Genomic DNA, 127,864 nt, shown 5'->3' with positions numbered 1-127,864 from the left:
ATTTCTAGCAAGGAACGGTCAAATCTGCGTGGGAGATGACCGTGATCTTTGTGTTTATGCATGCCATCCAACTCTTTTCTCATGTCATTACAGGGGACCAGCCCAAAAATGAGGCACATACAATTCTCAAGTGGACCACACCAAATAGTAAGCTTGGATTGCATTAAATGCAAGTTTGCATTGCATTAGATGCTAGAGTCATCTATGGTGTGGTCCGCTTGAGCTCATTTTTTGGATCTGCCTCATTAAAATGATATGAGAAAAGGAATGAATGACAGAGATAAACAAATAAATAACGGTGGGCTCCCACACTGATCTACCAGCTCCAGGCTTGACACGGGCGGAGAGGACGCAGTCGGCTTCCCGGTTCGGTGGGGTGCGGATTAAGTGAGACACCCGCCTCTCCCAAGACATCGCCGCCCTTACAGTGGGGCCCACTTAGATGTATGTATTCTGTATCATACTGTCCATCTGTTTTTCCAGATCATTTTAGGTCATGATCCCGAAAATGAAGATTCAAATCTCAGGTGGGCCATACTTTAGGAAACGGTGGACATTGAACACCCTACCATTAAAAACTTCTTAGGGAGCTCTTATAGTGTTTATTGTATTGATAAGGTCATGTAAGCTTCGATAAAGGGAAATAACAAATATCAGCTTAATCCAAAACTTTTGTGGGCCATTAATGGACAATTATCACCACCATTTCCCACCTGACAATTGGATCTGCTTCACTTGTTGGATAATGTCCTAAAATGATAGGGAAAAACGGATGAACCCTGTGGATAAAGAATACACACATCAATTGGTACTTTTTGTCTGGCCTAAATAACATTCGATCAATCATGCCTGAATAGGGCTGTCTAGCAAACAGTCCACATTAAACATAATATAAATGCCTGATCAGGGTGTCTGTCCAACATGTGTGGCCCACCTAATATGTAACTCTCCCACATTGTGCACAGCTCAGGTAACCCATGTGAGCTTAGTTTGGTGCCAATGCTTTATGAAAATACGAAGGTGGACCGGGTGCTTGTGAGTGGAGCAAAACTTCATTATGTAGAGAGAACACTTTCAATGTAGGATTCCACTGTTATCTCGATATGCAGAAAAGCTGATCAGCGCAGTCCCATAGCCACTACCTTGACATGGCCATGGTCTGAAAATGTGTTAATCCTCAACATCAGCTCACTTCTGTTTTTGTTTACATTATAAAATGTGATGAAGAGTGGGTCGCAGACACTTTCATGGCAAAGATGGACCAAAGAAGGCTTGATCAGGCGAAAATAATTCAGACCGTAATAACCTTAAAACAGTAATCTCGTAAATTGGTATGAGTTTTTCAACATATTATATATGATTTTGGGTTAAAAAGCTACTTTAGCCAACCTACCCTGCTAAGTTGCCCGACTAGATTTGCGATCGATGGTCGAAAGTCCCTCTTATTTTCATTTTTATCATGAATAGTAAGTTTTGTACACGTACTATTTTTTGCTGAAACCTATTAAGTCTAGTAGGAATGTTAGAGACCATAGTAAGTTTACTATTTATAGCAAGTCACGTTTTTAGAGATTTTGAGTTTGAGCTTGAGTCGAAAACTTCATCCTAGCTTGAGCTCATCCTAAGTTTTATCATCAATGAAATTATTTCAAAATTTATTAGAAACTATTGCTAATTTTATCGCCGTGAATTCAATAAAGTATTGTGAGGAACTGAGGAGTCCGGTGAACTACGTGGATTTGTAGTAGTTATTCCCTGAGGAAGAACGCTGATGGACCCATCACGTTCTTCCTGCGTCAAAATGTGAATTATGGTCATTTCGTTTTCAAATGTTTGATTCAATGACAATGATAACCGATGGACAGATCTTTTCTTGTCCATTTGCATCATACAGAGGGGTGCCAGTCATTGGAATATTGCCGTGGGAGCCATTGGCTGATTAACACTATAGGACAGAGGAGGCCTCGTTTCTCTGCAATTCCGGGTAGGATAAGCCTATTCTAGAAAGGCTGCGTGTGGGCCCACTATCATGATTGTGCATGGCATCCAGCCTGTCCAGAAGGGTCCGCCTATCATGAAAGTTAGAAGCCCCAAATGTCATGCCGGTCCAACAATGTGGTGGGACATCAGGTGATCATGTGGTGGTTCTTGGGTTTTTGTAAATTGTCTTCCATGGTTTGATCCGCTTAATGGTTGGATAAGCCTATTTTTGGGCATCGCATCATCATAGTGGGGCTTGCTTAATGCACAGGTTGGATGGTATACAAACAAAATGGTGGCCCCACAAATGCAATAATACAAAAGGGGCTGCTATTCATGTGAATATGCAGGTGAATGTGAATAACTTGGCAGTTAAGCAAGCTGATTTTTTTTTTTTTTTTTCCTTTTAATAAGGTTAAAAATGATTCTACAGGAACTTTGGAGGAGTGTGGACAGTTAAAGTTGATTCTACGGATCTTCCCAGCGGGTGTGGACATCGCCTGGACTTAGAAATCAGGCAGGCCCGACTTGCGGAGCATGTTTACTTAATGTCGACCGTTGATTATACTTTGTAACCGAGTATCAGTGCATATAGTCCTTTGGATGTACGGGTGAAACGGAAAATTGTTCAGACTAGGGAGAAAATTCATTGTGGAGCTAAACTGATGGTCGGGGGTTTGGCTTGTGACCTCAAAACCAGCTGGTGTCAAAGCTCTATAGGTCCACCACCATGCTGTATTTGTTTTATCCATGCTCTCCGTCCATTTTACCATCTTATTTTAGGTCACGGGCCCAAAAGTGAGAGAGATCGAAATCACAAGTGGACCACATCACACTAAAACAGTAGTGACTGAACGTCCATCACTAAAAACTTTTTAGGACCTACTGTAATGTTTATTTTCAATTAAACTTATAATAATGTCGCGTAAACGTGGATGAAGGAAAACACAAATAATCTTGATTCAAAACTTTTGTTGTCCGGAAGTGTTTTCAACGGTAACCATTCAATCCTCACTGTTTCATACGATGTGGTCCACCTGATAAGATAGTGTATAAAGCATGTACATCATAGTAGGGTGACCGAGCTTTGACACGAGCTAGTGATGGGTCTCTGGACCTGCCCGCTTGTCACATGTGGCACTTCAACAGCTGTGAGGAGCATGTGTCAGGCATATGCGTCAGCTCAGCTGCTAATGAGCCACTTCAGTCCTATCAAAAAACACTTTATTAAAAGTGTCAATTACTTTATCTGATTATGCATTACTTTATTAAAATCCTCCATTATTTTATCTGATTTTAAGTCACTTTATTAAAGGCCCGTACGAAGTAGTGATCCATATATTAGTACTGATCGGTGCTGTGAGGGCCCGCCATAATTTATTTTATCTACACTGTTCGTCCATTTTCCAACTCATCGTGGACCACCGTACAAAAAATACTAGCAATTAAAGCAGGAATAAGAAAGCAAGAGGATCAACCCCATTTTAAGGCCCTTCCATCGATGCAATATAAGCCTTCTTTAACGTACGGAACCACTCAATTTGAGTAGTGCCGACGACAAGCACCACAAGCAGTTCTATATGCTACTGAAAATGCTTGCCTGTTTGGCTGGGCGAATGGGAAGGGATTGGAAGTTTAAATCCCAGGATTGGCCGGGTGTGCCAAACAGACTGGGTGATCTGATCCGGGATATAGTAATCCCATGGATCTTAAGATAATCCACTGACAACCCCATCATTACCCATCCAATCCACATCCAATCCACCCTAATCCGTTCAAATATGCCTGGACGTGTTTGGTTTTGAGGGATTGGAATGGATGGGAAGGTTTAATCGTAGGATTGGCCGGGTGTGCCAAACTGACTCAATATTGCAACCCCTGGATAAAGCAATCCCATGGATCTTAAGACAATTCACTAACAACACCATCATTACCTTGAAATCCATGCCATCCACCCTCATACCATTTAATCCCTTCCAATCCACCCGGCCAAACACGCCCTTAAGGGACCCACCAAATGTATGTGTTTCACCCACACCATCTATTTTGATTTTAGGGCGTGAGTCCATAAATGGAGTAGATAAAAATCCCAGCTGGACAAAACAACAAGAAACCATGGTCATTGAATGCCCACCCTTAGGGGGTGTTTGGCGTATGTTATTAGATGGGCTTAGGTGGGATGGAATTGCATCCGGTCCTGTGCCAATTCCACTCCATGTTTGGAAAGAATGGAAAAGCTTGGAAATAAATGAGATGGAATTGCATTGGTCCCCTGCCAATTTCACTCAATGTTAGCAAGTTGTGTAGGTCCCACCATGATGTGTGGGCTATATCCACACCGTCCACCCATTTTTTGAGATCATTTTAGAGCATGGGCCAAAAAATCAGGTGGATCCCACCATAGAAAGCAATGGGGATTGAATGCTTACTGTTGAAAACTTCTTTGGGGCCACATAAGTTTTGGATTTGCCTCATTTTTAGGCTCATGGCATAAAATGAGGTTACAAAACAAATTAACAGTTTAGATATAACACGTGTGTTATTCTCAATAGTTTCAAACGATGGTGAGTATATTCATTCAATGTACCACCGTATTATAAACAAAGCATGGAATTAAGCTTATCCCATAGTAACATGGGACAATCCCTACCATGGGGAATAATTATGTATTTTGAATCCCATCTCACCTAATCCTTCCTAATGCCATGCCCTAAACACACACTTAGGGCCTTTTTGTCCGAGCGAATCCCATGGGATTAGAGGGATGGGATGGATTTTAAGGTAATGATTGTCACGCCCCAAATTCGGAAACCGGGCTCACAAAATTTTCGATCATCGAATCCGACGCCGACAGCCTCCGTAGTGCCCCATTTTCGAATTCCGACACTCATATGCCAAATTTCAATCATGGCATCGTATAAGGAGGATTTTCTAACGTACATTTGTCTCGTAAGAAACATAACCATAAGTATACCTAAATCATAAAAGCAACATCATCACCACATATCTACTAATATAAATATTTGAATACAATGCTAAAAGGAAAATACATATATCGAAATTAAAGCTCCAGAGGATAGCTACACGCTCCAAGTTCAACGTTGCTGCAACCTAACGCCACCTGCACGCATCTATCATGCATAAGCTTACAAAAGCTTAGAGGGTGGTGAAAGTGTGTGCATAAGATAAGTGCCAAGTATACCATGAAGCTCATAAATCATACATTATCGGGATAAGCGGAAATACTGACAAGATCATGAATCATATGACATTAGAGTAAGCAGAAATATACTAGTAAGTCCATAAGTGCTATCAGCCGTACAAAGGCTATGCGATGCAAAACATAATAAGATAATAATAAATGCTGAGGATGCAATGCAATATGCAAATCCTGATTAGCCACTAATACCATCAACCTCATCTAAGCCATATAAGTGCAAAAATATAGTAACCCAAAATGCTAAGTACTGCAGATGCAATGTAATATGCGGTGCGAATGAAATGATTTTGCTGGAACATGGAGTCGGGATGATAGTACGTAATATCGCAGGCTACGGGGTCCACCACAAGGGACTTCTATCCAAACCAGTCCCATATCTAAATTTGGATAGTCTGACTCAGTGTGGTAAACTTCTGATCTCAAGTTAGTCGTGCGCCTAACCGAAATCCTGGCCATGCGAAGGTACACGTAACAAATAGTTACGCACCACCAGCCCAAGTGGATGGTGAATGAATGAATAAATAGATATGCAATTCCTGCTCAATAAGTCCACATATCAGTATGGTTGCTCTCTGGAAAAATCACTGGGGTCTATTACACTCGACACTGACTGCCTCCTCTTTAGCTGCACAGCCCAGCGAGCGAAATAAACCTTACTATCCGCCTGACCAGTAGTCTGCCAATACCTACCTGGCTCGTCGATAGCAGACCCATTTACGAGCTGGTCATACTCAGCCTAGCTTATAGCCCCCTCACACGGGTGGATAAGGCCATAACCCCTGTCAACCGACCACGACACAGTGGGAGACGCGGCCTACTGGTATTCGGTACTCGGGCGCTCATGTTCCACCTGGTCTAGAAGTTGGGGCACCTCCTGGCCTTGGAGATTTTGAGATTTTTACCCAAGGACATCTTAAGTGTCCACAATACTAGAACCAAGTATTTTTGGTGTCCCATTTAGCCCTCCACAATATACGTATGGAGGCTACAACCCTGATGTCGCTAGGGCATATAATGATCAAGTCACACAATGCGAAATGAATGACTCACACCGTCAGTCATACAACAATCTCGCGCATACCATGCACTCATGTGGGTAACTCCTATCAATGAGTCCCATAAGTAATTTGCCCAATGGCATATGCTATGATCAGTCACTACTTATATCACACATACATATGATGCGTATAGCATGAGGCATGGAGTTATACTAAGCATGCTAAAAAGTGATGAACTATCCTCACAACGAAGATGGGCCTAAACGGCTTACACATAACAAGTATGGGCCTATCAACGGGCCCTAGGGAGATTATAATGCGGACATTTAACCAGCATTATTCTTACAATGTGGACTTCAAACCAATATTGCTCCCAAGGCATGACCCGCCATAATTGTCATTACATAACCCATGGTGGAATCACACAATGCAATAGACCTTGAGGACGTCCCGTTGGGCCTCGACCCATGCGCCTTAGATACATCAAATGGGCCTCATATCATGGGCCTTATATTAATCAAGTGGGCTGCACCAATGGGCCTTATGTACATTGCAATGGGCCATAATCCATGGGCCTTGAATACATCACAATGGGTCTTAACCCATGGGCTCCAAATACATCACAATGGGCCTCCTAAATGGGCCATAAATACGCAACAGGTGGGCCCTGCACATGGGCCTTTATATGCATCAAATAGGCCACGCATCTGGACCTCGAATACATTAAATGGGCCTCATCATATGGCCCTCATATATGTCACGGTGGGCCTCAACAACGGGCCTCATACACATCAAGGTGGGCCTCAGATAACAGACCTTGAATGCATCACAATGGGCCTCGCTAAATGGGCCATAAATACGCAACAGTTGGGCCCTACACATGGGCCATAAATACATCACATCGGGCCCCAACACATGGGCCGAGTACACCTCATATTGGGCCTCAAACATGGGTATCATATACATCAAGTGGGACGCATCGTATGGGTCTTACCCATCGCAATGGGCCACATCAATGGGCCTTATACATCACTTCGGGCCACTTGGATCAAGCACGTACGTCACGTGGGGGCCACGTGAATGGAAGATGTGAATATACAACACATCTCAAGGTGGGCCTTACTTGTCTTACGACAAAACAAATGGACGGCCGGGTATAGGGGCCCACCATCCCACAAAACAGATGGACGGCGTTGCTGCAAAGCACATATATCATGGTCGGCCCGTATAGCACTGTCCAAATGGATGGCGTGTATATAAAATACATATATCAAGGTAGGCCGTAACGACGGGCTTCGTACATGGGACTTACATACCTCATGTGAGCTATATATATCAAGGTGGGCCTCAACAATGGGCCATAAATATGGCAAGTGGGCCACATCACATGGGCCATATGTATATACCAAGGTGGGGTCCACTTGAACTATAGATCTGTCCCATTCTTTTCTTATGCCATAAAAATGATCTCTCAAAATGATTGGAAGGTATGGATACAACACATGCATCATGGTAGGGGTCCACATGAACTATGGATCTAACTCATTCTTTAGCTCATGTAAAAAAAATGAGCTTTCAAGATGGATGGACGGTTTGGATGCAGCACATGCATCATGGTAGGTCCCACCGTCCAGGTGTGGACAATGTGGATAAAATACATAAACCATGGAGGGCTCCACCGTCCACGGCTATGGACGATGTGACTAAAACACATGCATCACTGTGGGTTCCACCATCCACGGCAATGGATGGTGGATGGTGCGAATAAAACACACATCACTGTGGTTCCACGTGGGGCCCACCATAATGCTTATTTGCAATCCAACCCGTTCATAAGGTCACGCAGACCTGGTTGCAAGGGAAAAACAAATTTCACAATGATCCAAAACTGCTGTCAACCCAAAAGGGGTTTCAATGGCAACCGTTCAATCTCACTATTTCATATGATGTGGGCCACCCAAGCCGTGTATACAGCTAATTTTTGGTGGGAGGGCCTCACTAGCCTAAGGGGCCAACAAGATGGACGGTGCGGATATTCCACATACATCACAGTGGGGCCCACAGCAAGGGACCCGTGGCACTCCCGTCCACCAACAGCGTCCTGCTGCAGCGTCAGCAATAGCAGGCACTGCACCCTTAAATTTTTTATTTTTTTTTAATGGAGTTTTCTTGAGAATTTTTCCATGTAGGGCCCGCGTCAGGTGGATTCGACCCAACCATTGTTCGCTATGGCTCAAGACAAGCCAAACGAGCCCAATATTCGATGTGTTTTGGCGCGTAGAAATTTCAGGTGGCTTTTTAACAGTGAAAACCACCGTTTTCTATGCTATGGCCCACTAGATACTCGGATCAGCTTCATTTTTTGGCTCAACGGATAAAATGATCTGGAGCATGGAATGGATGGCGTGGATTAACAACATGCATCAAGGTCAGCTTGTATAAGTGGCCCTCTCCAAAACCTTTATATCTATACATTTTTTTTGTCAGTAAACTCACTGACAGTTCGCACTTCACTTTGACGTCCAGCATCCAATTTTGGATACCACATATTAAGGTGGGCCCCACCTTCAGACGTGTTGTCTAGGTGGACCACCATAGGCACGGATGGTGTGGATAAGACATACACTAAGGTGGGGTCCATCCGAGTGGGCCACATGACCATCTATCACAAAACAAAAATGAAAAGAAAGGGAGAGAGAGAAAGAGAGACACCCGTGGGATGGAGTGGCCCCGGCACTATGGGCCCTCTGATCCATGCATTCAATCATACATCAAGTGGGTCCCAATACATGTGAGCCCACCAAATCAAAGATCAACGGTGGAGACTCCTTCTCCACCCAAAATGGATGGTCTAGATGACCTCTTTTCATGTAAGGAAAATAAATATCATGATGGGGTCCATGGAGAATGGCCCCATCATGGAATGATCACGAGAATCAAGGTGGGTCATCGGCCACATTTAGGGTCCAAAGTGAGATCCATACCATCAATTGGAAGGCCTCACTTGGTCCATCATCAAAACATGAAAAATCTAGCCTATAGAAGCACCCACCGTTCGATCTTCTTGGTCTAATCGAAAGCCAATCTCCTTGTACTTCACTTTGATGAAGGGTGATGAGGTTTGAATGGCTAAGATGATAGATCTAGGGAGAGGAAGTGGGCCACACAAACTCACTTTTCTCTCACGGAAGAGATTGGTCGTGAGCCTCTTCTCTTGCTTGGAATTTGTGAAGAGAAAGAAAGAGAGAGAGAGTGATGGGTGATGGAGTGATGGATGTGAGGTGAGTGATGGGTTGACTTTGGTAGTTGCTTAACTTGTGGAGAAAGAAACCATGGGTGCTCTTATACTTGACATGAGGTGATTGATTGATTGATTTGAGATGTCGTAAAGATTCTTTTGGGATTGCAAATGCGCGGCGTTTTCTCGAACTGAACGCGGGTCCACATCTTCCTGCCAGGGTATCGAATCGGTATGCAAGACGCGACATTGGAACCGCCGCGACGGTGCAGTTGCAAAGATACTAGTCTCGAGTCAAGCCGATTCTAATATACGGGACACGACTCAGCATCGCGCAAACGCTGATAATAGATCGCGGGTCGGTGGATTGGTTTAAGATCAAGGGATTGCTATATCCTAGGACAAGTTCACTAGGTCTATTTGGCATGCCCGATATATCCCGGGATTTTACCTTCCAATCCGTCCAAGGGATGGGATCAATTTTAAGGTAATGATGGTGATGTCAGTGGATTGTTTTAAGATCCATGGGATTGCTTATATCTCGGGACAAGTTCACCAGGTCTGTTTGGCTTATCATGCATATCCCGGGATATCGCGATCCCATCCCTCCTAATACCATGGGATCAGTCCGACCAAACAAGCCCTTAGAAACTTCTTAGGGTTACAAAAGTTGTAAGTTTTGGATTAAGCTGATATTCGTGTTTTCCTTTCAACCATGTCGGCATGACCTAATCAGTAAGTTGGATGGCAAATAAACATTACAAGGGCCCTAGGAGGTTTCTAATGATGGGCGTTCAACATACTATTGTTTGTGATGTGGTCTACTTGATATTTGTATCTGCTTTATTTTTGGGGCCTTCCTCTAAAATGAGTTATATATGAAAATGAATAGATGGCACATGGATGTTTTACACACACACACACACACACACACACACACACACACACACACACACACACATGTGAGGTGTCCCCATGTCAGGGAATTCACACATTAAGTTATTATCCCATACTCATCTAATCCACATCCCTATCCAAGTGAGACATTGTCATTGTAAATTACACATTTATAATTTCCATAAAATATTAAAAAGATAAAAAATATCGAGGAAACCACTAATATTTGCTAGCAAATAAAACTTGACCAGAGAGCACTTCAGTTGTTCTTGTTATAAGTTGTATGAGATAATGGTTTGAGTGGTTGGTGATGATCCAATGAACCACCCAAGCACTATTTATATAGGCCAGGATTGTTGAACGTTATGGTCGTTGGGCTAGCCACATATAGCAGTTTTTGTATGGTCGGATTTAGCAACCTATCTAAGTCACGATGCGCCTCTACAGTGACATGCCTCATATCCCCACGCTCTCGCACCAAGCTCGTGCGTGTTCACACTGGAACCACAAGTCTCAATATTCCACAGATCCACCAAACAAATAATAAAGTACTCCACACCGTATATATAAACAAGAGATTTTCTTCTCTCCTTTCCAATATGTAACTATTCCGAAAACACTAAAAAACTAAGTTTTAACACACAATATATATACATATATATATATATATATATATATATATATATATATATATATATATATATATATAATTTAAAATATTTTTTAATCATATTTTCACAATAGACTCAACGCGGCCAACTTCTATCAATGCGGCTTAAAGCACTTCATAAGAGGTTGAGTTAAAGCGAACAGTGAGGTGGAGAGGATCAACACTGTCATAAAGCACTTGATAAAAGGTTGAGTTAAAGCGAACAGTGATGTGGAGAGGATCAACACTGTCATAAAGCACTTCCATCTACTCTACATAAACCTTCCCTGAGAAAAGAGAATGCTTTCATGCTAGGACTCGAGCCTAGTGCACCGGCAGCACAACAATTTACGTGTTGTAGGGCCTGGTGTACTAGAAGCACAACAGTTTAGGTGTTGCCGAAAGAGGGGGTGGCCCACCATGATCTATGTGTTTTATCCACACCATTCATCCATTTTTTTCTGCTCATTTAAGCACATGAGCCCAAAAATGAGGTAAATAAAATTCTTTGGTAGACCACACCACAGGAAGCAATAGAACGCAATAGACCTTCAACACCCATGATTGAAAAATTTTAAACGTACAATAGTTAGAGCATTGGGTCTAGCTGGTATTTGTGGCATACCTTCCATGTCTGTGTGACCTAATTAACAGGTTGGATGGCAAATAAACAATGGGGTGGATGGTAGGAAGTTTTCAACGGTGGGTGTTCATTGACCAATGTTTCCTGTGGTACGCCTAAAATCTGTAACTGCTTCATTTTTTTTGGACAATGCCTTAAAATGAGCTAGAAAAATAGATGGACAATATGGATATACAGTATATACATTGAGGTGGGCCCCACAGTTAGGCACTCACCCATTAAGTCGTTACTCAAACTGACCTAATCTGGGCTGTTGGATGAGTGAAACGTAAACACAAAAAAATTCAATGTGGCCCACCTCTATCAACAAGATATGAAGTACATTACAATTTAAATTAATTAAGGAAAAGGGAAGAAAGAGAATCAATCCACTCATACAGACTTCTATGGGCACCACATAAACCTCCTTTACAACAAGAGGGTACCACATAAACTTACTTTACAAAAAGAGAACCATTTAGGTAGAGACTCGTAGGGGTGTACATCAAGTCGAACTGAGCCGAGCTGGCCTCAGCTCAACTCAGCTCGGCCACTAGCTAACCTCAACTTGAACTTGGCTCAACTTGGTCCTTGAGCCTAACTGGCCAGGTCGATTCGATCAGTAGCTTGGGCCAGTTCGAGCCAAGATCAAGCTGTTGAGAATTTTATAAACACATGGACTGCATCTTCAAATTCTCACTGAATATAAAAGACTAGTAGCGATTTTACAAGTATTTCATCAAACACCTTATAAGCAACATCAAAATCAAGAAAAAAAGGAAATTTGTTTGATGAAACATACCTTCTTTGTCACCAGTGACACTTTGTTGAGTCATTTCATCAAACACTTGGTGAGCAACATCAATATCAAAATAACTGAGTCACCGAATTGGTTCGATCTGAGTTCGATTCGAGTTGGGTTCGAACCAAGTCGAGTCGAGCTGGGGCTAGCTCCAAATCAGTTTGAACTCATTTCCAAGCTCTAAAAACCAGCTCGACTTGGATCAAATTCAGCTTTGAACCGAGCCGATTCGAGCTTTTTCAAGCCGAGTCAAGCAAGTTGACCGAGCTAGCTCGGTTCATGTATGCCCCTAGAGACTCGGATTGTATAGCCTTGCAGACATCATGATAATTGTTTTTTAAGTGCCACGAAAAGCTCATGAGCACCTCCAAAATGTATGTGTTTTATCTACTCCATCCATCCATTTCTTCCGGCTCATATTAGGGCATTTCTGGTAGATAAAATTCTCAAGTGGTCCACAATAATAAGAAACAATAATGATTGAATGCCCCCCATTAAAAACTTTGGGGGTTAAGTCTGGACCCTTCATCTTTAGGTATATGTACAAATTCTCTACAACCAAACACCTTTAGATATTCATAAGAAATATCTTTCCAGCTGATCCGTACCATGTATACAATATCTTCATTTAGAAAAGTCAAATGAGATAGAGTAATTAAGTAACATGTAGCCCACATTGCTTCCCTCCAAAATGATCTTGGTAATTTTTTTCTTTGTTGGATAAACAGATCATGTCAACATCTCTCACTCTTATCTTTGAGCTGGACGGATATTGTATTGTTGCATCACGTATATCCATTTAGCATACCATCGGGTGTAATACTAACTAATTATTCTCTTAAAGCTCACGGAGTTATGTGATGTAAAGACCGTAGCTTAGGGCTGTCAAGGGGTCGGGCCAGGGTTGGTCTCAGCTCGGATTTTGAAACAGGGTTGGTCTTGGCTCAGATTTTGAACTGTTTCGGGCCCATTGACACCTGGACTACAAGGTGTTTATCACTTTGTTTCACTAAACTTTATTAGGCTGGAGATTGAGGAAGCTTGCAAGATCCTAATCAATCATCAAGTAGGTCGTACCTTGGATGGGTCATACACAACCAAGTACATTATTTTGACAATCCTAGCCATTCTATTGCAAGGCTGTCCTGGAAGAGAATAGAGCCAACAGAAATGTTTTCTTTTTTATATTGCCCATTTCAATTTTTTTATTTATTTATTTTATTTTATTTTATTTTAAAGAAGAAGAAAAAATGCCAATGCAAGGGTTATTTCAATATTTGTTTTTTTTTTTTTTGTTTTTTTTAATTAACAGGTGGGAGCACACCACCTGAGATTTACAAAATGTGTGAAGTAAATGATCGAAATCGTGAAAATTCTCAAAATGAAATCTGTTTTTTTAAATCAAATTATGGTTCTCAATTTAAATATATCATGATTTAGTTTTTCGTTTTGGAACTATGAATCTATTATTTGCTTTGTAATAAGTTATCCACCATTATTTGATAAATGCTGCATACTACACAGTTGGGTACTTTGGAAACTTATTTTTGTTAAATACTTTCAGTTACACATTGAAAGACTCCATTTATTTGCCGGTATGAACTGATCATATCTGAGGAGCCGTAACTGCTCATCGATTGGGGCTTCCGTAGAATTTCTGGGTGCAAAGAAAATGAATCAGTACTGCAATTGCAGCTATTCAACAATCTGGACTTCCATAAAGTCCATTGACCTTAAGGCTAACACCATCCAATTCTCTAAGTGCTTTCATGGATGGGCCCACCACATTGACTTCATCAATTCACCAAGTCGCCCATGCCTGTTAGGTCGCAAATGGCTGCGGATCAGGACCACAACTAAACAAGTAGCCGTCTCTTTCATGAAATAAAGACTCGAGCGTCTTCTATCCAATGAAATTCCATCGAAATCCATTAACGATAGGGTTGGTATCATCCAGTTGGGAGCCCTTCTGTGACCAAGGGTTTCCCCATCCATTTCAAAGGACATTGATCAAATAGTTACACTTGTCAGATCAGCATGACATTTGCAGGATAGCTCATGAACCATGGGCTGTACCAAAATGAACAGTCCAGATCAATGTCTATTTCATTTATTAAAATTAATTCTTTTGATAATTCATTTCATTCATTAAAAAAAAAGGGAAAATAAATACAATCACCCGGTGATTAGGATTGCTCGAACATGTTTCTGCTCAGAGTCCTGAGATGATCTGAGCAGACCCGACTTTTGTAACTGTCACCATCTGTCGATGACTTTAGTTTTCAACTTGCGTTTTTTTAACCTATGACATGCAATGCACTCTATCTACCACTCAGCCATGAGTAGAGACCCAACAAACATTCAACTCAAAAAAAAAAAATATTAAAAAAAATCAAAGGTTAGAATAATGAATGAAGCTTAACTAGACTTGGAGATCTTCTACCACATTGAAGTTGAAGAGGCCAGTGAACTACGGCCATTTTTAGAACTGTGAAAAACTAACAAACTAGTCTATCCCCATGTAGACGGTGTAACCTGCTACAAAGGTAACCTATGTACACGAGGTGAGCTATGTGTAGACCACAGGTTCACAAAAGTGAAAGTGGAGAGTGATTCTAATGTTGGTATTTAACAGTGTAAAATTTCGGACGCGCCCCTGGCCACCGGAAGTTTGCGGCCATAAGCTATATACGTGGGCCACAGAGATTCAAGTGATAAACTCCACTCTGTCCATTAGTTTCTAAAGATTAAAATAGGACACAAGTTCAGAAATCAGTCAGATCTAAAACCCAGATGGGCTGCAACACATTAAACAACAGTGAAAAAAGAGACGTCCACCATTGAAATTTTCCTTGAGCCGACCATGCTGTTTAAATGCCATCCAAATCATTCACAGGGCTACTACCACTCAAATAAACAGATAAACATTAGGCAAAAATATCATTCTGATTATAAATAAATAAATAAATAAATAAATAAAACTTCTCTGGCTCCCACGAGGTTTCCAATGGGAAGCAGTCAATCCCTTCTTTCTTGTGTGGTGTGTATGAGTTTTGGATCTGCCTCATTTTTAAAATCCTGTACTATTTTGATCTTTAGAAACTTATGTACGGTGCATATTTGTCACAGGGGAATCCCTACGGCCACCGCAATTCATGTCAACATCCGCTTTTTCACGGGACTCCGAAGGAGCCAACACCACCCAGCCAGCTGTTGGAAAGAGCTATGTGGGTCACAGCTTGATGCATGAGTCTTATCCACGCCATCAATCCATTTTTCTTATCATTTAGGGTACGAAAACAAAAATAAAGAAGATCCAAAGCTCAAGTGGACCACACCATAGAAAACAATAGTGGAGGGTTGAAACATTTTAACTGTTGAAATTTCCTGAGGCTACAAAAGTTTTGGATCAAGCTGATATTTGTGTTTTACATTCATCTAGGGTTGAGGGTTATGTTACTTTATCAATAGGTTGGATGGAAAATAAACATTGAAATGGGCCTTCAAAAAGTTTTCAAACGGTAAGCATTCAATCCCTCTGGTTGGTTTTGGATCTATCATAGTTTTGGGCTTAAGCTTTAAAATGAGCTCGAAAAAAGATGGACAGCTTGTACAAAACGCATGCATCATGGTGAGGCCCACAGAACTTTTTCGCCATGTGGTGTTTGGTCACTGCCCAATCGTAGCCCTTCTCACTTTTCCTGCCGTATGGAAAATATCCCGAGTATCTTCCATGGCGGCCTCCCGGTCTACACACTGCCTCAGGAGTCAAGTTAACACCAGCAGGTGATACTCAGGCTGTCCGTCCAGCAGGGCGGGCCCACCGTGAAAACCGAAAGCCCCAGGCATCACGCCGATAGGATCATCATGTGGGCCATCACGTGGTGTATGCGGTGGTTTTGGGGTGGTTGTAAACTATCTTCAATGCTATGGACCGCCTAATGGTTGCATAGGCAATGTTTTGGGGCATCCCATGATCATGGTCCACCTTATTAATACACGTCTTGGATGGCATACACGTAAAACGGTGGGCCCCCACAAATGAAATAGCGTATAAGGGGGTGCTATTCATATCAACAATAGATGATGAACAGGGTCTTGTTTTTACCCCGGTGGTAGACTCACTGTTGAGGGTCGAATATTGCATATCAGACCCCATTTATTACCTGAATTTATGAGCAGGACTCTGATTAACGGCTTGGTTTAACTGTGTATGTGATGCAAGGTGTAATTACGGACTGAGACTAAGAAAGGGTGTTTAAAGCTGGGATTTAACGCTCTGATGACACCAAAGCATGGGATGGACCCCAGAAGACCAAGATCGACTGATTTGCACACCAGGATCCAAGAAAATCGAGGAATTGAAGCTCAAGTGGCCTGAAAAGTGTTCAGAAAGCAAGATCACATAGTTCCCGCCATCTGATTGGCTCAGAAATTCATACATATCCTGAGGACCATAAATTTACCGTACATGTCAAATCGTAGCCTTTAGATCCTCATGGAAGTGGCTAAACTGATAGATCAGTCCATAAAATCCTAACCTTGGGCCCACCAGTTGTCCAGACACTCTTCAACTTCGGTCCTCATGGGTTAAATAAATGGGAAATAAGTTGGATGGTGTGGATTTCTCCTACTCATCAAGGTAGGCCCCACCTCATGTAGCTTGTGTACACTGCAGGAGTACGCCTGCTGTGTACTGAATCAGAAAAAGAAGTCATCAAGCCTCAACTCGCAGTATCCTGAACGGATTCGGAAATTCGAAGGGCTCACTGCGAATGACGAACAGAGCCTCACGCACGAAATTCGGTGGGCCACCACCTTCGATCAAGGCATCAATCCGGACCGACCATTCCTTTCAAGAGGTCAAACCGACCGTGCCCTGTTCTACATATGAATTTCCTCAGACATTTGGTGTCCTTGAAGGATCCAAACGGAGAATGAACGGCTGAATGAAAACTACGTGGGGCGCACCGAAATAGATTCAAAAGTAGTCATTTCCGACCGAAATTGCGAGGGTAATATAATGAACGGAGTGGATTATCTGGAGAAACCCGATCGTGGACTCCACCATCAGTCCAGCGCAGAAATAGCGTTGGTTCTGCGTTCGAAAAAACCGGCCGTTGTCGGCCACTGTGTGATCTTGATCGTGGTCGAAATCACGATCTGTACCGTCCAAAATTTCCACATGGAGGCCACAACCCTGTCCAAGAAGTCCAATTCTGTTTTTGGACGATCAGTCGTCCAAAATCCCGATCCAAAACATAAGATGTCGGCATTCCACTGCGCATACGAACGCGGTTTGCGTTCCTGGCTGCGTAAGGATTGCCTCCGCAACCTATTCCTGGTGGGCCTCTGCAGCAGCTCTTGGGGGAGAACCCTATAAAGAGGAGAGAGGCTGCTGCTGGGGGCTGCTGTGGAGAACGGGGGAAGGAAAACGGATTGGGCCAATGTGGAGCGTTCCCGTGCCGATCGGGTAATTATCTGGGCCGGGGAGATCCGACAGAGAGAGAGAAAGACAGGAGAAAAGAAAGAAGGTTTTTTTTGTTTTCCTTTTGTCACCCTTTTCGTCTCAAATTTCTGATGAGATCTAGCCCAATCATGAGTGGTAAAACCTCTTAGCTAGGGCTAAGAGGTGAAGCTGTAGTGAGATGGGAGAGTTTATTTTATGCATTTAATTTAAAATTTCGAACTCAATTTGATTTTTAAAGTTGATGATTCAAGGAATATTTTCTCAGTTTTTAATGGTCCTTTGTGACTAAAATTACAATGGATTTGCAATGGCTTTGAATATTTCTCTTTCTTTTAATATTTATGACGTCAGGCCCCGTTGTTCACCATCGTCTCCGGGCATGGTAGGTTGATGGAATCCCTTCTAATCATACATCGAGATTGGTTGATAATTAGTTTAATCTTGTTTTTTACTTTGTCTCCTGGGCATGGTTAGATGATGGAATCCATTCTAATTCATACACCTTTCATCTCTTGAAACCTATATCAATGGCAGTTCAGTAAATTTCCATAATTTGTGATACTGGCATAAGATCTCCCTGATCTCTACAAGTGGATCCTCTGAATCCCTAGTTTCCTTCCTCTGAATTCCTTAAAGTCTTAGATAATTATTCCACAATTATTTCTTAAATTCTATTTGGTTTAAATCACATCTTAGTCTAGTTCTAGTTCTACTTGGTTTCAGATAACGTACAGGTATCAGTCCCTGTGGGATTCGACCCGGTCTTACCGAGTTTATTACTACATCACAACCCAACTTGGGGTGTGAACAAGTTTTTGGCGCCTTTGCTAGGGACATTTTTCTCAAATTAATTAGTTTTAGAATTAGGATAAGATTAGGATTTTATTAACTTTAGTTTTAGATTTTTATTTCTATTTGATTTTTAGAACTAACTTGTTTCTTGTTTTGTAGGATCCTGACATAAACTTCTAAATTGGTAATCCCTTTCTAATTTCTCTACTTTTTCTTTTTATAGAATTAGGGTTTAGATTTTAGAAACTTTCTAATTCTACTATCCTCTGTTCTGTAGGAAATAGGTTATTTTTAGAATTTAGGTTATTTAGAAATTGACTTTCTATTTTGGTTCTATTAACTTTCTAATTCTAACACTTTTTGAATCTAATTCTGTTTCTTAATTTATTTTTAGGATTTTTGTTTAGAAACTAACCTTCCTATTTTGTAGGCCTTTAAGATAGAAATCTCTATTTTGGTACACTCCTTCCCTACTCTCTATTTTTCAATTTTCTTGTAGTAATTTACTTTTTAGTTTAGGCTTTCCTAGTTTACTTTAGAAATTTCCGTTTTTCTTTAAAGAATACTTTCTTTTAGAAATTACTTTACTGTTATTTTTCTTTTAAAGTATCGTTTCTCTTCTTTTTAGGAATCTAACTTATTTTTGTTTTATTTTAATTTTTAACTTAGGAGTCCAATTTGGTAATTTCTTTCCAACTCTCTCTTTTTCTAGATTTTCTTTTCCTTTCTTAGGATTAGGTTTTTAATCGAGGGTGCGAGTGTTTTCATGCCCAAGTGGGCCCGTGACGACACTCGACGCCTCGTCAAGGAGGATTGGTTGAGGGGTTGACTATCCATCGCAGACTAGACACCACTCGAAATCCCCGGAGTTAATTGGTTATGGCTGAAGACCAACCTCCTCTACTCCCACCCGGGGTGGAGGATACCCAAGATGAGAATGAGGGCCACCCCCGCCTCGTACTTTACGAGATTTTCCAACCGGCGGGAGTGAGTATGCCCTCATGCATGATTTTTCCCGAAAACACAGGACATGGACATCAAGCCAGAGTTATCCAACTCCTTCCCAAATTCCATGGACTTGAATGAAAGTCCATATTTACATTTGAAAGAGTTCGATGAGATAATAGCTACATTATGTTTTCCTAATGTATCCGAGGATACAATTAGGGAAACTCTTTCCTTTTTCCTTAAAAGAGAAAGCTAAGACGTGGTTACATTCACTACGCCCCAGATCCATTGGCACATGGAACGACATGCGGAGGGATATAAAAATTCTTCCCACATCATAAAACGATTACCTTGAAAAGCGATCATGAACTTTGCCCAAAAGGAAGATGAAACATTCTTTCAATGTTGGGAAAGGTTCAAAGATTTGGTCAGTTCATGCCCACAACACGGATTTGAAACGTGGCGCATTACAAATTTTTTATATGATGGAATGACATCTTCCATGCGCCAAATGGTCGAGACAATGTGTAATGGAGAGTTCATAAATAAAGATATCGACGAGGTATGGGACTACCTCGACAGTTTGGCTGCAAAAACACAATCTTGGGACTATTACCCAAGCGAACACCACGTCTAGGCTGACTCAATTAAAGGAAAAAGGTGGATTATACTCTTGAAAGAAGAGGATGATCTCAAGTGTAAAGTGACTACGCTCATAAGGAAAGTTGAGGCCATGGAAGGAAAGAAGGATAAGGTAAATGAAATTGTTTGCGGCATCTGTGATTGCACATTCACACAACTGAAAACTGTCCTACAATACCTGCCTTCCGAGGAGTGTTGAATGAACAAGCCAATGCCGTAAATAACTATCAAAGACCTTTTACTGGACCTAACTCCAACACATACAATCCTGGCTGGAAAAATCATCCAAACTTTAGTTGGAGGAATGGACAAACGGCGACTCCTCCAGGTTTCTTCAATCAAAATCCAAATCAAGTGAAACCTCAAGAGGAACCGGTTCAAAATCCCATACAAGAGCTGGCGCAGGCACTGCGGGGAATTACAGATTTTATGCCAAAGATAGATTCTCGTATGACGGTTATAGAAAAGGGGATGCTTCCCGCACAACCTCTCCCCAATCCTAAACCGCAATATGAGATAATGATCCCAGCTCTTCAAATCCGATGGGACATGCTAAATCCATCACCACTCTTAGGAGTGGGAAGATCATTGATAAAACTCTTCCGGTTAGGCCCGAAAAGCCTCAAGAACCAAAAGAGGACAACAATGATGGATCCAGTGATGCCCCACAAAAAGTAGAACCGGAACTTCTAGAGAAGCCAGTTGCTCCATTCCCCCAACGGTTGGTTTCACCAAATCCTCTCTCTATCTCTTGGGATATCCTGGAGGTGTTGAAACAAGTGAAAGTCAACATTCCTCTACTTGATGTCGTTAAACAGATACCTTCATATGCCAAATTCCTAAAAGACTTATGCACGACCAAGCGACGGAAAATTATTCAAAAGAAAATCTTCTTTACTGAGAAAGTGAGTGCCATCCTGAAGCAAGACGTGCCACAGAAATTCAAGGATCCCGGTAGCCCAACCATATCATGTGTAATCGGGAACCATCGAATTGATCACGCACTTCGTGACTTAGGAGCGAGCATCTGATTCCCTACTCGGTATACAAACACTTAGGTTTGGGTGAATTAAAACCCACCCTAACCACACTACAACTTGCCGATCGCTCTGTTGTGTACCAAGAGGGATAATTGAGGATGTGTTGTCCAAGTTGATAGATTTTACTACCCCGTAGACTTTATCATCCCGACACCGAACCCATCAATAACATGAGCACTCGGTTCTGTCATTCTTGGTCGCCCATTCCTTCCACATCAAATGCAATTATCAATTGCAGGGAATGGTATCATGACTATGTCTTTTGGAAATTTGACATCGAGTCAAACATTTTTTCAATAACGGCAGGTTGAAGGATGATGACGATTTCCACGATATTAACATGATTGACTCTTTCGTGGAAGATATGACACCTCTGACCTTATCCTCCGACTATCTAGAGACATGCCTGGCCCACTCCCATGATTTTGATGATGACATGATTAGGGAGACGTGCGCCTTTATACCGCACCGGTACTTGAAGTTAACCGATGGAGGCCACAATTTGAAGAATTACCACAAACCGATGTAGTGCCTCTACCGTAAAACCCACCCAAGCTTGACCTAAAACCTTTGCCCTCTGATTTGAAATATGCATATTTGGGTCAAGATGAGACATACCCGGTGGTGATCTCTGCCCACCTGGAGAAAGAACAAGAGAGTATGCTTATATCTACTCTCATTGAGCATAAAGGAGCCCTGGGATGGACGATAGCGGACCTCAAGGGAATCGATCCCTCGATTTGTACTCACCGCATATATCTTGAGGATAATGCAAAAACCGCTCGGCAACCACAACGTAGACTAAATCCAAACATGAAGAAAGTGGTTAAGGCCGAGGTTCTTAAACTATTGGATGTGGGTATTATATACCCTATATCTGATAGTCAATGGGTGAGTCCAACTCAAGTGGTCCCTAAGAAATCCGGAATCACCATCGTAGCCAATGCTAATAATGAACTCGTGCCAACTAGAGTCACTACTGGTTGGAGAATGTGCATTGACTACAGGAAGTTGAATACCGTCACGAGGAAAGACCACTTTCCTTTACCATTCATTGATCAGATCCTGGAAAGGTTAACTGGTCATTCCTATTACAGTTTCCTTGACGGGTATTCGGGCTACAACCAGATAGAGATAGCCCCTGAAGACCAGGAAAAGACCACATTTACATGTCCCTACGGCACCTTTGCCTATCGAAGGATGCCATTCGGACTATGTAATGCCCCCGCCACTTTTCAGCGATGTATGCTTAGTATCTTTTCTGATATGGTGGGGCAATATCTAGAGGTCTTCATGGACGACTTCTCTGTTTATGGTCCATCTTTCAGCAAGTGCTTGGAAAGTCTTAAATGTGTGCTGAAAAGATGTGAAGAAAAGAACCTGGTACTTAATTGGGAGAAGTGCCATTTCATGGTTCAGAAGGGAATTGTCCTTGGGCATATCATCTCGTCCAAAGGAATCGAGGTAGATAAGGCAAAAATCGATCTTATCTCTAACCTACCTCCACCCAAGAACATCGGAGATGTGCGATCCTTCTTAGGACACGCAGGATTTTACAGGCGATTCATAAAGGAGTCTCCTCTCTCGTCCTTTATGTAATCTTCTTCAAAAGGATGCTCCGTACGAGTGGACTGAGCAATGCCAGGAAGCTTTCACCAAGCTTAAGGGCACGTTAACCACTGCACCTATCATGCAGCCACCCGACTGGAGCCTCCCTTTTGAACTTATGTGCGACGCTTCTGATTATGCTCTTGGGGCGGTCCTAGGCCAGAGAAAAGATAAGAAGCCCTACGTCATTCATTACGTGAGTAGGACTCTAAATCCTGCCCAAGTGAACTACTCGACTACGGAAAAGGAACTCTTAGCCGTAGTGTTTGTTTTGGACAAATTTAGGTCCTACTTGATCGGATCCAAGATTGTCATCTACACAGATCATGCGGCACTCAAGTATCTTATTTCTAAAAATGATGCTAAGCCCCGCCTGATAAGATGGATCCTCCTACTCCAAGAATTTGATTTGGAAATAAAAGATAAAAAGAGAGTAGAGAACGTAGTGGCTGACCATCTTTCTCGCCTTAATACCTCGATTTCGAGGCGACCCATATCAATGATATGTTCCCCGATGAACAACTGTTCGAGTCTCCCATTCACCTTGGTTTGATTGCTAATTATCTTGCTACATGTGCCATACCGACACCGGTGGATCACAAGATAAGAAGAAATTTTTCACCGAGGTGCGCAACTTTTTCTGGGATGATCCTTATTTATTTAAATATTGCCCAGACCAAATTCTAAGGAGATGTGTACCAAACGATGAGCATCAGAGCGTCATCTCCTTCTGTCACTCAGAGGCCTGTGGTGGTCACTTTTCTGCTAAAAAGACCACGGCCAAGATCTTGCAGTGTGGCTTTTACTGGCCCACTATGTTTAGGGATACTCATGAGTTTTGCAAAGCTTGTGAGCGTTGTCAGAAATTGGGAGCATTGTCCCGTCGAAATATGATGCCTTTGAATCCCATCCTTATCATCGAAGCATTTGATTGCTGGGGCATCGATTTCATGGGACCGTTCCCCCAATCGTTTGGAAATTTATATATTTTGCTTGCCGTAGATTATGTCACTAAATGGGTCGAAGCGATTCCATGTCGAAAGAATGACCATCGCACGGTCATTAAATTCCTAAAAGAGAACATCCTTTCCCAGTTCGAAACACATTGAGCCATCATTAATGATGTGGGCTCACACTTTTGTAATAGACCATTCGAGAGTTTAATGAAGAAATACGGTATCTCTCATAAGGTGAGCACCCCATACCAGCCACAGACAAGTGGGCAAGCTGAGATTTCTAATAGGGAGATCAAACACATTTTGGATAAAACGGTTAACCCTGACCATAAGGACTGGTCAATTCAATTGACTGATGCCTTATGGGCTTACCATACTGCTTTCAAAACCCCTATTAGAATGTCTCCCTTTAGACTCGTCTATGGGAAGGCTTGCCACTTGCCTCGTGGAGTTGGAACATAAAGCCCATTTGGCCATCAAACATCTAAATTTCAATTTGAACAACGCTGCTCCCTACGCAAACTTCAATTGAATGAACTTGAAGAAATCCTAATGATGCGTATGATAATTCGAGAATTTACAAGGACAAGATGAAGGTGTTTCATGATCAACATATTCTACGAAAGTCATTCACGCCTGAAGGTCCTTTTGTATAATTCTCGATTACATCTCTTTCCGGGTAAGCTTCGATCTCGGGACCGGCCCTTACATTGTTTTCTTGCTTATCCTCATGGGGCCGTGAGATAAGAGATCCCGACAATGGCAAGGAGTTTAAAGTAAATGGACATCGTTTAAAGCCATTTGTCGAGAAATTTGATTCGGAGGACATGTCCATGCCTCCGATTGATCTTGTGTACCGGACTGATCTCCTAGCCCGATGGAGGTATAGGTAGGTTTATCGCTTTCAAGGATTATGGTAGTTGCTTTTGTCTGGCTCAAGACGGTAAACTTAGCGCTCCCGGGAGGCAACCCCTTTTCAACTTATTTCATTTTCCTAGCAAGTTCAATGTTTGTGGGTAACATTCCGCAAACCCTCACGAGACTACAACTCGTCCACTAGGGGTAACCTGGGGGTTTAAAGGCTTGTTGCATGGCTAAATGCAATCGAGAGCACCCAAAGTGGTATAGGTAGGATTTTATTTTTACTTTTGTTGGTTTCTCTCTTGTGCCTGACTCTCTTTTACGTAGATATTTTTGGAAAACTTCCTGATTCCTCGTCCAGGTACTATCTTCCCATCACTCCTCTTATATTTCTGTTCATGTGCATTGCATGTTTATTTCATTTACATTGAGGACAATGTAGATTTTTTTGGGGGTGGGAGATTAGGTTTCCTAATAATTTTCTTGGTCTTGAGCAAACGTTGTGAAATTTTTTTATTTTTCAGATTTTCTAAAAAGTCAAAGTGATTTTGATGGCCATCTAGGGCATTTAGAATTTCAAGATGCGTGATGTTGGTACTTCATGACTCTTGGATTCAATCATCTATTAAATTTCACAACTAAGTTTGAATTGTTAAATCCAGTATTAGAATTGTAAACATTGATTGAGTCATGAATTCCCAGGACACATCTCGCTTGCATATTAAGGTTTCAGTTCGATATTAAAGGACTAACTTGGTAATCACTAAACATGAAAGAAACCCACTTGAATCGAATGGATTGGGCGAACATTCTTTACCATAGGTTTGCTCCCTATATGTGAGGATTCGATTCCCCATGAATGATATGTGAAAAAGTTGGGTGTACAGTCTTTACCTTAGGTTTGCTCCCTGTAGGTGAGGATCTGATCCCTCTTCTTAACATTAATTCTAATGAGAAAATCAAAAAAAAAAAATAAAAAAATTTAAAGAATAAAAAGATAAGGTGTAAGCCAAGTTGGGTTATCATGATTTCTCTTCTTTGTTACCAATGATATTCTTAAATATCAAGGTAAATCTTAATGTTGACAAGTCGAGATTGGACTATACATCCATGGAATTCAATATTTAGAATTATACTAATTGATGGACTAATATTTTGAACTTGATTATGAAGTTTACCGTGAGCTTGATTTCAGGAAAAAGTAATGCCAACATTCATGAATCTTAGAATTCAATATCTGAACTATTTTTCATAAATCCCTTGAGTTGTAGAAATTGTCCCGTAATTCTCAATTTATTTTTCCATACTTTGCTCGGGACTAGCAAAATGCTTGGTTGGGGTTGTGTTGAGGGTCGAATATTGCATATCGGACCCCATTTATTACTGAATTTTACGAGCATGACTTGGTTTAACTGTGTATGTGATGCAAGGTGTAATTACGAACTGAGACTAAGAAAGGGTGTTTAAAGTTGGGATTTAACGCTCTGATGACACCAAGGCAAGGGACGGACCCCAGGGGACCAAGATCATCGAATTTACACACCGGAGATCCACGAAAATCGAGAAACTGAAGCTCAAGTGGCCTGAAAAGTGTTCAGAAAGCAAGATCACATAGTTCCCGCCATCTGATTGGCTCAGAAATTCATACATATCCTGAGGACCATAAATTTACCGTACATGTCAAATCGTAGCCTTTAGATCCTCATGGAAGTGGCTAAACTGATAGATCAGTCCATAAAATCCTAACCTTGGGCCCACCAGTTGTCCAGACACTCTTCAACTTCGGTCCTCATGGGTTAAATAAATGGGAAATAAGTTGGATGGTGTGGATTTCTCCTACTCATCAAGGTAGGCCCCACCTCATGTAGCTTGTGTACACTGCAGGAGTACGCCTGCTGTGTACTGAATCAGAAAAAGAAGTCATCAAGCCTCAACTCGCAGTATCCTGAACGGATTCGGAAATTCGAAGGGCTCACTGCGAATGACGAACAGAGCCTCACGCACGAAATTCGGTGGGCCACCACCTTCGATCAAGGCATCAATCCGGACCGACCATTCCTTTCAAGAGGTCAAACCGACCGTGCCCTGTTCTACATATGAATTTCCTCAGACATTTGGTGTCCTTGAAGGATCCAAACGGAGAATGAACGGCTGAATGAAAACTACGTGGGGCGCACCGAAATAGATTCAAAAGTAGTCATTTCCGACCGAAATTGCGAGGGTAATATAATGAACGGAGTGGATTATCTGGAGAAACCCGATCGTGGACTCCACCATCAGTCCAGCGCAGAAATAGCGTTGGTTCTGCGTTCGAAAAAACCGGCCGTTGTCGGCCACTGTGTGATCTTGATCGTGGTCGAAATCACGATCTGTACCGTCCAAAATTTCCACATGGAGGCCACAACCCTGTCCAAGAAGTCCAATTCTGTTTTTGGACGATCAGTCGTCCAAAATCCCGATCCAAAACACAAGATGTCGGCATTCCACTGCGCATACGAACGCGGTTTGCGTTCCTGGCTGCGTAAGGATTGCCTCCGCAACCTATTCCTGGTGGGCCTCTGCAGCAGCTCTTGGGGGAGAACCCTATAAAGAGGAGAGAGGCTGCTGCTGGATTTTGGGGGGGCTGCTGTGGAGAACGTGGGAAGGAAAACGGATTGGCTGCCGAATGTGGAGCAGTTGCTGCTGCTGTGCACGATCAGGGACTGAATTATCCTTGGGCAGACGGCTGGAGATCTGACAGGAGAGAGAGAAAGACAGGGAGAAAAGAAAGAAGGTTTTCTTTTTGTTTTCCTTTTTGTCACCCTTTTCGTCTCAAATTTTTGATGAGATCTAGCCCAATCATGAGTGGCTAAAACCTCTTAGCTAGGGCTAAGAGGTGAAGCCTGTAGCGAGATGGGAGAGTTTATTTTATGCATTTAATTTAAAATTTCTGAACTCAATTTGATTTTTAAAGTTGATGATTCAAGGAATATTTTCTCAGTATTTAATGGTCTGTTGTGACTAAAATTACAATGGATTTGCAATGGCTTTGAATATTTCTCTTTCTCTTTTAATATTTATGACGTCAGGAGGCCCTGTTGTTCACCATCGTCTCCTGGGCATGGTAGGATGACAGTACCCTTCCTGATCTTCATACATTGACGATTGGTTGATAATTAGTTTAATCCTGTTGTTTACTTTGTCTCCTGGGCATGGTTAGATGATGGAATCCATTCTAATTCATACACCTTTCATCTCTTAAAACCTATATCAATGGCAGTTCAGTAAATTTCCATAATTTGTGATACTGGCATAAGATCTCCCTAATCTCTACAAGTGGATCCTCTGAATCCCTAGTTTCCTTTCTCTGAATTCCTTAAAGTTTTAGATAATTCTTCCACAATTATTTCTTAAATTCTATTTGGTGTAGCTCACATCTTAGTCTAGTTCTAGTTCTACTTGGTTTCAGATAACGTGCAGGTATCAGTCCCTGTGGATTCGACCTCGGTCTTACCGAGTTTATTACTACATCACAACCCTGCACTTGGGGTGTGAACACTCACAAGAGTTTCAACACAAGATAAAGGGTTGAACACGTAAAATCCCACTACAGCGTGGGTTCTTCGAAACAGCAGAGAATGAAAAGTTCTTGGAGCCACTTTTCATCAAGCTGATATTTGTGTTTTCCCTTCTTCTAGATCTTACTTTTTTGTTGAAAAAAAAGGGGGGGGGGGGGGGGGGGGGGGGGGTTTGAACAAGTGAGACCACGTGACATAAATCAGTGGAGATTGAAAATTTATTGAAGCCACAGAAGATTATGATCATGCTGATATTTGTGTTTTCTCTTAATTTAGGTCTATGTAATCTTATGAACAGGAGTCAGGACATTCTAAGACATTCCTATCATATGGATAGGAGTCAGGACACTCAAAGACATCCCAATCTTACCTTGTCTTTAGAGAAGAACTGCAAAAAAAGGCTAATTTAAAAAATTAAAATAAAAAAAAAAACCTTATGAACAGATTGGATGGCAAATAAACATCACGATGGGCCTTAGGAAGTTTAGAAAGTTTCAACAATATTATAATTATCACTCATGTGGTTGGACCCACTTGATCCTTGAATTTGCCTATTTTTTGAAATGATTTATTAAAATGAATGAACGAGGTGGATAGAAGGGAGTGGGAGTCAAGTGGAACGGATTTTTCAGGAGGCCTTTAGCCTGCCCTGTCTTGTTAAGGGCCGGTATCTGTTAGATAAGGTGGGGTTGGGCTAAATTAGAGAACACCATAGAATTTCCTTGTATAGGATATGATAGGCGGGCCAGCCTTCTTTTTGTAGCTGGTGGAATAGCCTTGGCCTGTTTTGCCTGGTTTAATCAATATGAATGTTACATAGAGATTTCTAAAAATAAAAATAAAAAAATAAAAAAATAAACAGGTGGATAAAATACATATATTACGGTGGACTCCACATAAACCTGACAGGACAGAGTTCGTCTTAACTGAAGCATAGCTCGCTTCAGTTTTTCACCACCATTTTCCGTTGTTTTCCCCTTTTCTCCCCTTTTTATATGATCCAGGTTGCATTGGGACACATGCATAATCCAATCAATCCACCTGGACTGTCTATTATGTGCAGAATCTATTTCAGTGATTAAATTATCTATATCACACTACTGATCATGACCTATTTTAAACTTCTATTTTATAGCCATCCACTTCCCATTGGTTTGTGCAAAACATTGGAATGAATCAGCAGTCAGGGTTGTTCGATGAGAGGCTCTGGTAGCACCACACCCACCATGTCTTGACTCTTGTGTTTCTCACTTTGTTTCCTACGCAGATTTCTTAGAAAGCCTTACTTCATGCATTGTGATGCTAGGTGGGGCCCACTTCGAAGTTTTTGATAAATCCACTCCATCCATCGGTTTTTCAAGTTCATTTGAAGATATGTGAACAAAAATGAGGCGGCTTCAAAACTTAAGCTGGCAACACGAGGAAACAGTGGGGATTCTGTGACCACTGTTGAAATATTTGTATGGCCACAAAAGTTTTGTATCAAGACAATTATTTTTTGTTATTTCACTTCGTCCCGGTGGTAATGACCTTATAAACGGTTTAGATGGCATCTATGCATCAAGGTGAATACCAGGAAGGTTTCAATGGTATTAAACTTGTTTCCCAATTTTTCATCTAATGTGGCACACTTGAGTTTTGGATCCGTCTAATCTTTATTGTAAATGAGATAGTAAAATTGATGAACATGATAGATTTCTAACAAACATCACGGTGGGCCTAATATAGCATCACATTACATTAACTTCCAAAAGGTCTTAAAATCCACGTCCCTTTTTTTTTTCCAAAGTTTTATTAGTGATCTCGTTATACATAGAGCGGATTGGGTGAGACCCCCTACTGTTGGGTGCATAGTGATGTATTTTCCTTAAATCCACACCATCCAACTATTTTAAAGCTAATTTTAGGAGAAGATCCCAAAAATTAAGCTGACATAAATCTTAGTTTGACCACATGCACCACATGAAATAGTACTCCTGATTGAATTCCCACCATTAAAATTTTTATGGATTCCACCTGAAAGTTTATTTGACATCCAACCTGTTGATAAGGTCACAAACACCTAGATGAAAAGACCACACAAATATCATCTTGATCCAAATCTTTTGTGGCCCACAAGATGTTTTAGTGGTCAATCACCATTGTTCCTGTACTATGGACCATCTGGGTTTTGGAACTGATTGTTTTTTGGATGATGCCCTAAAATGAGACTTCAATACAGATAGACTGCATGGATGTAATCACATACATCACATTGAGCCCCACAGTCAGGGATCCCACCCACCTCGGTGGATCCCGTGGGAAGCGGATTGCGTAGTGAGTTGTCTACCATGATTTATGTATTTTATCTGTGCTTTCCATCAATATTCCCAAATAATTTTAGGTCTTTAGCTCAAAAATTAAGTATATACAATGTTAAAATGGATCACACCACAGTTTGAATTTTTCTTTCGTATTTTCCCGTTCATCTATGTCTGTATGATCTTATTAAGAGGTTGGATGACAAATAAACATCATTGAGGAGCCTAGAAATGTTTCAATGGTGGAAATCATTAGCCAAACCGTTTCCTGTGGTATAATCCACTTGATCTTTGTATATGCTTTACTTTTGGGCTCAACCTCTAAAATTAAATGAAAAAACGGATGGACTGAGTGTATAGACCACGTACATCCAAGGTAAGCCTAACTGAGTTTACTCAGTACGATAAGAGCGTACTGAGTAACTCAGTATGCAATCTGATTTCGTAACTGAGTTAGCAATCCGATTACGATCCGGAAGCGGATTGCCTAGTGAGTTACTTACCACGCTTAGTATACTGAGTAAACTCTCTGAGGTCCACCATGATTTGTGTTTTTTATCAGCTTCGTCCATCCATTTTCCCAATAACTCAGTACGCAATCCGATTTCGATCGGTGTCTCACCTAACCCGCTCCAGGCGTTACAGACATTATCCGAACCAGCTCCAGGCGTTGCAGACATTATCCGAACCCATCATTAAATAGGCCATATACAAAAGGTAGATCGTTCTCACGATCATAGCCGTTCTATTGTTGAACAATTTTCGAAAAGAATGAACGGTTATAAAAAGAGCCAACAAAAGGTTTCTTTTTATCGTCCATTTCAATAAATACGCCAATCCAGGGTTTAGGTTGTGCATTTCAATACGTGTGAGTTATTGGATTTTCTAGTCCACGGTCTCCTTGTGACTTTCACCGTCAATATCGGTGGATGTATTTATAATAAAAAATAAAAATAAAAAAATTTAAAAATGAAAAGAGAGTTTTCAATTGATTGTATTCAACTACAAAAATCTGCACTCCCACCTTTTCAAGAAAAAAAAAAAAAAGAAAAAAGAAAAAAGAAAAAGAAAAGAAAATTCAACTACAAAAATCAAAGATTAATATATTTCCAAGTGTTGACTATAATGTAACAGCTCAACTAGCGTAGTATCCAGAACACGGACGATTAAAAACATCGAACCATCTCAGATGCAGCATTCTAAGTCGCGAACGAGGCAAATCCAATTCCGCTTATAAATACACGAAGGTAACGCGTCACCAGATGCCACTGACGTTTGTTTTCTTTTCTTGTTCAGTATCCCTCTCAATGGAACGAAGGATGGTGCTTGGACTCTTACCTCCAAAGGCATTTTGGTCATTAATACTCCTTGCCTCCCATCTTCCATGCATGAACTGCATAGGAATCGGGTTCCCTGCGTTAGGAAACGAGACAGATAGACTCGCCTTGATCGCATTCAAGGAACGGATATCCAACGATCCTTTCCGAGTCTTCAACACATGGAACGATTCCTTCCATTTCTGCGATTGGAAAGGAGTCACATGCGGTGGTCGTCGGCATCCTCAAAGGGTCACCGCCTTGAATCTTGTGTCCAGTAAATTGGTAGGGCCCATATCACCTCACATGGCAAACCTCACCTTCCTCAGAAGTATAAACCTCTCGAGCAACAGCTTCCATGGAGAAATCCCACGGGAAATAGGCCGGCTCTTCCGGCTCCGTTATCTTGATCTGAGCAGTAATGTGCTGCAAGGAAGAATCCCCGATGACCTGTTCCACTGCTCAGAAATCAGATTCATCATTTTAAATCGAAACAAGCTCTCAGGGAGAATTCCCGTCCACCTTAGCTCTCTGTCAAAGCTTAAGTTACTGAAGCTTGGTCATAACAATCTCATCGGCAACATCCCACCACCATTCGGGAACCTCTCATCTCTTGTTTCTCTCTATCTCCATTACAACAATTTGGATGGAAGCATTCCAGATGATTTAGGACGGCTACTGAAGTTACAATTTCTTCGGGTCTCTTTCAATAATCTGTCCGGTATGATCCCACCATCGCTTTACAACCTCTCATCCATCATTTATTTCTCAGTGTGTGATAACCAACTTCACGGAAACATTCCACCCAATATAGGTGACACCCTTCCTAATCTTGAAGGTCTTTTCCTGGGAAATAACACATTTACAGGTCCAATACCGGTTTCACTACCCAATGCTTCAGGAATTACTTGTGTTGATTTTGTAAAAAATGATTTTAGTGGACCCGTGCCTGTGAACTTGGGAAGTCTACAGCATCTCCGTATCCTAAATTTAGCTGCTAATAAGCTTGGAGGTGGAGAAGGAGATAAGGACTTGAGTTTCCTCACTTCTTTGAATAATTGTAGCCTTTTGGAAGCATTACTTGTAACTGATAATCAGCTGAGAGGAACACTGCCAGCCACCATCGGCAATCTCTCTACCCACCTAAAAATATTAGGGTTAGGAGGAAACCCCATATCTGGAAGCATCCCAACATATATAAGCAATCTCTTGAGCTTAAATAGTCTAGATATACATGAGAGCTCTGTCATGGGTACCATTCCTATTGGTATTGGGAAGCTTCGAAATTTGCAGGGCTTGTATTTGTATGGAAATAAACTCTCAGGACAAATCCCATCCTCCATCGGCAACATCACTGGATTGGCTATGCTCTCTTTAAGTGAAAATCGTTTGCAAGGAAGTATCCCTTGGAGTCTTGGAAACTGCAGTCTTCTTCAAATAGTATCCCTCAATAGAAATGAGCTTAACAGTACCATACCCAAAGAAGTTCTAAGTATTCCTTCTCTTGTTGTACTTCATGTAGGTGAGAATTCTTTGATCGGATCTTTACCGTCCGAAGTTGGTCAGTTAAAACACCTTCAACATTTGGATGTTGCCCGCAACAAATTGATAGGTGAAATTCCGAGCATGCTAGGCAATTGTCCAAGCCTAGAAGTCCTTAATTTGAGCAATAACTTATTTCAGGGAGTCATTCCTCTATCTTTGGGCAACTTACAAAGTATTCTATTGCTAAATCTTTCTCATAATAACTTGTCTGGCCAAATTCCACAAGTTCTGGAGAAATTTCCATTTTTGCAGTATATGGATTTGTCTTCGAATGATCTTGACGGCCCAGTCCCAACTCAAGGAATTTTCAAAAATTCAAGCGCATTTTCGATCCTTGGAAACATCAAGCTTTGTGGAGGTATCCCACAATTACAGCTGCTAGCATGCCTGGAGAAAGCTCCTAAGAAAAATGGAAGGTCGACGTCTCTTATGGTAATATTCTCTGTGGTCGGTGCAGTTTTAGGTTTGATTCTTTTATCCTTTCTCTTTGCCACTCTTTATCGGGCGAGAAGAAAGGCCAACAAGAAGCCTTTGCCTGCATCTTTATTGGAGGGCCAGTTTTTAAATGTTTCCTTTGCGGATCTCTTTAAAGCGACTGGAGGGTTCTCTTCGGACAATTTGATTGGAATGGGAAGTTATGGTTCTGTATACAAAGGAATTCTAAATGGCAATGAAACACTTGTTGCAGTGAAAGTTTTCAATTGTCATCAACGTGGAGCTTCTAGAAGTTTCATGGCTGAATGTGAAGCATTGAGAAATATCCGGCATCGGAATCTGGTTAAAATCATAACTGCTTGCTCAAGCATTGATTTTAATGGTAATGATTTCAAAGCACTAGTATTTGAGTACATGCCTAATGGGAGTCTAGAGAAGTGGTTGCATCCAAGTGTACATGGCGAATATGAAATGCAGAGCTCGAACCTTATTCAAAGACTAGATATAGCCATTGATGTCGCCTCTGCATTGGAGTATCTTCATCACCATTGCGGCACACCAGTCGTTCATCGCGATCTAAAACCAAGCAATATTCTACTGGATGATGACATGTGCGCCCACGTGGGTGATTTCGGATTAGCAAGGTTCCTTTCTAATGCTGCCAGTAATACCTCTCAAGATCAAACCAGCTCAACTGGGATCAAGGGATCTGTTGGCTATATTCCTCCAGGTAACAATTTCACGCTTTTTCTTCCTTCTTTTATATTTTTAAATGCTTTGCAAAAGTTCTTAAATATGAAGCTTTCATTGTCACTTCTTTTTGTTGCTTGTGTTGTTGCTACTGTTGTTATAGTTGCTATCGTAGTGAAACCCATCGTGGATCAGTTATGGTACTATGGAATCACTTTTATCAGGCAATTTTAACTATCCCATTCATGTCTTCCAAATATGAATGGCTTACAAAATGAGGTCCAATGGTTGTGACTTTTTCACCCTAGCCTATGAAATAGGTAAATTACCTAATGGACAGTCTGGATCAATCTATTGGACTATCCTAGTGTTTCAATGCAACTACAACCACGGTTGCTCTGAGAGAGCTGAATCCTTTCTCATAAAAAACAACAACAACGACAAAACTTTCTCATAAACAACAACAACAACAGTAACAACAAAATGGGGTGCCTGTTCAATAGCCACTGAAAAATGAGTTCATCTCATTTTGGTTAATATTAATTATGTATTGGAGATTATATAATTTGTTGGCTATGATAATTATTGTTAATCGTTACCAAAATAATCAATCTCTAATGCATAGTTCCGATTAACTAAATTGAGATGAACCCATTTTTCAGCAGCTACCAAACATGCCCTAAAACTCTCAAAATAAATCATTTTGTCCATTACCACTGCTAGAGCAGCTGCAATGGTAATCGGAAAGAAACTCTCACTAAGAATGAAGGATTGCAGGATGGAAGATTCTTTTTAGTAATTTTTCCAATTTTACATATGATAGATTTCAACTAAAAATGCATCCAACGGTTGAGCATGCAAGATTGCCAGATGAGTAATTAGTACTAATTGTTTTTCATTGAGTTGCAAAGTTTTTCTTTTTCTTGTAGTAGGGCTCATTTATTAGTTATACCTTGATAACTTCACGCCTCAAAAGTTTTAAATTAATAAGATAATTGATTCCTATGCTTGTATTGATTGTCACTTCTTTTACGTCAAAAACTAATTCCTATTTTTGTTTAAATGTTGGAATGAAACCTTGATATCTCGAAATTTTGAGGTGTGTAAATGACAGAGTATGGAATGGGCGGAAAGGCGACTACATATGGAGATGTCTACAGTTACGCTATCCTTCTTTTAGAGATGTTCACAGGAAAAAGTCCAACTGATGGCATGTTTAAAGACGGTCTAAGCCTCCACCAATTTGTTAAGATGGCTTTACCAGATCGAGTGATGGAGATTGTAGACCCACAACTTCTCGTAGAAGAAGTTCAAGGTCTGAACAATGGAGAACAACTTCGCATTGCAAGAACTAAAGTGCGGGAATGTGTGGCTTCCATGGCCAAAATTGGCATCGCATGTTCTGTAGAATCTCCAAATGAGCGGATGCAAATGAGAGATATTACCAAAGAAATTCATGCAATCAGGGACTTATATCTTGGGGGTGAGATTCACTGAGATGAGAAAAATGGCCCATGATTATTGGGCCAAGGTTTGTCTTATCACGCATAGTTATTATTAACAAGTTGTGGTTGGTTATTGAATGGAAGATACATGTGTGAGGGTTAAGTTGCTCATCCTGCTGGCGGTTAAGCAAAGTTTGTATGCATCCAGTGGCTGTCCCAATCCGATGACGTAACATGGTGTTGGGTTGTGTTTAGTTGGTTCTGTGTTTTGGCCTCCTCTGTTGTTTTGGTTGTGTTTGCTTCGTGTAATGGTTGTGTAATGGGGTGGTTAGTCGGTTTGGCACCCCTTCAGAGATGTAAATGGTTTTTGTTTGGACATCAATAAAATTTACAAGTGCTGTACTCCCCAACCAAAAAACCAAAAACAAACAACAACTTAGGCTTGGAAAGTTGCATGATGAGTTTTATTTAGGTTTTCAGATTTGTATTCCTTTATCTCCCATACAGATGCTTAGAAAAGGGTATATTGTATTGTCAGATAATGTTTTTGTAAGAAACGATTTTCCTACCTAAAAATAGTCATGTCACGGAAGAAAGAGTAGAAATATGAAGTGGCTAATTATCTTGGTCGCGTGATCCCATACTGGAGGTTGTAGTACTGGTAGCATTTTATTTATTTATTTATTTTATTTTTTAATAAAAGGTGGAAGCCACCTGCTATGTATTGATGTAGTACTGGTAGTATGGTCCAGATATCTCTACATGATTGACGAATGAATGGTTAAAAATAAAATGGTCCAGTTGTCCAGTTCGATCAAAGTGATCGTTGAGATTCTTGAGCAATTAAAGGCAAGAAAAATGGTTCAATTGGTTGGGAGGAAATATATATCATTCTGTCCGTCATGTATGAGGTAGGGCTCATTGCCAACGTTCCACATTAAACGTAATTGCATTGCCAACTCAGAGCTTCTGCTTCATCCAGGCAGCCTGAACATCCTAAAAGATCAACCAAGCAAGTGTAATGCTCCAATCTAGGCTGCAATTCATACTTCTCTGTCATCAGCTTGAAGAACCCCACTGCTTGTTCCTTCAATCCCACCGTGACAGCAAGCATACACAAACCCAAAAATGTGACATCACTCTGCTTGATTCCTAAGCTTTCTATCCGTTCAAACAACCTGATAGCCTCCGAAGCAAAGCTTTTTTATTTTTATTTTTATTTTTATTTTTATTTTTTACACACGCACACACCCCACACACGCACGCCATAGTGGAATTTCACCACCTATGGGTACTCGAACCCTTGACCCGGTGTTGAAACTCTCGGAAGTCTACCTCCGAAGCAAAGCTTCTCTCAGGCATGTCGTCAAAAACCTTCCGAGCAAACTCCAAATCTCCATTTTAGGTAAACCCACCAATGAAGACAATCTTCTCTAGATAAAGAGGGTGTTTTGGAGGGTTGACTTTTTTTGAGGGAGGCTTGTACACACATCCGATTGTTAGTACACACTACACCACACTGTTAGCCGCACCACATCCCGGTTGGGGATCCGTTCCAAGACCTCAGCATTGAAACGAGAGTATCTGCACTCAGCCTACTACCTGAGCTATTGATCGGGTGTGTATGACGCAGCTTATATCCTAGCTATGGCACATTGATACAAGAAAGCGTTTGCATCCTCCCACGCTTGGATAGAATCGGTCCATGCAAGGGCTTTGTGGATCCCACCATGATGTATAGATCAGATCTAAAGCTCAAGTGGACCACAAAGTGGGGATTGAACGCTCACGATTAAAAACTAGTTAGGGGCAACAGAAGTTTTGGATTAAACTGATATTTGGGTGGGCTATAGTAATGCATCAACAGTAGGCGTCATTATCATTGTTGCTTTCAGTGATGTGGTCTACGTAAGCCTTGGGTCTACCTCATTTTTGGGCTAGTAACCTAAAACGATATGTAAATATGGATGGACGGCGTAGATAAAACCCATACATCAAGGCGGGCCCCACAAAGCCCCTACCTGGACTGATTTTCCGTCCATGCGACTGCAGCAGGACGCAATTGGCTTCCATTGAAACAAGATCCAATCTAATCATCATTGTGCTATAATAATTTACATGCTATTGCCTAAGATTCAGGTCGTTGACAAAACAAGCATTGGGCTGAACGAAAATTTGCTGAAGTTTTCTTACCCATCCAACTATTTCTAACATTGTGGCCCATCTGCTGAACAGATTGGATTTATTTTTTGGGTAAGGACATCTGTACGATCATGACAACCTGATGGATGGCTTAGATATTGTACCCGTCATCAATACCAGATGTGTTGGCCTACTTTGTACACACATGTGTGCTTAGCAAAGCGATGATATATGCGTTATGTCCTTGTGTCTTCAGTTCCATATGCATGTGGGGTCCATGGTTAGATGATCCAGCCAATTGATCTGATGGGCCTCACTGTAAATGAGTCTAGTTTTAGGATCCCTAGATTGGAAGATAGTCTGAGTCTTCCTATGGCCGGACCCCACTCATGAAATAAATGGCCGGTTTTCTTTTCCTCGGTTACTTGAACCAACCCAGACCCGGTCCTCCGTATCCGAAAGTTCGACCTGCCTTACTAAATGGGTCGGGTCCAAGTCCCAGGCATACAACACTAGTCGGGTGAGCTGCAGATGAATTGTAAAAGTTGCCGTAAGAAAAATCATGAAAATGATCCATATGCAATGAAAATATGTTGCCCACCTAATGGATGGACTGTCTAGCAAGGAACGTCAATGAGCTGGAGAGAGAGAGAGAGGAAATGGGTTGGATTCGCCGGAAGAAAAATTGATTTTAGTATATTACAAAATGGCACTTCCTAAACTTTTATGGGCCAAAATCGGGCCAGGCTGTTGTACGTTATCTAAGCTACGCCCATTTAAAAAGCAAAGTTAAGTTTAAAGCCTCAGCCCGGCCTTAGGGCCTAGCCCGAGGGTGGCCAAGCCAAAAAGCTCGATGGGCCAGCCTGACCATTGACAGCCCTACTATATGGATTTCTGGACATCTTGACTATGTGGCATGTATCCCTCACATGTGTATAGCATTAACACGTGGGAATATTGTAACGATCATTCATTACATTGAATTTGATCTATATTTGTTTGGTAAATCATCTGTTTGGAGGTCATCAGTCAAAGCTTTGGTATCAAAGTGTTTACACTTGACCTGACACCATTAAGATCAATGACTAGGGAGCCGCCACGTAACCTCGTCGCCATATAGACATCATCACAAAATTACTGCAGTCAATATGATCGGCCACGGCGTTGATGTTCGACATACATCGTGGTGGGGCCCACACAGCTCGACCTCATGGGGAGTTCCCATGAGCTCGACAGTACAGAACCTTTTTCCATATATGGTACTATAAGGTTGAGCGCATAAAACCATAACATACGGTCGAGTCATGTCTTAGTGTGAGCCGTTGGATGATAAACACTCAAAATGCATAGGAAGATGCGATAACCTCTCAGGGTAGCTTAATGTGATAGGAAGTTAGTTAGGGCCCACCATCATGTTGTGAGAAATCCACACCGTTCATCTGTTTTTTTATTTCACGTTAGGGCATGAGACAAAAAGTGGGGCAAACCTGAAAATCATGTGGGCTTCACGACAGGAAATAGTGAGGAATGGATGTCGGCTGGTGAACATTGATGGGTTACATAAGTTTTAAATTGAGCTAATATTTTTGTATTTTCAGTTCATCCTAATAAAAATGACCCTGTGAACAGTATAGATGGCATATAAGAATAATGGTAGACCTTAGGAAGGTTTCAACAGTAGGCATTTAACTACTCATATTTTCTTGTTGTGTGGCCCTGTTGAATTATAGATATACCTCATTATTTTTCTCACGTCCTAACATGACAAAAAAAAATGAATGAACGTGGTGGATTTCTCTTAAACATTATAATGGGCCCACCTCTATAGATAAAAATTCCTTCCGACACAATCCAGAGGACAGGCTGCATGCGAGGTGATTATTCAATCACCACTGTTTCCAACAGTATGGTTCACCTTAGAATTGGATCTTCTTTATTTTTGGAATCAGGACCTAAAATTGTCTTCCAAAACAGATGGACCATGTGAGTACACAATATGTAGATCAAGTTGGGCCCCACGATGAGGGATGCACTATCCTAGGTTAGGCGAAGGCCACACCTAATCTACTCCCTTCCGTGGGGCGCGGAAGCGAGACTAGCTACCGAAGTGACATCACCAAGCTCCATGGGCCCCACCATGATGTATGTTCTGTATCCCCACCTTCCATCCATCTGGAGAGATCATTTTCGGGCAATATCCAAAGAATGAGTTAAATCCAAAGCTCCAGTGGATTCTAGCACAGAAAACAGTGGGACAGTGACGCCCACCATTAAAAACTTCTAAAGGCCACAAGAGTTTTTGATCAAGCTGATGTAAGCTGATATTTGTGTTTTCTCTTATTTCATGTCTTTTTTTAACTTTTGAACAGGTTAGATTTCAAATAAACATTATGGTTGGCCTTAGGATAGTTTCAATGGTGGGAATCACTGTCCCCATTGTTTTCTGTGGTGGGGTCCACTACAGCTTGTTAATTGCCTCATTCTTTGGCCCATGCCCTAAAATGATATCTAAAAATGGATCGACGGTATGGATATAACACATACATCATAGTGGAACCCACGTAACTTGGTGACGTCACTTCAGTAGTAGACTCGCTACTCAACCTGTCAGTATCTAATAGGCGTCCCCTTCCTCGTGGGAAGCGGAAAGGCTGGTGTGCCACACGCCACTAACTGTGTTGCCATCGCTAATTTCTGTGGCCCCACCATGATATAAGTATTATATCTACACCGTCCATCCATTTGGAAAAATAATTTTAGGACATTAGCACAAAAAATAAGCAGATCCAAAGCTCAAGTGGACCATAACATAGAAAGTAGTAGGAATTGAACGCCTACCATTGAAAACTTCTTAAGGCCCCAAAAGTTTTGGATCAAGATGATATTTGTTTGGTCCCTTCATCCAGTTCCGTGTGACGTTATGGACAGGTTGGATGTAAAATAAACATTATGATGGGCCGTAGAAAGGTTTTAACAGTGGGCATCATTGCACCCACTTTATGTGTCGTGATCCACTTGAGGTTTGGATCTACCTGAGCTTTACACTAAGGCCTTAAAATGATATCTCTAAATGGATAGACGGTATGGATATAACACCTATATCATGGAGGACCCCACACAATTCGTGACGGCAGCACACCCCAAGATTGTATAACTCCAATTTATCCGGTTTTGTCCTTTTTTTCCGGGATGGCATCTCCACTATATATTTTAAAAATTTATCATCCAACGGCTCACACTAGGACACGACTCACCATATGTTATGGTTCTATGCGCTCAACCCATATATATATATATATGGGAACTCCCCATGAGGTCGAGCTATGTGGGCCCCACCATGATGTATGTCGAACATCAACACCGTGCATTTGATGGGTCCCCTTTAAATTATGAGATAACCCAAAAATCAGCCGTATACGGAACTCAGGTGGGCCATACCATGTAAAATCATGTAAAGGCATGCCTAAAACATATAAAAGCACTTGGTGGGGCCCACCTGAAATTTGGATGCATCTGAAACTTGGTCTGACCCCTCATCCGAGTGGGACACACATAATGGATGGGCTAGATTTGTGAACCGCATCATGGTGGGCCCAAAAAATGATTATGAATGTTTTAATGGAGGGTAACCCTCTCAACTTTTGTATGTGGTGTGGCCCACACAAGTCACGGATTGACTTGATTTTTAAGCCTTAGGCCCACTATGGAATGGTGCATCTGGCTAATGGGGTAGATGTTCAACATACATCATGGTGGGGCCCACACAGCTCGACCTCATGGGGAGTTCCCATGAGCTCGACTGTGCAGAACCCACGGTCAAGCTCATGGGAACTTCCCGTGAAATCGAGCTATCTACACGCCAATGTGATGTATGTCAAACATCTACCCCATCAGTCAGATGCATCTTTCTATGGTGGGCCATGGGCTTAAAAATTAAGTCGATCCATGACTCGGGTGGGCCACACCACATACAACAGTTGAAAGGGGTTACCCTCCCATTAAAACATTCATAAATATTTATTCGGCCCACCGAGATGTGGTTCACAAATCCAGCTCATCCATTGTGTGTCCCACTTGGATGAGGGGTCGGACCAAGTTTCAGCCACATCCAAAGCTTAAGTGGGCCCCACTAAGTACTTTTATATGTTTTAGGCATGCCTTCGCATGGTTTTAGATGGTATGACTCACCTTAGTTCCGCATACAGCTGATTTTCAAGACCCATCAAATGTACCATATTGATGTTCAACACACATCATGGTGGGGCCCACACAGCTCAACTTCATGGGAAGTCCCCATGAGGTCGACTTCATAGTGCGCACGCGCATATATATATATAAATATATATATATATATATATATATATATATATGTATATATATATATACATATATATATATATATATATATATATATATATATATATATATATATATATATATAGACACACACATGTGTGGATGAATGTTTTGAACCTATGAATTTATTTTTTTGTTCTCAATAAGTCATCCAAGTGAGTTAACACCATTATTTGATTAATACTTTGCCGCCAGTAGAGCTGAGGAGCCATAACGCTCATCCAACAATCAGGACTTCCATCAAGTCCATTGACCTCGAGGCTAACATCATCCAAGGATTTCGGAGGCGGATGCGCTGGGAACCCAGGTGGGCCCACTGTGATGTTTGTGAGAAATCCACTACGCTCATACGTTTTCTGAGTTCACTTTAGGAGGGCAAAAATGAACCGGATCAAATGCTCAAGTGGGCTGAAAACGTGAGAATTAAACGTACATAGTTGAAATATTCATTAGGCCGCAGAATTTTTAAATCATGCTAATATTTGTGTTTTCAGTTAATCCCAGTTGGAATGGCATTATGAACGGTATGAACGGCATGTAAACATCGCTGTCGTCGTCAGGGAGGTTTCAACGGCCGTAATTTCCTTAACCTCCTCCTTTCGTACGGAACACTCGACTCTTGGATACTGTTCATATTTTTGGTCTCGTATCCTCAGATGAGCTCACAAAACGGATGGACGGAGTGGATTCTTCACAAACATCACGGTGGGCCCCACCTCGGTTTCCAGCCCAGGAACTTGCTGCGAAAGGCTTTCGCAGGAAATCCGCGTCCGGATCAGGACTCCAACTAAACAAAGTTGCCGTCTTTTCATAAATTGAGCATCTTTCATCCGATGGGCTTCCATCCAAATCCATCGACGACAAGGTTCCATCATCCAAGACGTTTGTTATATGGCCGCATCTACGCAAATGGTAACCATCTCTTTCATGAGATAATAAAGAGAAAAACTTCGATACCTGGTAGAGTGTGAAGGATGAATTGCAGGCACCTGTAAATTACTTACGTATTGCATGGTTAACATACAAGTAACACAAATTAACTGTTCAAATTGTGTCTTACAGTTTAGATGTACCATGAACCAAAAAAATATACATATTTGATTATCTAAATATAAGATTAATTGACATTTATTGGACAGTTCAAAATGATAATGAAAATATTAAATGACAATATCTCAATACGAGTGTTGACGAATCAGAAAATAAATTTGTGCTACCAATCTGATTGTTAGATTATAAGTTGGCAACAGCATGTTCCACAATTTAGCTGGTTTAAGTTGAGTTAATGCATGGCACGTGTACCATTTCGAAGTGCCTTGGATGAACACGTAGAGTAACAACTAACACAAAAATAATAAAAGCCTGAGTCATTACGTATCTACCACGGCCTCAAGGTCTAAGAAGTAATGGTACTTAGTCAGTCAACTATAATAGGAAAACTTCTATACACTGGCAGAGCCGTGGCTGATACGCAAGGATTGAAAATTTGTATAAATGACAATAAAATGATTGGGACGTAGCCAAATTGTCGGACTTGTCGGTCAAGCAAAAGAGACATTACTTGATCACCTAGCTATATCATTGGTGGACATTTCAGTGGATGGTTGAAAGGTAAATAATCAATTTCTGAATTCAGCCAACGCCATTGGTTCGACCCAAGGTCATGGGTTTCAACTTCGGTGGTAGACTTACAAGAGTTTTAACATGAGGTCAATGGTTCGAGTACCAATTGTCATGAAATACTAATGTGGTGTGAATATGTGTGTGAAAAAAAAAAAAAAAAGGAAGAAGAAGAAGGAGAAGAAGAAGAATGAAATCATTAGCATTATGGTCCTTGAGGTATTTGAACCCGACAACTTCATTGCTCATGATAAATAACAAGGTTGCACATCGGGTAAGTACATTAACCACCTTGTTCTGCTTTCGGGCCTTAAGCTTCAATATGAATAGAAATTCTTAAAAGAAAGAAATCTACTTAGTATGCATGCTGTTAACATTAGCCTAACTATTAATAGACTCGAGGGCTTGGTGGTCCATATAGAGTATGAATTTCTGCTGAATCAAATAATGTCTCCAATGCCATAAAGCATGAACCACCACATACAATTCTAGCTCGTACGTCAACTATTTCTTACAAGCATCGTTAAGTTTCTCACTATATAAGGCTAGCAACCTACCCTCTTAAGACAACACCCCCAATACCCACATACAAAGTATCGCATTCAACTTCAAATAATTTATCAAAGCTGAAAAGTATAAGAACCGGTGTAACACCCTGGAAATCGGGGGTCGCGCATACGCTCAACTCCCGAGTTCCTGAGAGTCACTATTAACAGATTTTCATTAATATGCGTTAAATCTGTTTAAGTTGCACAGCTTGAAATTTTCTGAACATGAAACATGAACACGCAAGTCTGCTGAAATGAAAGAGGTCTGACATATATACAGGTCCAAAAATATAAATGGGTCGCACAAGGCGTTGCCCAACCTAAACAACAAAAGAATACTATGCCCAAAAAGACTAAGGCTGAGCCCACTGCCCAGCCATCCCAATCCTGCCCATCAAGCCGAGGGAGAGCCGCCCATCAGCTGGAAATAAGATAACTCGTCCTCCTCGCTGGGGCTCGCTTCGCCAAGCTCCTCCAGCCCTGGGTCACCTGCATCTATAAACGAGTCTGGTTGGTGTTTTAAAACACCATCCCAGAGTGGGAGTGAGTGATCAACTCAGTGGGTGCTATTAATCTCAAGTTATCACAGGCATCAATTATAATATAATCTTAATGAAAAGCAGACAATCACATACGTCTAAGTAATCTTATTAATGCGCATGTATGCAGCATGACATGATGCATGCCCTCACCACAACACTCCTCGCGCGACACCATCTAACGATCGCCAATGCCAACACTCCCTCAGTGCGACCTCGATTGCCGAGTCGCTACCCTAACTAGTGCGATGCAATGCGATCGTGTTAGCCGTGTGATTAGTTAGGTCCATTCATCCATCAAATTTGGAAATCTGGTACACCACACGTATCAATGCCCTAAACGGGTTGCAAGGCCAAGACCCCCCAATGCATGAGGCCGAGACCCCGCGGTCCGTGATCCCGTCGGGTTCCTCATCCCCGACTTCAAGCACATGAGGAGTGCCATGAGAAAGGGATCGTTCGCGGTCACTACGGGGAGGCGCGGTACCCCAGTATAGGCCGATAGCTCGGACACAGTGTCCCATTCCACCATGTCCGGCTCATGAGGCTGTGGACCAAATTTCAAGTGGGTTATTGATGAACAACAACAATTGTAGGGTGTTCCAGGTTTCATACAAGTGTGAACAAGCAGGGTTAACAATCAAGGTTGGTCAGACAGTAGGCTAGACCACCCGAGTTGGGCGAGCATGAGGCGAGTGACATCGGGCACAAAGGACCCATGTAGTCGAACTACAGCCACCCGCACACACCCGCCCAAACGCATGGGTCTAGCCATAGCATAGTCCAACCGATGGGATTACCGTCACTTCTCAAATTCCTGACCAACCCAAGGAGGGTGAGGGGATCCATAGCTTACCAACTATCCAAAAAGCATCGAGCATAATAGAGTCCTATACTTATGCATTCCATCCATACAATACAGACATCCTCGCAAGCAACTATACATTGTTAATAACTAAGGTGCGTGTGAGTGTGTGAGTGTGTGAGGAAGTTAAACACTTCTCCATCTCAAGAAATCATGTGCATAAGGTTATAAATCATACACACAAGCAACACCACATGTGAGGAAAAGAATCAAGCAACCATGGGCATACTGTCAACCATACATCAAGTCATGTGAGAGGCAAAATCAATCATCATAAGAGTCAAGCAACAATTCCATATTATTTTAACAAACCTACAATTCCTAGGGTTTCTCTAAATTCTCCAAATATGATATCTAAGCAACCAAAATCATTAATCTCATATTAGAATTGGTGCTAGGCCACCTAAGAATAATAGTCCGCACCTACGAATCGTTGGAGACTTGGAAAACGACCTAGGAAAGAGGCTTTTGGGGTCGGATGGCCGGATTCCCTAAAACAACCATTTGCATGTTAGAAATTCATGAAATCCCTTTTCATCACAAGGGTTTTAAGGAAAAAGAGGTGAGAGATTTACCTACATAATCAACGGAAGCGGTTCTTGCGGTTGTGGTGGAGGGTTTTCTTGGAGAAGAGGTGGAGAGTTGCAAGGTTGAGCTTCCTTGGGCCCCACCATCAACAACACCCTCCTTCACTCTCTTCTTCCTCTCTCTTTCTCCTCTTTCTCTTCTCCTTTTTCTCTCTTCTCTCTTTCCTTCTCTAGGGTAAAATCGTATGGGGAGAGAGGGCGCCCAAATGAGGCCCTTTTATAATACCAGATTTGGTGGAAATGGCCCCAAGTGTTGGATTTTTACTATACTAGACCTATGGGAGGGTCTTTTCAAGATCTAGGGCCCACTATAGGGTGTACATATTGATATACACCGTAGGATAGTTAGCCCTAATGATGATCTACGTATGAACATGATCGGCCTGCCATTTGGATGCGTCGATCGACAGATACAATTAGAAGTCTGTTCAACGGTCACCGATGGTCGATCGGGGCCATGACTACACGAATATGAGCAGAAAAATATTTTTACTCCACGTGTGAAGTTTGGTCACAAACCGACGGTCCGAAATCCTCAACTTTGCATAAGAGTGGATAACTCAATTCACTTAAGTTCCAGTTCCTTTTTTTAGGGTATTTGTGCTTCTTATGCACTCGTCCTTCGGCTCAAGTTGAGTGGTTCTAAACACTACTCAGGTCTAACTCCCACGATGAACGTCGAGCCCAGTAAGATGAACATTACTCTATAATTTTGGAACTAATGGCCCACCAACGAGCGGTCTAGAGCTTGTTCGAAAAATCGGGGCATTTTTGGAATGAATTAGGTATTGAGATTTCTCGTGGGCAATGATCAGGGTTTAGATTAACTATATTTATAGGATGGCCTATTTATAACTAGTGAAAGTGGAGATTTGGTCATAATCACTCTAAACCGTCGGTTTTAGGCTAAAAGAGTAATGAGGTTCATTTGGTCTATTAGCCAAGATTTGGGCCTTGTCTGACTCGGCTTCGGTTGGATCTTTAATTTAGTTATGATTGTCTTAATTTATTAGCGATGGGTCAGTTAGATTTGGGTCCCCCGTGAGTGAATCATGGGGTTAAACTTGATGTTCAGGTGATCGGGCGGATTCATTGGCTTCATACGGTTGATTAAACGGACTTGTGCGGTTCTTTACTGGTTCCACCCGTGTTTAAAATATCATTGAGTGCTAATGGTCATTAAGTGATATTATAAGTTAATTAATAAAAAAAAAATTTCAAGGATTTTTGAAAATCCAAAACAGTGAAAATCCAGGATGTTACAACCGGGGTAGTAGATAACTTATGCTTAGTTACTGTAAAACTTCTATCGGCCTCGTCATTCCACTGAAGATGTCCCTTCTTCATGCAATCAGTGATCGATGCCACGATGGTACCGAAGTTCCTTGTGAACCGATAATAGATCGTCGACAACCTGGGAAAACTGCACACTTCATGAATGTTCATCGGAACCGGCCATTCTCAGATAGCTTTCACCTTCTCTTCATTTATGTGAATGCCCGTGAACGTAAGAATAAAGCCCCAAAACAAGAGGCTCTCAGTCAAATGGCTACACTTCTTCATATTAAGGTACAACTTGCTCTCTGCGAGCACTTAAAGTACCTGTTAAAGTGCCCCCACATGGCCTACTTTGCTCTGACTGTATATCAAGATATCATCGAAATAAACCACCATGAATCGCCTAATGAATGATTTAAGAATCTATTTCATCACCCTCATAAATGTACTAGGTACATTCAGGAGTTCAAATGGCATGATCAGTTATTCATACAGACCCTCCTTAGTCTTAAATGTTGTCTTCCATTCATCACCCGGCCAAATACGGGTCTGATGGTAGTCACTCCTCAAATCTAATTTGGAAAATAGTTTCTCTCCCTCTAGCATATCTAACATATCCAGTCATGGTATATGAACCTATATTTTACAGTTATTTTGTTTATTACTTGGTTGTCGATACACATGCACCAACTCTCATCCTTCTTAAGTATCAATAGACCCTTACGGATCAATCTCCCCACTTGTCCTCATAAAATATCGCACTCATTTGGACTTAATTGATAATGAGGGTAATTAGATAAGCTAGTCCTTGGAATAAGTCAATATGGTGTTGCATATCCCGCATGGGAGGTAACCTGTTGGGAAGTTCATCGGGCCAAATTGCCTTAAATTCACGCAACAACGGTTTTAGTTTCTCAGGAACAATCGTGGGTTCTATCTCTTCACCCTTCACTACCAATGCATAGACTTTTCCCATCTCTCTCTACTCCACAAAGTCTTATATGGTTAGGAGAGAACGCCTCTCCACTTTAAAAGTTTCGAGTTGCTCATCTAAGTCCATAGGAGTAGTGAGTATAATTTTTTATCATATTCGATGAAGATGTATACATTATCTCATCCTCTATAAGTAGTATCATGATCTGATTGTCACGGCTGACCGAGTAATATATGACAAACCTTCATGTCAATACGTCACATATATTTGGTCCTAATAATATTTAAAATTTTGAAAAAGAAATAGCACATTGTTCAGTTACCTTCATCTCACTAACCTTTTCTTAATCCAGCTGATTATGTATCGGGAGGGATGTTTTTTCGCTTTCAGCCATAACTTTTCCGCCATGACTTTAAAGAAAAAAAAAACCTCTCCAAATCATTGTACTCTTTGTTCGAAAGATGTTATGTCATTGTGGGTGTACCTCCTTTTGTGTATACAATAGCATCCTCACTACTAGAGATTCACCGTGACCTTACAAAACCCAATCGCTCCATCCACTTCATCATTCATGGTTGTTCTACTTCATCAATCCCTAAGTCTTTTTTTTTTGTATTTTCAATGCTTCACCACATGATGTCGAGGATACGCGTTTGGCCACATCGATAATCATGCTCTAGACTTGGCCGATCGTAAGGGTTTGAGATCCTGCTTGGATCGGCAACAGCGGTTACTGCTCTTTGAGGTCTTGCTTGTCCGTTGTAAGACCTGTATCTTATACTGTACCATTCTGTAGGCTTCTGCGGTCCTCGCGGTTGAATTCCGGTAACCCTCAACTTGTATCTGACGTTTACGCGCGATTCTAAGCCAAGACCTGCATACCGAAGTCGACTCAACCTAAAATTTGTACCCTAACGACCGTGTCGTCGCCGCGACTCGCGACCGATCTGATACCCGAGTCAGGAGATGTGGGTCCGCGTTCATTCCGAAGAAACGCCGCGCATTGCAAATTTCAAGAGAATCTCTACAATATGTCACATCAAATCAAGTCAAGTACACAAACCCATACCCCATGCCACCTCACCCAACCATAAATACAAGCAACCATCACTCTTTTTTCCTAAGTCAACTCTCTCTCTCCCTACCCATCCCTCTTTTTCAAAATTTCAAACACACCCATATCTCTCCATCCCTTCCTTACAACACCCATCACCCATCCCTCTCCTCACATCTCTCTCTTTCATTCTCTAACTATTTTCCAAGTAAACCCATGGAGAGAAAAACGTCCATGGCTTCTATGGAGTGAGAGAGAGTTTTATGTGTGGCTCACTCCCTACCACTCTATCTCCCATCTCCACCCTTCAAATCTCATCAGCCTCCATTGAAGTTGAAGCTTAGGAGCCAAGGAGTCCAAGGAGGTAAAGAAGGAGGCCATTGGTGAGTGATCCACCATTGATTTCAGATTTTAGGGCCTACTTGTTGTGGGACCTACATTGATGTATGCAATGTAGAGAGGGACCCATAGTGGCGGGGTCCCTCTATCTCTCTCTCTCTCTCTCTCTCTCTCTCTCTCGTATGGATGGTGTGTGTGTGGCCCACCATGAAGTATATATTTTATCCATGCCATCCACCGAGTGGCCCACATGGCAGTCCATTTGGATGGGCCCAAACGAAGGAAAAACACAAATATCAGCTTGATCCAAGAGTGTGGCCCACCTGACGTGGGGCCGCCATATTGTGTAAGGCCACCCAAACCGTCCATGTGGGGCCCACTAGTGGGGTGTGCCCCTTTTATCCAGGCCGTCCGGCGTCCCTGGATTTTCTCTAACACATATTGTATATAAATATGTATATATATTTATATATATATATATATATATATATATATATATATATATATATATATATATAATGCATATAATATATTTATATACTATATAATATAATATATTACATATTATATGAATGATGTGGTGGGCCACTGCTACGTGGGACCCACCTTTATCTTGATACCTACACAGTCCAGATGCATTTGGACGGTGAGTATGGGTAGTCTACTGCCATGCAGACATATATAATATATAATATATAATATATTAAGAATAATTATTGGTAGGCCACATGTGTGGACCCACCACGATATATATGCATCTGATCTGCACCATCCAGATCATCAGACTCTCTGGACGGTGGCTTTTCTTTATCTTATGTTATATTATAATATAACATAATATAATATAGTATATTATATTATATTATATATGTTATGGTGGGCCACTACGTGGACCGCACCATGATGTATGTTACATCTGCACCGTGCAACAGGCATGACATCCAAGCCGTCCATCCATCTTACAGGTGGAGCCCACCGTGATGTGAACCATGCCGTCCATCCATTTAACGTGCATGCGGCCCCACCATGATGCGTGTGCTGTATCCTTACCGTCCATCCAATTTTGAGGGGCCATATGTGACGTTTGGGTCTTATCCACACTGTCCATATGGTGGAACGGTGGGCCCCCTTTTGATGCATGTATTCTATATTCAGTCGTCCATCAGATTGGACATGGGCCCACCATGCCGCATGTGTTTTATCCAAACCTCTATACATTTGGTGAGTTCGTCCTTGGGCTTGAGACTAAAAATAAGACAGATCTAATATCAAGTGGACCACCCTACAGAAAACAGTGGTGTTGAACACCCACCCTTGAAACCCCTTTAGGTTATAGAAGTTTTGATTCAATATAATATTTGTTTTCCTTCCCTGTTCAAGTCCTTGTGACCTTATAAACAGTATGGATGGAAAATAAATACTATGGAGGGCCCACTAGAAATTTAACGGTGGAAATCATTCTCACCATTGTCATTTGTGGTATGGTCCATATGATCCTTTGGATATGATTCATTTTTTTAATGCACCATAATGATCCCTTGCAATGAATGCATGATGTATTGGACTCGGCCTATTCAACTCAGCTTATTCGACTCGGCCCATTGATTCAGCCCATTTGACTTGGCCCGTTTGACTCGGCTGTCACGCCCCAAACTCGGAAAATGGGCTCACAAAATTCTCGATCACCGAATCCGGCGCCGACAGCCTCCGTAGTACCTCATTCTCGGATTCCGACACTTATATGCCAGATTCTGATCCTGGGATCCTACAAGGAGGATTTTCAGTATAAATTTTTTATGTAATGGAGCATAACCACAAGCATAACCAAGTCACAAAACAACATCACCACATATCCACTATATCAAAAACTTTTAAGTACAAAGGGGAAAGGGAAATACAAGGTGATCAAAAAAACTCCAAAATGATCAGATGCGCGCTCCTGCCTCAACGCTGCTGCTGTCCAACGACACCTGCACGCAACGGTCGTGCATAAGCTTACAAAAGCTTAGAGGGTGGTGTAAGTGTGTGCGCAAGGCAAGCGCCAAGTGTACAATATCAGAGTAATGTGGAAGTATGCGGTAAGTCCATGAATGCTATCAGCTGTACCAAAGCTATATGATGCAAGACATGAATCTATCGGCCATACCAAGGTCATGTGATGCGAGGCCTATGTAACCAAATGTCATATGCGAGATGCAAAGCAAGCGTGCCGGTACTCGTCAAGTACACATATGGATATCAGGTCTAATACACCTCACACCGACTGCCTCCTCCCTACACGCACAACCGTGCAAGTGGAAGAGACCACACTATCCCCGACAGTCGCCAATACCTACCCTCGCGATAGCGGACTCATTTGGGGGTCAAACTCCTGCTTATAGCCCCTCACTCGGGCGGATAAGGCCACACCCCCTTCCAACCGACCACGACACAGTGGGAGATGTGGCCTACTGGTATTTGGCACTCGGGCGCTTATGTATCCACTCGGTCTCGACGTTGGAGCATCTCCTAGTACCAAAAAGGTTCTGGGATTTTCACCCAAGGACATCCTAAGTGCCCACAATGCTAGAGCCAATATTTTTGGTATCCGATACGACTATCCATGATGTGCCTGTGGAGGCCACGGCCCTGATGTCGCTAGGGCATGCAGTGAATCACGACACACAATGTGAAATGCATGAGTCACACCGTCAGTCATGCAGCAATCTCAAGCGTACCACGCGCTCATGTGGGGCACTCCATCTCATAAGGAGTCCCGTAAATGTCTCAGCCCAACGGCTTATGCAATGATCAAACATTCCTCATATCAAGCATACATATGATGCATATGGGCATGAATCATGGAAATATACTAAGCATGTTACAAAGTGATGAACCATCAACAAGTATGGGCCTACCAATGGGCCCTAGGGAGAGTTATAATGCGGACATTTACCCAACATTAGTCTTACAACGTGGACGTCAAACCAACATTGCTCCCAAGGCATGGCCCGCCATAAAATATCATTACCCAAACCATAGGGAATCACACATTGCAATGGGCCTATATATGTCTTATTGGGCCTCGACCCATAGGCCTTAGATACATCAAATGGGCCGCCTCATATGGGCCTTATATAAATCAAGTGGGCCGCATCAATGGGCCTTGTACACATTGTAATGGGCCATAACCCATGGGCCTTGAATACAAAACAATGGGCTTTATAACATGGGCCTTATATTCATATCAAGGTGGGCCTCAACAACGGCCACAAGTACATCGAATGGGCCTAATCACATGGGCCTTATCTACATCAGGTGGGCCACCCCAATTGGGCCCCATGTCTATACTCAAGTGGGCCCCAACAACGGGTCATAATACATCAAGATGGGCCTAATCCTATGGTGGGGCCCACAAAACTTTTTCGCCATGTGGTGTTGGGTCACTGCCCAATCGTAGTCCTTCTCACTTTTCATGCCGTATGGAAAATACCCCGAGTATCTTCCACGGCGGCCTCCCGGTCTACACAGTGCCTCAGGAGTCAAATCAACACCAGCAGGTGATACTCAGGCTGTCCGTCCAGCAAGGTGGGACCACCGTGAAAACCGAAAGCCCAGGCATCACGCCGAGAGGGGCCTTAGGATGTTTAGAAAGTTTCAACAATAAACATCACGATGAGCCTTAGGAAGTTTAGAAAGTTTCAACAATATTATAATTATCACTCATGTGGTTGGACCCACTTGATCCTTGAATTTGCCTATTTTTTGAAATGATTTATTAAAATGAATGAACGAAGTGGATAGAAGGGAGTGGGAGTCAAGTGGAACGGATTTTTCGGGAGGCCTTTAGCCTGCCCTGTCTTGTTAAGGGCCGGTATCTGTTGGATATAAGGTGGGGTTGGGTTCCTTGTATAGGATATGATAGGCGGGCCAGCCTTCTTTTTGTAGCTGGTGGAATAGCCTTGGCCTGTTTTGCCTGGTTTAATCAATATGAATGTTACGTAGAGATTTCAAAAAATAAAAATAAAAAAATAAAAAAATGAACAGGTGGATAAAATACATATATTACGGTGGACTCCACATAAACCTGACAGGACAGAGTTCGTCTTAACTGAAGCATAGCTCGCTTCAGTTTTTCACCACCATTTTCCGTTGTTTTCCCCTTTTCTCCCCTTTTTATATGATCCAGGTTGCATTGGGACACATGCATAATCCAATCAATCCACCTGGACTGTCTATTATGTGCAGAATCTATTTCAGTATTAAATTGTCTCTGTCACACTACTGATCATGATCTATTTTAGACTTCTATTTTATAGCCATCCACTTCCCATTGGTTTGTGCAAGACATTGGAATGAATCAACAGTCAGGGTTGTTCGATGAGAGGCTCTGGTAGCACCACACCCACCATGTCTTGACCCTTGTGTTTCTCACTTTGTTTCCTACGCAGATTTCTTAGAAAGCCTTACTTCATGCATTGTGATGCTAGGTGGGGCCCACCTCGAAGTGTTTGATAAATCCACTCCATCCATCGGTTTTTCAAGTTCATTTGAAGATATGTGAACAAAAATGAGGCGGATTCAAAACTTAAGTTGGCAACACAAGAGAAAACAGTGGGGATTCAGTGACCACTGTTGAAATATTTGTATGGCCACAAAAGTTTTGTATCAAGACAATTAATTTTTTTATTTCACTTCATCCCGGTGGTAATGACCTTATAAGCGGTTTAGATGGCACCTAAGCATCAAGGTGAATACCAGGAAGGTTTCAATGGTATTAAACTTGTTTCCCAATTTTTCATCTAATGTGGCACACTTGAGTTTTGTATAGGTCTAATTTTTGTTGTAAATGAGATAGTAAAACTGATGAATAGATTTCTAACAAACATCAGGGTGGGCCTAATCTAGCATCGCATTACATTAACTTCCAAAAGGTCTTAAAATCCACGTCCCTTTTTTTTCCAAAGTTTTATTAGTGATCTCGTTATACATAGAGCGGGTTGGGTGAGACCCCTTACTGTTGGGTGCATAGTGATGTATTTTCCTTAAATCCACACCATCGAACTATTTTAAAGCTAATTTTAGGGGAAGATCCCAAAAATTAAGCTGACATAAATCTTAGTTTGACCACATGCACCACATGAAATAGTACTCCTGATTGAATTCCCACCATTAAAATTTTTATGGATTCCACCTGAAAGTTTATTTGACATCCAACCTGTTGATAAGGTCACAAACACCTAGATGAAAAGACCACACAAATATCATCTTGATCCAAATCTTTTGTGGCCCACAAGATGTTTTAGTGGTCAATCACCATTGTTCCTGTACTATGGACCATCTGGGTTTTGGAACTGATTGTTTTTTGGATGATGCCCTAAAATGAGACTTCAATACAGATAGACTGCATGGATGTAATCACATACATCACATTGAGCCCCACAGTCAGGGATCCCACCCACCTCGGTGGATCCCGTGGGAAGCGGATTGCATAGTGAGTTGTCTACCATGATTTATGTATTTTATCTGTGCTTTCCATCAATATTCCCAGATAATTTTAGGTCTTTAGCTCAAAAATTAAGTATATACAATGTTAAAATGGATCACACCACAGTTTGAATTTTTCTTTCGTATTTTCCCGTTCATCTATGTCTGTATGATCTTATTAAGAGGTTGGATGACAAATAAACATCATTGAGGAGCCTAGAAATGTTTCAATGGTGGAAATCATTAGCCAAACCGTTTCCTGTGGTATAATCCACTTGATCTTTGTATATGCTTTACTTTTGGGCTCAACCTCTAAAATTAAATGAAAAAACGGATGGACTGAGTGTATAGACCACGTACATCCAAGGTAAGCCTAACTGAGTTTACTCAGTACGATAAGAGCGTACTGAGTAACTCAGTATGCAATCTGATTTCGTAACTGAGTTAGCAATCCGATTACGATCCGGAAGCGGATTGCCTAGTGAGTTACTTACCACGCTTAGTATACTGAGTAAACTTTCTGAGGTCCACCATGATTTGTGTTTTTTATCAGCTTCGTCCATCCATTTTCCCAATAACTCAGTACGCAATCCGATTTCGATCGGTGTCTCACCTAACCCGCTCCAGGCGTTACAGACACTATCCGAACCAGCTCCAGGCGTTGCAGACATTATCCGAACCCATCATTAAATAGGCCATATACAAAAGGTAGATCGTTCTCACGATCATAGCCGTTCTATTGTTGAACAATTTTCGAAAAGAATGAACGGTTATAAAAAGAGCCAACAAAAGGTTTCTTTTTATCGTCCATTTCAATAAATACGCCAATCCAGGGTTTAGGTTGTGCATTTCAATACGTGTGAGTTATTGGATTTTCTAGTCCACGGTCTCCTTGTGACTTTCACCGTCAATATCGGTGGATGTATTTATAATAAAAAATAAAAATAAAAAAATTTAAAAATGAAAAGAGAGTTTTCAATTGATTGTATTCAACTACAAAAATCTGCACTCCCACCTTTTCAAGAAAAAAAAAAAAAAGAAAAAAGAAAAAAGAAAAAGAAAAGAAAATTCAACTACAAAAATCAAAGATTAATATATTTCCAAGTGTTGACTATAATGTAACAGCTCAACTAGCGTAGTATCCAGAACACGGACGATTAAAAACATCGAACCATCTCAGATGCAGCATTCTAAGTCGCGAACGAGGCAAATCCAATTCCGCTTATAAATACACGAAGGTAACGCGTCACCAGATGCCACTGACGTTTGTTTTCTTTTCTTGTTCAGTATCCCTCTCAATGGAACGAAGGATGGTGCTTGGACTCTTACCTCCAAAGGCATTTTGGTCATTAATACTCCTTGCCTCCCATCTTCCATGCATGAACTGCATAGGAATCGGGTTCCCTGCGTTAGGAAACGAGACAGATAGACTCGCCTTGATCGCATTCAAGGAACGGATATCCAACGATCCTTTCCGAGTCTTCAACACATGGAACGATTCCTTCCATTTCTGCGATTGGAAAGGAGTCACATGCGGTGGTCGTCGGCATCCTCAAAGGGTCACCGCCTTGAATCTTGTGTCCAGTAAATTGGTAGGGCCCATATCACCTCACATGGCAAACCTCACCTTCCTCAGAAGTATAAACCTCTCGAGCAACAGCTTCCATGGAGAAATCCCACGGGAAATAGGCCGGCTCTTCCGGCTCCGTTATCTTGATCTGAGCAGTAATGTGCTGCAAGGAAGAATCCCCGATGACCTGTTCCACTGCTCAGAAATCAGATTCATCATTTTAAATCGAAACAAGCTCTCAGGGAGAATTCCCGTCCACCTTAGCTCTCTGTCAAAGCTTAAGTTACTGAAGCTTGGTCATAACAATCTCATCGGCAACATCCCACCACCATTCGGGAACCTCTCATCTCTTGTTTCTCTCTATCTCCATTACAACAATTTGGATGGAAGCATTCCAGATGATTTAGGACGGCTACTGAAGCTACAATTTCTTCGGGTCTCTTTCAATAATCTGTCCGGTATGATCCCACCATCGCTTTACAACCTCTCATCCATCATTTATTTCTCCGTGTCTGCTAACCACCTTCACGGAAACATTCCACCCAATATAGGTGACACCCTTCATAATCTTGGAGGTCTTTTCCTGGGAAATAACACATTTACAGGTCCAATACCGGTTTCACTACCCAATGCTTCAGGAATTACTTGTGTTGATTTTGCTTTAAATGATTTTAGTGGACCCGTGCCTGTGAACTTGGGAAGTCTACAGCATCTCCGTATCCTAAATTTAGCTGCTAATGAGCTTGGAGGTGGAGAAGGAGATAAGGACTTGAGTTTCCTCACTTCTTTGAATAATTGTAGCCTTTTGGAAGCATTACTTGTAACTGATAATCAGCTGAGAGGAACACTGCCAGCCACCATCGGCAATCTTTCTACCCACCTAACAATGTTAGGGTTAGGAGGAAGCCCCATATCTGGAAGCATCCCAACATATATAAGCAATCTCTTGAGCTTAAATAGTCTAGAGATACATGAGAGCTCTGTCATGGGTACCATTCCTATTGGTATTGGGAAGCTTCGAAATTTGCAGGGCTTGTATTTGTATGGAAATAAACTCTCAGGACAAATCCCATCCTCCATCGGCAACATCACTGGATTGGCTATGCTCTCTTTAAGTGAAAATCGTTTGCAAGGAAGTATCCCTTCGAGTCTTGGAAACTGCAGTCTTCTTCAAATAGTATCCCTCGATAGAAATGAGCTTAACAGTACCATACCCAAAGAAGTTCTAAGTATTCCTTCTCTTGTTGAACTTCATCTAGGTGAGAATTCTTTGATCGGATTTTTACCGTCCGAAGTTGGTCAGTTAAAACAACTTCAACATTTGGATGTTGCCCGCAACAAATTGATAGGCGAAATTCCGAGCATGCTAGGCAATTGTCCAAGCCTAGAAGTCTTTAATTTGAGCAATAACTTATTTCAGGGTGTCATTCCTCTATCTTTGGGCAACTTACAAAGTATTCTACTGTTAAATCTTTCTCATAATAACTTGTCTGGCCAAATTCCACAAGTTCTGGAGAAATTTCCATTTTTGCAGTATATGGATTTGTCTTCGAATGATCTTGACGGCCCAGTCCCAACTCAAGGATTTTTCAAAAATTCAAGCGCATTTTCGATCCTTGGAAACATCAAGCTTTGTGGAGGTATCCCACAATTACAGCTGCTAGCATGCCCGGAGAAAGCTCCTAAGAAAAATGGAAGGTCGACGTCTCTTATAGTAATATTCTCTGTGGTCGGTGCAGTTTTAGGTTTGATTCTTTTATCCTTTCTCTTTGCCACTCTTTATCGGGCGAGAAGAAAGGCCAACAAGAAGCCTTTGCCTGCATCTTTATTGGAGGGCCAGTTTTTAAATGTTTCCTTTGCGGATCTCTTTAAAGCGACTGGAGGGTTCTCTTCGGACAATTTGATTGGAATGGGAAGTTATGGTTCTGTATACAAAGGAATTCTAAATGGCGATGAAACACTTGTTGCAGTGAAAGTTTTCAATTGTCATCAACGTGGAGCTTCTAGAAGTTTCATGGCTGAATGTGAAGCATTGAGAAATATCCGGCATCGGAATCTGGTTAAAATCATAACTGCTTGCTCAAGCATTGATTTTAATGGTAATGATTTCAAAGCACTAGTATTTGAGTACATGCCTAATGGGAGTCTAGAGAAGTGGTTGCATCCAAGTGTACATGGCGAATATGAAATGCAGAGCTTGAACCTTATTCAAAGACTAGATATAGCCATTGATGTCGCCTCTGCATTGGAGTATCTTCATCACCATTGCGGCACACCAGTCGTTCATCGCGATCTAAAACCAAGCAATATTCTACTGGATGATGACATGTGCGCCCACGTGGGTGATTTCGGATTAGCAAGGTTCCTTTCTAATGCTGCCAGTAATACCTCTCAAGATCAAACCAGCTCAACTGGGATCAAGGGATCTGTTGGCTATATTCCTCCAGGTAACAATTTCACGCTTTTTCTTCCTTCTTTTATATTTTTAAATGCTTTGCAAAAATTCTTAAATATGAAGCTTTCATTGTCACTTCTTTTTGTTGCTTGTGTTGTTGCTACTGTTGTTATAGTTGCTATCGTAGTGAAACCCATCGTGGATCAGTTATGGTACCAAGGAATCACTTTTATCAGGCAATTTTAACTATCCCATTCATGTCTTCCAAATATGAATGGCTTACAAAATGAGGTCCAATGGTTGTGACTTTTTCACCCTAGCCTATGAAATAGGTAAATTACCTAATGGACAGTCTGGATCAATCTATTGGACTATCCTAGTGTTTCAATGCAACTACAACCACGGTTGCTCTGAGAGAGCTGAATCCTTTCTCATAAAAAACAACAACGACGACAAAACTTTCTCATAAACCACAACAACAACAGTAACAACAAAATGGGGTGCCTGTTCAATAGCCACTGAAAAATGAGTTCATCTAGCTCATTTTGGTTAATATTAATTATGTATTGGAGATTATATAATTTGTTGGCTATGATAATTATTGTTAATCGTTACCAAAATAATCAATCTCTAATGCATAGTTCCGATTAACTAAATTGAGATGAACCCATTTTTCAGCAGCTACCAAACATGTCCTAAAACTGTCAAAATAAATCATTTTGTCCATTACCACTGCTAGAGCAGCTGCAATGGTAATCGGAAAGAAACTCTCACTAAGAATGAAGGATTGCAGGATGGCAGATTCTTTTTAGTAATTTTTCCAATTTTACATATGATAGATTTCAACTAAAAATGCATCCAACGGTTGAGCATGCAAGATTGCCAGATGAGTAATTAGTACTAATTGTTTTTCATTGAGTTGCAAAGTTTTTCTTTTTCTTGTAGTAGGGCTCATTTATTAGTTATACCTTGATAACTTCACGCCTCAAAAGTTTTAAATTAATAAGATAATTGATTCCTATGCTTGTATTGATTGTCACTTCTTTTACGTCAAAAACTAATTCCTATTTTTGTTTAAATGTTGGAATGAAACCTTGATATCTCGAAATTTTGAGGTGTGTAAATGACAGAGTATGGAATGGGCGGAAAGGCGACTACATGTGGAGATGTCTACAGTTACGCTATCCTTCTTTTAGAGATGTTCACAGGAAAAAGTCCAACTGATGGCATGTTTAAAGACGGTCTAAGCCTCCACCAATTTGTTAAGATGGCTTTACCAGATCGAGTGATGGAGATTGTAGACCCACAACTTCTCTTAGAAGAAGTTCAAGGTCTGAACAATGGAGAACAACTTCGCATTGCAAGAACTAAAGCACGGGAATGTGTGGCTTCTATGGCCAAAATTGGCATCGCATGTTCTGTAGAATCTCCAAATGAGAGGATGCAAATGAGAGATATTACCAAAGAAATTCATGCAATCAGGGACTTATATCTTGGGGTTGAGATTCACTGAGATGAGAAAAATGGCCCATGATTATTGGGCCAAGGTTTGTCTTATCACGCATAGTTATTATTAACAAGTTGTGGTTGGTTATTGAATGGAAGATACATGTGTGAGGGTTAAGTTGCTCATCCTGCTGGCGGTTAAGCAAAGTTTGTATGCATCCAGTGGCTGTCCCAATCCGATGACGTAACATGGTGTTGGGTTGTGTTTAGTTGGTTCTGTGTTTTGGCCTCCTCTGTTGTTTTGGTTGTGTTTGCTTCGTGTAATGGTTGTGTAGTGGGGTGGTTAGTCGGTTTGGCACCCCTTCAGAGATGTAAATGGTTTTTGTTTGGACATCAATAAAATTTACAAGTGCTGTAGTCCCCAACCAAAAAACCAAAAACAAACAACAACTTAGGCTTGGCAAGTTGCATGATGAGTTTTATTTAGGTTTTCAGATTTGTATTCCTTTATCTCCCATACAGATGCTTAGAAAAGGGTATATTGTATTGTCAGATAATGTTTTTGTAAGAAACGATTTTCCTACCTAAAAATAGTCATGTCACGGAAGAAAGAGTATAAATATGAAGTGGCTAATTATCTTGGTCGCGTGATCCCATACTGGAGGTTGTAGTACTGGTAGCATTTTTTTTTTTAATTTTTTTTTTTTTAATAAAAGGTGGAAGCCACCTGCTATGTATTGATGTAGTACTGGTAGCATGGTCCAGATATCTCTACATGATTGACGAATGAATGGTTAAAAATAAAATGGTCCAGTTGTCCAGTTCGATCAAAGTGATTGTTGAGATTCTTGAGCAATTAAAGGCAAGAAAAATGGTTCAATTGGTTAGGTGGAAATATATATCATTCTGTCAGTCATCTATGAGGTAGGGCGCATTGCCAACGTTCCACATTAAACGTTGCATTGCCAACTCAGAGCTTCTGCTTCATCCAGGCAGCCTGAACATCCTAAAAGATCAACCAAGCAAGTGTAATGCTCCAATCTAGGCTGCAATTCATACTTCTCTGTCATCAGCTTGAAGAACTCCACTGCTTGTTCCTTCAATCCCACCGTGACAGCAAGCATACACAAACCCAAAAATGTGACATCATTCTGCTTGATTCCTTCGCTTTCTATCCGTTCAAACAACCTGATAGCCTCTGAAGCAAAGCTTCTCTCAGGCATATCGTCAAAAATCTTCCAAGCAATCTCCAAATCTCCATTTTGGATAAACCCACCAATGAAGACAATTTCTCTAGATAAAGAGGGTGTTTTGGAGGGTTGACTTTTTTTGAGGGAGGCTTGTACACACATCCGATTGTTAGTACACACCACACCACACTGTTAGCCGCACCACATCCCGCTTGGGGATCCATACCAAGACCTCACCATTGAAACGAGAGTATCTGCACTCAGCCTACTACCTGAGCTATTGATCGGGTGTGTATGACGCAGCTTATATCCTAGCTATGGCACATTGATACAAGAAAGCGTTTGCATCCTGCCACGCTTGGATAGAATATTCGGTCCATGCAAGGGCTTTGTGGATCCCACCATGATGTATAGATCAGATCTAAAGCTCAAGTGGACCACAAAGTGGGGATTGAACGCTCACGATTAAAAACTAGTTAGGGGCAACAGAAGTTTTGGATTAAACTGATATTTGGGTGGGCTATAGTAATGTATCAACAGTAGGCGTCATTATCATTGTTTCCTTCAGTGATGTGGTCTACTTAAGCCTTGGGTCTAACTCATTTTTGGGCTAGTAACCTAAAACGATATGTAAATATGGATGGACGGCGTAGATAAAACCCATACATCAAGGTGGGCCCCACAAAGCCCCTACCTGGACTGATTTTCCGTCCATGCGACTGCAGCAGGACGCAATTGGCTTCCATTGAAACAAGATCCAATCTAATCATCATTGTGCTATAATAATTTACATGCAATTGCCTAAGATTCAGGTCGTTGACAAAACAAGCATGGGGCTGAAAGAAAATTTGTTGAAGTTTTCTTACCCGTCCAACTATTTCTAACATTGTGGCCCATCTGCTGAACAGATTGGATTTATTTTTTAAGTAAGGACATCTGCACGATCATGACAACCTGATGGATGGCTTAGATATTGCACCCGTCATCAATACCAGATGTGTTGGCCTGCTTTGTACACACATGTGTGCTTAGCAAAGCGATGATATATGCGTTATGTCCTTGTGTCTTCAGTTCTATATGCATGTGGGGTCCATGGTTAGATGATCCAGCCAATTGATCTGATGGGCCTCACCGTAAATGAGTCTAGTTCTAGGATCCCTAGATTGGAAGATAGTCCGAGTCTTCCTATGGCCGGACCCCACAGATGAAATAAATGGCCGGATTTCTTTTCCTCGATTACTTGAACCAACCCAGACCCGGTCCTCCGTATCCGAAAGTTCGGCCTGCCTTACTAAATGGGTCGGGTCCAAGTCCTAGGCATACCGCACTTGTCGGGTGAGCTGCAGATGAATTCTAAAAGTGGCCAGTAAGAAAAATCATAAAAATGATCCATGTGCAATGAAAATATGTTGCCCACCTAATGGATGGACTGTCTAAGAAGGAACGTCAATGAGCGGGAGAGAGAGAGGAAATGGGTTGGATTCGCCGGAAGAAAAATTGATTTTAGTATATTACAAAATGGCACTTCCTAAACCTTTATGGGCCAAAATCGGGCCAGGCTGTTGTACGTTATCTAAGCTAGGCCCATTTAAAAAGCAAAGTTAAGTTTAAAGCCTCAGCCCGGCCTTAGGGCCTAGCCCGAGGGTGGCCAAGCCAAAAAGCTCGATGGGCCAGCCTGACCATTGACAGCCCTACTATATGGATTTCTGGACATCTTGACTATGTGGCATGTATCCCTCACATGTGTATAGCATTAACACGTGGGAATATTGTAACGATCATTCATTACATTGAATTTGATCTATATTTGTTTGGTAAATCATCTGTTTGGAGGTCATCAGTCAAAGCTTTGGTATCAAAGTGTTTACACTTGACCTGACACCATTAAGATCAATGACTAGGGAGCCGCCACGTAACCTCGTCGCCATATAGACATCATCACAAAATTACTGCAGTCAATATGATCGGCCACGGTGTTGATGTTCGACATACATCGTGGTGGGGCCCACACAGCTCGACCTCATGGTGGGGCCCACACAAATTAACTGTTCAAATTGTGTCTTATAGTTTAGATGTATCGTGAACCAAAAAAATATACATATTTGATTATCTAAATATAAGATTAATTGACATTTATTGGACAGTTCAAAATGATAATGAAAATATCAAATGACAATATCTCAATACAAGTGTTGACGAATCAGAAAATAAATTTGTGCTACCAATCTGATTGTTAGATTATAAGCTGGCAACAGCAGGTTCCACAATTTAGCTGGTTTAAGTTGAGTTAATGCATGGCACGTGTACCATTTCGAAGTGCCTTGGATGAACATGTAGAGTAACAACTAACACAAAAATAATAAAAGCCAGAGTCATTACGTATCTACCACGGCCGCAAGGTCTAAGAAGTAATGGTACTAGTCAAGTCAACTACAATAGGAAAACTTCCATACACTGGCAGTGCCGTGTTTGATACGCAAGGATTGAAATTTTGTATAAATGACAATAAAATAATTGGGACGGAGCCCAATTGTCGGACTCGTCGGTCAAGCAAAAGAGACATTACTTGATCACCTATCTGTATCATTGGTGTACATTTCAGTGGATGGTTGAAGGGTAAATGATCAATTTCTGAATTCAGCCAACGCCATGTGTTCGACCCAAGGTCATGGGTTTCAACTTCGGTGGTAGACTCACAAGAGTTTTAACACGAGGTCATTGGTTCGAGTACCAATTGTCATGAAATACTAATGTGGTGTGAATATGTGTGTAAAAAAAATAATAATAAGGACGAAGAAGAAGAAGAAGAAGAAGAAAAAGAAGAAGAATGAAATCATTAGTATATAGGTCCTTGAGGTATTTGAATCCGACAACTTCGTTGCTCATGATAAATAACAAGGTTGCACATCGGCTAAGTGCATTAGCCACCTTTTTCTACTTTCGGGCCTTAAGCTTCAATACGAATAGAAACTCTTAAAAGAAAGAAATCTACTTAGCATGCACGCGGTTAACATTATCCTAACTATTAATAGACTTCAGGGCTTGGTGGTCCATATAGAGTACGAATTCCTGCTAAATCAAATAATGTCTCCAATGCCATAAAGCATAAACCACCGCGTACAATTCTAGCTCATATGTCAATTATTTCTTACAAGCATCGTTAAGTTTCTCACTATATAAGACTACCGACCTACCCTCTTGAGACAACACCCCCAATACCCACATACAAAGCATCGCATTCAACTTCAAATAATTTATCAAAGCTGAAAAGTATAAGAACCAGGTCAGTAGATAACTTATGTTTAATTACTGTAAAACTTCTATTAAACTCGTCATTCCACTGAAAATGTCTCTTCTTCATGCAATCAGTGATCGATGCCATGATGGTACTAAAGTTCCTTATGAACCAACAATAGATTGTCGACAACCTGTGAAAACTGCACACTTCATGAATGTTCGTCGAAATCGATCATTCTCTGATAGCTTTCACCTTCTCTTCATTTACGTGAATGCCCGTAAACGTCAAAACAAAGCCCCAAAACAAGAGCTCTCAGTCAAAAGGCTACACTTCTTTATATTAAGGTACAACTTGCTCTCTACGAGCACTTAAAGCACCTGTTAGAGTGCCCCCACATGGTCTGCTTTGCTCTAACTGTATATTAATATATCATCGAAATAAACCACCATGAATCGCCTAATGAATGATTTAAGAATCTATTTTATCACCCTTATAAATGTACTAGGCGCATTCGAGAGTCCAAATGGCATGTTTATCTATTCATATAGACCCTCCTTGGTCTTAAATGTTGTCTTCCATTCATCACCCGGCCAAACACGGATCTGATGGTAGTCACTCTTCAAATCTAATTTGGAAAATAGTTTCACTCCCCCTAACATATCCAACATATCATTCAGTCATGGTATATGAACCTATATTTTACAGTTATTTTATTTATTACTTGATTGTCGATACACATGCACTAACTCCCATCCTTCTCAGGTGTCAATAGACTCTTACAGATCAATCTCCCCACTTATCCTTGTAAAATATTGTACTCTTTCGGACTTATCTGATAATAAGGATAATTAGATAAGTTAGTCCCTTAAATAAGGTCAATATGGTGTTGCATATCCCGCATGGGAGGTAACCTGTCGGGAAGTTCATTGGGCCAAATTGCCTTAAATTCACGCAACAACGGTTTTAGTTTCTCAAGAATAATCATGGGTTCTACCTCTTCACCCTTTACAACCAATGCATAGACTTTTCTCATCTCTCTCTACTCTACAAAGTCTTATATGGTTAAGAGAGAACGCCTCTCCACTTTAGAAGTTTCGAGTTGCTCATCTAAGTCCATAGGAGTAGTAAGTATGATTTTTTGTCATCCTCGATGAAGATGTATACATTATCTCATCCACTATAAGTAGTGTCATGATCTGATTGTCACAGCTGACCGAGTAATATATGACAAACCTCTATGTCAACTACATCACATACTATTTGGTCCTAATAATATTTAAAATTTTGAAAAAGAAATAATACATTGTTCAATTACCTTCATCTTGCTGACCTTCTTAATCCAACTGATTATGTATGGGGAGGGATGTTTTTTCGCTTTCAACCACAACTTTTCCACCATGACTTTAAAGAAAAAAAAACTCTCTAAATCATTGTACTCCTTATTCGAAATATGTTATGTCATTGTGGGTGCACCTCCTTTGGTTTATACAATAGCATCCTCATTACTAGAGATTCACCGTGATCTTGCAAAACTCAATTACTCTATCCACTTCATCATTCATGGTTGTTCTACTTCATCAATCCCTAAGTCTTTTTTATTTTTTGTATTTTCAATGCTTCAGTACCACTTGATGTCGAGGATACGCGTTTGGCCACATCGGTAATCATGGTCTAGACTTGGCCGATCGTAAGGATTCGAGATCCTGCTTGGATCGGCAACAGTGGTTACTGCTCTTTGGGGTCTCGCTTGTCCGCTCCCCGACTTTCAGCTTACGGGTGTAGAAGGTTAAGGACGCCCCTTACAGGTTCTTTCCCTTTGACCGGTGGTGCTCCTTGTGAAGAGCCCGTAGTAGCTACACTATTAGCATAATAAGCCCGCATATAGATTGTTCAAGCTGTGAGATGGGACTCAGGTGGCCAGTTTGATCGCTTCATTTATCGTCTAAATAGGTTACATCTAAACCTAATCTTGGATCGCAACATACAAACCATCAATGAATCGAGCGACTTGCTATGATTAAGTCTCAACTAAATCACCTCTGTGTTGAAACTCTTGTGAGTATACCACTGAGCCATGGGTAGGGACCCAGTTTGGCATGACTGCTTTACTATTTTCCTCCATCTTTGCCTGTTTAATACTGATCCGGGCTACTTGTGTCCCCTTCACAGCTTAAGATGAATTTTGACAGGGAACGGTCAAAGACTTCAGTCCTTCATTTCTTCCCTTTCAACTCCGAGAAAAAGAGTGGCGGCGTTGCATTGCTAGTGGTATTCATTTCATTTCCATTCTATAATTGGCATAGCGGGTGTGTGGATAAAAGATGGGATCATCATCTTCTTCCCAAGGATAATCCTTGAATCCGTAAGGAAAGAAATATCACTAAAACAAGAAATAAAATTAATATTATCGAATTGAAAACTGAATTACAGTGTACCTGATGGCCTTATATGAGCAAAAGAGGCCGTGTTCTCCTGATTCAATTCAAACTAGAAACTTTCCTGAAATAGTAAAAATTACTATTTATAGTGGGAAACTATAATTCACGTTTAGGCCATTTTTGCTCTAGATAGAGCTTTCCAGCCTGATTTCTTTTGATCCCGGCCGTCATGAAGTCTGCCACCTGATTTTAACAGTTCTTTTTAACAGTTCACTTGGAGACAACTGAATTTACTGTTGGGATTGTCCTAGGTATACCATTTCAGGGTTTTTCTCCATCAGGAGCACGATTTCAACGGTCTGGATTGACTTAACGTGTCCGTAAAATGTACGAGTTTTTCCACTTCGTTAGTAGTTACGAAAGCACACCTTTGTTACGGTTGGTAACGAAATTAGGAATTTTACCGCAAAATTCCTAAGGAATCTATATATATTACTAAATAATATCTCTAGAATTTGAAATTACTGGATGGTGCCTTTCAAGGCATGAAATTACAAAAATATCCTCTTTTGAAACCGGAGACTTGTGGGGCCCACGTAATCACGTAGGGCGTGTATAACATCCAACCCGTCAATCATATTCATCACACCATGGTTATGACATGACCAAAATATCAGGTCAATCAGATCATCAGATGGGCTACTTTTGCATTGGAATAATTTTGAACGGTTTACATTATTTTTTATAGATAGGCCCACCTTTTATAACTGGATCTTCCATTTTTTGGGGTCATCTAATAACAACGCTGGTGTGCATCTGTCGGACGGGTTGAATGGTCCATCCGCGGAGTACACAGCTCGAGATAGACACTTTTTGTTGGGGCTGGTGGGGCCCACATATGAGAAATCCAGACCATTCGTATGGTGGGCCACACCGTGGATGGGGTGATGGACCAAGAAATCCAGACCATTCAAGTTCTACATCAGTAATTTGCACTGGATCTATACCTTTCAAATCACACATGTTAAATAGCCTTTGCCTTTTGGACTTACATCTGATATTTTAGGGCGCGTTTTGTTGCACCAAATATCATGAAATTTCAAACTTAATCAGTCTAATTTGGTGAAAATTTTCAAGAAATTTGGTGTGACTACCAAACACCTGCTTATGGAAATTATCTACTATCTTGTTGTGGTTTCTCATGCCGGACGCAACTCTACCCCTTCATTTCACATGAGTGCAGGGAGGCCCTGAAGTCCATATACATTGGAAAGGAGCTGCTGAAATAGTCTTATCCTCATGCACAAGATGGCTTGATCAGAATGGTTTGGTGCACCAAATAAATGAACATAAGGTTTAGAAAAAAACTTTCAATTTATTTGCAATCCATAAAGTACTTTCCACATAAAAGCAGTATTTTAATTGACAATATCGCCCAATATATCACATGATATATCTTATATCCCACCTATGTGATATGAAACGCACAAGTAGTAGGATATATCCCACATGTTTGATCTGGTGAGCATGTTCAATTTCCCATCATTTTTTCTTCTTCCATGAATCATGTTAAATTTGTATCAAATTGTTATAAATTCATGATTTTTCATGCTTGAGAGCTTCAATTTTGAGATTTGAAGGAAATGAGCAAAGTTGTGAAAATTTGATAAAAAAATCAAAATTTTTCAGTTTCTCACGAATCGGTTGCAATCTTTATGTCCAAACAAAAAATCAAACATGTATGTAACCTAATCTAGTGATTTTTTTTTTGCTTTTAAATATATTACTAATGTTTCTATACATTCTCTTTCATTTATAAATTATATAAATAGACTTTAAATATACTTGCATCAATTCAATTAGACAATGCATAGATTAGAACCCCATACAAAGAAAACTATTATGTGCACTTATTTTTTTTATAATGTTTTAATTTATAAGTATGTATTGGTGTATTTTTTAACAATCACTAAAGTCTCATTGAAAAATTCGACCGATTTCCCAATGTTTCCCCATGTTTCCAACAATAGCGATACATTACGCGATACAACCAATATATTCCATGCGATAACTGACATATGTCCATATCCCAAGGGTGTGATACGTTACATGATACCAATATTTTGAACACTATGTAAAAGTAGTTGTTATTTATTCATTGAATTGTTATCTGTTTTCAGGCATCCGAATGTAAGAAAGCTATTGAAGATATGGCATCACTCTCCCTGCGTTGTGTCACCTTTGCATACACAATGTATGATATGAAAAATGATCCGATGGATGAAGAGCAGTGAGAACAGTGGAAGTTACCTGAAGATGACCTAATTTTCCTTGCCATTGTGGGCATCAGGGTAAACTTTAACAGTCACATTATTGTTTTAGAGTTAGCGTTCAGGAAAACCCAAGAAGGTATTCCATAATGTTACAGTGGCCATAATGGTCACCTCCATTACAGTTATGGAGCTCTTTGTTTTTTTTTCAAACTTATTCCAGTCTTGTAACGGACTGTTACGAGGCCATCACATGTTGATTTTTCTGTTACAGCCGTTCCAACCCCTTACGTAACTGTTTTGGAATAGTTTGATCATGAGTTTGATATAGTCCTCTAAAAGATTTTGCATTCTAAGTGAAGTAAATTCATATGCTGAATGAAATTACAAATAGGGGAAGAAGGTTAAGATTCTGGACTCCTTACATGCTTGGCCCATAGGGCTGTCAGTGCAACCCAGATCCATGGGTACTCGATGGACCCAACCTAATTTTAAATGGGTCTGGATTCCATCTTTTGGACCTGTTAAGAAATTGGGTTGGGTTCAGGTCTCACCTTTTGGACCTGGTTAAAAAATTGGGTCTAGTCAAGTTTGGGTTGGGTCCATGTTATGGACCCGGATAAAGTCAGGTTAGGTCAAGTCTGGTTGGGTCCAGGTCATATCCAGTTAGATTTAATATTATAATTGTATACATTTAATGCACATTGATAATTCTAAAAAGAAATAAGGTTCCCTGAGCCATAAGCATGTAAGAGACCCATTCACACACCGTGTACGTGTCAAAGTGGTACATGTGCCTGCAATCTATTCCATCCGTGGGGTGGACTGAACCATTTCATGCTCTTACCTGTCTCAAGCCCAACTCTAAAGCCTAGATTCAAAGACCCGATGGGTAACAGAACCCAACCGGATCTGGGTCCGGGTCTTTAAGAACTAGACCTGGACCAGAAAGGACCTGGATCCTGCAAGAGCTGAACCCAACTAGCCTGCGTATGGGTACTATACGACCCAACCCAAACTTGACCTGTTGACAGCCTGACACTTCCTCCTTATTTGTGGCTTTTGTGCTTATTTTTTTTATTTATTTATTTTTAGAGTCTGCAATTGGATAATCTAATTTTTGTTCCTTTTCCTTTATTGCTTGTTTCTTTGTTAAAAATCAACGAAGTTATCAAACTGTTAGTGTGCATCATGTGCTATGCACAAATCGTTGCTGTGTGGCTATACACACATCCTTGCTGTGTGGAACACAGACGTTGGACTATGATCGTTAAGTTCTTGAATATCCTAATTGGATCGAATACTAATGGCTTATGATGCTATTGTTATAATTTTGTAGAACATGATTTGGGAACTTCTTATAATCATGTTTCAATATATTTTGAGAATTGGAGTAGCACATATGTTTCTACAAGCTGAGCAATATCCGATGCTTCTTCTTCTTCTTTCTTTTCTTATTTTTCTGTTCTTCTTTTTTTTTTTCTTCTTTTTTTTTTTTTTTTTATAAAATGTTTATAGGCTGTATTCATGTGGGTCCTGATTAAACCTCCATGTGATATTCTAATATTTTGTGTTTTTTCAATGATATAAAGTCTAGCATTCATGCTACTTTTTTGGTGTAGGATCCTTGCCGGCCAGGTGTTGGTGACGCTGTACGGTATGCCAAGCTGCCGGCGTTAAGGTAATCTTTCAATCTTCTAATTGGTGGATTGTGTTTTGTTGTGCAGGAAAACTTAAAAATGTGAGTGGCAATGCAATTCGTTTGTGCTGGTTTATCATCTTATAGGACTCTCATTTGTATGTAAAATTTCATTGATGTCTCCCAAATGTTATGGGATAGGTCCATCTTATTTTGAAACGGAATATAGATATTTGATAGTATGCATGTGGTACTTCCTACATATCATTGGGCCACCTCAAAATTTTGGAAAGAAATTCATTTTTTTCCAATTTTCTCTATTTTCTTGAGTTATTATGCATATTTAGGAAACCTAGTCTCAAGCATCCCTAAAACTCGTAATGGATGCAAATAATCCTATTTCAAGCTATCCTTCTTTTAGAAATAGGGAAAATTGAAGAGAGAACTATTTTGTCCTCTCAAATCCTTTGTTTATAATGATAATCAACTACAAGAGATGACTCGCCATTAAATAAAATAAAATTAGAAAAGATATGCGCACCATATGACCATCGAATATGTGTACTCTCACATGCAAATATAATACAATGCATGTACATCTAAGACTTTAACACTTCTAACACCAATTATTTGATTTTGGCACTTGCTTTTGAGGAATTCAAGGAGAATTCCATAAATGAAGGGTCAGTACTCTAATCATCCTAACAGTTGATCTCATATGCATTGGAAAGATCCTGCATCAAAGAATCATAACTGTTTTGTTGGATTTTTTGAAACACGGGGGGAAAAAAAAAACTTGTTTTGAAAATTTTAAATTAATAAATTAACCTTAAAGATCCTTGTTTTGATAAATCACATGTTTCTAGCAACTTAAAAATACACGAATTAAACCATACCTATATATGTAGAAAATGTTGATTTTACCATTGCCAATCTTCCAAAGTAAGAAGTCTCGTAATCTATCTTAAATAGAAGAGAGGCAAAGAACCAAATCGTCAAGCCTTAGGTAAGGGCCAAGGCTGACTCAAAGTCGTCCACAAGGTGGACCCCCACACCCCTATGTGTGCGCATGTGTGAGATGATGGGTGTAGTCCACCTTCTCCCTTGCGCATGTGTGAGATGATGGGTGGAGTCCACCTTCTCTCTCTCTCTCTCTCTCTCTCTCTCTCTCTCTCTCTCTCTAGGGTGCACTACCAAAAAAGGGGTAAAGCCGACGAACTTGGGGGTTTTAGCTACGGCTAAAATCCGTCAAAGAAAAGCCGTCGGCGAAAATAATAATCCGTCAGGAAAACCTCAATTTTGGATGGTGGACGTCCAACCGTGTACTGTTTTCCCATTTTGTGGTCCACGTAAGACTTATTTAATTCTCATTTTTGGTGATCTATCCCAAAATAATGTTGAGAAATGGATGGACGGCGTGGATGAAATATATCCATCATGGTGGGGCCCATAGATCCCTCCCCTTTCCAAAGGTATGTTTACCTTTTTTTTCTGTAAAAACTGTGAGTTTTAAGTAGAATGTAAAATGGTGGTGACTCCTTTATGAAAATAATGGTAATGATATAGAGTTATCAAGACCATTCAAATAATCCGTTTGGTTGTAAGTGTTTAATATTTGTAATGTTGTTATATAATACAATCTTAACCATCCAGAAAATGGTCCCTCTTGCATGTACGACTATTAACGGACGTTTTGTTATAAACAATTGTAGACGCACACAGTATCGGATTTGAACTATTTATCCGATTTAGAAGAGGAATTCCGAAATATCGAGCGCTCGTTTGCTCTTTTTGCCATTTTCGTCGAGCAGGTCCCTCTTAGACCTGCTTTTGTTTCTATCTTCCAAATGTGATCCGAATCTCAACAATGGAAGCGTTAGATCAAAGATTGAAGATCTAAACTGGGATCCGTGAGGGAGTTTCCGGAGATTCACGGACTGATGCGATTCCCCGACAGGTTTTTGCTTTTCACCCACGGACTTCTTTGATAGTTTCTAATTTCATCAGGAAGTGGGCTTCCTGACATGGAGGGCTTGTGTTTGAGCTTGTTGGCTGTATTTCTAGCTTAGTGTAGTCTTTTCTCTTTTCAGTTGCTTTTGTTTTTTGTTTTTTGTTCCCTTTTGGCTGTTGTCTAATAAAATCGTCACCTTTCAAAAAAAAAAAAAAACTATCATGTAGGCCAGAATGTTAGAAAGTAGCAGACAGCGTAGAAAAACTTACCAAGTTTTTTTTTTCCCTGTGACTTTCCATTTGTTTCATAAACTGTGGCCCACATGATCAATCTAGTAGCCTTGAATTTGGGTGAGGGCATCATATCTTGTGGGATCCACCTGATGATCGACTTGAAATTGGGTGGTGCACATATACATCGAAAACAGGCTATTGGTTGGCCCCTTTTAACCGTCCACTGTCTTATACACATGCTGCTTGATGATCGGCAGGCAAAAATATGAGCTACTAAACATTCATCATGGGGCCAGCATGATGAATAGCGTGGAACTGCATGCAGGTGCTGTTGTAGGCATGGGTGGGATAGTTGTGCATATGCCGATCTGCGGCTAGGAATATTTATCCTCAAGGACCTGACTTGAGAAACCTGACTGATGTGTTGGTGTTATTTTATTTTGGTTTGCAGGTGAATCTTGCCTTCTGCTAAACTGGAGAACCCTGAACTTGTGGCGTGGTCAGAACCAATTGCTGAGTTGCTTGATTTGGATCTGAAAGAGTAAGTGACTTCGCTTGTGCTCCTGGATAGTGTTGCGAGCCTTTTGGTTCCATGTACAAAGCAATTTAAATTGCTAAAACCTTCAGAATCTCTCTCAACTTGTTTACCCAGAGGCCAGAGCTTCTATGTGAATAACCAAAACTCTGTGACCTCACCTTTTTGCACCATTGTTTACTTTACTTTTGATTTGATGGAACATGGGCTTTTCCATCTTTGGGAAATTGGGTCTCTCTGTAGATGCGGTTGCAACGTGACACCTACGGAGGCTTGGACATCTAGGTTCTCTCTCTCTCTCTCTCTCTCTCTCTCTCTCTCTCTCTCTCTCTTAGATAAGATTTGTTTATGAAGGGAAATTAAAGTTTCAAGGGATTCACCACTTATGGTGATTCACCACCCTACAAACTTCGATGTACCCTACTGCATTGTTCGAAGTATCCTTAATATTATGAAAACATCCCCAATATTTTTCACATCTCCAGCTCGACGACACTGATAGCATTGGTAGTATCAGAAATTTCAGGTATCGGCAATGTATTACTATGTATCACCAATGTATTGCCAATATTTTCAATTGTACAAATTCTAGGTGTTGCCTGTATTGCCAATGTATTGATATCGTCAATATTATTGACTATGTAAATTTTAGGTGTCACTTGTATCACCGGTGTATCGGCGATATTTCAGTAATATTACTAATATATCGATATCTCCAAAATTTTGTTTATTAGAAAATTTTTCATTTGAAAATATTTTTTTATGGCCACATGGTTGTATGCAGTGTTGAATTTGTCAATAATAATATTAATAATATCACGATATTATTGTTATCGCAACATAGGCAATATTGAGACCGCAATCTTTCTTTTTCCTTTCCAGTTATCAACAATTTCTTGGCAAAATATCATGTTGTCAATATTTTAAAATACTAATGGATGTTTCAATGGAAGGTTGAATGGTTGGATGGGATAGTTGGATGGATGGATGGGATAGTTGGATGGAATGGATTGGATGATTAGACTAATTTCTTATGACATCACATGCTTTTGGGCCCCTAGAAACTTATTATGTATGCATTCTTTTTACAATTTTTATAATTTCTAAATATACAAATATGTGTATTTTAGCATCTCTTAAACTTTCACTGAAAAATTCCACCATTTTTTCCATGTTTCCCTACATTTATGGTCATCGACAATATCGATATTGTTTTAGTATCCCTGGCCAAAGAAATTTGTAGTGATATCGATACTTCAAACACTACCCTACTGATGTAGAGCGGGTTGCGAACAGTTTCATGGCCAAGATGGATCAGAAAAGGCCCGGTCGACGACAGAAGTGATCCGGACCGTCGGACCTTAGATCGGGCGTATCTCGCAATCCGGAATGAGTTATCTGAATTAAAATATATGATTTTGGGGTAGAACGAGTTACTTTAGCCAATCAACCCCGTTATGCCAAGTTACGCAGCCCGAAATTGCAAAAAACCCTTAGATCGACGGTTGTTTCCCTGTTTAATTTCGTTTTTACTATAAATAGTAAGTTTTAGTTTGATTATAACTCTTCATCCATCGGGCTTTAGGAGTTGCGCCCAACGTGAAAAGAGCTTAGAATAATTAGAAGAACGGTTTGGTGAAGCCAAATAGGATATTTACTATGTTTGGCCGAAAACCTTGCGCACTAGTAGACATCACGACCGTCTATAAATAGTAAGTTTACTATTTATAGTAAGTCGCGGATTCTAGGAGTTTGAGTTGTAGTTTGATTTTGATTTCTTTCCCAATGCTTGGTACCCCTATTTAAAGGGTTGTGAACTCATTTTTATTCATCAATTAATCAATTTCGAATTTATTAGAATTTATTACTATTTTCTGCTTTCTTTCCTCGTGGATTCAAGAAGTCTCTGTGAGGAGTCCAGAGAAGCTCCGTGGATTCGGAGTAGTTATCCTTATCACGTTCATCCATGCGTCAATTGGTATCAGAGCGAGGATTCCCCTCGGGCTGATGACAAATAATGAAGGTATGAATCAAAATCCTGTGGACAGTGATCCAGGGATTCGTTATCTTTCGGAAAGAATCAAAGCTTTCCACCGGGAGAGTCAGTTGACCATGCAAGGGCTGCAGGCAACCCTCGACCATCTTGCGGATGCGTTACTTCTACCCCGAGCCCTAAGGAGTGCTCCACCACCTATGGTTGTTGTATGACGCAACCCCAATTTTCATAGAGCACTACCAGTGGCAGACCGTAGGGCTACACCAGATGATTCAAGTTCTAGCGACGAGGACCTTAATGAGGGTTTTGCCCGATGACCAATCCATGGAGGTGATCATCTAGATCATGCTGAAAGAGACTATCGAGGTAAGGCTGAACTTCCTAGTTTTAACGGTTTATTAGTATAAAAGATTTTCTCGATTGGCTAGCCGAAGTAGAGAGATATTTTGATTATATGGATGTCTCAGATCATAAAAAGGTAAAATTGGTAACGTTTAAATTAAAATCTAGTACTTCTGCATGGTGGGAACAATTACAACTCTCACGAGCCCGTCAGAATATGACGCTCATCTCATCATGGTCACGGATGAGACGTTTCCTTCGATCACGATTTCTCCGCAATGATTATGAGCAGATATTATTCCAGCAATATCAAAATTGCTGACAAGGAAATCGAACCATCACAGATTACACGAAAGAATTTCAGCGGTTGGCTACACGAAACGATCTATCAGAATCTGAGTCACAGAAGGTAGCACAATTTATAGGTGGGTTGCGGCCAACAATTCAAGACCAAGTTCAGATGTACTCAGTCGGGACCGTAGATGAAGTAGTTTAATTGGTAGGTAGGGCAGAAACACAACTTGCAAGAGCTCCTGCTTGTCTATATCCTTCAACTCGACCCCCTATGACGGGTCCCACGCAGGATCTAGTGCTGGCACGAGGAAAAGACCCAGTAGGAGAATGTCATCAACCTCCTACAACCGAAAACCGTGATACGTGGAACGGCTCATCCATACCTCAACGTGTAGCACCCACACACAGCGAGCCTGAGTAGGATTCCAAATCCTTATGCTCAGTCAAGGTTGAACAATTGTTACCGCTGTGGCCAACCAGGCCACTTATCAAACACTTGTCCTCAATGTCACGCAGCACACTTGACTATAAACGAAGGAGGCACTGAAGATGAGGCCGCAGAAGAAGATCATAGCTTTGATGAACATGAACAAACCACTGAAGAAATAGCAGGTAACGATGAAGTGATGGGCGAGGATCGTGGCGAATTTCTAATTGTGAGGCGATTACTATATGCCCTACGAAAGAAATTACACCCACAACGACACAATATATTTCGCACTTGGTGCACTATCAAGGGAAAGGTCTGTAATGTGATCATAGACAGTGGTAGTAGCGAGAACATTGTCTCAAGAGTGATGGTGGACAAGTTGTAGCTACCAACGACGAAACATCCTTCCCCGTACTTAATTGGCTGGATAAAAAAAGGTGAATGAGACTAAGGTAACTGAACAATGCACTATCTCATTTTTAATTGGCAAAAATTATAAAGATCAAATACTTTATGATGTGGTCGATATGGAAGCTTGTCATATGCTACTCGGTCGACCCTAGCAGTCGGACCGTGATGCGACCCATCGAGGATGTGATAATGTTTACATATTCGTCAAGGATAGTCGAAAAATAATCATTGTCCCTATGACACCAGAGAACCACCCTGAAGCCTCTAAAGTGGAGGGGAGTTCCCTCTTGACCATTCGGAATTTTATAGAGGAATCCAAGGAAACTAGCGAGGTATACACCGTAGTGGTGAAAGGTGAGGAAGAGGAACCCTCAAACATCCCTCTAATTTTAAGACTGTTGCTAAACGAATTCAAAAAAGTCTGGCCTGAGAATTTACCTGATGGATTGCCCTCCATGAGGGACATCTAACATCACATACACCTCGTCCCTAGGGCTAGCCTGTCCAACCGACCTCATTATTGGATGAGTCTGAAGGAGTATGAGATACTTCAGAGGTAAGTGGAGGAATTGATCCGTAAGGGTCTCTTGAGAGAGAGCATGAGCCCATGTGTCGTACCAGCATTATTAACGCCAAAAAAAGATGAAAGCTGGCGCATGTGTGTCAACAGCCAGGCAATCAACAAAATTACTATCAAATATCGATTCTCAATACCACAGTTGGACGACATGCTCAATATGCTAGAAGGGGCCAAGGTGTTCTCTAAACTAGATCTACGGAGCGGGTACCATCAGATTCATATCCGACCCAGTGATGAATGGAAAATGGCATTCAAGACCAAGGAAGTGTTATATGAGTGGCTGGTCATGCCCTTCGGCTTATCGAACGCACCAAGTACTTTTATGCGTTTGATGAATCAAGTTCTAAAACTGTTCACTGGCCGATTTGTGATAGTATATTTTGATAACATATTGATATATAGCCAGGATGGGGCGGAGCACAAGAAACATCTCAGGCAGGTGCTGCAACTACAAATTAACAAGTTGTACCTCAACTTGAAGAAGTATAGTTTTTTAACTAACAGTTTGTTGTTTCTAGGATTTGTTGTAACGTCCACAGGCATTCGTGTGAATGATGAAAAGGTGAGAGCTATTAGGGAATGGCCGATCCCGACAAACATTCATGAGGTGAGGAGTTTTCACGGGTTGGCGATTTTCTATCGTCGATTTGTGCGAGATTTTAGCACCATAGTTGCGCCTATAACAGATTGCATTAAAAAAAGACCGTTCCAATAAACCGATAAAGCTGACAAGAGCTTGCATGAGATCAAGCATCGTTTGTATACAACACCGGTCTTGGTGCTTCTTAATTTTGACAAATTGTTTAAGGTTGAGTGTGACGCTTCATACGTCGAAATTGAAGGAGTATTATCACAGAAAGGCAAGCCAGTAGCCTTCTACAGCGAGAAGCTCAGCGAAGCCCAAAAGAAGTGGTCGACTTATGAGTTTGAGTTGTACGCAGTTGTTCAGGCGCTGCGATATTAACGACATTATCTGATTCAAAGAGAGTTTGTTCTGTACACTGATCATCAAGCATTAAAGTTTATTAATAGTTAGACTAACGTAAATTGTATGCATGCTAGATGGGTTGTATTTTTAAAGAAATTCACGTTCATTCTGAAGCACAAGTCAGGACAACAAAACAAGGTGGCTACTGTACTTAGCCATCATGCATCACTACTTGTTACGATGAGCAACGAGGTGGTCGGCTTCAACTGTCTCAAGGAGCTCAGGACAATTTTCTATTCAAAGAGAATCGATTGTGTATCCCCCAAAGTTCTCTGAGAGAGTAGATGTAACGTCTTGAAAAAATTCGTACAAGGACCCGAGTACCACCTCAAGCAGAAATCACCCTGGGACCAAAACCTTTAGAAATTAGGTTAATATTAGTAAGTGTTAAACTAGAGTACTTGTGAAATTAGCACTAATCACTTTAAATATGATCTGCAAGACCCAAACCGTACAGTATCATTAATGCTACATTATCCTGAAATCTAGAATCCATCCCGAAACCCGATTCCTCTCGAGAGCACACCGAAACTCCGTATCAGACCTGAACCGCACGTCGAAAGTCCAATGACTGCAACGCATTACTGGACTTGACAACCCCCTCGGAAATCAAGTTTTAATTATGTCTAGAAATGCACAACTTGAGCCCAGAGCAAAGTGTGTGAGAAACGTGAATATCTTTAGAAATGAAATTCGAATTTAAGTAATCTGAGTCGTGTCGCTTGTGGGCCAAATACAATGATTTAGACCGTCTGAATCTAACCCAAATACACCCTCGAATCAGGGGAAATGTCCCATACATGGCCATGTGCTTGTAGCCCTGATCGAGTAACAGTGACCGTTAAACTAAAACTGGTCTGCCACGGTCGATCTGCAAACCCGATCGGAGCGAAAACTCAGGCTGACCTAGATCTAATGTCAGGAAGCTTAAGTCCGACCGCACGTAGAAAAGAGGCCACCAAAACTGCTCCGATGGGCTGAAACAAACGCCCTTTGGATATAACCTAAGTATATCTTAGCCCTGGGACCATCCCATTAGTTCTGGGCCTATATAAGGGCCTTAAACTCTCTCTCTCATATTCCATACGAATGTTAAAATCCTAAGAAAGAGAGTAGAGGAAAAGAAAAGGAAAGGGAGAGAAAGTGAGTGATTGAGTTAGAAATTCCTCTTGGGATTTGATCTCATTGCTCCTCGAGTTTAACTACTGCTTCTACATCTCTATTCCGGCGATTCCGACTCCGTACTTAGGTAAGAAAACCTAACCCTAACCTGTTATAGGGTTTCAAACATTGTAAGTAATGGAATAGCTAACCTATTTCATACTATAGGTTGTCAATCCGCCGTTGACAAATGCTAAGTGTCTAAAACGAATCCGTTACACATTTACCGGTGTAAGGTGCGAACTATAAATGTTTAGGTTATGGTTTTTAAGGCTTTCAATGTTAGTTAATGATTTATGACTGACTTGAATTGATATCACATGCTTAGACACGATGTTTCCAGCACTTCACACATATATATGAATTATGTTGAATATAGTACATTTTTGTGTTTGTTGATATGATTAAATGAGTATGGAATTTGGATTCGTCTTGCCATGATTATTCGTCGTGGATATATGATTGTTGTATATATGACAACTCTGTGGTGAAAGGGTTTGCCCTAACACCTGTTATAACCAACATACGTTATGTACGTTGAAGTATGTACACTAAGTGTTTGTTTAAATGTCTGAATGAATATGGAATTATGATTAGTACTTGTTATGATGGATGTTTGGTAATACATGATCATTGTATGTATTGCAACTCCTATGTGAAAGGATCTGCTATAATATACGTTTTAAGTAAATTAATCTATGTATGTGATATATGTAGTGTAAGTGTTTGATAAAACGCCTATATGAGGAAATGCTTGTTTAAATGTTTAAAATGAGGGTGTTGAGATAGGATTCTCAATCCTCTTCTCTATAGCTATAGTTTCATTTATATAACCCATCTTCCTACTATGTGATTTATGAAAGTAATGCCTAGGTAGGATAACATGTGTACTATGTGTTTCATGAAATGCTAAATGCTTGAAATGGTTGAACTGTTGTATAATACTGCTATACATATCGTATGTGATATATAAACTACAACTGAGTATGATTGGGACTATGACTTAGTCCAGGCAATCGGTAACAGATCTCGATTAGGTGGTTGAGGTTGTTTTCGCCACACAAGACGCGTTCGGTGAACCCAAGTCGTACTTTGGTTGTCGGCAGTGGTTAGACCACATGGAGTGCTTACGCCCTTCATGTTGATCAACTCGAGGTGCGCTCGTACTAGTCGAGCTCGTCAAGTAACCCGATTGACCCGATATATGTTCAGTATGTATGAATACTACTGTTTGAATCTAAGGTACCAAACTCACAAGTGAAAATCCATTTAACCTTGGTACCTCGATTCGCTAAGACTTATGATCCGGGCAAGGTGGTATGGGACACCGTGGTCGAGCTGTCGGCTTACACTGGGATGACGAGCCTCCCCGTAGTGTCCAGTGAGCAACACAGCCTCGTGAGCCGAATACGGTGATATGGGACACTGTATTCGAGTTGTTGGCCTACACTGATAAGGTGACGAGCCCTTTGTAGTAACCTCGAGTGTACGCTAAGACTGCGTAGAGGCGACAAGCCTTTCCGTAGCAACAAGAGTACAAACTAGGCCTACACTGATAAGGTGATGAGCCCTTTGTAGCGACTTAGAACCGTAACATCGTATGAGATTTACTAGGATCCTAGAATAGATCATCGTTTGGGAATTGATATAAGGAGGTACCTTAGCTTCCCAATCCTACTGTATGAAAAGGACTAATAAGAACTTGGTAATCACGTTCATGCACCGCACTACATATGTCGTTTGGCGTTGGGTAAAGCACTGAGGAAGTGACTGACATGCGCGACCGTTAGATGAAGATCGTAAAGAGAGTGCTGGCGAGGGCATGCATCATTTATACATATCATTCTTGCATTAATCAGATTACCTAGGGATGTTTGATTGTATTATCGTATCATTACTGCTTGGCTGAATTAAGAACATGTTAACATTTGTTTTATTGTTCCACTGAGTTGATCACTCACTCCCACGTTACAGGACGGTGTTTAAACGCCAACCAGACTCTGTCTTAGTTGCAGATGGAGACCCGACTGATGAGACAGGGGCAGACTTCGCAGATGATGAGGATGTTTTCTCATATATGCAGTATTCAGGTGGGTTTACATAGACTGTTCTGATCAGCGGGGCTTCAGGGATATACTTGTAGTGGACTATTACATTTTTGACATTTTGTATTTGGAGACAATACATGTAATTATTGACTTACCAATGCATACATACTTTGGGGACCTATACTAATTTATAAAGTTATACATATTTGAGTCAGTCTTCCGCTTGCGTATTACAACTGTCCCTAGATTATGTTTTGCTGATTTGGCTTAATCTTATTCATATTTTATGCACTAATACAAATAACATTTAATCATCATTAAATATATTGCATAAGTGATGCGTTGGAACTCGGGAGTTGGACTTCTACTTAACCCCCGATTTTCAAGGTGTTACGGCAGATTATTCAGGAGCTACATGGACGTGGCCTCGGTAGACACCTGGGGCGAGACAAGACACAAGCTCTTGTGGAAGAGCGGTATTACTAGCCGTAATTAGTACGTGATATGAAAAAAGTCGTACAACGTTGTCATGTTTGTCAGACTTCCAAGGGGCAATCTCAGAATACGAGCCTCTACACCCCGTTACCTATGCCTGATGGTCCTTGGGAGGATTTATTAATGGACTTTGTTCTTGGTCTCCCACGAACACAATGCGGCATGGATTCGATGTTCGTAGTGGTAGATCGTTTCTCCAAGATGGCGCACTTTATCCCATGTAAGAAGACCCTTGATGCAACACATGTGGCGAATCTATTTTTTAGGGAGGTCGTACGGCTACACGGGGTCCCCAAGACCATTACTTCTTATCATAACACGAAGTTCATTAGCCACTTTTGACAGACTTTATGGAATCGATTCGATACACGACTTCAATTCAGCAGTACTTACCACCCACAGACTGATGGGCAAACTGAAGTTGTGAATCGCACGTTGGGAAACCTCCTTCGCTGTATTTCAGGAAAAAAATGAAGCAGTGGGATTTGACCTTGTCTCATGCAGAGTTTGCATTTAACAACATGGCGAACCGCTCGACAGGGAGATTACCATTCCAGATTATCTACGGACGAGTGTCTCGCCACACACTTGACTTGGTCTCTCTGCCCAAGCACCTAGGCACGGACATTGCAGCAAAACATATGACAGACAAGATCATGAGCATCCATGTAAAAGTGCAGACCAAGCTACATGCCTCGAATAAGAAGTACAAGGAACAAGCGGACAAGCATCGGCGACAAAAAGTGTTCGAGGTGGGCGACCGCGTTATGATTCATTCGCGCAAAGAGAGATTTCCGACCGGAACGTATAACAAGTTGAAAAATAAGAAGATTGGACCCGTCCCAATCATTCGAAAGATCAATGACAATGCTTATGTTGTTAATCTTCCAGATGACATGGCGATCTCACGGACTTTCAATGTCTCGGACCTGACCAAGTATCATGAACCAGAGCAGGATGAGAACTCAAGGACGAGTTCTTTTGAAGTGGAGGGGACTGATGTAGAGCGGGTCACAGACAGTTTCATGGCCAAGATGGATCAGAAAAGGCCCGGTCGACGACAGAAGTGATCCGGACTGTCGAACCTTAGATTGGGCGTATCTCGCAATCCGGAATGAGTTATCTGACATAAAATATATGATTTTGGGGTAGAACGAGCTACTTTAGCCAACCAACCCCGCTATGCCAGGTTGCGGAGCCCAGAATTTCAAAAAACCCTGGATCAACGGTCGTTTTCCTGTTTTAATTTCGCTTTTACTATAAATAGTAAGTTTTAGTTTGATTATAACTCTTCATCCGTTGGGCTTTAGGAGTTGCGCCCAACGTGAAAAGAGTTAGAATAATTAGGAGAACGGTTTGGTGAAGTTAAATAGGACACTTACTATTTTTGGCCGAAAACCTTGCGCACTAGTAGACATCACGACCGTCTATAAATAGTAAGTTTACTATTTATAGTAAGTCGCAAATTCTAGGAGTTTAAGTTGTAGTTTGATTCTGATTTCTTTCCCATTGCTTGGTACCCCTATTTAAAGGGTTGTGAACTTGTTTTTATTCATCAATTAATCAATTTTGAATTTATTAGAATTTATTTCTATTTTCTGCTTTCTTTCTTCATGGATTTGAGAAGTCTCTGTAAGGAGTTGAGAGAAGCTCCGTGGATTCGGAGTAGTTATCCTCATCACATTCATCCCTGCGTCACCTATTGTGGCAAAAGTTCATTCACTTGCCTTTTCCATGTGTCCTAACAGTTGAAAATTATGATTAACCAATTAAATTTTTTAATGTGGCTAGCCTTTAAAACAGTTAATGAATAGTTCAAATCATAAGATCAACCTACTAATGATATCTTGAGAAGACCAAGTGAATCCCTCGTTGAATTGTATAGACTTTGATGACTCTGATGTATCCACCTAGCCTCAACCACTTTTGGTAGCCACACAATAGCCTTGAAAAGTAAGCCAGGGCGCATTTAATCAAGACCTCTCCAACCCCACATCCTCAAGTCAAGGGATTTGTCAAAGCTAGTGCATCCACAAGTCTCTTTAATCTAGGCATGATGGTCTCCTAGTCTAGACACTTGCCATCAATCTTACCAATATAAGTTCCCAAAGGTTCCACCAAGGTATCTACATTCACGCACACTTATACTCTCATGTGGGTTAGAGCTAAGGCACACTAAGTCAAGTTGTGCTCGATGGTGGAACTGTTCATCCTGACAGCAAGTTAGTCTCCTTACACAAGATAGCCATTATTTGAATGACAAACTTTACCACAAGTTTGTCTTAGAATCAATTTATGTTCTTGTTGGATTTGTTTTGTTGCAACAAGGGGCATCTACAAATGTTGATCAAAGGGGACACCATGATAGACGGTACTCACCATAGATCACGTCATCCCACAATGGGCGTCCTTAGGGTTCTCAAAACCTTTTTTTTTCTAAAAAGGTAAGAGTACACCTGTAAGTTCACTACCACAAAAATAGGTATAAGCGGCATTTGTACTACTCTTTCATCGGCGCTGTGTAAGACCATCCGACGGATATCTTACCATCAAATAAAAAATAAAATGATTTGGATCATCAAACCATTTTCCCCAAATATATGGAATCGTGCACATCAACAAACTCTACACATGCTTACTCTTTTGTTCATGTCAATTGCTTTATCAATTTATGTTCTTGTTGGATTTGTTTTGTTGCAACAAGGGGCATCTACAAATGTTGATCAAAGGGGACACCATGATAGACGGTACTCACCATAGATCACGTCATCCCACAATGGGCGTCCTTAGGGTTCTCAAAACCTTTTTTTTTCTAAAAAGGTTAGAGTACACCTGTAAGTTCACTACAACAAAAATAGGTATACGCGGCATTTGCACTACTCTTTCATCGGCGCTGTGTAAGACCATCCGACGGATATCTTACCATCAAATAAAAAATAAAAATAAAAAATAAAAAAACACCCTACTGGCCAGCGCGACTCTCTCCCATATCCAACCCCTGACTCTCTCTCTCTCTCTCTCTGCAACTCCACGACTCTCTCCTCTCTCTCTCCTCTTTCTCTCTCACGGCTGCTTTGGGATCTCTCCAGTTGCAGCAACCTGCTTTGGGATCTCACCATAGTATCTAGATCTGCTACTCTCTTGTTTCCTAGGGTTTTGGATCTATTTTCTGCACTTTGCAAGGTTTTTTGACTGATTATGGTGGGGATTTACTAGATATAGAACTAGGGTTTGGATTTCAGAAAATTCAAGTGAGAAGATGCTTTTTCTTTTTCCATTTTTCATCTGTGGATTTCTTGTGTATTTTTCAGGACTTTCTCCTCTCGTGAGCTGAGAGAGTAAAAAGACAGATCAGGATCTCATTCCACGCTCTTCCATCTCCAATTTAAGGTACTGCCCTTTTCCAACTCACTCACTCATTTCAAAACCCTAGATTTCTACTCCTATTTCTCCAAATTTCTTCCAATATCCCGACTTCCCGACGAGATTCGACGATGTTGCTTTGGATTTTGGTTTCGCTTTCCAGATTCCTACAATTCTCTCCCCTTGATCTGATTTTTCAATAAACCTGCGTTTGCAACTGAATGGTTTTCGGTAGCAGTGGATCCAGCTCGGCGATCCATGCCATTTATCCGATGGGCCGCACTCTTGGATGGGGATGCCTAGAAAGCTCTTGGATTGGAAGATCTTGACCTTTTAACCGTTGTAATGTTTTCTGTTGGATGTGGACTGTTGCTGTACTCTCTGCTTCACAATCCATTCAAAGGCCATTTGTCAGAGGTTCAGGATCTTCCAATCTGGCTGATTCTTGTTTCTCAAGAGTCTGCTTTCTGCATTTGGGGCCTTGCCCCTGTCTTGACTCTTGAGTTCTCTTATAAAGAAGTGTGTAGGTCCTGCTGTATATTCTCTGCTATACACAGCCATGGGCTGTGTGTGGAGTTTGAGGATGTTTCATTTACATCTGCAAAACCAAGACAATAATTACCCTCTTAACTGTATTTTTCTCTATAAGAATTAACCAAAAATGAAGAAATGTCTCCAAAGCTTCCAGGTAGAAATATAAGTCTAATGCATATTTGCATTAACTCAATACAACTCTAGTATTATTTCACCACTCAAACTGAAAGCTTGTAGTAAAAAATGACATGAAAAACGCTTATGAAAACCAAATCACATCCCATGTTCATACAGCTAATGCATAAAAAATCCCCTGTTATACATGCAATTTTGCAATCCAAGAGCGCTGCAAATTGATGGTCACAATTCTTTCTCGATGATTTGTGGTGCAGATTCCTACCTCTTCTCGTCTGTACTCATACAGCTCGTACAAGTGAAGACATGCACAAGGAAGACATACCTGCATTATATGAACCTTGGACGATAGATCTCTGCATTCTTCAATAAGTGCTCTTTCCCTGGCAACTACCCTGACAAGTTCTGAAATCACATGATCCACTCCTACTGCCTGTGTTCATAGAAACTCTAAGTCGAAATAGATATCCAAGCCAACCCAAAATAGTTGGGACAAGGCTACGGTGATGGGTTCAAAATAGATCCCCAACTGCCCAAATAGAAAAAGGTACCCATTCCTTCTACCTATATATTCACAATTACTCTTTAGCCAAAATAGATACCCAAACCTCATAATAGCTCGGACAAGGCTATTATGAAGATGGTGATGAGTCAAAATTGATAATCTGCTCAAACAGACAGTTATATGGTAGATTATGCATTCCTTTACACAAACTTTTACTTACAAATTTCCACAACCTTGCTGCAGGTAGCTGAGGTTTCATTAGAATTAAGATATTCCATAAGATATTGCACTGCAACATATGCACGTTTCTAATTTCCTGCAAGTTGCAAACAAATTACCATTCTAAGCTTTCTGCAGAATAGTTTTTTTTCTCCAAGGTATGTACATTAAGTAGAACATAATACCAGTTATGAACAAATTACTAATGCAAGCTTACCTGCATGATAGCTTTTCCAAGATTCCTTAGAAAGAAAGAGATGGAGAACATTTCACATGTATAGAGGAACTAACTGTTGTCTAGAATCAACCGGACTAGCATGTGCAATCTTAGAACAAGGTCAAGGTTGGGTTAAAATTTAATTCTTGTTTGGAGTTAGAATACAAGACAGCTTTGCATGTTGCAGACTCTAGAAATCAGAGTTTTTTTTTTTTTTGAAATGTCACAACATAAAAATTGTATCAAGGGCTTAGATGAAGCTATGGCCCTTGATAGAGTGGAATGGCGGAACATGATTCATGTAGCCAACACCAATTAATCGAGAGGCTTAGCTGATGCTGATGATGATGAAAGGATAGGAAGTGTCACAATAAGTGAAATATCATGTTTGACAAATTGAGTACAAGTGAGGATCTTTTCTTTCAATGCCATCCAGATGGAAGCCAGGGCTGTAGGCAATGAATCAGAACTCCATAATCAATATATTTGAGAAGTGCCATGATTGCAAGTGGAAAGAAGAAAATTAAATGATTTGTTGGAAAAGTCCTGTTAGATACCAAGGGCAAGACAGCATCATGTTGGCCATCAAGACATCAGACAAACAGACTCCATATCTCATTAGAAAATCAAGAAGCCACTCAAAGAATAACCAGAGATAGCCTCACAATCTATTGCAGACCAAATTGCTCATGCATCGAATCCATTTAGACAGTAACAAACCCTGGCCGCAAGATCCACATGCCTTTAGACATCGAATCTATTTAGAAGCAACTTAGCCAGCTGCCCCCAAGATCATCAACCCCATTCTCCTTTATATCCAGCTCAGTCAAATTCCTGTAACCCATATCAAATTTCAGGATCTTTGACAAACAGCGTAACTAGCAAAAATCTACTGTGGGACAATGTTAACCTTCCATTTGTGGCCTTTGGTAATGACAAATTTTTAAGTGAAAAATAATCCACAATCTATGTAAATCATGGTGGCCCTAGAAGCAAACCCTTGGTTGACATCCCATCTCCATTCTTCCCTATGGTGTGGCCCACCTGAGTTGTGGATTATGAGTATATTAATGTGTATTTTGTATTGGATTGTACTTGCCTGCAAATAGTACCTTTCAAAATGTAGCATATCATAATATGGTAGCTTGTATTCTATATCTTTCATTCAAATGCCTGTATCTCACTTTTGTTGTCACCTTTTCTAATTTGGGATCTACCTTAACTGTTGTTTCCAAATTCAAAATGCAAGGGGTACTTCCACAACCAACTGAAGCCGTCAAAGCTTTCCTGGACCGTGATGTAAAGTCAGCAGCAATGGTGGATACTCACAATCTCAAGGAGTTTTATCTGTTTTTGTCTCTTATGCATTCATGCAAATTTGATTAATTTACAGTTTATAGCTTAGTAGAATTGGCCATTCAAAGTGGACCTGAAATAAAGCAGGTATCTTTAAGGTAAGTTTTCTTATTTATTGTTTTTTAGTTGTTTGAGAATTAGTAACAACGTTTACTATGGTTGATATTTCTGTTAGGTTGATACTCATTTTTAGGATTTGTATTATGCTCATGAGTTTCTTCTCTTTTGAGTCGTCTATTGAGAATTCATGTTCAAAATACACCGTAGTAGTGTCCAAGCATTTATTTTGAAAGAAATATTAAGAAGTGGCAGCAATTATCTGTCAAAAGCAGAATTAATGGAAGCTGTGTCAAGGTATCTTGGTCAAAGGAATGTTTGTATTTCTTTTGTCTGAATATGCTTATTTCTGTTTTTAAATAATTACTTTGTTCCTTTGTTGTTCCCATCCTTTCTTTTTTTTATTTTTTTTGCAGGCTTGGGCTAAAGAGGACCTTCTCGAGGAACAAAATCACGAGTTGGCCACCTAATGGTATGTATTTGTTTTATGAAGCTTAAGTTGTATGCCGAAATGTATATCATTGCACACCATGTATATTTGTATGTATTTTACATCTACCTGGCCATTATAGCCATATCAGATGTGGGATCTTTCAATGGCACTATAGGCTCTCCTACTTTGTAAAAACAACCCTGCCAGTTGGGAGATATATCCACCCTTGATTTTGATAAAGATAGTCAGTAAACATGTTTAGGTAGAAGGTCCAATGAAACAAGTCTATTCAATATTTTATCAAAGGCATTTAATGTGTCAAGAATCATAGACAAACAAGATACGTGCCCAAGTACAAAACAGAAATTGAAACATGCATGTGTTACACAGTTACACAAACGGAAGCCTCACACCATCAATTGAAGCTCATGCAACTCATTTTGTGTGAGTTTTGGAAACTGTACTTGAGTTTTAACAAGGGAACCATAACATTGAAAAAGTTTTCAACTTCCAAAATTGTAACTTAAAAAACTTAGTTTAGGCTATACACTCTATTGACAGTCAAATGAGTTAAAACAGAATCTGAGGGTCAAAACTTGATAAACTCTTGTTCATGAGATTCCCAATGTCTTTATCATATTGGAACAATTGAAGACAGTTGATTTCTAAATTCATTTAATTCTAGAACATGCTAGAAGTAGAGGTGGTTTAAACACAGATCACGAAGAGATTAGTGAGATCATGTAAAATAAAATCCGTGGAAAATACTATACAACCGAATCAGTTCTGTACTTCAATGATGATGATGATGATTATAATATTTTGGTAGAGAGCTGACCATGAATGTTCACTTCTGACGATCTTCGAGCTTGCCAGACCAGTATTACTTTGCCTATGGGATAGATTGGACCATTTGAATGAGGAGCCACTTTAGAACAGGATGAAAATAGCAATTGCCTCATGTGAAATGTAAGTAATGTTTGACATGTGAAACATCTTGTTTTTCCAACTATGTTTCTAAATTCTTTGAATCTCTTTTGCTCTTATGCTTATCTTTCTCCTTCAGCAAATATTTTGATTCTCAGGTTTTGAGTAGGACTTGAGCGTCGCAAAGTCAATAGCAGAGGAAGCCCGGGTAAATGTATCTTAAGCCCTTTTTTAACTCCACCAATGCTTTCAGCTTCTTAACCAAAGTTCCGCACTCTGCAGATTTGGGCACTGTATGCAAATGATTTGAAGACTTAAGGTCACAGCTTTCTTTACTATTGTCTGTAGTTCATGCTGTTTCTTTCTCTTTTTAGTTCTGATATGGTTCCTTCTCCGGTGATAATTGGCGCATAATGTTTTCTGCGTTTATGGGGCTAGCAAGCCTCTTTACATTTATGTCTATCTGTCTGTATGTATGTATTAATATTGCCAAGATGGTTCTGCTAAGGAGGTTGTGTAATGTGTGTTAAATGGTGTTGGTTTCAGTTAATGTGCAGGGAGAAAATGAATCTGTTCCTAGCGAGCAATTGCTAGGTTCGGAGGATGGGAAAAGATCTTATACATTGTTTCAGGGTCATGCTGGGCCTGTTTATTCAACTACATTTAGTCCTCTTGGGGACTTTATTCTGTCTTCTTCTTTGGACTCAACAGGTATGTTTCTTCTCCTGTCATCTTACTTTCTTTTCATGATAAGTGGATGAGCCTTTTTTGGGTCAGGTAAAAAAGACGGCTTGCATCTCGCACACTTGTGCCATGAGACTGTGTGCATGAAATAGGATTTACAGGCAAGTGAGCTTACGAAACTCCATTTGGGCTTTGCTATTGGTAATTATGTATGCTACTCTTTCAGGATTGGATCAAAGAAATGGGACATCCCACCATGATGTATATGATATCTACACCGTGATGTGGGGACATCCCCGACCTTGGTTCAGAAAGACAAGATTATACTTTCCTAGACAAAAAAAAAAAGAAGAGAGAGAGACAGTGAAGCTGGTGAGATGAATGGATGAAGAGACTAACGTCTAGAAATTAAGCCGCCAGTTTATCGACTAAACTCTCAGTATTCACAGCCATATGTGTCATCATGTGCAAGATCCAAGCCACTCATCAAGTGGACCTTACCATGCCAATTCCATGGCCCAGGTGAGCTGAACATACAAAAACAACTGGCCCACCTGATTAGTTGGATAGCCCTGAACTTCAAGCCAGCATGTCTACATGGTGTGGGCCCAACTGATGAGCAGCTTGGATGTTACAATTGTGTGATGTTTTTTTCACTTTTACTGCAAGTGGACCTCCCTGACTATTTTATCCTAGTAATTATAAGGCCCTGTTTGGTAGACATCTAAAAATGAGTTTGTAAAGAGACAAGGTGTTTTCTTTTTGTCATTTTTCATCTTCTTTTTAACTTGTTACCATTATTCTTGCTTTGGATGGGCAATTTGTAGTTCCAATTAATCAGTGCCTTAAGTTCGCTTTTGGATGCAATATAGAACTGAATTCATATGGAGGGGTATGCCTCCAAATTGCGATTACCTGACTTTCAAGCTGGACTTCAAAGAAACTGAAGGAGAAGTTTCAAAGAAGTACTTGCTTTTGTGGTACAATAAAAAATTTGTAATACATGTATTTAAACTCTTCTAAATCATAATTTGGCAGTGGCCACTAGGACTTTGTTTTTTGTTGTATTTCTCTCCTGTTTGACTCTCAAGTCTTGACTCTTTCCCATTTGTTAGTTTTTACTTTTTTTGCTTGTTGGTTTCCTAATTAGCCCAGTTGCTTTTCTTCTGTTTTACTTGTTCAATTGCTTTCTCATGAGATCTTTCAGCATCAAAAGAAGATTCAAAATTTTTCCTACTATCTTACTTTCTCAAAGCAACTTATGACATGAAAGTTCCATCTATGGCATTTATTGTAATGTCAGTGTGAGGTTGGCATTGCATGTCATTGTTATGAGAGTTGCTAATATCTCCTTCAATGCAGGTTGTGGTTGCTCTGAGAGATCTTATACTCTCAAATGATGCCAAGAAGAATAATGTAAATGCCTCGGCACTGGCACAGTCTGAAATTCGTGATATAATACTGGGGGCTGAGATAACTCCACCTTCACAACAGAGGCAACAAATTGTGGAGATTGAGAAGCAGGTGATGTGTTTAATAGAAGTCTATCAAGTTGAGAAGCTTCTTTGCCGGTCTCACTTAGCTAATAATCTTTAGCAAATCTTCATGTGCAGGCGAAAGAAGCAAGCCAACTTAGAGCAGTCAATCATATTTATGTAAACAACGAGGACATTAAGGTAAATAATTATAGTTATTTTCCATTGTATGCACTTTTTAACTTTTAAGGTTTTGGAAACTGAACTTATTTGAGTAATTCTTGATTACAGGAGACAGGCTACACATACATTATGCCCAAGAACATTTTGAAGTAGTTTATTTGCATAGCAGATCTTGGAACTCAAATTACAAGATATTTGTATGGCATAAGCCCCCCAGATAACCCTCAAGTGAAGATGTATATTATAATAAATATTATATATTTTTTTATTGTCTAGTAATATAAATTTTGTTTAATAGTCAGTTTTATTTGCATGGCATCATTTTTATGTTTCAAATATTTAAAAAATACAGGTTTCAGATTGAATTATATATAATAAAAAAAATTACTGGCATGCTAGGGCCTCTAAGCTGTAAAGTACCGGCGCTTGTGTAGAAGTTTGATGGCGCTTTTTCACGAGAAAAAGTGTTCAGAAACTACTTTTGCGGCGCTCATAAAGATTTCTACCGGCGCTTATTAGCTCATACAAGCGCCGGTAGAAGTTACCTAGCGCCGCCAATACTTTTCGCGGCATGCTCATTTTATCGGCGCTTTTAGGGGATTTTAGCAGCGCTTTCGAGCGCCGCTAAAAGTCCCAGTTGTTGTAGTGCTTTGTCGCTATGAAATATTAGTTGTACAGTCATTCAGGTATGCCACAAAAAGAAACAGGCCTCACCTATCATATAACATTGCTCCACAACACAACAATACACTCACACACCCAAGAAAAACTAAAGCCACAACGAATGCTAAATGCAACCACCAAACGTCTCCTCTCTCTAATGATTGTGAGAACCATCATATATGCCATCACGTCTCCTCTCTCTCATGATTGTGAGAACCATCTTCTATGGATGGGGTTATCCCTTGAACCTTAATTGATGAAGATCCATCCTCTATAGTGGGTTTCTAAGCAAAACTACAACAAAATGGAAACTTGGATCGTTAAATTAATCTGTCTAAGATGCCTAGTGTCATGTACTTAATTGTCAATGTCATCTATTTATTGGAAACTATTATGTTCTAAATATGGTGCTATGAAAATCTGCATTTACTCATGCTTCACAGTAAGGGCCTATTTGGCACACACCTAATAATGAGTTCATCTCATCTTGATAACTGATTATCAAGATTATTTTTAATCCTTAACAAAAAAGAGATACGATCTCTAATACATAATTATGTTTTACAATAATGAGATGAACTTATTGTTAGGCATCTACCAAACGGGTCCTCATATTTAATCTCCTTGAGTTAGCTCATGTTCTAGGAACCGAAACCAACAGGTGCGCATGGTGACCGGAGATAATATTCAGACAGCAACAAAAATAGCTTTGGAGTGTGGAATACTTGATTCAAATGGCAGGTTTACAGAGCCAACTGTCAAACTGTCATTGAGGGAAGGTCCTTCCCCGCCCGTACTGATCGCCAAAGAGAAAACATTGCTGACAGAATTTTGGTATGATTCAGATGCTCATCCCTCCCCCACCTTATGTAGCTTAAATCAAAGTTCAAAATCCAAAGACCCGACTTGACTTGATGTCTAGCCGGATCAAGTCAACTCGAAGACTCGATCAGGTTGCACTTGACTTGACTGGATATCTAATACATCAAAATATTTAGATTACTAATGCATATTTTAAAATTTTATTGGATAATACAAATAAAACAAAAAAAAAATTTAATAGTTTTGCTGTTGTTGCTTTATTGGTTAAGGGCTTTATTGGTTAAGGATCTTTCCTGCTGGAGTGGAGCTTTGTTGTTGTTCCATTTTTTTTAAAAAAATAAAAAATAAAAAATCTAAAAAACAACAACAACAATAATAGAAACAACTTGTCCCAGTGAATGACTCGACTTGTCGAGTCAGGGTGAGTCAATCTAATTATTGAGTTTCTTTTAGAGACTTAGCTTGAAACTTCACTGAGTTGAGTTGACTCGACCAAGTTTTGAATCGAGCCAGTGAGTTTTAGAACTATTGCATAGATTATACTCGAGGAAACCTCAGCTACCGATACATAAAGATCAAGAAATTACAATTTCGTATTGTTGAATAAACACATGTACAATATTATTTGTCAAGAGATTGGTTGTATGTTACTTCATAGAGTTTGATGTGTAGGTGATGGCAACGTCTCCCCCTGACGACAAGCTTCTTCTCGTTAAAGCACTACGAAAAAAAGGCCATGTTGTTGCTGTAGCTGGAGACGGCACTAACGATGCCCCTGCATTGCATGAGGTTTCATCGTGCTTCCTTACTTTCTTTCTTTTAAACTAATCTGCAATAGTGACATTGTCCATTGTTGTAAACCCTCATTCCCCTGCCGGGAACATCTCACATTGAAACATGTGGACCAAGGTGAGGCACATACCTGTAGATTCTGTAGAGGTACAGATCCAGTGGACCCACATAACTCAAATCACATCCTGTATAGATGGGTATGATAAATGGAAAACTTGTTGTATTCGGCAATCAGTTCTCTGTATGTATATATACATGAATGTATGCATACTTGGGATATCGTACATATCTATACAGGATGTATATGAGATGAGATTTGAGATTATGTGGGGTCCACTAGATCTTTATCTCTACAGATGCAGAGGACTCTGCGACATGAAAACACGTCAAAGTGCCCTGCCCCCTTTATACATGTCATACCATCACAACAATGTGGGCCCCACTGGAATGTTCAAACCTACTTGAAAACGGTCCTGATCTGTCCGAACCCAGAGATATCAAAAACTGTGTCCACAACCAGGAAAATGCTAACATTGTGGTAATTCTCTCCCCATCACATTTCTAATTTTTGTTTCGTTGGTTCTTAGGCAGATATAGGCCTTTCGATGGGCATTCAAGGGACAGAGGTTGCAAAAGAAAGCTCGGACATCATTATCTTGGATGATAATTTTGCTTCAGTTGTGAAGGTTTGTGTAAAGATTCCAAGGACGCTGTATTGAAGTTTATGTTGGTTTTGGCATGGATGAGTATTTATTTCATTTATTTGTTTTAGGTTGTCCGTTGGGGGCGGTCTGTATATGCAAATATTCAGAAATTCATCCAGTTCCAGCTTATGGTTAATGTCTCCGCCCTTGTAATAAATGTTGTGGCTGCAGTTTCATCTGGTAATTTTCCTTTAAATGCGGTGCAGGTGAGTGCCATTTCTTCCCACCTTTGCTTTATTGCGTATCTTTTATGTTGTTCTCACCTTTTTCTGCTATTTTACAGCTCCTTTGGGGCACTTGCTTTGGCTACCGAACCACCAACAGATCACCTTATGCACGGCGACCCAATTGGACGGAGGTTAGATTAATTAGAATGTGGATATGGAGGAAATAAGCTTGAGGAAATGATCACATGCATTCAAACATACTGTAGTCACTACATGATTGAGCTTTGTGGACCCAGTGTGACATGGGAGTGCCATCTAACTTGTCCATTAGATGCACCCCTATGTTAGGCTTATGTTCCAAAATCCAGACTGAACCATTACTGATGTGGGCCACAGCAAATAGAATAATGGGGGACATTGGGTAGGAGGACACCCATCATAGTAACTTTAAGATGGGTCTGTCTTCTAACCCAGACATCAGGTGCACCCCACCACGATGAAGGGATGCAAACGAAACTCAGGGGCGCAACAACAAGCGGATATACAGGCTTTATGAATGACTGGACATTGCTTCTTGTGGTGTCCCACTTGAGTTTTGGATCAGGATAATTCTTGGGATATACCGCGATTATGAGGGGCACTAGATGCACAGTTTTGATTCAACATGCACATCATGGTGGGACCAACACAGCTTTAATGTATAATAATTACTACAAATTAGAACATGTGATCATTCCCCATAAACTAATATTATAGACAACCACATGAAAAGAACAAGAAGAAGAAGAAGAATAAAGATTTGGATGCGATTACATAAACCTCTGCTCTACAAGCTAAAGAAGGGTATCACATACAACATATGCCATGGAATGTTTAAAAAACCATGCATGCCTCATGTAGGAGATTGTTTGGATGCATGGAAAGCTCCACTTAAGGCATGGATGTGCATGTCCAATGGAGCTTTTGGCGATTGAATGCCACATTCACTTAAGACACAAAGGTCCCAATTTTTTTTCTTTTTCTTGAATATTTGTGGTGTCCAAGGGGAGGCTGGAATGCAACTAGTTGTCCATAGAAAATCCTTCCACAAAATGCTCTCTACTCCACATCCCACCGCAGATGCAATCCAATGTTACATGGCATGGATTTTTGACACGGTTTTGGGCCCACTTATTACAGGCCCTGGCTCTTGTGGAGTGTGTCATAGCTTGCCTCTTCAATATATGCTCCTGCGCTACACTGATTTCCAAATAAAAAGGACTTTCGAGATGTGTTGTCTATGCACAATATCCCAACATTCATGGACCCTCTTACCCACACATCCAAACACATCATCTCAACATGCATTGAAGATTTAAATAATGGACATGGACATCTTTACCTTAAACGAGATTTCTGTGCACCCAAATGGTCCCTAAATAAAACAACTATAAAGAAATAGCCAGAGGCATACAAAATGGAAATCTATGGAGTGCTGCATGGAGCATGCACTCCTCTCGTCTGTAAACCATTTTCATTGTGGTTATAACCATGCATGGGTGTGAGCATATCCTGTCTTGTGGAACCATACACAAGGAATGCCAATTGCATACTATTTATCCCATGCCCGTATCATACATGATTTCACTTTTTAACATGTGAAATGTGTGTCCAATATCTTTATCGTTCTCAATCGGTCACCACCACTGGACTGATCATGATCCACGAGCAGGACAACCGGGTGATCCTAACCGCTCTATTAGAACAAGGCTGCAAAATGTAGGTTGGTCATTTTTCCTCAAATCGAGCATATAGGATCATCCAAACCCCATTTTCTCTACCATGCCATATTGATAGTGTGGTTCCCTGAATTGGGGGAGCTTGCACACGTGTGTTACATATCCCATGTGGACCCTATTATGCAGATCACTTGAGTCAATTCTCTTTATTACAATGCTGATAGAATTTTCTTATCTTCTCTCTCTCTCTCTCTCTCTCTCTCTCTCTCTCTCAGCGAACCTCTCATTACAAATATCATGTGGATAAACTTACTTCTGCAGGTAAACATCTTTCTTATTATGAAAACAAAAACCATTAAAAAAAGAGATGCATGATGGGAGAATAAAAGAGATGCACGTTTGTACAGTACAAGTACAGATAAACAAAATATGAAAACAAAACCATTAAATAAAAAAAAAAGAAAAAAAAAAAAAAAAAAAACCTACCAAACCATTAAGAAAAACAAATATAAAAATTACACACATTTGATTCAGGAATTTCGTCAAACATGTTACATGCTTATGGCTCAAATTTTATACAAGCATGCTCTGTGTAAGAAATAAGTGGCCTGTAAAATCCCAAATCCAATGAAGTAAAAAAATAAATCCATTAGTGATTAAAAGAGAGAGGAAAAAAACCACCTGACCAGTCTCTTCGGTTCAGGCAGCTGCAGAGTTGGAATGTGAATAAGGTTTTAGAAGATTTAGAGAAATCAACTAAAATCTCTAGGGTTTTGGGAGATTTGGAAAAATTGGGAGATGCATGAGAGGAATGAGATGCAGAGAGAGAGAGAGAGAGAGAGAGTACCGATCGAGTGCAGCGGACATAGCAAACGCGTTCGGGTACAGTGGTATCTAGCAACGTTTTCAAGGGTAGCGATCACAGATCGCCAGATCCGAAGGCGTTGCTTCTTTTCAAACAAAAAGAAAGTTGGAGAAGAGAGAGAGAGAGAGAGAGAGAGAGAGAGAGAGAGGAGGAGGGCAGTGGGTGGAGATAAGAGAAAAGGAGGGAGGGAGGGAGGGAGAGAGACAGAAGGATAGGGTGCCGAGAGAGGGACGGGATCGAGGATGTAGAATACGATAGATTAGGGATTGAGGCTGTCATTATATATATATATATATATATAGAGAGAGAGAGAGAGAGAGAGGGGGGGGGGGAACAAGCTTAGGTCTTTTGGTACGGTATATATACCCGATCGCTAATCGACGCCCATTTTAATTAGCGCCGGTAAATTAGCCACATAAATCTTCGGCTAATCCAGTTTTTGTTATAGTGTTATAATTTAGATGGGCCTCACCAAAGGAAAAAAGTTGAGAGAGATGTCTATCAAGTTGATTTTTAATAGGGCCCACCATGATGATTTTCTGAAATCCACTCAGACCATTAGATGCCACAAATTTTTTAGGACTAAAACTTAAAAAGCAGGACAATCCCTGATTCAGGTTGGCCCAACTAAGGGAAACACAACCGTATGGTCTACTTGATCATAGATGGGGTTGGTCAGAATTCGGCCTTGGATCTTAAGTATTAGTCCAGGTTGGGCCTAGCCAAACCTGGCCCATTACATCCCTACGAGCCGTACATATTTTCAATGCTAACTCCGAGTTGAGCAGGACAGATTGCATCTAACTCGGATCCTTGGGACAGGTTATGGATACTGTTCACTCCCCAAGTATAGGGTTGTGATGCAGTAATAAACTTGGTGAGACCAAGGTCGAATCCCAAGGGACTGATACATGTACGTTATCTGAAACTAGGTAGAAATAGAACTAGCCTAAGATGAAATCTAAATCAAATATAAATCGATGAATACTGGTGAGAGATTAATGCAAAACTTAAGAGGAATCAGAGATAAGAAATTAGGGATTCAGAAGATCCACTTGTAGAGATCAGGGAGATCTTATGCCTGCTTCAAAAATCATGAAAATCAACTGGACTTCCTTTGATATAGTTTTCAAGAGATGAAAGGTATATGAATTAGACTGAATTCCATCACCAAACCATGCCCAGGAGACAAAGTAAGCAACAGAATTAAACTAATTACCAACCAACCAACAATGTATGAAGATTAGAAAGGGTACTGTCATCCGACCATGCCCATGAAAAAATGATGAACAACAGGGCTTCCTGACTTCATAAACATGAAAAAGAGAAAGAAGTACTTAAAGCCATCGCAGATCTATTGTAATTTCAGTCACAACAAACCATTAAAAACTAAAAGTATTCCCTTAACTGAATCGTAATCAAAGTAGTTCAACAAATTAAATCAAAGGCATAAAAATAGAGTCTCCCATCTCACTACAAGCTTCACCTCTTAGCCCTAGCTAAGAGGTTTAGCCACACATAAACCTGATTAGGCTAAATCTCAAAAACATCATAAAACAGTAAAGAACAAAAAAAACTGACTTATTCTCTCTCTCTCTCTCTCTTGTAATGCATCCACGTCCAAGCCTAAGCTCCTCTCCTTGAATGCTTCACGTCTGCCCCATCTCCTCTCACGTTCCCTCTTTTCTTATAGGTAATGTAGGCCCTAGAGAGGTGTGCTGCCGTCCGTCATTCAGTTGGAGTAGGTTTCGTGCTTGAGTTTACGCAGCAGAAGGCGGTCGCTGCGTAACAACATGCGAAAGGGCTTCCACACCGAGAGAACAGGCGCTGCCTCCCCTCGTCCCTTGTTTTTTTCCAAGAGAACAACGTCCCCTGGGGTCTTTTGGGATGGTCTACCTGATGGACGATCCAGATCGTTCAACCGATCCAGGATGATGGGCCATAGCCATTCGGAATTTCCGAGTGCGTCCGGACACGAAAATAGGGGCTGCGTATATCGGCTTGCGCTGATAGAGTGGTGGGGTCCATGATCGAGTTCGGTTGGGAAATCCACACCATCCTTTGAATTTCCCTTGAAAAACTGGTCGGACCTGATCGATTTTGGATCAGATTTCTTGTGGCCCACGGATGGCTTCATTCCACCGTCCATCGGATGTTTGGACGGCTGGAATCCCATCTTCTGTATTTCTTCAAATTCTGTCAGTTAGGAATTGGTAAGCTGGGCCGTGGGAATTGAATAGACGGTCCAGATTCATCATCTAGACTGAGATGGTGGGCCATGTACACCATCCGCGGACGGCCCTGCGTAACGCTGAAGAAGGAAGTTTCCTTCTTTGAGTTTTACTCGGTCAAGGGTTGAGTTGACCATGGTGGACGTGCAGTGCACGGCTGGTGCATTGATGTATTATACACACACTGTTTGTTTAGGGTCCACTTCGATGTTCTGGAGAAATCCGTTCCGTCCATCTGTTTTCTCATATTTTTTAAACAGTTGAGACCAAAATTGAAGCATATCCAAGGATCAGATGGGCCCCAGATTAACGATTTATGAGCTGATCTATCCGTTGGGCCACTTCCAGAGGGATTCAATGGCTGAAATTTTAATTGTACGGTTAATTTATGGCCCCCAGGCCATGTATAAAGTTTCGAGCCAATCCGATGAAAAAACCATGTGATCTTGCATTTTAGACCAATTTCAGGCCTCTTGAACGTGAACGGCTTGATTTCCTCGGATCCCTGGCATGTAAATTCATCAATTTTGGTCCTTTAGAGTCTATTCCTTGCTCTGGTGGCTTCGGAGCGTTAAATCCATGCTTTTAATACTTTTTTTCAATCAAAGCTCCTTATTACATCCTGTAACAAAAACACGATTAATTTATAATATTAAGCATTATCGTGTACGTAAAATCAGGCAATAATCGGGGTCTGATATGCAATATTCGACCCTCAATAGATACTTGGTCTATTTCATCCAATGATGATAGCTGGCGTGGTCCACCAGATGGACGCTTTGGATTCACCAGCCACTTAGGCATTGGCGCGTAACCATGGCTGATTCATGACGCAGCAAGCAGTAGAAACTGCAGTTAAAATATGGCCAGCGCATCAAAACGGTTTTATATGAGTGATTTTATCAGGCCTAGTTAACACTTGATTTCCATCAAGCCATCACGTGTCATCATTTCATTAGCTGGCTTGATGCTTGTCATAAGGGGCCCCACCAACTTTTAAAAAGTTGTCAGGTAAGATATGGAAACGGATCGGCTACTCCCCCTGACACCAGCCCCGTGGCTGGTGGGCGGTTCTCTGTGGGCCCCACCATGATGTATGTGTTTCATCCATTCCGTTCATCCCTTTTTACAGATCATTTTATGGATTTATCCTAAAAATTAGAGGGATATAAATCTCAGATGGAACACACCACAGGAAAACAATAATGATTGGATATCCACCATTAAAACCATCCTAAGGCCCACTGTACTGTTTATTTGACATCTAATCTGTTGATTAGGTCATACAAACCCAGATGAAGGGAAAAAACAAAGATCAGCTTCATCCAAAACTTTCTTGGCCCCCAAAAAAATTTTTTATGGTCAACGTTCATTCAACACTGTTTCCTGTAATGTGGTCCACTTGAGATTGGGATATATCTCATTTTTTTGTCTCATAGCACAAAATGATCTATAAAAATAGATGGACGTCTTGGATGAAACACATACATCATGGTGGGGCCCACAGAGCACCGACCATCAGCCATCGGCAGGTGGCAGGGGAAGTAGCCAATCCGTTCCCAAGGTATCGATGCATTTCTGTATAGTGGGCCAATAAAATGAGACTACATCATACCTAACAGAACTTCCCTGACCAAATCCTCTCTCTTAATCGTGACCCTAAACCGAATGGCGATCAATTGAGCTCTAGCATGGACCATGCACCAAACATTTCCCCAGACTCGGTCAGACCCACCATGTTTGTGTGACATCTACTCTATATATCCATCAGGTTGCTCACTCTCATCTTCACCGTACATCCCAAAAATCGTGATTGCTAAAGACTGAGCCGGGTCAACCCATAGGAAACTATGTAAACTCACAACTAAAGCCTACAAATTCCCATGGTGTCGCCCACCTGAGTTTTGGTTCAGCTTAATTTCAATAGCATTATTTCATCCTGATGGAGCGCACCAAATTAATGGGTTGGATGGTACATTGTCAAGACGGTGGGCCCCACAAACAATGTATGATGGGCCTTCCAACATATCCAACATATCATCTTGGTCATGGTATATGAACCTATATTTTACAGTTATTTTGTTTATTATTTGGTTGTCGATACACATGCACCAACTCTCATTCTTTTTAGGTGTCAATAGACTCTTACGGATCAATCTCCCCACTTGTCCTTGTAAAATATCGCACTCTTTCGGACTTATCTGATAATGAGGGTAATTAGATAAGCTAGTCCCTGGAATAAAGTCAATCTGGTAACCTATCGGAAAGTTCATTGGGCCAAATTGCCTTAAATTCACGCAACAACGGTTTTAGTTTCTCAGGAATAATTATGGGTTCTATTTCTTCACCCTTCACAACCAATGCATAGACTTTTCTCATCTCTCTCTACTCCACAAAGTCTTATATGGTTAGGAGAGAAGGCCTCTCCACTTTAAAAGTTTCGAGTTGCTCATCCGAGTCCATATGAGTAGTGAGTATGATTTTTTATCATCCTTGATGAAGATGTGTACATTATCTTATCGTCTATAAGTAGTATCATGATCTGATTGTCACGGCTGACCGAGTAATATATAACAAACATTCATGTCAACTACGTCACATATATTTGGTCCTAATGATATTTAAAATTTTGAAAAAGAAATAGTACATTGTTCAGTTACCTTCATCTCGATAACCTTTTCTTAATCCAGCTGATTATGCATGGGGAGGGATTTTTTTCACTTTCAGCCACAACTTTTCCACCATGACTTTAAAGGAAAAAAAAAAAAACTCTCTAAATCATTGTACTCCTTGTTCGAAAGATGTTATGTCATTGTGGATGTACCTCCTTTGGTGTATACAATAGCATCCTTACTACTAGAGATTCACCGTGATCTTGTAAAACCCAATCGCTTCATCCACTTCATCATTCATGGTTGTTCTACTTCATCAATCCCTAGGTCTTTTTTATTGTATTTTCAATGCTTCACCACTTGATGTTGAGGATACGCGTTTGGCCACATCAGTAATCATGGTCTAGACTTGGTCGATCGTAAGGGTTCAAGATCTTACTTAGATCGGCAACAGCGGTTACTGCTCTTTGGGGTCTCGCTTGTCCGCTCCCCGACTTTCAATTTACGGGTATAGAAGGTTGAGGATGCCCCTTACATGTTCTTTCGCCCTTTGACCGGTGGTGCTCCCTATGAAGAGCCCGTAGTGGCTACCCTATTAGCATAATAAGCCCACATATTGGATTGTTCAAGCTGTGAGATGGGACTCATGTGGCTAGTTTGATGGCTTCATTCATCACCTAAACAAGCTGCATCTGAACCCGATCCTAGATCGCAACATACAAACCACCAATGAATCGAGAGACTTGCTATGATTAAGTCTCAATTAAATCATTTCATGCCACCAAACAGTTGAATTCCTCTAATATTCTCATTGTTCGGCTATCCTACCAACAATTCTAGTATTACTGGAATAATACCTAGTCATAGTCACTAGGGAGGAATCATGTGTGCGACAGCTATTTCATCCGTTGTCACGTGCAAATTAACGCATTTATCTGTTTCATTGAGTTGAAGCTATTCCCACCAAGCCGAAGCTCCACCCTTCAACTTGTAACCACAAGTTTAACATTTTTTCCTTCAACGATATTCATGTAGTCGAAGAAGAGCCCGGCCATGAACACAGAGTTGCCCTAAGGCCTCCATCATGCGGTTAAGAGCAGACTGCAGCCCTCAAATGACTTACCGATTCTCCCCATGCGCCATTGCTGTTAAAGGATAATTCCTTGCAGCACCGTTCAGGATTGTTGCCCAACCCGTCGTTAGAAGACATCAATCTGAGGAAAAGCCTCGCTCTGATACTAACTGATGTAGGGAGGGGCGTGATGAGGACGATCACCATCTTCCTCGAGTAATAACGCCTTGAATCCACAATGCTGTCTTGAATCCACAAGAGAAATTTCTCAAATCCACGAGAGATAAGAAAATTTTGAGAATTTTTATTGATAGCTAACTAAAATAAATAGGTTTTGGAACTTAAATAAACCCTAAAATGCTATTAGAAAAGATAAACAAATAAGGAAATAAAACTAAAAAAATGCGAAAGTTTAGGTCGTCTATCGTCAATTGATCGATTGGGTTAGATCGATCGAACGATCGATTGAGATGGCCCAAAAATGTCCAGAGACTAAAACAAATAATTCATGTGAGTTTCAAAAGGTTTTGATCAATCGACCTTACCTTGAATGATTGATCGAACTATGCTAAATTTTATTCTAACATAGTTGATCAATCAAACTATGTTGAGTTTTTTCGATTTCCATTTGGCCTTCTTCCGATCCATTTGTGTCATGAACGTGCTTGATTCATGTCTTACATGATTCACTTAATGCCCGGGTGGTGACCACAAATGCAAACATAAGGTGTTATTCATATGAATAGAGAGGTGAATAAGCAGATGGATCTCTTTTCTACGATCTTAGTTGCTGATCAAATGACTTATCCACTAGTTAGACTTCTGTTTTGTAGCCATTCGTTTGTCGAAACATGGATGGGATGGTCCTAATTCTATAAATACATTCGTGATTCAACAGGCGAGATTGTTTGAATAAATATGATTTCATTATATATGGTGACTTGCCAACTCTGGCTCCCAAGTAAGACCATATAAGTTGAGTGGTATTTTTTTTTTTACTTTTTTTTTTCAAATAAAATTTTTATAAATATATATAAATATGAACACCCCCTAAAAAATTTTGGGAGGGGCCCTCCGACAAAAAAAAAAGAAGCTCAAAGGCCCCTTATCATATGATAATTTCAAAATTCAACCGAAGAAGAGGGAACCTAACCCCACCCTATCCAGAAAGAGATTCTTCCTAATGACACAGGGCAAATCTCTCACCTCTTGGAGAACCCGGAGATAATGGGGTTTGCTACCTCGTTAAGCTAAGCAATTGTTGGGGGTCACACGAAAGCAAACCCAAATTCAAATTAACAAGATGAAATCAAATAAAAGCAAAACGCACAAAGAAAACGTAAGTTTTACATGGAAAAACTCTCACGGAAAAAAACCACGACACAAAGCAACAAGCAATCTAGTATAAAAGCAATATTATATGAGATGGATGGACTTACCAATCCGAAGAACCCCCAAAACCTCCTTGAAATCCCTGGTTATGCTCTTAAACCCTTAAGAGCATCTTAGAGAACCCTAATATTACCTTAATACTGATTACACCGAATATATATACTACCACAAGCGGAATATGAAACAAATCGCGCAGTTACACAATTCCACGTGCGCCTTCGATGGGACTTCAATGGCATCGACAACCATCAAGGACTAGTCAATGACATCGAAACTACAGTCGATGTCATCGAGTAGCAACTCCAGAATCGTCCAGCAATCAACTTTTTTGAATTTTCTCGATGGGATCGAGCATCTATCGATGATATCTACATATGCTCAATGGAATCGAGTGGTCTGTGATGACATCAACAGACTCTGTTATAGACAGATTTAAGACATTGACAATAATCTCCACCATATCTTCAATCTTTATACTCCATTACTCATCGCCACCACCATCTCTAATCACCTTTCATCATAGCTTCACAGTCGCTTCTCGTGCACACTTCATCTTCATTAAGTCTTCACCAAGTCTAGAAAGGTTTCACAGAACCTAAACTTTTATATAGGAACTACCTTCGTAAGCATGTTAGCTAGATTCACGCTTGCATAGATCTTCTCTAAAGTCACGCCTTCTTCCTCAAGCACCTTCATGTTGTACTCGTATATGTGGCCTAGACGAGCATGTCATAAATGTGCCAATGCAGACTCCACTACAGACGTTGCAGCTTTTCCCGATACGATATTCCCAATCAACTTGTAAAGATTTTTATTACGTTGCGCTTTCATCACTATGAGAACCATTTTTAAAACTTTTAAGGACCTGATCAAAACCAGTGAACTTGCACCCAAGTGCCTGTAATGCCCCAAGAGAGATAAAATTCTTCCTGAGGTAGGAATGTTCCATCATGATACGCTTCACCCCATCGAACATCCTGATGCATATTAAATTGATACCAATTACCTAACTTGTAATGTCATTGCCCATAAAAACTTGTCTACATAGTTTTTGTTGTAAATGGTGAACCAATCTCTGTGAGAAATCATGTGATATGAGGCCTCTAACTTCAAAATCTAGTCGCTACTTAGATAACTAGATTTGGATGCAATCAAGACATCACCACTATCTACCTCATCGCTAGATTGTGTTGTATTATCCTCTTTCATTGCATTATCATACTTTTCTCCCTTCTGTGCCTTAGGATTCCGACAATCCTTTTTCATGTGGCATGTCATCCCACAATTTCAACACTTCATCTTTCTATTCCCTTTTAATTTGGATCTAGATCGAGAATTTTTCTTCTCTCATTCAGAATTCCTTCCCCTGGTAACCAATGCATATGTAGAGGTACCCGTACTACTGTCTTTCTTTCTCAACTTATTCTCATGAAGAGCTGAGATGATAGTTTCAACATCGATGATATCCCTACCATAAATCAATATGTTTACCATATTCTTAAAAGATAGTGGAAGCGAATTCAAAAGAATCAAGGCTTGATCTCCCATTTTTATCTTAACATCTACATTCGTCAGTTTATAAAGCAATTCACTGAAAGTGCTAATGTGTTCACTGATATTAAATTCATCTGTCATCTTAAGATTGTAGAATTATTTCTTAAAATATAGATGATTGACCAGGAATTTCTTCATGTACAAACTATCAAGTTTCATCCATACCCTACAGCGGTCTTTTGATCTAAGACATTATAGAGAACATTGTCTGCTAGATATAATTAGATTGAGGTTCTAGCTCTCTGAGTTCAACCCACACTTCGTCATTCATAGATGTAGGATACTTCGCCTTACCAAGGAGAGTATGTTGGAATCCTTATTGAACTAAAAGGCCTCTCATCTTCACCTTCCATAGTTTAAAATTATCCATACTTCACATTAGATCTTTTTGTCGACATGTTTCAAATTAGAACTTGAAACCCCAACGTTAGCTCTTATACCACTTGTTGGGAGTCATGCAGAAGTAAACCCGAATTCAAACTAACCAGATGAAATCAAACAAATGTAAAACGCACAAAGAACACACAATTTTTACGCAAAAAAACAACGACGTAAAGCGATAAGCAATCCACTATAAAGCAATAGTATAAAAGATGGATGGACTGATCAGTCCCATTTCCTGCTTGTCCTCCTCAGCCAGTTGCTAACGCTCATCTCCACCTGACTGATTGGTTCCACGCATCCAGCAGTGAGGAGCTGGACCACTTGCTCTGTTTCGGGTCAGTAGCTGCTGACGTTTGGTCCCACTTCCATGGGGTGTTTGATGTTCCGGTCATTCCATCTCATACCATTCAGCAGAGAGTCTCTTTTTGGACTTCGAGGGTGTTCGTCTCTTCTCGCACCAAGCTGCTGCTCGGCCTAACCCCTGCCATCATCTCTTGGGAGATCTAGATTAGCCGCAATTCCTCCTATTTTGACGGGATTAGGATGTCCAGTACGAAGATCATTGCCAAAGTCAATGGCTGGTTGTAGGAAATTGGCTCGTTGATCGCCACCAATTCTCATTTGGTCAGTGGGCCTGCTTTCGCTAGGCCTCTGCTGGTTAAGTGGGTAAGACCACCGGTGGGGTGGGTTAAGATAAATGTTGACGGATCGTCTCGTGGGAATCCGGGCGCGAGTGGGGGAGGCGGGGTGTGCAGGGATTCTTTTGGGCACCTCATTTTTGCTTTCCATAGGTTCTATGGTTCCACGATGAACACGGTGGCGGAGGCCCAAGCCATGCTGGACGGTATCACCCTATGCAGTCGTTTTGGCTTCTCGAACATTGCAGTTGAATCAGACTCAATAGTGGTGGTGAATGCGACGGCTGACCCTTCGGGCCAATATCCTTTGAATATTTGGTATAGGATGGGGGCCATTCATCGCTACGGCTGCACCATATCTCTTTCCTTCTCGCACATATTCCACGAGGGGAATGTGGTGGCCAACGCTTTAGCTAGGGAGGCGACCGACGGGTGCGCCAACTCCCTTTTCATCTCACCCCTTAAGTTGCCTAGGCGTATTAGGGGTTGTTTAGTTCTTGATAAGTTTCAATTGGTTATCAATGGGCTTCAATGGTTAAAGGGTGTTCCAAGTTCCATACAGGCATGAGCAAACATGGTTAACACACATGATTGGTCAGTACGTGGACTAGACCTTGTGAGTCCAGGCGTGTATAAGATAGACAACATCGGGTACAACGACTCATGTAGTCCAATTACTGTCACCCATCCGTACTCACCCAAATCTGTCGGCGTAGCCTCAAGGCAATCCTACCCATGGGACCACCTTCTCTCACCTCAATTTCCTGACTAAACTAGGGATTTAATAGTATTTAGTAACACTTCAACAATTCATGGGTTACCATCTAAACCCAAATAATACCATGCACTCATATATCAACATAGTAATCCAGATCTTTCCATAAATATAAGTACTAACAATATTACGAAATGGATGTGCATGTGTATTGTGAGGGGTTAGCGAAAAGATCAAGAATTTTATATTTCATAGCACAAAAATATAATAAGGGTAAATGAATCATACCTACTATAAGGAAGCATGGAATAAGAATACACATATGAGATGAACATGCACTTACTAAATTCATGCCCAAACATATTTGAGGAACAACAAGCAATACAAAATCATTCATATCATTTGAATGATCTATCATGTGAGGGTTTGACTAGGTTCTCCCTATGCTATTCAAATATTCCACCCCAACACTCATAATCATGAAATTAATACAAGAATTGGTGCTAAGCCACCTAAGCATAATAGTCTGCACCTTGTGACGTTTCGCCCAACTCATGGCGCTCCTTGGGTTAGAAAATTGGGGAAAATGATTTCTATATCAATTTAGAAGCAATTAGGTAAAATTTATGCAATTTATTTTTAGAAAAACCTAAGTTGGGGAGCAGATTTTGTTTCTTACCTTCCAACCATAAATGAGGCAGATTCGGCAGAGGGAAATGATCGACGCCAGGGCTTGATTGGAGGGGACCGACGAAGGGGAGCACTAAAGCCTCCCCCACCCTACTCTCTCTTCTTCTCATCCCCTCTCTCTTCCTCTTCCTCTCTTTCTCTCTTTCCTTTCTCTAGGGCAAAATCGTATGGGGAGAGGGGGTGCCCAAATGAGGCCCTTATATAAAGCTAGATTTTGTGTAAATAGCCCTAAGGGCTTGGTTTTTACTATACTAGACCTATAGGAGGGTCTTTCTAAGCTCTAGGGCCCACTATGGGGTGTACATATTGATATACACCGTAGGGTAGTTAGACCTAATGATGATCTACGTGTGTATATGATCGGCCTACTATTTGGATGCGCCGATCAACAGATATGATTAGAAGTTTGTTCAGCAGTCATCGATAGTCAATCGAGGCCGCGGCAATACAGATATGAGCAGGGAAATATCTTTATTCCACGGGTAAAGTTTGGTCGTAAATTGACGGTCCGAAATTCTCAACTTTGCATAAGAGTGGACGACCCAATTCAATTCACTTAAGTTTCAGTTCATTCTTTTAGGGTATTTGCACTTCTCATGCACTTGTCCTTTGGCTCAAGTTGAACCGTTCTGGACAGTACTCAGGTCCGGCTCCCGCGATAGACATCAAGCCCAGTAAGATAGATATTATTCTATAGTTTTGGAACTAGTGGCCCACTAACGAGCGGTGTAGATCTTGTTCGAAAAATCGGGGCATTTCTATAATGAATCTAGTAGTGAGATTTCTCATGGCCCATGATTAAGGTTTGGATTAACTATGTTCATAGTGTGGCCTATTTATAACTAGTGAAAGTGGAGATTTGGTCATGATTATTTTAAACCATCGGTTTCAGGCTAAAAGAGTAACGGAGTTGATTTAGTCTATTATTCAAGATCCGGGGCTTATCTGATTCGGCCTCGGTTAGATTTTTAATTTAGTCATGATTGTCTTGATTAGTTAGCGATGGGTCGGTTAGATTTGGGTCTTATGTGAGTAAATCATGGGGTCACACCTGATGTTCAAGTGATCAGGCGGATTCGTTGGCTTTCTACGGTTGATTAATCGGACTGGTGTAGTTCTTTACTGATACCACCCCTGTATAAACTAGCATTGAGTGCCAATGGTCAATAAGTGATAATATAAGTTAATTATAAAAAATAAAAATAAAAAATTTAAGGATTTTTAGAAATCCAAAACAGTGAAAATCTAGGATGTTACAGTTTAACTAACATGCCCCTTACCGTATATGTGTGAACAAAATTCAAAAGCATATTTACAAGCTTCTCTCATAACATAAAACAAAACCAATAAAACAAATGGTTAAAATAGTAAGAAATTACCTCTCCCATCTATGGCTAATAAGTATGTCACCAATTACTAATTAATGATGCAGTTCGCAGATCTCCAACGCCTATGAGTGGAAGAAATGCAGGGATTTTGCTTGCCTCTGACAAAGGAACTTGCTCACTCGTGCTGTCAATACTAACCAAGGTATTACTCCAATCTACATGTGTGCTAATAGCAAAGTAATTAATGTCAATCTAAGATAAACATGGGAAGAATATGTATGCTTTTACCATGACATAGCCTGGTGTAGATTCTCCAGCTCTCTATGACAATGCCTTCCCTACAAAAGAATATTTGAGAACTTTTTTTTTTTCAGCTTATACATTTTGGCAGGCAATCAATGCAAAACCAGTAAGCTTCTAAATAAGGGTTTTATTGTGAGCCACAACTGGCATAAACAGATACAGCTACTGGGCTGATGCTTTTTTGTCCTCGTCTTTTTGTTTAGAGGGGGAGGGGTGATCAAATCTTTATGATCCATTGATCAAAATCACAATCTAAACCATTAAGAAGTGTTCAGAACATCGATGTTAGACTACAATTTAAGTTTTAGCCAAATTTGAATTTTGACAACTTAATAATTCGGACCAATTCTTTCTAGATTGAACGTTCAATGTAAACCCCGTATCATAGACCGTACCGTTCCATAGGCTTCCGCGGTCTTCCCGGTCGAATTCCGGCAACCTTCGACTCTTAACCGGTATTTGCGCGCGACCTTGATTCTCATGCCGTCAACCCGAGTCGACTCAACCCAGGACTTATACCTTAGCGACCGCATCATCGCCGCGGTTCCGATGCCGCGACTCGCGCGCTGATGCGATACCCTGGTCGGGAGATGTGGGCCAGCGTTCGGTGCGAGGAAAACGCCGCGCGTGCGAATTCTGAGGGAATCTCTACAAGGTGTCACATCAATCAATCAACCCATCAATCCCATCATGTCAAGTACACATCACCTTTCACCCTTTCCCAAGCAAGCCCCAAAAGTCAAAAAGTTTCTTACAACCCATACTTTCTCTTACAACTTTTGCCAAAAAAGTCAAAAAGAGCCTCTTACACCCATCACCACCACATCCATCACTCCATCACCCATCACTCCCTCTCTCTCTCTCTCCCTTTACAAGTCTCTCTCATTTTCAAACTCTCCCATAAGCAAGAAAAATCCCATACGTATGAGCCCTCCCATGGTGAGAAAATGCAAGTGTGGCCCACCTTTCCATCCCTAGATCTCCCATCCTAGCCATCCATTTCTCATCTTCCTCCATCAAAGAGAAGCACAAGGAGCTAAGGAAGCCAAGGGAGCAAGAAGATCAAGCGGTGGGTGCTTTAATAGGGTAGTTTTTTATATTTTTAAGATGGGCCAAGTGAGACCAGCCGATCAATGGTTTGGATCTCACTTTGGACCCTAAGATGTGGCCGATGGCCCACTTGGATCATCATGATCATTCCATGATGGGGCCATTCTCCATGGACCCCATCATGATGTTTATTTTCTTGCATATTTAGGGTCATCTAGACCGTCTAATTTAGTGGAGAAGGGATCTCCACCGTTGGATTTAATTTTAATGGGCCCACATGTAATGGGACCCACTTGATGTATGATTTAGTGCAAGGGAGGGCCCATAGTGCCGGGGTCCCTCCATCACACGGGTCCCACTCTCTATCTCTCTCTCTCCCTCTCCTTTTTTTCTTTTTTTTTATGTGTGATGATAATGAAGTTGTGTGGCCCACTTGAATGGACCCCACCACAAGGTATGTATTCCATCCAAACCATGTTCAAGTGGAGCCCACCTTTTATGTATGGTACCCACACCACTCAAGCATGTGGTGGCCCACCTGAGCAGGGCCCACCTCACTGTTTGTGCTAGCCCCAAACCGTCAGACACTGGACAAAAGGAAAAATGCAAATATCAACTTCTTCATAAGCTTTGGGGTGGCCCACTCATGTAGGCCCCACCTTGATGCATGTATTCAATCCACGCCGTCCATTCCCTTCTCAACCCCATTTCAGGCGTTAAACCGAAATACAGAGTCAATCCGAGGTTCTGGCGGGCCACACCATATCAAATGATGGTTTTTACCATTGAAGCCTTCCCTGAAATTATTATACGTCAAAATATGTCCAATATTGGACTTGTTTTGCTCGTGTTGAGCCATGGAAGGCCATTGGATGGAGTAAATCGTCAAAATATGGACCCCACCTGCGAAAACCACAAAAAAACTGATAATAAAAAAAAAATACAAATATCACAGCAGCTGCTGCTGCTGTGTCAGACGCAGCAGCGCTGCCTGCGCACCAGCGCTAGCCGGCGGACGGGCTGGGAGGACGTACAGCGGCCACGGCCCTAGCCGTGGGCCCCACCTTGATGTTCATTTGTCATCCAATCCGTTCATGAGGTCGGCCACTCCCAGAAGTGGGTCCCCTAAAAATTTCAGCTCTATACGATACTCGGGTGGCCCACACCGTAGGAAACAGTGGAATTGAGCCTCTACCTTTGAAACCCTTTATGGGTCCACAGAAGTTTTGGATCAGGGTGAAATTTGTTTTCACCCTTCATCTAGGCCTACGTGACCTTATCAATGGGTTGGATGGACTGTAAACATTATGGTGGGCCCCACTTGGAGCCCACAGTGATTATGTGTTTTATTGCCACATGGGCGTGTTGTGTGTGCGTGTGTGTGTGTGGGTGTGTGTGTATGTATATATATATATATATATATATATATATGTATATATATATAATATTATATTATATATAGTATTATATGTAGTATATATAAATTATATATTATATTATATATGATATACTGGTGGTGGGAGGCCCATCTCAGTTTACTTGTGGCCCATGGTTGAGGCCCACTTTGATATATATGTAAGGCCCATGGGTCGAGGCCCATTTGGCGTATTAGGGGCCCATGGGTTAAGGCCCATTAAGGTGCATTGTGACCTATGGGTTGAGGCCCATTTGATGCACGTATGGGGCCCAATTGGCGAGGCCCATTTGATACATATAAGGCCCATGTGAGTAGGCCTATTTGATGCACTCTAAGGCCCACGGGTTATAGCCCATTGCAATGTACATAAGGCCCATTGGTGCGGCCCATTAATGTGGCCCACTTAATGAATATAAGGCCCATGTGATTCGGCCCATTTGATGTATTTAAGGCCCAATGGGATGTACCTAAGGTCCATTGCAATGTGTGATCCCAACATAATTTATGTAATGATATTTACGACAGTCGTGCCTTGGGGGCAATGTTGGTTTGACGTCCACATTGCAAGTATAGTGTTGGTTCAATGTCCGCATTATGCCTTTCCCGAGGGCCCATTGTTAGGCTCGTACGTCTAATGTGTAAGCCGTCAAGGCCCATCTTTGTTATGATCATCATCCATCCTATATAACATGTTTAGTTCCATGATTCATGATCATATGCATCATACGTATGCTTGATATGAGAAATGACTGATCATCGCATATGCCTTCGGGCAGATTTTTTTAGGGGCTCCCGTACAGGGGATGTTGCCCTACATGAGTGCACGATACGCGCAGGATTGCTGTATGACTGGATAGTGTGATTCATGCATTCGCATTGTGTGATATGGATTACTGTACGCCCTAGCGACATCAGGGCCATAGCCTCCACAGACGTATCGTGGTTGGCAGGATTGGATACCAGAAATACTGTTCTACATGGGGTGCGATAGATTCCCTGGGTGAAAGTCCCTAAACCCTTATGGTACCAAGAGGTTGCTCCAACGTCTAGACCGAGTGGGTGCATGAGCGCTGAGTGCCGATTACCAAACGGTTACGCTTTTCACTGTGTCGTGGTCGGTTGGAAGGGGGTGCGGCCTTACCCGCCCGAGAGTAGGGGGCAATGCTAGGCTGAGTCTGACTAGCTCGAGGAATAGGTCCGCTATTGACGAGCCGAGCGCGATATTGGCAGGCGGATAGTGAGGTCTTTTTCACTCACCTTATTGCGCGTGATGGGGCGGCAATTTGGCTTGGAGCGTACTAGACCTCGGTGATATCCCAGACTTTGAGCTGTATTGATGTGGACTTAGAGGAGGATTTGTATGCTTGAGTTGCATTTCGCATTGCATGGCCTTGGTAGGGCCAACATCATCATCCTTTGCACCGCATGGCCTTGGTACGACTAATGGTATTCTTGGCATTCATCAGCATATTCCGCATTACTCTGATACTGCATAGCTGCATTACCACCTTGAGCATACACTTTCACCACCCTCTAAGCTTTCCATAAGCTTATGCACGACCGTTGCGTGCACTTGACGTTGAATCGCAGCAGCGTTGAGGCTTGAGCACGTAGCAGATCTTTTTGGAGCTTTTGGTCTATCATCATTGTATTTCCCTTTATGCTCATTGTACTTGTAAAGTTTTTGATCATAGTGGAAATGTAATGGAGTTTTTGGTTGTTGTTTGTGGGTTATGCCTTTGGTTATGCTTATTACGAATCAAACTGACGTTGAAAATCCTCATTGTAGCATCCCAGGATCGGAACCTGGCGAATGGGCGCTAGGAGCCGAGAATGGGGTTCTACGGAGGCTGTCGGCGCCGGATTCGGCGATCGGAAATTTTGTGAGCCCGGTTTCCGAGTTTGAGGCGTGACATTCAACAAGCTGCTCTACTTCATCTAAAGTGTTTATCATATAATTTTATTTCACTCTATCTTCTTATTTGACTTAAAACCTTCATCTAGAACACTATCTTCTGCTCAATTAAAATCCATCACCTATCTGACCAGAGAACGACAAACTGATTGACATAACTAAATTCCAAACTGATGCAGGACAATTAACCACTTGCCTCTGCATTACAAACTCCCTTTCTTTCAAGTAGAAAAAATCTCATGAGTAGAAAATTCACACAAATTTTTAAGAAAACAAATAGAAGCGAATTTCCTACCATCCAATTCTCATCTTATGCCAGAACCCCTTGCTTCAACTTACATCAATCTTTCCAATCGTTATTGAAAATGCCTATTTTGCCATGTTGAGCACACATATCCCTGCACTGAAAAGTAAATAAAAGCATTAGAGGATGCAAAGCAAGGTCGCAATTAAAATGTCCAATACCACTAAAAAATAACATGCTAATTGTTCTTTCCTTGGTATGGAGTTGGAATCACATGGAGCACAAACAACAAGAAAATACCAAGTTTCTATTAGTTATCATATCAAACATCTGGCATGAATGTCTCCCTTTGGCATTTCATTGAACATCGGGTACGCATCACAATTCAAAAGCCTCAGATCCCATTTCGTTGAACATCCAGTACACATCCCATGCATGTCTCCCTTTGGCATTTTATTGAACATCTGGTATGCATCACAATTCAAAAGCCTCAAAATCCCATTTCATCGAACATCCAGTACACAATCGCTCCAAATTGATAAGAGATCAAACAAGATTAGTGCTTTGAATGTCTGCTTTCAAACCGATTTGATAAAAAACCTTCAAAAAGGAGGAATCTGCCACGATCTGACGAAGACGAAGCCTCCGATAAGAAAATCACAGCCTTTCAGGATCCAAATTCCACAACCCGATGAAGACAAGGCCACTAGCTGAGAAATCAAATCTTATATGACGTCGAGCATCAGCAGATTGCTTAGCAAACTGATACGGACCGAGATTACAGATCGGATTTCTCCGGGATGAAATCCGATGTATCGAACGATCAGAGAGCTTTGAAACGATCTGAGATGAGGAAGGATTTCTCTTAAATCCAGGCACTCAATCGAATACAAAAATCCTCTTGAAGGAGAGATTTCAGTGCTGATAATAAAGATTTCAAACCCTAGATGGAGAGCTAGGATTAGGGTTTCTGGAGGGTATCCCTGGTTTGGATTTTCCCCCGTTTTTTCTCTCGTTTGAGAAAGGAAAGTGACTTCACAGCAGCTGATGGGAATGGGGTGGGCTTCGTGGAGGAATCGGTATTTATAGTTGCCGTTAGATGAGGGTTGAAAACACTATCCGATCCTCAATCTATAGATTATACTCGCGTTTCCATATCTGACAAGTGGGGCCCACTTTAATAAAATCCAAACCGTTGGTCCAGTGCATGCTACGGTGGATTGACTACTTTCCAAAAATATTTAAGATGGTGTGATTGATAACTATGGTTTAGATGGTAAACTTTTAGCCTCGGTTGCTCACCAACCAAAGCAAAAGGGCAGACTTTTGGCCTCGGTTGCTCATCAACCGAGGCAAAAAAGGCAGATTTTTGCCTCAGTTGCTCACCAACTGAGGTAAAATGGCAGACTTTTAGCCTCAGTTGCTCACCAACCAAGGCAAAAGGGCAAACTTTTAGCCTCAGTTACTCACCAACCGAGGCAAAAGGGCAGACTTTTGGCCTCAGTTTTCAACAACTGAGGCAAAAGGGAAGACTTTTGACCTCAGTTGCTTACTAACCGAGGCAAAAGGGGCAAACTTTTGGCCTCAATTCTCAACAATCGAGGTAAAAGGGCAGACTTTGGCCTCAATTGCTCACCAACTGAGGCAAAAGGGTAGACTTTTGGCCTTAGTTGCTCACCAACCGAGGCAAAAAAGGTAAACTTTTGGCCTCAGTTCTCACCAACCAGGGCAAAAGGGTAGACTTTTGGCTTCAGTTCTCAACAACTGAGGCAAAAGGGAAGACTTTTGGCCTCAGTTTCTCACCAACCAAGGAAAAAAGGGCAGACTTTTGGCCTCGGTTCTCACCAACTGAGGCAAAAAAGGCAGACTTTTGGCCTTAGTTCTCACCAACCAAGGCAAAAGGGCAGACTTTTGGCCTCAGTTCTTAACAACCGAGGCAAAAAGAGAGACTTTTGGCCTCAGTTTCTCACCAACCAAGGCAAAAAGGGTAAACTTTTAGCCTCAGTTGCTCACCAACTGAGGCAAAAGGGCAGACTTTTGGCCTCCGTTTCTCACCAACCGAGGCAAAAGGGTAGACTTTTGGCCTTAGTTTCTCACCAACTGAGGCAAAAGGGCAGACTTTTGGCCTTAGTTCTCAATAACCGAGGTAAAAAAGCAGGCTTTTGGCCTCGGTTCTCAATAACTGAGGTAAATGGGCAGACTTTTGGCCTCAGTTCTCAACAACCGATGCAAAAGGGTAGACTTTTGGCCTCATTTTCTCACCAACTGAGGCAAAAGTGCAGACTTTTGGCCATAGTTCTCAACAACCGAGGTAAAAGGGCAAACTTTTAGCCTCAATTGCTCACAAACTAAGGCAAAAGGGTAGAGTTTTGGATTCAGTTTCTCACCAACCGATGCAAAAATGAATTTTTAACTCCAGTTCCTTTACAACCGAAGCTAAAAACCGCATTTAGCCTCTTTTTTTTGAACTGAGGCTAAAAACTTGAGGCTAAAGGCCTACTTTCTTATAGTGTTGGATGAGGAGTCAGACCAAGTTTCATATGCAAAAAAATTTCAGGTGGGCCCGACCAAGTGCTTTTATATGTTTTAAGCATTTTTTCACATGATTTTAGATGCTATGGCCCACCCAAGTTCCGTATACGGCTGATTTTTGGGATATCCCATAATTTAAAGGGGGCCCATTAAATGCACGGTGTTGATGTTTGGCACATGTCATGGTGGGACCCACACAGCTTGACCTTTGTGTTTAATTCATGCCGTTCCCATGAGGTCAAGCTGTGTGAGCCCCACCATGACATGTGTCAAACATCAACACCGTGCATTTGATGGGTCCCCTTTAAATTATGGGATATCCCAAACATCAGCCGTATACGGAACTCCGGTGGGCCATACCATCTAAAATCATGTGAAGACATGCCTAAAAATATAAAAGCACTTGGTGGGCCCCACCTGAAATTTGGATGCATCTGAAACTTGGTATGACGCCTCATCAAAGTGGCACACACATAATGGATGGTCTGGATTTGTGGAACACCTCTCGGTGGGCCCAAAAAATAATTATGAATGTTTTAATGGAGGGTAACCCCTCTCAACTTTTATATGTGGTGTGGCTCACACAAGTCAAAGATTGATTTGATTTTTAATCCCTGGGCCCACCATGGGATGGTGCATCTGACTGATGGGGTAGATGTTTGACACGCATCATGGTCGGGCCCACAAAGCCATACCAGACCCCGGCCTAAATTTGGGCGCGAGCTCAAAAACGGAGCCGCGCCCAAAAACATCCCCCAAAACAGAGCCGCGCTTAAAGGCGTTTCTTTCAAAACATGTCTCTTTCCCCAAAAACTGCATCTCATTTCTCTGCAATTAGGGCACGAAACGAGAGCTTCAGATCGACGCGAAAATGGTAGATTTCGATCTCTTCTGCATCCAGTTGTCGCAGATTGATCAAGATCCGTAGGTATCAGCTAACCTAAATCAAATGATTGTCATTTCTCGGTTTTCTATGATGAATCCGAGGGGCCGATATCCGTCCGGTATCGGCAACATCCGCTGCGGGAATCCGAGGGGTTTTTGGTGGGAAACAGTGCAGATTTAGAGCTCAAGGGGTTTCCTAGGTTACATCCATGCTGGCGCTCGTCAACTACGGAGGTAGGATTCGGGATCTTTGCTTCTTGAGGTAGGATTGCAAGACATATCAAGCACATATCAGAGGTACATCATCTTCTGCATTTTCTTTTTCAACAGCTAAATTCATTGTAGAAGTCTAGATCTGTTCATTAGATCAGGATCTGTCCAGATCTACCTTCATTTCTAAGAATGGCCTGAAGGTAAGAGAACCTCTACTTCTCAAATGGGCCGCAGTTCCAACTGTCTGGTCCTAAAGCTCGGCCTTCGAAGGCCTAGAAGCTGCTTTCTTTCCCCTCCACCATTCCTGTATCAAACCTGATGCCTTGTTTACATGCCTCTTTATCTCTGCTCCAGTGTCTTTAAGCCCTTTCACAATCCGCTGCTTCCAATCCTTCTCGGTAGATTCCTTATCTCTCAGGACTTTCCCCTGAAAAGAAAAGAGACGGGTCATGTTTTCATTGATCAGATTGATGATTTGAACAGAAGCTTTGGTGGAAATACAAAAGCAAAGCCTGCATCTTTCTTGAAAAATGTGGACCTGACTTGCAGTCAGGTATGCTAGGTCCAAGCCCCTCATCATGCAGGGTGCACTTAGTGCTGGTCCACTCATCTGGTGGATCACACATGTATGCTGGAAGTGGACTGCAAAAAGGCATGCCTCCTCCAGGGCCTGTTTGGATGCAACTTCGGCAAAAGGGAGTTTCAGCAAAAGGTCTGTAATGTCGACTCACTGAAAACCAATCCAATTGGTTTTTGGCGAGTGGGATTTTTAACACCTATTTGTCCAACAGGGGATAAAAGGTGGGTTACAAAAGTGCATCCAAACACCCAACTTGAAAACGAGTTTGGCTCAAAAAAATGGCATTTAGGCATCAAGAGCTCTTAAGGGTGCCTCCAAATGGGACCTAAGGCACTCTTCCAAAAGGAAAGACCAAATGGCATCAAGAGCTCTTAAGGATGCCTCCAAATACATCTTCATGCCTGGTGCTCCCGGCATGCCTTGAGACAGTAAATCACACAGATTAAACTGCCAAATCAAGTGGACAAAATGCTAATGGCAGTCAATTTCTAAATTTCTATCTATTAGAGAGAATTGTATGATATTGTAGAAGATCGACACAACATGGTAAATGACCACAGAAAACTGTTTCTTAGAGCTTGTTGATGAATGATAGATGAATAGGTGGTAGTTGTTTGTTTCATTGTCTAGAAATTTGTTAAGTCTGTTGAAGGTTAGTTATGATTAGCACATTTGTATCAAGATTAGTTGGATGTTAGTTGCAGAAAATCTTTACACATCATACTTCCCTATAATTTACACATTCTAGTTTTGAACATTGTTGACAATATGACAGAGTTATGAAAGGAACAGAGTCTCTTTCCTCTCTTGTTTGGAAGGTCTTTGGCATTGCAATACACTTGGATTTTGCTGATTCCCATTGCCTCTTTGATCCCTTTTACAGTGACATTGTAATCTTTGACTCTCATAAAATCAAGATGATCTAGGATTTCATCATGAGCTCTCTTTTTCATATTGATTTATTGTGTTCATATATTTCTCATCTTCACAAAACTATCACTATTTTCCATTCCAATGCTTCAATTTAAATATGCTTTCCATAAACAAAGAGGGTACAAGTTTGGATTTCTTTTTCCAAATGGTATGCAAATCCGAAACAAATTTCAGGTATAATTTTTTTTGTTTTCCTTCTGTACACCTGTCTTATTTTGGACACATTGGGAAAACCTTGGATCTTGTGCAGATGTGACATGTTGGCCCATCTGTTGGCCATGTACATGAGCAATGTTGGCACATGTGCTGGCATGTACCTGAGTAATTTTGGCAAATGTGGAGGTGTGTACATGAGTAGGGTTGTGAATGCATGTGAGCTTAGCAAGTTTCCTCATTTTATCTTTTTATTTTGGATGAACAGTTATCCAATATATATGAGTATATTTTTTAGTTATTTCTTTAAGTAGATACAATTCAATCTTAAGATCTTTGGTTTTTGTATTATCTGTTATCGAATGTTGTACTTTATTTCTTCCAAATTTGTATTCTTTGGCCCTTTCTGTAACCATTAGATAGATGATAATCTATGAAGAACAGTATGTCAGGGGCACTGGCACTCTTAACAATTACATACTGCTGCACTTTACACACTGCATGGAGATAGATTGATGGCAAATATATCTGTTCAAAGATGGCACATGTGGGCATTCATGTCTTGTGGCTGCAAGTAGTATTCATCTGTTCTGTAACTTTTGTGTAATAGTAACATGTATTGGTAACTAACAACCAACTCCACCTAGCTAGTTGCTTGTCTAGTTGCCTACAAACAGAGAGTGTAGCATGTGTGAGTGATCCAGGTTTACTAGTGTACCGAAAAAAGGAAAGCTGTAGAAGCTTCACACATTCATATTAGGTCTATGCTCTTGAAAATGAGAGAACAACATCAACTATATATTATGAAGAGCTTTTGATAGCCATGAATGTTATAAAAGTCTAAGAAACAACCCATACAGATTGGCCATCACATTCGCCTAAAACAGCCCCTTATCTCGTATGAAGAGCAGTGTAGCTTTTGACGAGTGATGAGCCGCAAATGTCACATCATTGGTGGCATGAGCAGCCCTGCAAATGATATTAACAAACCATTAAAAAAACAAGGCAGCTCCTACCTAATTACAACCGTATGGATAGATAATAAAGAGAGGTATTGGCCAAAAAAGGTTTACATTTCTCTTTATTATAATATGAGTAAATAGCATTTTTTTAAAAAAAGATCTGCATGATTATCAAACAGCCATTAATTCAGGGTATTTTAGGTCCAAAAGATTTGTTGAGTGTTCACTCCCCAAGTATAGGGTTGTGATGTAGTAATAAACTCGGTAAGACCGAGGTCGAATCCACAGGGATTGAAACTTGTACGTGATCTAGAACTCACTAGATCTAGAACTAGCAAAAGATGTAATCTCAATCAAATAGAATTTAGGGAATAATTGTGGAATAATTATCTAAAACTTAAGTAATTCAGAGGAAGAAAACTAGGGATTCAGAGGATCCACTTGTAGGGATCAAGGAGATCTTATGCCTGCATCAAGAATTATTGAATTTAAACTGAACTTACTTGATCTGGTTTTCAAGAGATGAAAGGTATATGAATTAGAATGGATTCCATCATCTAACCATGCCCAGGAGACAAAGCAAACAACAGGATTAAACTAATTACCAACCAATCAACAGCGGATGAAAGTCAGGAAGGATACCATCATCCAACCATGCCTAGGAGACGATGGTGAACAATAGGGCTTCCTGACGTCATAAAATAAAAAGGGAAAAAGAATACTCAAAGCCATTGCAAACCCATTGTAATTTCAGTCACAACAGACCATTAAAGACTAAGAAAAATATTCCTTTAATAATCAACTAGAAATCACATTCAGTTCATGAATTTCAAATTACAGGCACAAAATATAATCTCCCATATCTCGCTACAGGCTTCACCTCTTAGCCCTAGCTAAGAGGTTTAGCCTAGCATGATCATGCTAGAACCAAAAATAAACATGTTTAGGCTCAACATCCTCAAAGAAAAAATAAAAAGCAGTAATCTGAAATAAACAAATTCAAAAATAATACTCTCTCTCTCCCTCTGTCTGCTCCACCGTCCCCTGTTCCAGCCAAAGCCTTCCACTTGTGCAGCCGTCCAAGCCCAACTCCTCACGTCCCTCCAAAACTATCCCTCAATGCTTTCCTCCCTCTTTCTTATAGCCCCAGGGCCCGAGAGAAATCCCTTTGATGTTGCTGCTGTTGGTGGGACTCCTTACGCAGTAGCGTGCGCAAGCCAGGCTTACGGACCGAGCTTCTCTGTTGGTGGGGCCCATGATCAGTGTTGCATAAGGAATCAACACTGTCCATCGGCTTAATGGCGGGATTTTGGTCTGAGATTGACCGTTTTGGCCTGCAGCTGAGGCGGTGCACCAAGTGGATTGTGCAGCGATTGTCTCAACGTCCAGCAAGATGGAGCACGATCCCTACCGTGATACTGAGCAATCTCACCTACACCTTAGTTTAGATTATCGCCCAGATGTATTGGACGGTCTGGATCATGCGTCCGACCACCACCATGGACGTATAATGGCCCGAGAAACCCGAGCAACGTCCGGTTTTCACGAACGCCCGTAACAAAGCACGCGCTGACGCGTGGTGGGGCCCACTTTACTGGTGTTTTGAAAGATCCACTCCGTCTATTCGTATCAGCTCGAAAAAACAGGCGGGACTCACTGTTTTTGGATAAAAATCGGTGCGGTCCAGGGATGATTTCATTCAGCCATCCGTCACACGTTTGGGGCAGCTAGAGATCAGTATCCACTGTATATTGCAATTCTGTCGCCTAAGACTTGGTGAGCAGGCCGTTATGGACCCGATGAATGGCTTGGATTCTTTATTTGGACAATGGGTGGGGCCCACAGCGTCAACCGACGATGGCAGCGGCTTTTGCTGTTGCGGCAAGTGCCGTTTTGGAGAAGGAAGTCGGTCAAAACCGACTTTGACCGGATTTCTCAATTCGGTGTACCTCCAGTGCACGTGTGCGGAGCACACGCACTCCATGTAAGTGGCTCTCACGTGATGTTTTGGGAAATCTAATATGTCCATCTGTTCTTTCAGCTAACTTAAGGGGTTGAGCCCAAGTTGGAAGCATAACCAGAGATCCAGTGGGCCCCAGGTTGATGATTCATGGGCTGATATGAACGTTAGGCCATGTCCACAACGATCCAACGGCCGAAATTTGACGTGTACGGTTAATTTATGGTCCTTAGGCCATGTATGAATTTTTGAGCCAAACAGATGATGAAAACCCAGTGATCTTGCATTTTGGCTGACTTTCAGGCCGCTTGAGCTTCAGTTTCTCGATTTTCTTGAATCCCTGGTGTGCACATCCGTCGATCTTGGTCCCCTGGAGTCCGTCCCTTGCCCTTGGTAATGCCTGAGCTTTAAATCCATGCTTTTAACATCCTTTCCAGCCCATGCTCGTAAATATACTCTGCATCACAAATATGATTAAATCAGGTCATTAACCGGCATCATGCTTGTAAATCCAGGAAATAATTGGGGTCTAATATGCAGTATTTGACCCTCAACATTGAGAATGTCTTGTATTTTGATTTTCTATCTTATAATATTACAAGAATTTTTTACATACGCACGTCTTTGCATATATAGTTGTTTTCACCTTTTCAGGTTACCAAGTCTATAAAACCCGACATTTCTATGCGTTTTTGTTTCTTTTACCAAGCTTTTAACTATTTTTTCAAGGATCCAAATGGTATAGTCACACGATAGGCAGTATAAGGCCTCTTTTGTCTGCCCATGTACACCTGAATCTTTTTTCTGTAATTTTTGTTGATGATATGAATGAATTCACAGTTTTTTTTTATAAAAGGATCCAAATGGTATAAAATTCAAACCTTCTCTAAATCCCAACTTTTATAATACCATTTTTTCAAGACCAGATCCTCTCTTTGTAACTCAAAGAGGCCCAACTCTAGACACTTTCCATAGGTTGCTGCACCATGACTTGTCATGCAGGTCACTCATTCCTACCAACATGCTGCAAATGAGTAATCTTCATCTTGAAAATCAGTCTGATCCACTCAGTAGTGGACCACAACTGATGCTTACACGAGATGACCGTCGAAAGCTTTATTTGAGTTTTGGTTCATTGTAAGCTTTTCAAGTGACCTTTTTCCTGCATTTTTTTGGCTTGGAATTACTCAACTAAGTTCCTGCTATAGCTGATAGATGGTGTGTTCATGGCTGTAGCTAATAGATGGTGTGTTTGTGCTTCATAGGTATCCATTTGGTTATGAGGAATTTGTTGTTTGTGAGGACATTAATCAGGTAAGTTTCCGTGGAAATTATATGAAAACATTGTGAGAAAGCACCATTGATTTTCTCATGTGTGGTTTAAGGTCGGAGACAAACAGAGAACAATGGAATCACTCTACATGGAACCTGCTTATCTGAATTCTCCTCATCTAAATCATTCATAAATTTTATTTTGATCTGCTTTCCTTGTATAGTGATGCTGGATTCAATAGCATTCACGTTGAAATCTATCTACTATTCAATAGTATCAGTTCTTGTGACATTATTTTCAACAACATTTTGCCAATCGAGAAGACTCTGCAACAACTCCATCGATGGAACAAATTTGTCAATTGAGAGATATCCGTGGTTGGACTGTTGCTAGTGGGCGGATGGTGTCAGATACTATAGGCATCCCTCCAAAATGCATCAGAGTTGTAATAGATGATATCAATGTTCACACAACAGAGTTGTTTAATGATGACAGGACATTTGAAGATATTCAATTGGGTGAAATTGTTGTTTGACTCAAATTCCTTATGAGAATTTGAATATTCAGTAGTTTTGTTTAACTTTTTGAACTCTAGGACATTGTATGACGAAAGCTTGATTATTCATTGAAATCCTTTTTTGATCAAGTTGCCTTTTTTATTTATTTAATCTTTAGCGTCCTTTTTATTAATTATGGCTTGTTGTCATTTGTTTTTTATTAACCAAGTCACTAAAGGATTTCAATTTCAAATGTAACTGAAGTATTGACAGAACGTTGTCTCTTGTTGTAGTACGAGATGTAACAAGAATATACATTGATTGTGTATTTGAATTTTTTTAAAATACACCAATCAGAAACGATTTGAGACGACGTTCAATGATACTTTGTTAAATATGAAATTTATGACCTTTGGTATCTTGGTTAATTAAAAAGAACTACGTAGTGGCTTGATCCCAATCTGACTTTTTGGGTATGTAGGCAGCCATTCGTAATGTACTAGAATATCGGTGCAGCCACAAATCTTTTTTCTCCTTTAAATTGTAACAAACTGTATTGGTTGCATTTTTCTCTGTCATACAGGTTGTGGCTATCAAAGATATAATATCACCTCCTTATAGGAAAACATTTAATGATGTGTACAGGTAAATTCATTTTTTCTATTTCCTTATATTGTTTTCCAGTTATATTTGTGTTGGTTTCAGAATACAGGTAGCAATAGAAAGTGTTGGTCGATTGTGGCTTATAGACAAAGGGATGAGTAACCAACAATATGAATATGGGAGGCCTTCCCCAGGTATCTAGATGCTTTTAGATATAATTATGTTGTTTTTAAATGTATTAGCTCGAAATTGATGGAGCAGACCCGGATGCCCGTCAGAGCTATCCGGATATTGAGCGAGGGTCCTTAAAAGGTGAGAACGGCTATTATGACCATAATGAAGTTGTCTATTTCCTATGGATAGCATTGGAGTGGCCTGGCCATTTGGACAGGTCATGTTTATGTATTTACTCGAAATTGATGGAGCAGACCCGGATGTGCGTCGGAGCTATCCGGATGTTAAGCGGGGGTCCCTGAAAGATGGGAACCACTGTTATGACTATGATGAAGCTGTCCATTTTCTATGGACAGCATTGGAAGGGCCTGACCAATTGGAGCAGGCCGTGTTTATATCTGTATTT

General features: G+C 40.9%; 2 protein-coding genes, 2 long non-coding RNA genes, 1 other non-coding gene and 1 pseudogene across 7 annotated transcripts; 4 read left to right on the top strand and 2 right to left on the bottom strand.

The window, feature by feature from the left end:
* Nucleotides 1-19,963: 19,963 nt before the first annotated feature.
* LOC131244932 (small nucleolar RNA R71) lies at nt 19,964-20,069 on the bottom strand. Its single transcript, XR_009170700.1, has one exon. It is a non-coding gene; the product is annotated as a small nucleolar RNA R71 (small nucleolar RNA).
* An 11,830-nt stretch (nt 20,070-31,899) lies between these two features.
* LOC131244312 (putative receptor-like protein kinase At3g47110) lies at nt 31,900-36,403 on the top strand. The gene is made up of 2 exons (XM_058243941.1): nt 31,900-34,606; nt 35,681-36,403. Exons 1-2 carry the CDS (start codon nt 31,900-31,902, stop codon nt 36,061-36,063), a joined length of 3,090 nt encoding a protein of 1,029 aa, XP_058099924.1. The 3' UTR covers nt 36,064-36,403.
* A 20,646-nt stretch (nt 36,404-57,049) lies between these two features.
* Nucleotides 57,050-61,565, top strand: LOC131244310 (putative receptor-like protein kinase At3g47110). Its single transcript, XM_058243940.1, has 2 exons — nt 57,050-59,756; nt 60,835-61,565. Exons 1-2 carry the CDS (start codon nt 57,050-57,052, stop codon nt 61,215-61,217), a joined length of 3,090 nt encoding a protein of 1,029 aa, XP_058099923.1. The 3' UTR covers nt 61,218-61,565.
* Nucleotides 61,566-67,751: 6,186 nt separating this feature from the next.
* LOC131244309 (calcium-transporting ATPase 5, plasma membrane-type-like) lies at nt 67,752-96,766 on the top strand (annotated as a pseudogene).
* Nucleotides 86,374-91,789, top strand: LOC131243956 (uncharacterized). 3 transcript variants are annotated; one of them, XR_009170227.1, is made up of 7 exons: nt 86,374-87,908; nt 88,110-90,012; nt 90,132-90,187; nt 91,025-91,117; nt 91,215-91,283; nt 91,358-91,394; nt 91,622-91,789. It is a non-coding gene; the product is annotated as an uncharacterized LOC131243956 (long non-coding RNA). The 3 variants fall into 3 exon arrangements; XR_009170228.1 differs by having other exon boundaries at nt 91,234-91,394; XR_009170226.1 differs by having other exon boundaries at nt 91,215-91,394.
* Nucleotides 96,767-111,702: 14,936 nt separating the features above from the next.
* On the bottom strand, nt 111,703-117,720 carry LOC131243957 (uncharacterized). Its single transcript, XR_009170230.1, has 3 exons — nt 116,745-117,720; nt 112,053-112,102; nt 111,703-111,979 (listed from the first exon to the last, which is right to left on the bottom strand). It is a non-coding gene; the product is annotated as an uncharacterized LOC131243957 (long non-coding RNA).
* Between the last annotated feature and the right edge of the window lie 10,144 nt (nt 117,721-127,864).

Source organism: Magnolia sinica, chromosome 4, assembly GCF_029962835.1.
Source record: "Magnolia sinica isolate HGM2019 chromosome 4, MsV1, whole genome shotgun sequence".
NCBI classification, from domain to species: domain Eukaryota; kingdom Viridiplantae; phylum Streptophyta; class Magnoliopsida; order Magnoliales; family Magnoliaceae; genus Magnolia; species Magnolia sinica.
This window is presented reverse-complemented; position numbering and strand designations above follow the sequence as displayed.

Bases quoted from the DNA above. Each gene is read 5' to 3' on its own strand.
- LOC131244310 (XM_058243940.1), top strand. From the start codon at position 57,050: ATGGTGCTTGGACTCTTACCTCCAAAGGCATTTTGGTCATTAATACTC. The intron at 59,757-60,834 runs GTAACAATTTCA...TGTAAATGACAG, and splicing joins TGTTGGCTATATTCCTCCAG to AGTATGGAATGGGCGGAAAG.
- LOC131244312 (XM_058243941.1), top strand. From the start codon at position 31,900: ATGGTGCTTGGACTCTTACCTCCAAAGGCATTTTGGTCATTAATACTC. The intron at 34,607-35,680 runs GTAACAATTTCA...TGTAAATGACAG, and splicing joins TGTTGGCTATATTCCTCCAG to AGTATGGAATGGGCGGAAAG.